This window comes from Trichosurus vulpecula, chromosome 3 (genome assembly GCF_011100635.1).
Source record: "Trichosurus vulpecula isolate mTriVul1 chromosome 3, mTriVul1.pri, whole genome shotgun sequence".
Lineage (NCBI taxonomy): Eukaryota > Metazoa > Chordata > Mammalia > Diprotodontia > Phalangeridae > Trichosurus > Trichosurus vulpecula.
The window spans coordinates 2,483,138-2,620,815 of NC_050575.1; the positions used below are offsets into that span (position 1 = coordinate 2,483,138).

The 137,678-nt window shown below is 42.0% G+C and overlaps 2 protein-coding genes, 1 long non-coding RNA gene and 1 other non-coding gene across 6 annotated transcripts; 3 read left to right on the top strand and 1 right to left on the bottom strand.

Annotated features, from left to right (window-relative positions):
* Positions 1–49,497: 49,497 nt before the first annotated feature.
* Positions 49,498–66,345, top strand: HSPA9 (heat shock protein family A (Hsp70) member 9). Its single transcript, XM_036749120.1, has 17 exons — positions 49,498–50,009; positions 51,861–51,919; positions 52,011–52,098; positions 55,033–55,214; positions 56,377–56,501; positions 57,431–57,504; positions 57,589–57,695; positions 58,243–58,405; positions 58,900–58,992; positions 60,930–61,139; positions 62,016–62,243; positions 63,082–63,186; positions 63,555–63,672; positions 64,287–64,381; positions 64,836–64,928; positions 65,058–65,198; positions 65,516–66,345. The coding sequence occupies exons 1-17, from the start codon at positions 49,932–49,934 to the stop codon at positions 65,591–65,593; spliced, it is 2,037 nt and encodes a 678-aa protein (XP_036605015.1). The 5' UTR covers positions 49,498–49,931; the 3' UTR covers positions 65,594–66,345.
* On the top strand, positions 62,686–62,757 carry LOC118845175. Its single transcript, XR_005010040.1, has one exon. It is a non-coding gene; the product is annotated as a small nucleolar RNA SNORD63 (small nucleolar RNA).
* A 15,827-nt stretch (positions 66,346–82,172) lies between the features above and the next one.
* LOC118840769 lies at positions 82,173–84,018 on the bottom strand. 3 transcript variants are annotated; one of them, XR_005009820.1, is made up of 3 exons: positions 83,992–84,018; positions 82,654–82,719; positions 82,173–82,441 (listed from the first exon to the last, which is right to left on the bottom strand). It is a non-coding gene; the product is annotated as an uncharacterized LOC118840769 (long non-coding RNA). The 3 variants fall into 3 exon arrangements; XR_005009821.1 differs by lacking the exon at positions 83,992–84,018 and adding an exon at positions 83,714–83,985; XR_005009819.1 differs by lacking the exon at positions 83,992–84,018 and adding an exon at positions 83,480–83,707.
* A 234-nt stretch (positions 84,019–84,252) lies between these two features.
* Positions 84,253–121,184, top strand: ETF1 (eukaryotic translation termination factor 1). Its single transcript, XM_036750492.1, has 11 exons — positions 84,253–84,446; positions 84,628–84,731; positions 106,723–106,898; positions 107,549–107,688; positions 110,467–110,605; positions 110,979–111,169; positions 112,452–112,581; positions 114,859–115,014; positions 116,256–116,320; positions 118,417–118,564; positions 118,862–121,184. Exons 2-11 carry the CDS (start codon positions 84,646–84,648, stop codon positions 118,942–118,944), a joined length of 1,314 nt encoding a protein of 437 aa, XP_036606387.1. The 5' UTR covers positions 84,253–84,446; positions 84,628–84,645; the 3' UTR covers positions 118,945–121,184.
* Positions 121,185–137,678: the final 16,494 nt, after the last annotated feature.

The following is a 137,678-nucleotide window of genomic DNA, read 5'->3' on the forward strand; positions in this document are numbered from 1 at the left end:
CTCACCTGTGAAATAAGAGTGTGGGACTAGTTCACCTCTGAGGTCTGTTCCAGCTGGAAAAGGAGGCAGGTTGGTTATGTACGAACAAGAGGCCAGTCCTGGTGAACAGTCTTGGTTCAACAGTGGTAGCAGTTAAGAGATTAAGAGCCAGAAAATCAATAAATCAACAAGCACTAACCTAGTGCTTACTATGTGCCAGGCACAGTACATTGGCTGGATACTCAATGGAAAGGCAAGGCTCCGGGGGTCTGCACAGGCATACCAGCCATCTGCTTGCAGTGTCGCCTCTATTGGTGGAGCTGGGCCTGGAGTCAGGAAGGCTTGGACTCAAATCTGATTTCAGGCAAGTCACTTGAACTTCTGTTTGCCTCAGTTTCCTGAACTCTAAAATACATATGATAATATCACCTACCTTGCAGGGCTGTCGAGAGGATCCAATGAGATAACATCTGTAAAGTGCTTAGCGCAGCGCCTGGCACACAGTAGGCATTATATAAATGCTCAGTCCCTTCCCCAGTTGCTTCTGGCCGCCAGGGATTATAATCCTTGAAGCTGCCTCTTCCCTTGTGACTGCCTTTATGCCTCTGTGTCTCTTGGTCGCTCCTCACACTCTGCTAGTTAGGGGGTCTCCCTCTGGGCAATTCATTAGTAGAGGCCGGGACCAACAGGGAGTGAGACTAAAGAGAAATTCCTTCTTCCCCCCTGCAGGGGTCTGTCTGGAGCTCCTCAGGGCTTAGCTATTGAAAGCCCCTAGAGGTGTGACTAATTTGTCTTCTCAGCTCAATCAGAGTTTACCACTCACAAAAGGGTGGGGTGAGGAATCATCTTGTTTACACATCAAAACCTCATCATGTGTGTCTACACTCTGGGACTACATCAACAAGGCTGAGGGAAGTGGCAATGACTCACATACTCCCCCCACCCCCTTTCAGATGATCTACAAAAGCTTGTGGACAAATATTGCACAAAATGAGAAAGTATAACGTCGGTCTCTGAATTTGTATTTTGTTCCCTTCTCACTATGCTCTCTCCTGTGAATGACCACATCTACTTCCAGGTAGGTCTCCAACCAATCCTTCAGTGTAGATGAGTTGCAAATCCATTTCTTCACTCCTGACCGTTTTCTGGGCTTCATTCTCAGATCTCAGAGGACCTAGAACTGGGCCTTGAAGCCGCAGGTTCCAGGGCCACATCTGAGGACCTAGAGGGCCACATGCAGCCTCGAGGCCGCAGGTTCCCCACCCTTGACCTAGAAGTTCTAGTAGCACCTCAACTTATTATATCCAAAACTGAATTTATTATTTTCCACTTAAACCCACTACTTCACTTGACTGCACTCGGTCTCCCGTTTTTGAAATCTTGAGATTCTCTTTGAGTCAGCACCTCTCATAACCAATCACTTACCACTTCCATCTACTTTCCATTTTTGCCTCTCTCACATCCAACCCTTCTATTCTTACTGCTGCCACCCTACTGCAGATACTTATTACCTCCTGTTTGGACTAGCTGTGGCAGCTGGGTGGCTTAGTGGTTAGAGCGGTGGGACTGGAATTAGGAGGAGCTGGGTTCAAATCTGGCCACAGACTCTAACTAGCTAGCTAAGCCTCATTTGCCTCAGTTTTCTCAAGTGTAGATTGGAGATACTATAGCATCCCCTACCTCACAGAACCATTGCGAAGATTCAATGAGATTATCTTTGTAATAGAGTTTAGCACTGAGTTTGGCATACAGCAGGTGCTATGTAAGTGCTTATCCCTTTATTTCCCTATACCCTCCTCTCTTCCTAATCTTGACCCCTTGGCGAACCAGCTCTACATTCTACACTAACCTACACTCTACAACGCCTCGATGCTTTGTCCTATTGCCAATCATTCCTTGACAAATCTCAAACCTGGATTACTGGGGGCGGAGCCAAGATGGCGGCTGGAAAGCAGGGACTTGCTTAAGATCTCTCCCAAATCCCTCCAAACACCTGTAAAAAAATGGCTCTGAACAAATTCTAGAACTGTGGAACCCACGAAATAGCAGAGGGAAACAGGTCTCCAGTTCAAGATGGCCTGGATGGTCACTGGGAAGGGTCTATCACACAGTGCTGGGAGCAGAGCGCAGCACAGCATGGGCCGTGCCAGGACCAACCAGACCAGGAATAGATGGGGCAGAGCAGGACTTAGGGCCATGAATCACTGAGCTGTGGCAGTTATCAGACTTCTCCACCCACAAACGCCAAAGACAACTTAGCAGATCAGTGGGAAAACTGCTAGATCTGGGAGACAGTGGTCCAGCCCCAGCCCCCGGGGGGCAGGGGGGCTGGAATAGGTAGCACTGTTGGGGCAGCAGCAGGAAGTTCCTGTGGCTGCTTCCAGAGCTCCAGCTGCAGTTGCTTCCAGCCCCAGGCCCACCCTGTGGGAAGAATCAAGCAGTGGATCAGAGCGGGAGTGCAGGGAGTGCTTTGCTGATGCAGAGGCAGGGTTCTCTTGCTTTGCCCTGCTTGGATCTGGGTCACGATCCTGGTTGGAGGTTCTTGGGGGAGGAGGAGCACTGGTGTGGCAGAGCTTGCTGTGTAGAAATAGCTCTGAAAACAGCAGCACAGCCCCTCAAGCTTGGAACAAAGTACTCTCTACTCTACAAGCAGTCATACCCTGACAAAAAGCTCAAGGACCAAGTAATTGGTTGGGAACATGAACAGGCAGTGAAAACTGACTCAGACTATAGAGTCTTTCTTTTGGTGACAAAGAAGATCAAAACATACAGCCAGAAGAAGTCAACAAAGTGAAAGAGCCTGCATCAAAAGCCTCCAAGAAAAAAATAAATTGGTCTCAGGCCATGGAAGAGCTCAAAAAGGATCTGGAAAAGCAAGTTAGAGAAGTAAAGGAAAAATTGGGAAGAAAAATGAGAGTGATGCAAGAAAATCATGAAAAACAAGTCAATGACTTGCTAAAGGAGACCCAAAAAAATACTGAAGAAAATAACACCTTAAAAAATAGACTAATCTAAATGGCAAAAGAGCTCCAAAAAGCCAACGAGGAGAAGAATGCCTTGAAAAGCAGAATTAGCCAAATGGAAAAGGAGATCCAAAAGACCACTGAAGAAAATACCACCTTAAAAATTAGATTGGAGCAAGTAAAAGCTAGCGACTTTATGAGAAATCAAGATATTATAAAACAGAACCAAAGGAATGAAAAAATGGAAGACAATGTGAAATATCTCATTGGAAAAACCACTGACCTGGAGAATAGATCCAGGAGAGATAATTTTAAAATTATTGGACTACCTGAAAGCCACAATCAAAAAAAGAGCCTAGACATCATCTTTCAAGAAATTATCAAGAAAAACTGTCCTGATATTCTAGAGCCAGAGGGTAAAATAGAAATTGAAAGAATCCACAGATCACCTTCTCTCAAAAAGATCCCAAAAAGAAAACTCCTAGGAATATTGTCACCAAATCCCAGAGTTCCCAGATCAAGGAGAAAATACTTCAAGCAGCCAGAACAAAACAATTTGAGTATTGTAGAAACACAATCAGGATAACACAAAATCTAGCAGCTTCTACACTGAGGGATCAAAGGGCTTGGAATATGATATTCCAGAGGTCAAAGGAGCTAGGATTAAAACCAAGAATCACCTACCCAGCAAAATTGAGTATACTGCTCCAACGCAAAATATGGACTTTCAATAAAATAGAGGACTTTCAAGCTTTCTCAATGAAAAGACCAGAGCTGAATAGAAAATCTGACTTTCAAACATAAGATTCAAGAGAAGCATGAAAAGGTAAACAAGAAAAAGAAATTGCAAGGGACTTACTAAAGTTGAACTCTTTTATTTACATTCCTACATGGAAAGATGGCGTGTGTAATTCATGAGACCTTTCTCAGTATTCGGGTAGTTGAAGGGAATATCCATATACATAGACAGAGGGCACAGGGTGAATTAAATATGAAGGGATGATATCTTAAAAAAATAAAATTAAATTAAGGGATGAGAGAGGAATATATTGAAAGAGGGAGAAAGGGAGAGATAGAACAGGGTAAATTATGTCACATAAAAGTGGCAAGAAAAAGTAGTTCTGTTGGAAAGGAAGAGGGGGCAGGTGAGGGGGAAGGAGTGAATCGTGCTCTCATTGGATTTGACTTGAGGAGGGAATAACATACGCACTCAATTGGATATCTTACCCCACAGGAAAGTAGGGGGAAGGGGATAAGAAAGGGGGGATGATAGAAGGGAGGGAAGATCAGGGGAAGATGTAATCAAAAGCAAACACTTTTGAAAAGGAACAGGGTCAAGGGAGAAAATTGAATAAAGTGGGGACAGGATAGGATGGACGGAAATATAGTTAGTCTCTCACAACATGATTATTGTGGAAGTGTTTTGCATAATGATACATGTGTGGCCTATGTTGAATTGCTTGCCTTCTTAGGGAGGGTGGGTGGAGAGGGAAGAGGGTAGAGAATTTGGAACTCAAAGTTCTAAAAGCAGATACTCAAAAAAAAAAGTTGTTTTTACACACCACTGGGAAATAAGATATACAGGCAATGGGGTATAGAAATTTATCTTGCCCTACAAGAAAGTAAGGGGAAAGGGGTTTGGGGCGGGGCGGGGGGGAGTGGGGTGACAGAAGGCAGGGCTGACTGGGGAATGGAGCAATCAGAATATATGCCATATTGGAGTGTGGGGGAGGGTAGAAATGGGGAGAAAATTTGTAACTCAAAATATTGTGGAAATCAATGTTGAAAACTAAAAATATTAAATAATAAAATATGAAAAAAGTAAAAAGTAAAAAAAAAATTAAAAAAAACCTGGATTACTCCCACTATTTGCCTCCTTCACTCTTGCTCGTGTTCTCCTGAGTGGAGCTGAAGGAACTCACGAAACCATGCTAAATCCACTATAAATTTATGCTATATAATTTCAAATGGCCCCTTAATGGCCCAAGGCAAATGTTCTATTCCTCCTTAATTGATATCCACTCTTGCAGTGGCTATTCCCACCATACTTATCTCTCTTCAGACCTCTCACAGCACCTCCTTCCCCCGCCCTCTCAGTTGAGGACATCAACTCATACTTCTCTGAAAAAATTGAGGCAATACACAAAGAACTCTTCCTCATCTCACATCTTTTTTGGCAAGGCTATCGGGGTTAAGTGACTTGCCCAGGGTCACACAGCTAGTAAGTGTCAAGTAACTGAGGCTGGATTTGAACTCAGGTCCTCCTGACTCCAGGTCTAGTACTCTATCCACTGTACCAACTAGCTGCGCCTCATCTCAAATTATCTTTCCGTACTATTTCCTCCTCCATTCTGGTCTCAGATGAAGAGTGGCCGTTCTCCCTGCCAATGCCAAACCCTCTATATGCAATCTTGATCCTATCTATTCCCAACTTCCCCAGCAAGTAGGGGGCTCTACACTCACTCTACCCTCCCCTACTCTCTCTTCCATCCTCAACCACCCCTAACCTATAGGTTCCTTCCTACTTCCTACAAACATGTCCTTCCTTAAAATGATCCTCAATGACTGTTTTGTTCACATTCCTACATGGAAAGATGATGTGTATGATTCATGAGACCTCAGTATTAGGGTAGCTGAAGGGAATATACATATATGTGTGTGTGTGTGTGTGTGTGTGTGTGTGTGTGTATGTATATATGTGTGTGTGTATATAGATATAGACAGAGGGCACAGGGTGAGTTGAATATGAAGGGATGATATCTAAAAGAAATAAAATCAAATTAAGGGATGAGAGAGGAATATATTGAGAGAGGGAGATAGGGAGAGATAGAATGGGGTAAATTATCTCGCATAAAAGTAGCAAGAAAAAGCAGTTCTGCAGGAAGAAAAGAGAAGGCAGGTGAGGGGGAATGAGTGAATCTTGCTCCATCAGATTTGACCTGAGGAGGGAATACCATACACACTCAATTGGGTATCTTAGGGAGGGTGGGTGGAGAGGGAAGAGGGGAGAGAATTTGGAACTCAAAGTTCTAAAAGCAGATACTCAAAAAAAATGTTGTTTTTGCATGCAACTAGAAAATAAGATACGCAGGCAATGGGGCATAGAAATTTATCTTGCCCTACAAGAAAGAAAGGGAAAAGGGGATGGGAGGGGAGTGGGGAGACAGAAGGGAGGGCTGACTGGGGAACAGGGCCACCGGAATATACGCCATCTTGGAGTGGGGGGGAGGGTAGAAATGGGGAGAAAATTTGTAATTCAAACTCTTGTGAAAATCAATGCTGAAAACTAAATATATTAACTAAATTAAATTTAAAAAATGATTCTCAATGGATATGACCATTCATGCTCACTATCATGCCGTATCTCTCATGTTTGTAAATGAACTCATTGAGAAAGCCTTCTATTCTCGGTGCCTCCATTCCCTCTCCTCTCGCTCTCTTCCAAACCCCCTTCAGTTTTGCTTCTGACCTTATCATTCAACTAAAACTGATCTCTCTAAACAACCGGTGATGTCTTAATTTGCAAATCCTAATGGCTTTTGATCAGCCTTCATCCTTCCTGGCCTCTGTAGCATTCGACTCTACTGATCACGCTCTCTTTTTAGATACCTTCTCCTCTCTAGGTTTTCAGGGCATGGATCTTGTGGTCCTCCTGTCTGATCACTTCTCACTCTGTGGTTCTTTACCCATGCCACCCCCACAAACCACCAGGGCCCCCCAGACTCAGATCTGGGCCTTCTTCTCTTTGCTACTCTATATTACCTCAACTGATGTTGTCATCCCTTCCCCTGGGCTCGCTGATCATCTCTATGCAGATGATCCCCAGATTTACGTAGCTGGCTCTAGCTTCTCTCCCGAGCTACGTTTCCAATGGCATCTAAGGTAGCTTGAAGTGGTTGTCCCATTGGCACCTTCAACTCAATATGTCCCAAATAAAACTTATTGTCTGCCCTCCTCAAAACCTTCTCCAAACTTCCATATTACTGTCAAGGGCATCAACATCCTCCCAGTCACCCAGGCTTGCAAACTCAGCGTCACCCCCTCAACTCCTCACTCTCCTTCACTCCACATATACAACTTATTGCCAAACCTTGTTATTTCTACAAGACAGCTCTCAAATATGCATACATATTATTATATTAGCAAGGTAATAAACACATTGATAATAATCGTGAATATGCCTATGTAGTTCTGTATCACAAAATACGAGAGACTCTCCATAGAGAAGGCGGAAGAAGTAAAACATTTATTCAGACACCAGAGGACCAGATCCCAAAACCAGTAAGCCCCCTTTGTCATAACAGCAAAGAATTTAAAATGCAATGCCACAGCAGGGAGCCTCGACACGTCATAACCTTCTGCCCACCTGCTGGGGCCTTCCCACAAATACACTCACAGCACAGCGCATGTCTGCTCTTTCCCTCAGCTCTAACTGCTCTCTCTTCACTTCCTCTGGGCTCTAACCTTTCCCGTTCCTCTCGTTCAGCAAGCTCCTCCTACCACACGTGACTTAGACTTCCTGCGATATAAGCAGGTCACACGGCCTATTAATGGGTGGGAAAGATCTTCAAATCCAAATTGTCATTACAATTATACATATATGTTATTATATATATATGCAAATATGTGAAATATCTGCAACAAGGTTTCACTCACATCCCCTGTACTAGGAGTCCTTCTCTCTGTGTAGATAACTCTGCTGTTTGTGCATATGTGCCTATACATACACACATACCAGTCCCCTTTCTCCACATTCATATAGCCTCAATCCTAGTCCAATCTCTCATCACCTCTGGCACGGACGGGCGCACAATCTCCTGAATCGTTTCTCCGCCTTGATTCTCTCCTTAATCCAATCCAGTCACAGTCAGTCCGTAAACATTTCTTAAGTGCCTACTATGTGCCAGGCGCTGCGCTAAACACTTGAGATACAAAGAAAGGCAAAAAACTCCCGTTAGATTGTGTGTTCTTCAAGGAGCTCATAATCTAATAGAGGAAAACAACACGTAGAAAGAAGCTGAAAAGTTGGAGGGGGAGGGTAGAGGTTACCTGGGTCATGGGCAGGATGAAGTTCTGCAGCCAGGAGGGAGATGATCTCAGGAGGTGTGAGTTTCCCAGTTGATTTTATCTTGCAGAACGATGAGTTTCTGGGGATCATGAAGTCTAATAGAATCTATCCTTCTCTCAAATGCCAAGGTGATTTTTCTAAAGTGTAGGTCTGACTTCGTCATTCCAACCCCGCCTCTTCCTTTTCTTTAGTACTTCAGTGGGTCCTTGAACAACTCATCCACATTTTCCCATCCTTTTCTACTTTCATCCATCACCTGCTAGAAATCATCTAAGTACCTGGGCAGCTGTCCAGCTGTTATGCCTTGGTCTTGTTACATCACTGACCTACCTCCTTTTCTGACTATACATTTCCTGGTTAATACCTTCTGTACCCTTCTTGTCCACACGTCTTCGTTGTTAATATGCTGAAGCTTATTTTAGTCAGTCAATAAACACTGAGAGTGAAGGACAAACAACAAGAAGGGCTCTGCATGAGTTATCTACACAGAGAGAAGGACTCCTAGTGTAAGTGATGTGAGTTAAACCTTGTTGCACATATTTCTTACACATGTGCCTCACTACCACTAGGGTCTAAGTTTAACCTTACTCCTCCCATGGATGCTGTCATCTCCTTCTCCTCCTCCTCCTCCTCCACCACCTCCTCCTTCTTCTTTTACTCCTTTTTTTTTCCCAAAAAGTTGTCCTGCAGCAGTTTTCATTTTTGATTTCTTGAAATATAGCTCTGAAAAACAGACTTTCAAAATGCTGATTGTGTTTTAAAAGGAACTACTTAACTAAGGCTTTAAACCCAAATCATTCTGGCTTTCACTGAATGGCCAATAGTAAGCCCAGTCCAAGCCTCTATAGCCCGTTCTGATGGCTTAGAATGAGTGTAAATAGCAATTGTTTTCTGTTCTGTCCAGAAACTCTGAGGGTCTTCCACCCCCAGATTGATGTCTTTGGCTGGTAAATTAGGCTATCTTTTGTCTCCGTTCTTACTTGGCTCTTAGTCATCTAATGGCATGACCTCAGATACACTGAGACCTAGAAAAGACCTTAATTTAGAAAGGCAAAGGTCACCCCTGAATCCTGGGCCATTGTCAGTCTTCTTGACTTTTGTCCTGCCACGGGACTTGGATGTCTCTGGAGGAAGGAGCAGGACGACGACTTTGTGCAGCTCTGCCTCACTCAAATCCCATTCGCCTGCATGTCAAGACATCCTACTTGCAACGTCACTGGTCCTCTCTGAAGGGCGAACACCGACATTTACACGTCTCACCTGGGGACTCTTCACACATGGACTCTCTGAAAGTTACTCCAGCTTAAAGATATTGTATGGATCTGTATCCGTGCAAAATCATAGCTCCCAAGCCCTCAGGAACAGTGTTCTTCTTAACAGTCAACTAGACAATATGTTTATTCAAAGCAAAAGGCATTTAATTAAATAGCAAAGTGACAAGGAAAACCTCCCCCCACAACACTCTCCTACAGCGTCAGTGGGACGCACATAGAGAACACATGTGGCCCATGGAATACACACAGAGAACACATGGGAATGGGGAATACGTGCAGCTAGGGCAACCCATGTCACCAAAGCAGCGTCCTCGCTGGAACTTCTCTGTCTCTAATGCAGCCACTTTCTGGCTTGCAGGGCTGCTGATAACGCGGTAAGCCGCTTTCTCTGCTGAGCTGCAGTTTTCTGCTTCTATGGCATCTCAGCCCCAGCCCCGGCTCTCTATCTACTGTCTGCTGCCACCTACTGGTCCTTGGGTGTGGTACAATCTCTGATCCATAGAAATTGGTCTATCGGCTCCTTGAGTTCATAGCCCCAAGGGATATTTTAGTATGATGTCACACCCCACCCAGGGCAGCTAGGTAGTGCTGTGGTTGGAGCACTGGGCCTGGAGTCAGGAAGACCTGGGTGCAAATCCAGCCTCAGACGCTTACTAGCTGTGTAACTGTGGGCAACCTCACCCAGTCTGCCAGAGAAGCCTTTAAGACATTTAAGTCTGTCTTTGTACTTGAACTTGGTGGAAATTCTTCCACTGAATAAGCTCTTCTCATCTAGTCATATTATGACCGAACTCATTTCCCTAATGGTTATCAAATACCACCCCCTTCTTACTCTCCCAAAGGCTGTGATGCTAAATCCTCAAGTGCCTAAGAAGATCCTGTTCTCCACTGAGACATAAACTGGCTTGTGTACGACGCGAGGTCATCCTTCCCAGCACTAATAGTTATGGCGGTCTCTGAGCCACGTCCAACTCTTCAGGAACCCCACGGCAGATACCGGAGCGGTTGGCCACAGCCTTCTCCAGCTCATTTTACAGATGAGGAAACTGAGGCAAACAGGGATTAAGTGGCTTGCCCAGGATCACCCAGCTAGTAAGTGTCTGAGGCCGGATTTGAAGTCAAGTCCTCCTGACTCCAGGGCCAGCACTCTGCCCACTGGATCGCCTAGCTGCCCCTAACACTGATGGTAATTTCTCTCATAACCCTTGACTCACTATGAAGGGGGAGCAAGAATACGCAATACCTTTTGCTTCCTATTGCCTCTTCCAGACTTCGCTTTTACTATTATCACTCAACAACCTCTCTTTCTTCCAGCTTTACTCTATATAAATTTACCACTCCTTCCAGATCCTCTAGTGACTGTTCTTTACCAGCCCCCAGCTCAACCCCGACCTCCACCCCTTCTTCTGTCAGTTCAGTGCCTGGTTACCAGTCTTCCTTTCCATTCCAGTTCCTGCCTTCATACTAGGAGAATTCAACATACATGTTGATCCTCCCTCAAGTCGGTCAATCAATCAACCAACATGCTCCCCAATTGCTTCTCTGGCCCGCAGCAGCTAATGCAAATCTTCTCTTCTCTCCTCGTGCCTCCCATAGCTCCCCCACTCCCACCCCGAAACTATTTCATTCTAAAGTCTTGACTCCTACTTCAAGGCTGTTCTCTATCAGCAATCATACTTTATCTAGAAAAATCAAGGCTATTTTCCATGATCTCACTCTTTTCTCTGCCTACTCTTTACCTTGTAACCCCCTGACATAATCACCCACTTTTCCCCCTTTTACTCCAGGATCTGAGGCGATTCTATCTCCTGGATAAGACTCCTGTACAGATGTCCTTGGTACCCTTCCGCAGATTGCCCCTGCTCTCGCCCCCTTTCTCTGACCTTCTCTAATCCCTCCCTATCTACCAATTCCTTTCATGGGCCTACAACCACAAAGTCTTTCTAATCCTTTAAAAAAAATCTTCACTGAGCCTATAGTCCCGGTTAGCCATCATGTTAGTTGTTGTCGCTGTTCAGTTATGTCTGGTTCTTTGTGACCCCATTTGGGGTTTTCTTGGCAAAGATACTGGAGTGGGTTGCCATTTTCTTCTCCAGCTCATTATAAAGATGAGGAAACTGAGGCAAATGGGGTTAAGTGACTTTCCCAGGATCACACAGCTAGTAGGTGTCTGAGGCTGGATTTAAACTCAGGGAGACTCATCTTCCTGACTCTAGACCCAGCACTCTATCCATTGTGCCACCTAGCTGCCCTCTATCATTTCATACCTTTCCCTTTCTTGGCCTAACTCAAGGTCTTGTCCTGGGCCCTCTTCTCTTCTTACTCTATACACTCTCCACTGATAATCTCATCGGTTCCCATATGTTCAATTACAACCTCTACTCAGAAGGCTTCCACATCTACATATCAAATGTTAATCCTTCTAATGAATTCCAGTCCCACATCAGCAATTATCTATTGGATATCTCAAACTTAACATCACAAAAATGAAGTTAATATTCTTCCCCCCTACAACTGCCCTTGCTCTAAATCTTCCTATTTTCAGTCAGTTACCCAGATTTATAACTTCAGAATCATTCTGGACTATTCCCACTCCCTCACCCCTCCCCATATCCAATTATCTGTCAAGTCTCAGTTCTGCCACCACAATGTATCTCGGTTGTCTCCTTTTGTCCCTTCACACAGACGCCACCTCATTCAGGCACTCATCTGCTCTCACCTGGACTGCTGTAAGAGCTTCCTGTGGTCTGCCAGCTTTCAGTCTCCGTCTTTTCAGTCCATCCTCCACACAGCTGCCAAAGTAATCCTCCCAAGAAAACAAATCAGGTGCTCATCGATTGTAGAACGGCTAAATAAACCGAGGCAAATATAATGGAATATTCTTGAGTTGTAAGGAATCATGGATATAAAGAATTGTTTTGGGAAAAAAGAGAAGACTTGTATGAACTGATGCGAAGGGGAGCAAGTGGAACCAGGAAGACAATATACATAGTGACTACAATAATGTAAACTAGAGGGACGATAACAGGAAGGCAAACATAGTGTGTTTATAACGACTAATCTTGGCTACTGAGAAGAGGTGAGGGCTTTCACCACCCTCTTTTTGTTGGAAAGATAGGAAAGAATAGATAGAGTTGTAACTACTGAAGAATGCAAGTAACAGAGGACCCAAAGCGTCATGGAGAGATGCTAGTGGGAACAACTAAACTTCAGTACATTTCTAGTTGGAAGTGGCATGAGAGATATTATTGAGTCAGAGAAGTCATGTAGCCAGTCGTGTAGCAAAAATGAGGAATGACAGATAGCCAAGATGCCGAACTGGAACCCATGAAATGCAAAAAAAGACCTTCTATTCCAATATGTTGGTGGATCCTCGGGTATGGTCCCCATGCCTAGAAGTCCCTCCCTTCTTACCCCTGCTTCATAGAGTGCCTCTCTTCCTTTAATATGCACTTTAAGTATCACCATCAGCATGAAGCCTTTCCTGATTTTCAAAATACTAGTGCCTTCCCTTGTACTTATTCACTTTATATTTTTATAATAAAAATATAAATAATATAATATATAGAGAGGGAGATGAACATGTTGTCTCCCCTGTGAGAATGTATGCTCCTTGCAAGTAGGAATTGTTTCATTCTTTATACTTATATCCCCTGTATATAACGCAGTGCCTGACACACAGTACTTAGTAAATGCTTGTTGATTAATTAACATGCTTTTGGAGAACACGATCAAGAATTGCATGAGGTATTCAAGCAGTTCACTCCAGATCCATGTCTTCTGGCTGGGGGTTAGCTCCTCTTCCTGTCCATGGTCATCTCCACTACAGAAACTCCCTCTGCTGTCTGTTAAGTCTGATGAAGGGACCCAGAATCTCCAGACCTAAAGAACTTAAAATGTTCCTTCATCAGAATTCATAGTCAAAGAATATAACTTCAGATCCATTTATCTGTCTTCCTACAATCTGTCTAACATTGAATTTCTTCATTTTTACTGTCTTTACTAATTTTATAGGTAAGAGATAACTCAAAGTTGTTCTAATGTGATTTCTATAATTATGAGTGAATTTGAACAGTTCTACTGGTTTACTGATCATTTGTATTTCTTCTCTTGAAAACCATTTTTTCAAGTTCTTCGAAAAAGAAATTCAAAACTCTAAGACAAATAAAAACCTAGAAGATGTACGTGAGGAGACTGAGAGATGGAAATGGTCAAAGATAGCTATGAAATATAGTTCCAAGTCAAAGAGGTGTTCTGGACCAGGCCTGGCTCAGGCTGGCTCAGTGGTTCAGGCTAAAGACTGGAATGGAGTAAGCCACTGATGGACCATCTAATATTTAACAAATGGAGGTTTACTTAAGAATAGCATGGAAAGGATATTCAGCGAGAATACAGCATTAATTCAGGTGAGCCAGCATTGGTCCGGGTATGAGCAACATCATCTCTCGCCTCCACATTTACCGAAATGGGACGCTCAGTCTGAAGGGTATGTCAGTTCTGAGGAGCCCCAGGCTCCTTGTGACTTTTGGGTGACCAAAAAGCTATGTCAACAGTTTAAGCCAAAGTGACATAGACCAGGGCTTCTTAAACTTTTTCCACTCATGACCCCTTTTCCCATCTCAGCAGCATCATTGGCATTACATGGCCTGAATGTTCAGAACCAAGGCTACAGTGAAGCTGCATGATGCAACACAGGCAAGAGCTGCCAGAAGCACCTCAGATTCATTACATATTTGATTTTTAATTAATTTTTGGCTGTTGCACGTTCAGAAACCTTTTACTGTTGCCAAATATTTCCCAACCCATATGGGGTTGTGACCCGCAGTTTAAGAATCACTGACCTAGACCAGTAAAATTTCAGGGACAGTTTTATTGCCTTTTAAGGGCAAACTAGCCTAGCTTTGCTACCACCAAAGGATAACAGAGAAGATGGTGTAGAGATTATGGGGAAGATTTAGATAGAATACTTCCTCAAGCCCTTATACTCAACATCTTCAAGCGTCTTGAGTCACCTCATTTTCTAGCGCCTTTTCTGGCAAACCCATGAGCTTCTTCGTTGCCCTTAACCTCTGAGCCATAGCACGCTTCCACTCCATATCTGGGCTATCCGGCCTTCTTGAGCGCTCTCTCTGGATAATGTATATACGCATAATTATCTCCATACATTTTTCCCTCCAGTCTCCCATTGAGTAAGCCATGCCTTTGATGACAAGGTCACAATACAAGCACACAGTAATTTCATCCATGTTCCAACCCTTTGCTTATTCGATCCCTTTGACAGGTATTTCTAATACTGGTTATTGACTAGTCTGTTATCCAGGATACACTTAGAGTTTTCATGATGCCCAGTAGACACCTATTCCATTTTATGCCGCTTTTCTTCCATGGGTCCCATAGGTGCCAGCTGTATACACTGTGTTAGATTCAAAGCTGTGGCTGTACTGCTCTTAGCTCCTGGAAATATAAGATATTCCAGTCATTTGAATAGCCCCTAAAGCTCTACTCCCATAGCTCCCTCTCCTAGGGTTTGGTAGGTCCATTGATGCCCCAATTTTTTGATATTCAAAAACTGAAGAAAATATATTATGTGTGAATGGGCATGCAGCCCTATGCTAGGTCTGGCATGTCATACAAAGACATTGACATGGTCCCTACCACCGGGGAGCTGATAGTCTAAAAGAAAGCTGATACTGAGACAGTCATGATGTCCAGCACTAGGGACATAATAGCCCTGTTGTACCCTGCTTTGGTTAGATCACTTCTGGAACACTGTTTTCAGTTTGGGCTGCCATATTTCAGGATGAACATCGATAGGCTGAAAGCGTCCAGAAGAAGGCAACGAGAATGGTGAACGACCTTGAGACCACGCTATATAAAGAATTCCTGACTTCTCTGGAGCTCGGTTAGACTAGATGACCTTTAAGATCCTTTCCAGTTCTAAATCTACGATCCTGTGCCCTAACCACATGAAATATGCTTTTACTGTTATTACCATTATGATAATTAATAGCAGACATTTAACATTTATATAACACTTTAAATTTTACAGAGCACTTTGTATACATTCCCATTTAAGATAACTCCTTATTTGGAAGGCTTTCCAACAAAAAGCACCACGGGTTTCCTCTTCCTTCTAAAATGTGCCACTCTCTCGCAATCCCAGCAAGTTTAATTAAGCAAACTTGTTTCAAAGGAAACACTGGTCTGATATCTGAATAAACGCTTTGGGCCTGTTTAAGGTCTCGGAACTCGGAGTGGTACTGCCACTCTGATCAGACTCAAGTATTCTTGCCCAGAGGTAAATTCTCTTTGGTCCCTGCCTCCTCAGCTTCCCCTTTTTGTCTGTTATCAGATAGAATGGAAGAGAGAGACCTATCTAACCTATCAACCAGGGTCAACGTATCTTAAATTCACAGCGATTTCATATAAAATGTAGCACAAGAAGAAAAACTCTCCAAACTCCTGAGGGATTTTCTCTAATAATGCGCCTCAAGATTTATTGAGAAATCTAAATCCCATTTCCAGCACATTAAAGGGCCTGATTACAAATCTACAGGTTATATATTTTGTAATGTATTTCTGACAAAATTCAAAGAAGAGGGAAGGAAAGATGTTGTTGGCACATGGATCCTTTGAGGGCAAAGGGATGTTGGAGAAGGGAAAAACAGAAAGGCGATTGGGTTTTAATCTTCAAATAAAAAGTGCATTTGATTTTGAAAAACAATCAGCAAGTCTCACATTTTTGTGTTTAACAACCACCTTGAAATTGGCCTGTCTCCTAGGACTAAGCGATTCTAGACTACCTTAGCATGAATGATTTATGGCATTCGTGAACCTGGCAACTACATCAGTTTTCCCAAACCTGGCATCTAACACCACCTGCATGTTAAGTAAAGATTTACGATTTATAAAACTCACCTCATTATGCAGCGGTACGTGAATTGTCTTATGTGTGCAGTCTATAATTCCCCAGAAAGATGAAAAGTCATCTATGTCACATAATTTGTGGCTCCTGCCTGCCGAAGATGAAGTTTGGGGGGAAGCTAAAGGAATAACTGGCCCTTAGGAGAAAAATAGCTTCAGCTACCCACTATACCACCAAATGATGAAAGGGCTATAGCCATCCACTACATCTCCAACCAAAAAAAAAGCCACTAACAGGGAAGGTCACTTTAATCACAGCGCTGAACTGTGTCTACGGCTTGACAGCTGCTGTAATAGACGAATTCTGCGTGACTCTTTGGAATTATCAAGCACTCTGTCGCTTTAATTTTTTTCCCAGTTTGGTGGCTGTGTTGTCTTGCTGTGATTTCTTATCAACGAGCCTAGTTAGAGCCCTAGACATGGTCTTCAAAGAAGATGGCTCAATACGCTGTTATGTCCAACTGACCTCCTACACATTCTCATAATGTAAAGAAAAACAAACACTGTGCCCTGAATTTGGAGTGATGCTTTAGAAACCCAATGGTAAGTTTCTCAACTCAACAAGGATTTTATTAAGTACCTACTCTTTGTCAAGCCCTGGGAACACAAAAACAAAATAAAACGGTCCCTGCCTTCAAGGACCTTACATTCTACCGAAGGGATACAACACATACACTAATTACTGGAAGGATCAGAAAAGACCTGGAGTAAAAAGAAGTGAGAAAAGGGAGTGAAAGAAAAAAACAACCCTACAAGGGTTGAGAAAAAATGAGGCAAATAGAGCATAAATGATTTGCTCAAGTTTGCAAGACCAGATTTGCACTCAGGTCTTCCTGACTCCCAGCCCAGCACCCTATCCACTGCACCACAACTTGTCTCTTTGTAGCACCTGAGTTGGAACTTAGGAAGGTAGAAGTGATAGAGGAGAACATTCCAGGCATGAGGTATAGCCTATGGACAGATCAAGAGATGGGAGATGGAATATTGAGTTCAAGGAACAGTCAACAGGCCAGTATGGCTAGAAGAGAGAACGTCATAGGGAAATGTCTGGAAAGATTGGCTTGAGGAAGATTATGAAGAGCTTCAAATGCCAAACAGAGGAGTATGCAGTATATCTAATGGCAGCAGGAAACCACCAAAGTTTCTTTAGCAGGGGAAAAAAGGGGAAATGGAATAAGCATTTATTAAGTGCCTACTATGTGCCAGGAGAGCAAGTATTCAAACTCAGCTTCAGGAAATGCAACTCCGATGGGCTAGCCACGTTGTTCAAATGCAAAATGTATGCTTGCCAAAAAGACTATTTTATGGAGAACTCACACAGGGAAAGCATTCACACGGTGGTCCGAAGAAGCAATACAAGGACACTCTCAAGGTCTCTCTAAGAACTCTGGAATTGATTGTGTGACACGGGAGACACTGGCACGGGACTGCCCAGAGTGGCATGCCCACATCAGAGAAGGTGCTGTGCTCTATAAGCAAAGCAGAATTGAAACAGCTCAAAGGAACCTCAAGATGCGCAAGTTTGGAGTATCCACCCCAAACGTTCACACAGACTATTTGCACCCGACCTGTGATGGAGCATTCCGAGCTCCTATGGGTGTGATCGGCCACAGTCAGACACAGTGAATCTTGACTCAGGTATAGTGATGTCACTTTGGTCGTCCTCAAGCACGAAGGACAACAACCAACTCACCAACCCTGCGTCAGGAGCCACAAAAGTGCTTTACAAATACTATCTCATTTCGTCTTCACAACAACCCTGGGAATAGATTGAGGAGAGTCGTAGTCAGATCTGTGCTTCAGGAAGGTTATTTTGGCAACCGTGGAATGTGTAGATTAGAAAAGAAGCAGAAAGCAAGGAGACTAATGAAGAGGCAAGTGCAGTAGTCCAGGAGAGAGGTGATGAGAGCCAGAACTAGGGCAGGGGTCGTTGGAGTAGAGACACAGAGACAGAGAAAGATGGGAGAGATGCTGTCGAGACTATGAGATTTAGCAACTGGCGGGATGTGGGGAGTGAGGGAGAGTAAAAAGTCAAGGATTTTCAGAAGCCATGAAGCTGGGTGACTGGAGAGATGATGGCACCCAGGACAGAAATGGGGAAAATTAGACAACTCATGGGAAGCAAACACTTCTATGATCTCAAGAAACGATGAGCTGGAATAATAGCATGAAAGATTATTTAATTTAAGTTCTTCATTTTACAGACGAGGGCACTGAAGCCGAGAGAGGCTCAAGCACTTGCTGAAGGTCAAACAGCTAGGAGATGACAGAGCCAGAACCAGACCTGAGCTTTCCTGGCTCCCACTTCAGGGCTCTTTAAAGACCAACAAACAAAAATTCCAAATATTCTATTTTTACTATTTCTCACTGAGCCCTACAAAGACATATATAGCCATCTGCCCACCTCACCGATGGTCCTGAATCTTTCCTGGCAATTTAAGTTCAGAGTAAAAACTAGATGAGGTCTGTTGTCTTCCCAGGGCAGTAATCTGGGACATGACAGAGAGCCTCCCTAAAACTGGCAGAACTAACCTCTACTATGTGCAGCTTGTGATTCATGTGGGGAGAAACCAAAGCACCAGAAGGACTCTATAAAGCATTACTAAGAACTATGAAATCCTAAACACACACACACACGCACACAATTCTAGGGGCACAGGTTATGTTTTCATTATTATTACTGACTAAAGATAGGAGATTTAGAAAAGCAAGGCAGATTTGGGAAGTAGAGCTGACTGAGGAGATGGCATCTGAGAATGAGGTTTGGATTACTAGCCCACAGCTTTAAATGTAAGTACAATGAGCTCTCAGCAAGGAATGGAGTGCATTTAGCAAGAGCCAATTAAAAATATCTGCCTGCAGCCTTGGATTCTAATCAACTGGAACTGGAAATGGAGAGTGAAGAAGAAAACTTCTCATCGAGATCTGACAAGCCTGGTACCACAGAAAGCATTAGGGACACATAGGAAGAAGCGTAGCAGAAGGGGGGACAAGTAATTCACAGGAGACCCAGTAGTGAGTAAGCAATAATCTATATTCTATATAAACTATATCTTCCTATTTATATACAAATATGCAGAGCATGAGTAATTCATTTCAGCAAACATTTACTAAACACCTGCCATGCACAAGGCACTATGTTGGATGTTGAGATTACAAAGATTTAAAAAAAAAAGTTTGTTTCCAGGAAGCTTACATTCTACTGAAGAGCCTATATTTTACTGGGTAAACTAAAGATCTTACTTCAAGAAGACAGCTTTGACCTCACAGGTGTGTCTGAGACTTTGTAGGATGAAACTCATCCTGCATACACCAAAAGACTCTTCCGTATTTCTTTTTTAATGACATTTTAAAAATTAAATTTTATGTATTTTGGGGTTACATTTTAAGTTCTGAACTGTCTCCCTTCCTTCCTTCCCACCCCACACTAGAGAAGGCCACCATTTCACATACGTGTGTGTATATGTATGCATGTACATGTGTGCATATATAATGTATGTATGGATAGATAGATATACGTAAAACCATACTATGCATACTTCTATTTATCAGTTCTTCCTCTGGAGATGGATAGCATCTTCCTTCATAGATCCTCTGTGGTTGATTTAAGTATTTATAATACTCAAAATACCTTAGTCCTTCATAGTTATTCTTCAAACAATATTGTTGCTACCGTACACAGCGGTTCCCTTGGTTCTGCTCATTTTACTCTTCATCATTTCACACAAGCTTTTCTGTGTTTTTCTAAAATCAATCTGTGCATCGTTTCTTTTTTTTTAATTTTTTTTTGGCAGGGCAATTTGGGTTAAGTGATTTGTCCAAGGTCCCACAGCTAGTACATGTGTCAAGTGTCTGAGGTAGGATTTGAACTCAGGTCCTCCTGACTCCAGGACCAGCGCTCTACTTACTGCGCCACCTAACTGCCCCTGCACATCATTTCTTAAGGCACAGTATTATTCCACCACAATCATATACCACAACTTGCTTAGTCATTCCCCAATTGATGGGCGTCCCCTCACTACAAAGAGGGCTGCTATAAATATTTTAGAACACATAGGTTCTTTTCCTTTTCCCCTGACTACTTTGGGAAACAGACCTAGGAGTGGTATTGCTGAATCAAAGGGTATACATAGTTTTATAACTCTGGGCATAATTCCAGATTTCTCTCCAAAATGGTGGGATCAGTTTACAGTTCCACCAAGAGTATATTAGTGTCCCAATTTTTCCACATTCCCCCAACATCTGTCATTTTCCCCTCCTATCATTTCAGCCAATCTGATAGGTATTAGATGATATCTCAAAGTTATTTTAATGTGTATTTGTCTAATCAATAATGATTGAGGGTATTTTTTCATATGACTATATACAGCTTTGATTTCTTCATCAAAAAACTGCCTGTTCAACCAAGAGACTATTATATAGTTACAGCAATATTGTTTGAAGAATAACTGTGAACAACTAAGTTATTCTGAGTATTATAAGTACTCAAATAAACTACAAAAGACCTATGAAGGAAAATACTATTCACCTCCAGAGAAAGAACTAATAAACAGAAGTATGCATAGTATGTTTTTACATATATATATATATATGTGTACATATACATGTATGTATTTATGTATGTATGTATGTATATTTTAATGGTGTTAAATGGTGGTCTTCTCTAATGCAGAGTGGGGAAGGAGGAAGAGAGAAGTTTGGAAAAAAAGAAAAACTGCCTGTTCATATCCTTTGACCATTTATCATTTGGGAAATGACTCACATATCCTTATAAACTTGACAAAGTTCTCTATATATTTGAGACATGAGATCTTTCTCCAAGAAACTGTCTATAAATCCACCTTTCCAGTTTTCTGCTTTCCTTCTAATCTTGGCTGCATTGGTTTTATTTGTACAAAACCTTTTTAATTTAATATAATAAAAATTATCTATGTTGTATCTTACAATGCTCTCTATCTCTTGTTTATTCATAAATTCTTCTCCTATCCACAAGTCTGATAGGTAATATATGCCATGTTCTTCTAATTTGCTTATGATATCTCCCTTTATATCTAGGTCAGGTATGTATTTTGACCTTACCTTGGTAAATGGTGTAAGATACTGGTCTAAGTTTAATTTCTGCCACTACTTTCCAATTTCCCAACAACTTTTAACAAATGGTGAATTTTTATGCCACTAGCTTAAATCTTTACAGCTGTCAAACACAAAGTTACTATAATCATTTATTACTGTGTATTATGTGTCTACTCTATTCTACTGATCCACTTCTTTATTTCTTAGACAGTACTGGATAGTTTTGATAATTAGCACCTTATAATACAGTTTAAGATCTGGTACTGCAAAACTGGCTTTTTTACATCTTTTTGATTAATTCCTTTGATATTCTTGATCTTAGGTTCTTCCAAATGAATTTTGTTATTATTTTTTCTAGCTCAATAAAATAATTTTTTGGTAGTTTAATTGAGGTGGCATTGAATAAGTAGATTCATTTAGGTAGAATTTTCATCTTTATTATATCCAAAACAATTAATTTTTTCCAATTATTTAAATCTGGCTTTATTTGTATAAAAAGTGTTTTCTAATTATGTTCATGTGGTTCCTGGGTTTGTTTTATTAGATATACTCCAAAGTATTTTATGCTGTCTACAATTATTTTAAATGGTGTATCTCTTACTATGTCTTCTTGCAGAGTTTTGTTGGTATATATACAAATGCTGATGATTTATGTAGATTTATTTTATATCCTACCACTTTGCAAAAAATTATTGTTTCAACTAGCTTTTTATTGAATCTCTAAGATTTTATAAGTATATCATCATATTATCTGCAAAAAGAGATAGTTTTATTACCGTATTGTGCATTCCTATTCCTTCAATTTCTTTTTCTTCTCTTCTTGCTAGCATTTCTAATACAATATTGAATAATATCGATGATAACAGGCATCCTTGTTTCATTCTTGATCTTATTGGGAAGGCTTCTAGCTTATCCCCATTATAAATAATGCTTGCTGATGGTTTTAGGTAGATGTTTCTTATCATTTTAAGGAAAATCAATTTATACCTATGCTTTCAAGTGTTTTTAATAGGAATGAGTGCTGTATTTTGTCAAAAGCTTTTTCTGCATCTATTGATATAAACATATAATTTTGTTACTTTTGTTATTGATATAATCAATTACATTAATAGTTTTTCTTATGTTAAACCATCCCTGTATTCCTGGTATAAATCCCACTTGGTCACAACATATAATCTTTTTGGTATATTGTTATAGTCTCCTACCTAGTATTTTAGTCAGGATTTTTGCATTCATATTCATTAATGAAATTGGTCTATAATTTTCTTTCTCTTCTTTTGCTCTTTCTGGTTTAGGTATCAGCACCATATTTGCTTCATAAAAGGAGTTTGGTAGTACTCCTTCTTTGCCTATTATTCCAAATAATTTATTTTGCATTGGAATAAGTTGATCTTTAAATGTCTGGTAGAATTCACTTCTAAATCCATCTAGTCCTGATTCTTTTTTCTTAGGAAGCTCATTTATGGCCTATTCTATTTCTTTTTCCAACATAGGTTTGTTTAGACATTCTATTTCTTCGTCTGTTAATCTAAGCAGTTTGTATTTTTGTGAGTATTCCATTTCACTTAAATTGTTAAGTTTATTGGCATATAATTGGGCAAAATAACTCCTAATAATTGCTCTGATTTGCTCTTCATTAATGGTATATTCATGCTTTTCATTTTTGATATTAGTGATTTGGTTTTCTTTTCTCTTTTTTAAGTCATGTTAACCAATGATTTATCTATTTTATTGTTTTTCCATAAAACTAACCTCTATTTTATTTATTAATTCAGTGGTCTTCTTGCATTCAATTTTATTAATCTAACCTTTAATTTTTAGGATTTCTAATTTGGTGTTTAATTGGAGATTTGTAATTTGTTCTTTTTCTAGTTTTTTTAACATTGCACATCCAATTCATTGGTCTGCTCTTCTTCTATTTTATTGATGTAAGCATTTAGAGATATAAATTTTCCTCTGGTTAGTGCATTTGCTGCATTCCATGGGTTTTGGTATGTTGTCTCATTATTGTCATTCTCTTTAATAAAATTACTTATTGTTTCTATCATTTATTCTTTAACCCACTAATTCTTTAAGATCAAGTTATTTAGTCTCCAATTAACTTTTAATCTGTGTTCCCATAGTCCCTGGTTAAGCATAATTTTTATTGTATTATGTATATGTATTATCCTGAAAAGGATGCAATTAATATTTCTGCTTTTCTTCATTTAACTATACAGAGGTATATGCCATGTACCACTGAGAAAAAGGTATATTCCTTTCTACTCCCATTCAATTCTCTCCAGATAGCTATCATATCTAGCTTTTCTAAGATTTTATTCATCTCCTTGACTTCTTTCTTATTTATTTTTTGGTTAGACTTATCTAGTTCTGAGAAGGGAAGGTTAAAGCCCCTCACTGTTATAGTTTTGCTACCTATTTCCACCTGTAATTCATTTATCTTTTCTTTTAAAAAATTTGGATGCTAGATTTATTAAATCTTTTTTTCTAACACACAGAAGTTGACCAAAATACAGAAGGGGATATTGATACATTTTGTTATTATTTTGTTAAAGCATATATTTTTGCATGTGTGTGTGTGTAAATTTCTCAACAAACTGTAACCAGATGTCACAGTTTCTTACATATGAAATTTGTGTTGATGATTATTAAATAGAAAAGAAAAAGAACATTTAAATATTTTAAAAAATTGGATGCTACAGCATTTGGTTATAAAATCAGGAGTAAAACAAGGATGCCCATTATCACCAATATTATTCAATATTGTATTATAATTGCTAGCAATAGCTATATGCATATGCAAAACCTATATGCATATAGGTTTAATATTTCTGTGGTTTGCTCATTTTTTTCAGTCTATTTCTTGACTTTTAACTCTTTGTTAAAATGGTGCTCGACTTCCAGGGTAGAAGGCACACTATCCCAAGCTTCAGGAGTTTTATACAGCTGTTTTCAGAGATGCTTCTAGGGACCTGTAAGTTTTCAGTTCTTCCAAGGTGGTATGATCTAAGGAGATGTGTGTTTACTACTCTCCTGGACTGTGCTCTGGTCTTCGAGTGACCACAAGCACTCTTTTCTGCCTTGGAGCTGTCACAAAGGTCCCTGCTCCACTGCAGCCGCAAGCTCTGGTGCTCTAGTGCTCTTCCTCACCCTGGGACTGCCACCCATGACTGAGATCCAGATGTGAGTACGGAGAAAGCAACAGAGTCCTGTCCCCAGTGCCAGCAAAGAGAACCCTGTGATCTCCTTTTTTAAAATTTTATTTTATTTATTTTGCGAGGCAATAGGAATTAAGTAACTTGCCCAGGGTCACACAGCTAGTAACTGTCAAGTGTATGAGGCTGAATTTGAATTCAGGTCTTCCAGACTCCAGGGCCAGTGCTCTGTGCCACCTGGCTGCCTCCCCCCACCCCACCCCCCTAATCTCTCTTTCTGATCAGTTGCTCAACCCCCTCACCATCTGTAGGCTGACAACTCTGGAAGCAGCTGCTGCTGCTAATTCAGTGGCTCCCAAGGTCTACTCGTGATTGGCTGGGGCCCAGTGTCAGCTGGCGTGGCCTGCACTGGACTGTGCTCCACTCCCACTCAGGTGCGACAGACCTTTCCTGCCAACCTTGTAAGGTGCCTTTGTCTGGGAGATTATTTCACTCTGTCCTCTTGTGGGTTCTAATTGTTTTATGGTATTATTTAAAGGTGTTCAGTGGGGTTTCAGAAAGAGCTCAGACTAGTCATTGCCTTTCCTCCTCCATCTTGGCTCTGCCTCTCCCTATTTATCTCTTTTAATTAAATCTATTTTAGCTTTGACCTTGTCTGAGATCATGATTGCTACTCTTTTTTTTTTGCATCAGTTGAAGCATAATAAATTCTCCTCCAGCTCTTTATTTTTGCTGTATGTATGTCTCTAATTTTTAAATGTGTTTCTTGTAAATAATATATTGTCAGATTCTAGTTTTTAATCCATTCTGCTATCCAATTCTGTTTTATGGGTGAATTCATCTCATTCACATTCAAAGTTATAATTACTAGCTGTGTATTTCTCTTCATCCTCTTTTTCCTCACTATTATCCTTCTCTCCCTCTTTTTACCCTATCCCTCCTCAGACATTTAATTTACTTCTGACCACTCCCTCATAATCTGCACCCCTTCTAAGAGTCCCTCCCCTTACCTTAACCCCTAGCCCTCTTATTTCTCTATAAGACTTTTATAATCTTCTAGATGTATATGTAATTCCCTCTTTAACCCAGTTCTGATGCAAATAAGGTTATAGCACTACCAGCCCTCCACCCCTTCCTGCCCTCCACTATAACAGTTCTTCCATTATACCTCATTTGTATAAGATAATTGCTCCATTTTACTTCTTCCCTATACAATTTTATTTTTTTAAGATCATCCCATCATATTCAACTGAACTTCAAGACTTCTGTCTACGTGTGTTCTTTCAAACTACTCTAGCAACGATAACATTCTTAAGAGTTATAGATAACATTTTTCCAAATGAGAAGTAAACAGTTTGGCCTCATTAAATCCGTTATAATTAATTGGTCTTTCATGTTTACCATCTCATGTTTCTCCTGATTCTTAAATGTCAAATTTTCCATTCAGTTCTGGTCTCTTCTTCATGTATACCTGAAAATCTTTTAATTCATTAAATATCCATCTTTTTCTATGCAGGATTACACTCAGCTTTGTTGGGTAACTTACTTTTGGCTGTTAACCCAGCTCCTTTGCTCTTCAGAATATCATGTTCTGTGCCTTTTCAGTCTTTTAGTGCAGAAGGTGCTTGTGTTATCCTGACTGTAACTCCACAGTATTTAAATCATTTCTTTCTAGTTGCTTGTTATATTTTCTCCTGGACCTGGAAGCTTCAAAGCTTAGCAATAATCTTCCTGTGAGTTTTCATCTTGGGATTTCTTTCAGGTGGTGATGGGTAGATTTTTTCCATTTCTATCTTACCTTTTAGTTCTCAAACTTCAGGGCAATTTTCCTTAATAATTTCTTGAAGTATATCGTAATCTAGACTCTTTTTTGTCATAACTTTTAGGCAGTCCAGGAATTCTTACATTGTCTTTCATCAATCAAGTCAATTATTTTTCTAATGAGATGTTTCAAATTCTCTTCTATTTTTTCATTCTTTTGATTTTATTTTTTCTTGATGTCTTATAAAGTCATTAGCTTCCCCTTGCCCAATTCTAAGTTTTAAGGAATTATTTTCTTCCATTAGTTTTTAGATCTCTTTTTTCCAGTTAGTTGACATTTTTTCATAATTTTCTTACATTTCTCATATTTTTCCCTAATTTTTCCTCAACCTCTCTTATTTGATTTTTAAAGTCCTTTTTAAGGTCTTCCAATAACTCTTTTTGGCCTTGTGACCATTTCACATTTTTCTTTGAAGTAGAAGTAGCTATTCTGACTTCCTTATCTTCTAAGTTTGAAACCAGATCTTTTCTTTTTTTTCCATAAATTCTATTTTAATTCTTTGAGGTTATGAAACCAGAGTTATAAAAGTGAACATACACATGATCATTTCTAGAGGACAAAATGGGAAAGAAACTGACTCTTGTAGAAAAAAGAATTGGATAGAAAATAAACAGCTTTCAGGAGGTGATTGGTGGATTCTTTCTATTTCTATTTTACCCTCTGGTTCTAGAATATCAGGCCAATTTTCCTTGATAATTTCTTGAAAGATGATATCTAAGCTTTTTTTTGATCATGGTTTTCAGGTAGTCCAATAATTTTTAAATTATCCCTCCCGGATCTATTGAAACCAGATCTTTTCTATCATCATAGTAGCAGTCTATGGTCAGATTCTTTTTCTTTTGCCTATTCATTTTTATTATTTCTTGGCTTACTTCTTGGCTTTTAACTTTTTTTTAGAGTTGGACTCTGGTCCTGAGGTGTGGCAGACAATGTCTCAAGCTTCAGGTTTTTCATGCTGTTGTTTTCTGAGCTCTCTATGGGAGCATGACCTCAGGTAATCTCTCTCCCAGAGCCACCACCAGGGCCCTGCCTCCAACAATGCTGTCAACACAAACATTCTTACTCTCTGCAGTCCCTCCCTCAGCTGTGAGCTTTGGCTCACCCCTCTGCCCTGGAACCAAAATCAGACTCTGATTTCCCGCGAGTGCTCACAATCAGCAGGATCCCTGCCGCTCTGCTACCACACTCACTGGTAGTATATGCTCCCTCATCCTCGCCCACAGCCACAGCCTGGGACCATGTCTGGTCAGTGTACCTGGGCCAGCGAAGGGCCCTGCAATCTTCCCCTTATTAGACTTCTGTCCTCCACATGTCTATGGAGTGAAAGTTCCTGAAGCTGGGGCTGCTGCCTACACAGCTGCCCCCAGGCCTCATTGTCTGTTGATTTGGTGGTATCTGCCCTGTTGGTATCTGTACTTCAATCAGGCCAGACCCCCTTTCCCCTCAGGAGGTCAGGTCTTTCCTAATGTTATCCCAAGTTGTCTTAGGCTGGACAACTGCCCTACCCTGACTTTTAATTATTTATATCATTCTAAATATCTATCATTCTATCTTTGAGATATTATTTTAAATTAATTAATTTATTTATTTATTTGTGGGGGAATTTGAAAGAGCCAAGTAATTTTCTACCTTATTCCACCACCTTTCCAGAATTCTCAACTTGACCCTTCCTCATTTCAAAAGGAACAGAAAAGATAAAACAGGAAGGGGGGAGCAATAGAATTATAACTAGCAGCTTCATGTGACCTAGAATAAAATGTACACCATTTTAGACTTGAACACAGTTACTGCGTGAAATTGGATTAAAGAAAATAGCTGTAAAGCTTAAAGCAGCTCCTATAAGGTTCTGAACTCCCAATACTGTTAATACCTTTATTTTCTCCCAGACTTTTTTTGCAGAGAAGAAATATCAGGCATTTCTTCCCTAATTATAGTCATAATTAGGGGGAAAAGGAATAATTTCACCATAACTTTCTAACAATTTGCCACATGAACTCTGGAGGCCAAAGATCGCCAGAGGGTCCCATCAGAGATCCCCATCATTACCCTATGTTGCCTCTGTGGACCAGCGTTCTACAGACTCATGCTGCAAGCTCCTCGTCCATGCTGTATCTTAAGAGGTATTTTCCATGTATCCTGATAGAGGTATCCTCTCTAGCAGTTCAGATTCTGCCGGCTCTAACCTCCAGATGCCCAAGAGAGAAGTGGGTCCCCTACATTTGTGTCATAGGCGAGTGACTCCCACCCCAAATTTCTCCACACAGATGGCACACTACACTGCCTTGCTGGCACAGCTGCTTGGCATGGTGCCTTGGCATGCTGATCTGCCAAAAAGCAATCCAATTCCTAGGTTTTAAATGTCCCACTCAGTGTAGCAATTAATGATTCTTCCCTCCAGTCTAACCTGGTTCATTATGGCTGCCGAGTCAATCTGCCCCAACTTCCGTTCCTGCAGTACTTTTAAAAAATGTGAGGGAAAATTTTTGTGGCTGGCCACAATCAGGAATAAGCAAAACCAATCAACGAAGCAAATGGGCTCTGAACATTTGTAATGACAGCGTTGCCGGGGGTGGGGCCCTGGTCATGGCTCTACCCTGGTCCTTTCCCTCTCTGCCACAGAAGCAAGGTACGTTTCTTTACCCGTTCTCCGGGACCCAGGCTGATCATTACAGTTAATCAGAGTTAGCTGCCTTTTAGTGTCCTTTTCATTTACATTACCATGTTATTATTCGCTTATTATACATCATTTCCCTGACTCTGCTTACTTCCTCCCTCTGCCTCAGTTCATACAAGTCTTCCTATGTTTCTCTGAACTCCTTGTACCCATCATTTTTACTGCACAATAATATCTAGTTACATTCATATACCACAGTTTGTTCAGCCATTCTAGCACTTTTCCACAGCAAAAGTATAACTTATTCTTGTTAATCAGATAAGCTCAGCTGTTTCTACCTGCTGAGATACAAGCGCTATCAGCACCCCCTAAATTTGGTACCCAGGGACAAAGCCCCAGCCTAATTATAGCTGTGCTGTATAGATTAAGATGCATTTAAGGAAATCCCCGAAACTAAGGGGAGGAACACAGCGGATAACAACTGGGGGAGGATCAGCGGAGGTAGAAACAGGTGTGATACTCTTGATAGAGGTTAACTAAAGACCACCTGAACAGAAAGAGGAACTGGATAAAAAGCTTGGGGAAAATGTCAAGCCTGGAATGAAGGTATGATATTTCACTAAGGAGGAACTTAAACCATCTGGACATCTGCTGGCTCCCGCTCCCTCTCTCCCTCTCTCTCTCTCTCTCTCTCTCTTTCTCTCTCTCTCTCTCTCTCTCTCTCTCCTCCCTCCAAAAGTGGAGCGACTGATAAATTTGCCTTGATGATAATTTCAGTCTTCCAAAGTGGGAGAAATAACAAGGAGAATTGCTGCTCTGGGCCTGATTCAGACCACCAAGGAAGAACTAGCTGCTGAAGTAGAAACAACGGATGATGAACTCCATTAGAGAGTCCGTGACATCGAAGAAAGGTGAGAAACAAATTACCTAATATTTTGAAGGGAAAATTGGTCCAGGAGAGATGAGATGCTAACAAGAATGAAACTGTGAATATACAAGTGGAAATTATTCCTATGAGGGTTGGGAAAAGGAGTTGCTATGTGTATATGGGGAAAGTGGGGGGGCAGGGCAGGGAATCTCCAGTTGTTCCGACCTATGTCTTGCCGCTGGACCCAGATGACTCCAGAGGAGAAAGTGAGGCTGGTGATCTGGAACAGCCCTCCCTCACTTAAATCTAATTCACTCGCAAGTCACGGACGGCATCATCTTCCTGATGCCACGGCCCTCTTTGAGAACAAAGGACAAACAACAAGTATATACAGGGGATTTGCCAACAAACTCAAATGTTTAAAAGACATGTATGTAGCTCTCTCATCAAAAAGAAAGGTGATAGAAAGTAGAAGGTTTTTTATTTTCCCTCAACTCTAGGTGGGAATGAAGGATGAAGGCACTCCTGGTACCTTTGGAGCCCAGAGTGAGACTGCAAGGGAAAGGCATTCTTATCCTAAACTGAATATAACCATGAATGGCTGGATCCTAATCTAACCCATTGATCAGGGTTGATTTACCTGGAATTTGCTGCTGCAATGGAGGAGGGATGAAATTACCCTCCTCTACACTTCCACTCTCTCCCTGTCTTGTCAGTGCCTGGAGAGCTGGCAACTTAACCCTTAAATATTATTTGCTGTCTGCACTTTTACAATGATTTTTCTTTCCAGATAATGATAAGTTGATTTTTGTTGCATTTTAACCAAGTGTATGTTACTAATGAGTGGACCACACTATATGGGAAGAACGCAGGGGAATCTCTGGAGAAATAGCCCTAGATTTAACCTTAAGCCCTTGCCCTCTGTCTGTCTGTGTCTGTCTGTCTCTCTCTCTTTCTCCCCTTCTCCCCCCCCTCCCACCCCTCGAGGATGTCTACAAAAGAACAATACAATTCTATGAGAATTGTCAGGAACACCAAAGGCTAGAACAAGGACAGACAGGTAAAAAAAAATGTGAAGGAAAACAAGCAAAAGGTTCGTGGGTTTTTTATTATTATATTTTAAAATAGATTTTTATTGACATTTTCTGTTTCTTACACCACCATAGCATCTTATGTATCCCTCCCACAACCCCCAAAGTCATCCCATATGAAATATTATTTTTTGGAAAGAGAAAAATGTCAGCACAACTGATCCATACAATGAATAAGTTTGAAAACGTGCAATGTGTAACACCCGTGGACCTGCCACCTCCACCAAGGGGTAGGTTGGGGGGTGTCCTTTCCTATCTTTTGAGTCCCACTTGACCTTTATAACCGTGTTACGTTTACTTTTTTTGATACGTCATTTTTCTTTCCATCTACGTTGTTGTAGTGACCGTGCATAGTGTTTTCTTGGCTCTGCTTCCTTTACCCTGCATCACTTCGTAGAGACCTTTTCGTGCCTCTCTGTATTTATCTGGGCTTACATGTTTTTGAAGCTTTCTTGGGGACAACAGCAAGATCAAAGAAAGGCGAAAACATGCTGCCTGGGGGTAAAGATGTTGATAACTGATGACAGTCTGAATGTTCAACTCTTCAATCCTTTTTTTGTTTTGTTTTTTTTTTCTTCCAAGAAAAAATAAGAATTCAACAATTTAACATTCTCATTTTTATCTCATCCTTCCCAGTCTAAACGGGAGCATGAGCCTAAGATAAGCACAGAGACAACCAAGCAAGGTGTAGCCCTCTATGAACTCAAGTTACCAGCTCTAGATGGACTCTATCCGACCACACTCAAAGAACCAGCAGATACGATTGTAAAGTTGCTATGAGCTTCAAAAGATTTTGGAGAATAGGAGAGGTGCTGCTGGCCTGGAGAGGACAAATGTCCCAATGTTTTAAAGAATGAAGACGATGGGTTCTGCAAGCTGTAGGTAGGCTTGACTTACTGGCAAAATTCTTGAACACATTTTCATTATAATCTCTAAAAGGCAATATGGCACAAGTAATAAACTTCCTAGGGACTTGCCATTAAACTGGTCAGTTTTCCTAAGGTCTTGCCCTTAACCCTCAAGGGTGGTTTTTCCCTAAAAGGACCTGCTTTGAGGCATAACTGCATTATGGACCATCATTTGGGCTCCTGAAGTAGCTCCCTGGTAACCTAAGTATGAAATAACCGGGCTATTAAGAATCACCTGCTCCTCCCTCTACCTCATGACTAACAGCCCAGCATGACCAGCACAGGTACAATGAAGCTATGCCAGACTCAAACAGGACTGTATTATTGATAAATATCCTTTCCTGACAATGGCTAAATAAACCTCCTCAAACCTGCTCAATCGTTTTATTCTTGTATCAGACTTGAACTTTCAGGCCTGCTCTATCACAACCAGTACGGCCACATCAGTAACACCGCATACCAAACAAACAACATTTCTTTTCTGAAAGGGCAAGTAGATAGAAATGCTGTAGACTAAGAGTTCTTAACCTGGGTCCACAGATTCCCCTTCCCCCAAGGGCCCATGGATAGACTTCAGGTGTTCTATGAACTTACACGAGAAAAAATAAACCTTTATTTCAATATAATTGGTTTTCTTTGTAATTGTATGTATTTTATTTTACTTACATAAAAACACTATTCTGAGAAGAGGTCCATAGGCTCTACCAGACTGCCAAAAGGGTCCTGGATACAAAACAACTTAAGAACGCTTGCTGTAGATCAAGTATGCTTAAATTTCATCAAAGTATGTGACAGAGTTTCTCATACTATGCTTCTGGCTATGTAAAAGGGAGATCAGAAGAGATCCTGAACAACTTAACAAGGTCAAAGGATAAGGCCTTTGGGGGGATTTTATGGCACCTTTAATAGGTGCAAAGGACCTATTTGTAGTCCTGCACCCAGGATCCATAAGAGTAGAGATGAAATCTGCCCCACTAGGGACCACCACCTTCTTCAGCCCAGAGATCTAAACCATGGAGAGGTAGCAGCAGATGCTCAACCTGGAAAATGGCAACAGCCTGATCAATGTTGGGGAGGCAAGAGTTCCCTAACCCAGAGGTCCTGGACCTAGCCATGCAGAAGCAGTACAATTTCTCTGCCCAGAGATGGCAGCAGCCGGAGGCAGTGGTTATAAGAGCTCCCAGATTTAACTTTCTCCACTTCAAGAGATCATGGATCCAACCTTCCATAGAAAAGAAAAGCAATCTTCTGAGGATGGGAAACAACAAGGAACTGAGCCATGAAGCCAACCTAAACCTCCTTTATTGCTACGAGTTATTTAGATGGTACAGGTCCAGTAGGAAGAGGGTCTCCTCTCTAATAAACCCAAGCACCAAATTCCTTTCAGGGAAGACCTAAAGCTTTAGCATAGTGCTAAAAATATAGCTCCCTAGCACCATCATCCCCTAATAGTATAGCTCCCTAGAGGAGCTGTGAGGGAAACTCACCAAAAAGGTGGGGGGTTGACTCCTTAGCAATCCCCAGATGTATTTCCTTTCTAAGGAATCTAAACCACAGGGTGGTGCTATGGGTCTGAAAGACCACATATGTAGCTCTCTGGTGGGAAGGAGGGATTCACCAAAGAGGAAAGGAGAGATATCTAGCACATTGATGGACTGCAGGGGAGCCTTTTGTGTTTTGTATTGTTTGTGGGGGTAAAATAAATATTTTCCTGTATCAACTATTGTTAGCTTGAGTCTTACATAGGAGCTGGAGTCTTTTTATCTACATTTGTAGAGACCTAACCACAAGCTACAGTCTTAAGTTCTAAAAAGCTCTGGGTGAAGGCACAAATCATAGCTATGCATCTTGGTGGAAGGGGTGAGGCTGGGGGGTGGGGCGGGGGAGACAACCAACCAAATGGAACTTAGATAGGAGTTGTCGCCAGAGTTAGGGGCTCTAAGTCACAGATTATAGATAAAATCATTTTAGACTGATTTTTGGCAGTACCAATACTAAAATTAAAATGTTAGATTTGAACAAAGATGACACACAATTTTGTGAGGCGTTCAATTTTTTTAGAGGCAGAGTGGTACCACAACACATAGAACCAGATTAAAATGTAATTGGGAAATATTTAACAAAATAAAAATACAATAGAATATAGATAATGTTAATATGTAGTTTTCTAAGTCAATGTGTGTTTTAACAATCCGGCTAGCAGCTGTCGTGGGGGTGAAAGCCCAACAACAAGAACGCTACCAGCATGCTGCAAAAGCACAGGTTCTTTTGATCTGCTTAACTAAGAAAAGTTACGTTAAGGGATTGACAAGCTTACTTTAATTCAGCATACAAATATCATTCACTTAGTTCAGGGGAAAAAGCCAGCAGCCTGAACTTCAGAACAAAATACAAACAAATTACAAACATCAGCAGACAGACCTTGTCTGATTCAAATCCCAATACATAGTTACCAGAGTTTAACAAAGTCTCAGCATCCGGGTACAAGCTGGAGGGCTCCTAGCTACAGCTGCCCGGAGTCTCTGCCTCAGCACCACCATGAGTGAGAGCCCTGCGCAAATGGCTCTGTCTTCTCTTCTTATAGGATTTCAGATGTCATCAAACGTCATCTGAATGACCAGAACTTAGGCTGCTACGATTGGTTCTTGAGTTAGTCTCTCCCCTTAGGACCCTGGGAGGTTCACATCCACATAGGTTAGGTTAACACCTAATAGAGGTTAGAGCCTGGGGCTTAGCACTTAGTAAGACTCAATGAAATACACTGAATTACTCAAAGGAAACAAAGGCCAAACTCTTCACATGCACTTGTTGAACTAAGTGCTAAGAGCCCATTTTACTTACCAACACAATGTGTGGCCCTGTTTGGTTTCTATTTGTGCCTGACACCACTGCCCTAAGCAACCCTCTAAGACTATAAATTACAGAGTGCTGACCTACACTGACAGAGTTTTTTTCATCCAGGTATTTCCTATACCAGTGAAATCATAGGTGGAGGTCCCATCCACATACCAAATTATCCAGTGAACTTGTCCATGTGACGCTTCTCACATACTGCCTCCATACCTTTGCAGTCTATTTGCCTTTGCACAACATAGTTTGACGCAGCTGAGTGGCCCAGTGGCTAGAGCACCATGCCTGAAATCAGGAAGATCAGAGTTCAAATCCAGCCTCAGACACTTCCTTGCTGCCTGCCTCAGTTTCCTCTTCTGAAAAATGGAGATAATAACAGCACCTGCCTCCCAGGATTGCTGTGAAACTCCAATGAAATAACACTGATAATAGATTTATTCCGTTCCCCTACTTCCCATGCTTGAAATGTTCTCCTTCCTTCTATCTGTGACTTGAAATCCCTTGTTCTCCTTCCAGGCTTGACTCCATGATCAGGTCCCTTCCTGCTCTGAAAATCTCTGATCCTATAATTTTATAAGAGGTGGCTAAGAAAGGGGGCAACTAGAAGGCACAGAGGATAGAAGGTCAGAACAACCTGTGTTCGAATGCTGCCTCAGACACTCACCAGCTCTGTGACCCTTGACAAGTCATTTCACTGTTCTCAGCCTCAGTTTCGTCATCTGTGAGATGGGGGAGCTGGACTCAGTGGTCTCTACGGTCCCTCCCAGTGTGATCCTAAATGCCATCGACTGTATGAAGCCTCTCCTCCTCTGCCCAGTGTCTCCACTCTGAAATTACTCTGTGCGTGTGAATGTGTGTGTGTGTGTGTGTGTGTGTGTGTGTTCTGTGTTTCCTTTTCTGTGTAAATGCTACTTGCCCCTTATTTTGGGCCCTAGCTCAGTCAAGTCTGACGATGACGATGACGATGATGATAGATAGATAGATAGACAGCATCTACACAGCGCTTCATGATTTCCAAACACCTTCCGTGTTTATTCATTTGATCCTCCCAACAGCCTTGTAAGGCAGATATATTATTTATACCCATTTTACTGAAGAATAGAGTAGATGAGGAAACTGAGGCCCAGAGAAGTTAACTGTCTTGCCCAGAGCCGCCAGCTAGGGAGTGTCCGAGACAGAATTGGAACTTGAATCCTGCGTTAGATCCAACGCATCAGCCAGCCTAGCCAGCAACCCAGTCTCCTAATCAGAATGTAATGAAACACACATGGACCATAAAATTAAATAAACATAAATCAGCTAAGAATAAGATGAAAAGGATATGATTTAATTTTTAAAAATACCCTGCTCCCCTCCTCCAAACTCCTCAGAGAAATAACCCTAGGTCAGAAAGATATTCTCGATTTGCAGTGACAATTCAGCCAAACCTCAGGAATACCAACTCCCTTCAGGCTGGGCTCATTTTTTGATACTTTTAGGTTCCTTATGTCCCTGCCTCAGGGAAAATTACTTATAGGTTAGGCTTGGATGATGTCTGAGATCTCCCTGTTTGGAGTGGAAAGGGACTCAATGTACAATATAAATCAAGTACATGGCAGCTGTTTATTTCCTCTACACACAAAGGGAGGAACGCCAAGGAATAAACATGAAGGACTCACAAACTTAAATTGGCCAAAACCCCCACAAAACTTAAACAAGAAGCAGTAATTTAGAATTGTTTGTATACTCTCCCAGAAGGTTGGCTGAAGCAGTAGAATATGAAACAATTTGTGGGACTGCTGAACTGACGCTTCACATTTCACCCTAGTTTTGCACTATTCCAAGAACTCTTTCCAGGTTCCTGTCTTCTAGCAACCCAGGCCAGGGTTTTGGCTCATTCTCCTGTGGGTGGTCATCCTGGGATGCAAAAAGCCATTCAGCTCCAAGTGAGGGAGGACTCAGGCGCTTTGACCTCTGGAACACACATCTCCAAAGCCAGAATTGTCCATCGCAAGATCACCATTTGCTCAAGAAACAAACATGAAGCAGAAAAAGCTGCCAGGGGCCAAAGGCCCAGGTTCACCTTACCCAACTGAATTCCCCATTCCAGATGCCACATACTTGTAGCCAGTATGCCGCCAGGATGAGATAAAGGGTGCTGTTCTTCTCCCACTCTCCACAGGAAGTTACTTGTCACACCTTCCAAAGGCAGTAAGGAAGAGCAAGATATGGAAGCTAAATCTTCTTTTTAAGTGACCCAGCCCTCCATGTCCTCTGCCACTGTCACAGAGAAAGAAGAGTAGGAATACACCTGGGTTTACTACATCAAACCAAAGGGCCACATATTTTCCAGAAAGTGGCCAGAGTATAGGCTCAGCACTCTGTGGGGTGCACCTCAGCCAGAGAAGACCAGAGGAGCCAGCTGTCTATGCCCAATTACATTTATCTCAAGCTCTTAGAATAGCATCAGAAGTGAAAGGGTTACAATTGAGATAATAAAACTGTAAACAACAGCCATTTTTTTGCTGGCAGCCTGGGAAGGATAGATTACCTGTCCCTTCTCCTTTTGCTCTTCTCACTCAGATTGGAAGGAAATAAGAGATTTACAAATTGTCAGCCCATGGTTGGCTGGGGGTTTTGAGGTAACCCCTTTAGTGAGAAGAGGGAAAAAGCAAAGTTCTCAAGTGGCACTTGGCAGTTCAGACATCAGGGAAATGCCAATCACTCCCAGTAGTCTCTCTAGGCTGGCCCTTCACCCTCCAATGTTCTCATTAACAACCTGCCAACTTAGCCCTGGGGTTGGGGATGGGGAGAGCCATAGGGAGAGAGCATCCCGGACCAAGGTTCATCTTTCTAATCCCCTGTAACCCTGCTCTCCACCTGGACTGGCAAGATAGATTCTCTTCCTCATTTTTTTTCAGAATTTTTAATTCTAAGTTAAAACATCACTGTTTTGTGCTCTCTGGGTAAAGATTTCTTCAGCTGCCATAGGAACCTCTAGCATCTTTCGTCCCTTTTGGGACCCTCACTGACTGGCAATCTATGTGAAAGGTCCTACAACAATGACTTAGATGGGAATTGATAGATGTTATGCTCATGAACCGTATAAACAACCCAAAGGATGGAACGATAACTGGCATGTTGGATGACAGGCTAGAACGCCAGACCAAGTCAAATGAAATTATACTTAATAAGGGTAATATTAAATTCTATACTGTGTGTGAGCCGGAGTAAATCACAGCCTCTCTAGTTGTTCCTTATCTGTAAAATAAAGGAACTAGACTGGAGGACATCTAAAGTCTCTTCCAGTTCTAAATATATGGTCCTATGATTATTTACCAACTAGCATATCCAAATGGCAGAAGATGAGTTTGGGAGGAAAATGTGGTTGCGCTAATTGTAGATTTGGGATATGTGTGTGTGTGTGTGTGTGTATATATATGTATGTATATGTAGATGTGTGTATAGATATGTATGTATGTGTGTATGTACTTAAAATGTTCGTTTAAAAGGTACACATATCCTTGATACTCTTCTTAGTGGGTCACAGAGCAACCTTTGATAAGGATCCTCCTCCTAAGCAGGTCCCCCCACCAACCCCAGCCCACTGAATCAGCCTAAGGAGTCTCAGGCCATTCTCCTTCTCCTCATTAACCACCTTTTCCCCTCAGGGAGCCTCAAAACCACTGGGAAACTATAATAGAATTACCTCTTACAGGAAAGCAAAGGGAAAAGGATGGAAGAATCATACATGACAACCTTCTATGAAGAAAGAACATCCTATCATAGACTCATAATTCATCTGCTCTAACCTTCTCATTTTACAGTTAAAGAAAGCAAGGCCAAAGCGACTTGCCCAAAGTGACACAGCTAGTTAGCTCTAGTTCTGGCTGTGCCAATAACTGACTGTGGGACCCCCGGGCAAGTACCTCTTCAGGCGACAGCTTCTTCATCTCCAAAATGAAGGCGTGAGATTAGATCACTGAAGATATTATAAGGAGTCCATATGTATAACAAGCATGATAGCTCTAATCTTTAATTAGCTCTAATAGAATATACAGCCCCAAAATGGGTTTTTCAAATGTAGTAGATGCTATTGATACTGATAAAACAGAAATCCCTTTAAAAGCATTACTAAATTCATAGTAAGCGTTTGTCACTATGCTTTTTCTCAATCCATAGCTACCTTCATGTGTGGGGCTGGGGTGAGGGATTAGTATATGAAACTGTTTTATATTAAAAAGTCTTCATTCTTCAAAAATCTGAGAAACACTGGACTAGATGGTTTAAAGTTTAAAATTCTTTGTTTCTATGTTTCTCCAGATCTCCAGATTCCCATTTAAGTGCTAAATCTACTGTGTGATACTGGTCAAATATCATAAAATTCTGGACCCTAAGATAAAAATTTCAGGAAGGGCAGTCTTATCTTTTATTAATGGCAATTTAATATGACACCATGGAGAAGGATTCCTATTTTTGTCTACGTTCTCATGTGGATCATTCAGTAGATGTCTAGGTAATGAATCTACCCAGGGTCAGGGTCCTTGGCTTACCCTACAGCCCACCATATCTTGAATATGAATGGAAATCTATAATCATTTTAACTGACTACTTCTTTCTCTGTGCTTTAAAACCACATTACAGTCAGGGTACAAACATCTTTACTAATCAAAGTTACATCTTTCTTAAGTTTGTCATTTGCTTTTTGGTTTTATTCCTCATTTTTCCTTTCCTCTGTAGAGGAATATCTGGTGTGTCACCAGGCATCTGCTCACTAAACTCAGTAAAATGAAACCTGCTAATTGTCACAGGCCCTCAGGGAGAGAGCTATCAACCTGATGTCGTGTTTTACATGCTTCACTGGGGTGCTCTCTGTTGGACTAGACTTTAGTAGTGCAACATAGAGCACTGCCCTCCAGTGCTTGAAGATGACAGTGTTTTAAACATACTAAAAGTAGAAGCAAAAAGGGGAAAGCTGGGACTCCTTAGATCTGCATAAAATTTCCACGAAGAATGAAAAGGACACATGCAAACAATCTGACACACTTAAAATATTTTTTGCTGATGGTAATTACCATAAAAATGGCAGACAGTTTGGAGGAAATTCCTCTTTGGGGAGACTGGACTTTTTTGTAAAAAGAGCTTATTGTTAATTTTAATAGATTATGTTTTTATACTGTAACTATAATTTATTTCACAGGTTGAACTGCCTTCATTGTTTTGCTGGGCCTTGCATAGCATAAAAAGGTAGCTAAGAAAATTATTTTCTGATATTTATCATTACCTAAATATATATTATAATACAATTAATGTAGCAAGCATGTAGCAAAAGGAGTTAGGTCCAAGTCCTTTCCCTTTCATGTGTGGAACTCCCAAGGCATATGAGCAAAAGGGCAGCTCTCTGGCCATGCGGACCACAGATGACAGCAAAAAACAAGGAGTGACATTTTGTGAACCTTCATGTATTAGCAGGGCAAATTGAGACACTAAACCTCAAAAAGATCTGGAGCAAGGCCTGTGCTAAAGACCACTATGCCCATGCTATTCCTCTCCGGAAGAGAAGCAGCCTGTGCCAGGCGGGGACACTGAATCAGTAGGAGAGTCCTGAAAAGGGGCAAAAGGTCAACATAGCAGGGAACCACAGAACCAAGGACCAGAGGTGGGGGAAAAACCAAGTATCCAAAAGGTATAAAGACCCCACCTAGAGGCAAAACTTAGACCTTCCCCCTCACTGGTACTTGGGGTCATGTGGACTGTGCAGGTCCAAGAGAGAAAGATAACTTTCTGGCAATCTCAAGTAACAAAGGACAGTATGATATAATCGGAAGGAATATAAATATATATATATATATGTATATGCATATATATAGTACGTGTGTACGTATATGTATGTGTGTGTTATATATACATAAACACATCTATGTCCTTGTTTGAAGAGGTGAGTTTTTCTTTACTGTTCATGGGTTCAGAAAAATGTCCTTTGTAGTCTTTGTTGTACAATATTTTCTATTTATATTGCTGGCCTGAAGGCTTGCAGGAAAGTTGAGGGCCCTTTTGGGGAAGGAAGTATGCTAAACACTGAAATTCTAGGTATTCTCTAGGAGCCAGAGGGATTTTATAGTGCAGTTCTTGCATCAAGAGGGTCACAGTAACATTGGTACTACACTACTACAGGCCATAGGATCATAGATTTAGAGCCGGAAGGTACCTTAGAGGTCATCTAGTCCAACTTTATCATTTTACAAATGAAGAACATGAGGGCCAGAGAAGTTGTGGCTTGCCCAGGCCACAAAGGTAATATTAGTGACAGGCAGGATGTGACACCAAATAAAATCCTCTCCATTTCAAGGAGTGTGAAAGGCCTGAGGCAAGTCCAGACTTGGTTATAACAAATTCTAACATGAGATTCTTCTTTTGCATTTGGACAATTCTACTTGTGAAAACAGGGAGAAACACGGACAATTCTGAGAGAACCTCCGAGAAAGGAGATAAAAAGTACTAACTAAAGGCAAGGATGAACAAGGTGTCTTATTTCCCAACAGCTAATTTACATATTCCTATAGCGAAGACTTTGAGATGAATTATGGGAAACTCTAAAAACTTGAACTTTTTGATAAATACGGGACGATTCCTTAGTTCCTATTTGTGGTACATCTGACAGAAATAAGGTTTTTAGTTTCTCACTCTAAGTTCACAAAGAGAAACCAAAGCAGAATGAGAACAGAGGCAGAAGACAATCGAAGACAGAAGAACAAGAAAAGAGGCCGAAGAAGCAAAGCAGAGACTCAGAATGTTCCCAGCTCCTTGAAGAGATAAGCAGAGTCCACCGGACTCTGGGAATGCTTTAAAGGGGGCTGAGCCTAGCCAAGCCCAGCCCAGCCCAGCCGAGCAGATAGCTCATAGCAAAATAATCAAACTGAGAACTGAAAAAGGAGCCTAGAGCCTGGGTTGCTCTTCAGCTGAGCTGACTGGAGGAAAAGAGGCTTTGCAATGCTTTTGCTGGGAGCTGAGCTGGTTGGAGTAAAAGCTTTCCTGTTGAGAGCTGACTGGAAGAAAAGCATTGCTGCTGAGAATGGATTGGGGGCGGAGGGGAATCCTCTCTTACTAGAGTTGGCTGAAAAAGTGTAGAGGCTTTTTGGCCTGGTCCTTTACCTAGATATTAGGAGGAGAAAACCTCCTAAAAACCACTCAGAGGACAGCAGAGAGAGCTGACATGAACAGCTCTGCAGAACCAATGTTTAAGGAAACTGCTTTTGGCTAAAAGAACATAATATTGTCTTAGAACTTAGCCAAGGAGTGATTTGAAGGAGCAACAAGTAGAGAGAAGGGGACCCACCCAGCAGATGACTTTTGGTGCATACCCTTCCCTAAGGAGACCAAGGATATCAAGTCCAGTTGTGAATTGCCCTAGGCACATGGCCTTCTCTACTCATGTCTTTTTGCTAGGTTTCTGGAACTTTCTGCTAGCTCTTTCCCATGGACACCTTGTATTTTGGCTGGAGAATGTGGCCCTGGTTTATGGGTGGACTTTTATAATTATTCTGGCTTTATATTCTGTATAATTAAGATTAACGGTATCATCTTGGTGGATTTGTTTAAATGGGAACCATACTGGGAGAAGCTCTGAAAGCTACTGTTTTGAATAGTAGATACACAAGTCATTCTCCCATATCATTTCAGATGCTAAGAATGAGCTCTCCGTGTGTGGCTACACCCTCTGGAAAACACCGAGGGAGAAGAACCACTCGCTCCCCAGGAAATTCCTACCAACACGAACGCCAAAAACCGATCCTGAAAGAAACGATACCAGACATAACCCTAAAGAGTAGGGGTGCCCGGCCACACTAATTACTAATCCAAATAATTTCTATCAATATTTATGATATAAATACATAAAATACACAAAGGATCCCATATAAAATGTTGTAAACAATAACCCTGCCCAAATAAATATTCTATAGTAAAGCAGTACTACATTTTAAAACAATTAAACAACCATCTAGCCTAATAGTAGATGTTTATCTACCTGCCTGAATCAGATGATCTTTCGAGGTCTTCTGTGACATTTTCTATATCGTAACCCACAACACTTTGTACCATTCCTTCTAAAATTTTCCATTGCAACTGTAATGACGTCAGTGGTGAGCCATAGTAGAGTGCAGAATTACAGTTCCATGGTTATTGGGCTCATTGTCCAGTGGTTATTAGAATTCTTATTTATTTGTAGCCTGATCAGTATGTCTGTCAGTATGCTTCATTACTTTCTGCCTCTCTTTATTCAAATCTTCGGCTCATATTAATTCACACAGCACTCAAAGAAATTTAATTCAAACATTTATAAGCCTGCTATGTGCACTGTGCTATGCACAGGAGACATAAAGGCCAAAATGAAACAGTCTACTGCCAGGGGTGGAGCCTTTAGGCCACACATGGCCTTCTAGGTCCTTGGGTTCAGCCCTTTGACTGAGTCCAAGTTTTACAGAAGAAATCCTTTTATTAAGGGGACCTGTTCTGTGAAGTTTGGATTCAGTCAAAGGGCTGCACTTGAGGAGGTTTCCCATCTCTGGACTCTACCCCAAAAAGACTGTACATTTTACTAGAGGGAATATAACTTGTATACCAATAAGTAAATGCAAAATATTTTCAAGAAGAAGAGAGCATACTAACCACTTCAGGGCAAGGACAGGTTTCTTGTAGGATGTGTTACCTGAGCTGAATCAAGCCTTAAAAAGAAACTAAAGAATCTCCCAGAGCGGTGAGGGGGGAATGTATTTCAGATATAACCCTGCGCTGGAATCTGGCCCTGAGCCACAGTAACCATAGAGATTCTGAGAGCCTTCTCAGGATTTGATTGGCCACTAAAGTCATGAATTGTGTAAAGGCTTCTGGGATTGTTTGTGGAGAATTCCAGGAAAAAAAAAGCAGCCTGAAGAAGGAGGAGGAAGCCATAGCTCAAGGATGGGTGGTCAGGTCACCTCCATTCTGAGACCATGCAGACTTTGCAGAGTCAGCCGCTTAGCATGAGACTGGTGCTTCTCGATTTTCTTCAAGGACTTTGAAAGAAGGGTTATTGCTAGCCAGCACAGTGACAGCTGCTCATTTAACAATATAGGCGAGGCCTGTGGAATGAATGTGACCAGCGAGCACTGAGCTGAGTAGACCAACGACCTTTGCTGCCCTAACGACAAATTCTCCTTCTCATGGCTCTGAACCAGGGAGAAGGAAGCCGCCCTTAGTTCTTCCCTATAAGCAAAAGGAATTAAGCAGGAAAGCCCTGATTACTGTGGCAAATGGCAGCACTTTATCAGTGTACACCCACAATGATTCCTCTTCCTTAACCCTGTGACTTCTTTCCATTCCTCTGCTATTTTTATATAAAATATAATAATAGCCATGAACATTTGTTTGTGTATTGTCTGGGTGACAGACATTGGGAGCCGCACAGTCTGAAGCGCTGCAGTAACTTCATCTAGCTAGCATCCCTAAGCGAGGCAGACCAATGAGGTCTTCCCAGGTGCTCTTAAAGCCAGTGGTGCTTCCTCCAAGCACTCTCTAAGCTATCCCAAGGTGTTAATCAGAAAAAATAAACTATAAGCTGAACTCTCACTCCTACATCCATGTTTAGGCTGGGTATAACTGGCTGATGAGCCCAGTCCTCATAAGAACATGAAAAGCATTCTTCCGATGCAACCCAAATGTAGAATTTCCATAACTGGTTTCAGCCAGCTAGCCACATAAAGCAGAAGCGGATGGCTGATTGGCTGGAATTAAAGGCATTAATAAAAATGCTGGTCAGCCAGGGAGCCAGGGATAGGCTCATGGCAGGAACTCTTTCCTGACTGGATGGAATTGGACAAGGCTAAAGGCCTGTGGGCCTGAAAGGATTCTCAGCTTTCTTTTCCCTGGCAAGAGGCTGAGAACACTTGGCCCTGTTGTTGCTTCTGTCTCTGTTGTAGCTACTCATTCTTGCTTCTAAGAGATCTATAGAGATGACTATGACCTTGTAAGCAAAGGCAAGACAACGAGCCACCTGAGTTTTGAGAACAAAGTTCATACCAGGTTTTGGCCACCAACCCAGTCTGACATTTAGGCCCCAAGGGATAACCTCTGAGGTCCAGTGATGGCTGAATTGTGGATTCATCTAAAGTCTAACTGCACCATATTTGGACAGGAACTTGGTGGTATCAATGCAGAAACTGTTCAGTTTAAGACCACCACTCTTTCCAGGGCCAGAGGTATTAGAGAGAGGAGGAATGTTTGTACTTCTGCACTCATTATATCTTCAAAATAAATATCTTTTTTGTAAAAGCTAATTGATTTCAATTGGTTAAATGGAAATGGAATGTTAATCGTTGGCTGGTAACAATGAGGGGAACATACCAGAAAAGGTGCTAGGAAATAATAGGATTAGAGAAAGATCCCCCCAAATCCTTAAGGGTACCCCTAGAACTCTGCAGAGAGATGTATCGGCCCTGGAGAGTGAGGTAGAATATATTCACTACACATAGATACATATACAAATATATACATATATATACATACATGCATATGTACATATGTGTGTGTATAAAAATATTTTAGTGAGCCTAAGGCCAAGGAAAAAAAGGTGACAGAAAATAGAGGCTGTGCCAAAATGGGCTCTCCTCAGCTCCCTTAATCTCAGCACCAGAACCTGCGTTATAGATAAAGACTTTACCTATCTACTATATAAGCAGGGTATTTAAGATGATCGCACTGATTTGGGGTGGATAGCCTGGGGAAAAGCATAAAAGCGGGAGACATAATGATAAGTTTGGGGAACTGCATGGAAGGTGCTGAAGGGGATACAAAATGAGTCTGTAAAGTTAGACTGGGGGACAGATTTGGGAGAGGAAGTGTCTTTTAAGTGCCAGTCCAGAATTGTTCGGGAACATGATGATAGTGACTCAACAGAAAAAGAATAAATACTCTGAATTACCTTTACAACCTTGGTGATAGCTTTGTAACAATCTATTCCCATTCTCTTCCTAAGCCCCCTTGTGGTCAACAGCTAACTGGAAACACAACCATGAATAAATGGACAGAATCATAGCCTCAAGAAGCTCTTTGCCTAATTCCATTGAGTTTTAATAATAATTTTTGTTAACAGTGTCCTGCCTTGGGGGAAGCAGGTCTGCATTGAATGACATAAGTAAATTCACAGGAGAAAGGGCAGAAAAAATAAAAGGCCTAAAATCATACAAATTACCTCTATTCACTATGTATGTTTCTACTAATTTGTCCTTACCGAATTGCCTACAAATATGGGTACCCGTTTGTGCTGGTAAGCAAAATGGGCTCTTGGCACTTAGTTGGCTTTTGTTTCCTTTGAGTCATTCAGTGTAATTCATTGAGTCTTACTAGGTGCTAAGCCCCAGGCCCAAACCCCTATTAGGTGTAAAACCTATGTGGGTATGGATTGGTAACTAAGGTGGGACCCAAGGTGGGGCTAACTAAGGGGAGGTGCTAAGCCCCAGGTCCAAACCCCTATTAGGTGCTAAGCCTATGTGGGTGTGAAGCTCCCAAGGTACCAAGGGGTGATGCTAACTCAAGAGCCAATCATAGCAGCCTAAGTTCCAGTCATTCAGATGACTTTGGATGACATCTGAAACCCTATGAGAAGACAGAGCCATTTGTGCAGGGCTCTCACTCTTGTTTGGAGACTCCCGGGCAGCTGTAGCTAAGAAGCCCTCCAGCTCGTAAACCTGGATGTTGGGACTTTGTTAAACTCTGGTAACTATGTATTGGGATTTGAATCAGACAAGGTCTGTCTGTTGATGTTTGTACTTTGTTTGTGTTTTGCTCTGAAGTTCAGGGTGCTGGTCTTTCCCCCTGAACTAAGTGACTGACATTTGTATGCTGAATTAAAGTGAGCTTGTCAACCCCTTAACCTTGCTTTCCTTAGTTAAGCAGATCAAAAGAACCTGTGCTTTTGCAGCGTGCTGGTAGGGTTCTTGTTGTTGGGTTTGTGTTGGTCTTTCATGCCCACAACACCTGCTAACCGGATTGTTGAAACACCATTAATATCATTTACAATATTAACATTAAGCTCCTTGAGGGGACCGTCAATGTCTTTTCTCAACTCTGCACATCTCCCTCAGTACCTAGCATAGTACTCTTGTTTGCATTGTGTCCTGTTTTGTGGTTTCCTTCCTACTTATGTTTTGATTCAATATTTATTACCTAATTGTATGTATTTCCTTTATCTGTTCTTATGTATCGCTGTTGCCTGTCTTAGAATGTAAGCTCCCAGCACAGAGATCAACAACCTCTTCAGCCCTGCTTTCCTTTTTAAAAAAAATTCAATTTTATTTCATTTTCAGTTCTCAATTTTCTCCCTCCTGCGTCTGTTGAGAAAGTAAGAAAAGCAAAATTTGTTAAAAATATGTATCATTCCAAGGAATAAGTAAAGGAGACAGAAGGCAAATAAAAGTAAGGGCAATTGTTGTGCTTGTCCTCCATTTTCAAAAAGGACTAATGGCATCACCTGGCGATGCCTTGACTTCTCGGCAATTGGATTTAGGTGAGGCAGAGTTGTACAAGGCTGTAAGCCACGCTCTCTTCCAGAGCCACGGAAGTCCGGACACCTAGAAATGGCCCAGGATGCAAGCGGATGGACGGCCTTGGCGTCTCCCAGCCTGACCGAGCAATGAGCATCCACAGCACCTGCGTTAACTGCCTCATGGCCATTGGAGTGAATTCTCATTCCACCAGGGGAAATCTTTACATGCTTCGGTAGACATCTCCCCGCCTCTCCGACAGGTTTCAGGCTTGTTGGTTACCCTCAATCTGGTCCGGCCCCACTGCAGAGACAGTGCTACCTGAGTGTGGCCGCTGCATGTGCTGCAGCTTCTCGGAGCCACAGGTAAGAGCTGGGTGACAGGTGGATGCGCAGCCCTCCCTGAACACCTCATACACCCAGTAAGACAATAAAGGATGGAGGAAAGTGAGAGGAAAAAATATTTTAATATTTTATGATGACTAGCTCCCTTTCTCTCCCTCACCTCACACACTCAATCATTTGCTAATACTTGTCAATCTTATTTTCACATCTCTCTCATAATTACGTTTCATTGGACTTTTGCAATGACCCTCTAATGGATCTCCTTCCCTTCAGTTTCTTCCCTTTCTAATCCATCCTCTCTACACAGCTGCCAAATTTATAGGCTCTGGAAGGGAAAGTAAGGCTGGCGACAGCATGGCCCTCCCTCACTTAAATCCAATTCACTTACACGTCAGGGCATCACCTCCATGACATCATGGTTCTCTTTGAGAATGAAGGACAAACAACTCCTAAAATACAGTTCTGACCACATCACCCCCTCGCTCAAAAATCTTCACTGACTCTAGGACAAAAAGTACAAAGCCCTCTACCACGCGGCTCCTACTACATGTCATTTTCACACACTGTTACAGTTGCACCGGCTTTTCGTCACATTTCATCTTCTGCCTGAGCAGCGCCTTTGTATAAATAGTCTTCCAGGCCTGGAATGCACTCCCTCCTCACTTAGACCCCCTAGCATCCCTAGCTTCCTTCGAAGCGAGCTTAGGTGCCACCTCCTGTCCTGATCCTTTCCCCACCCCACCCCACGGCCACTATTTTATCTCAATCCTAAAGTTACTATGTATTTACTTACTTGTGTATGTGTTGTAAGCATAAAAAGCTAAGTCCTGGGGGCAAGGTACTGAATTTTCATCTTTGGATCCCCATTCTGCAGGGTAGGCTTTTAATAAATGCGTGCTGAACTGAATTAACACGCGTCCTTCCTTCTGCAGCTTCAACGCTTCTCTCTTGGTGCATCTGCTATGTTTATATGGATCCCATCTCTAGCAGGTCACAAACTCCAGTTCATTCTCAATACTTTATGACCTGGTTTGACTAAAGGAATTGGGTCCTGCTGATTTTTCTTTGAAAAGCGTTGCAGGGATCGGAGTGGGAAAGAGCAGTTCACACCTTTATTTCACAAAAGTCACATTTCCTTAAAATGTGACCACGGATCTGCACAACGGATATTTTCTTTCTTGACAAAAGTTTGGCACGGTCCACAGTCCTCCATTTTACCACAGCTATAATCACCTGACCTCAGAAGCCCCATAGGGAACAAGCAAATTCAGACAAAGGCAGTGAGCATGGAGTAGATAAAAATCTGTCTTCGTATTTACCCTTAAGCTGGGTGACTTGAACTCCCTTTTACCCATTCTCTATATGAACAATGCTCTGAATTTCTAGACAACCTGACCCGGCCTACTTGCTAATTCCCCAAAGATAATTTTCCATTTCCCACCTCCATGCCTTTGTAATGACTGTCTCTCCCCACCCCCCACCCTCCCAAAGCCTGGCTTGCATTCCTTCCTTGCCTCTGCCTCTCGAAATCCCCTCAACTTCTTTCAAGGCTCCCTCAGCTCCTGTACAACAGGCACTTTTCGATGCCTTTCCACCCTCACATTATTTATCTTGCATGTCTTGTGTCTTTTATTTTTGCCTTTGTATCCAGCACTGCGCCTAGCACATAATAAATGCTCGCTGGAAGAAAGAACTACTCATGTGAGTCACTCAGTGGTCTGCAGTGGAGAAACCGTATAAATTTCTTTAAAACACCTGAGATTGTTTGTATTTTCAGTCTTGCAACAACAACCGGATCACTCGCATCTTTAAAATTCCACAGTAAAATGGCGGCCAGCCAGAACGCGACAAGATAACGCCCAGCTTACAGAAACTGCGTGTCCCTGCCGCGCACGCGCCCCACGGCCCTCCCGAGGCGCCACGCTTTCCAAACAGCCATGCGCCGAGGACAGCCAACGAAAATCAGAATCGATCTTTTATCCTCCCACCCCTTTCTCTCTTCCGCCTCTTCCCGTGCACATGCGCCACTGGCGGTAGCGCCGTTGCCGGCTGCGCAGGCGTAATAGCACTCTCTTCCCACGTATCTGACGCAAGGCGACTGTAAGAGGTTCGCATTTTATCCGGTGTGACCTTGAGTCTTCCCGGCCGACGAGGACCCAGGATGTCTAAATCAGTGCCTACATAATTGACCTAGTTTTGCAAGCTCTCTTCCGAGCCCAAAGCCCTGACATATCCAAAAAATGGGATCCCTCTTTCTCTCAATCAAGCCGCGCCCGGATACCTGGGCATTCTAGCTCCGAGGAGGCACAATATGAAGTTTTACGTTCAGGCTCCTACGTGGGCACCCCCGGGAGAGAGCGGTCTTGCGGGACGCAGTGACCCAACCCCCGCCCCCACCCCCCACGTGGTTAGAGGTTTCCAGAAGATCCGCGACCGCTGTGCTGCGCACCTCCTGGCCCCCTCAGTCCACCTCGCCTCCGACCCCTGCCCGCCCACCCGCCATGCTCAGCGCCAGCCGCACCGCCGTTGCCCGCCTCACCGGAGTCGCCTCCCGGGGCCCGGCTGCCGGCCTCCGCCAGGTGAGTGAATTGCTTTAGGGCCTTAGGGCATAGCGGTCTCTTCTAGGCCTTCGGGGGACGCGAGAGGGCAATGGGGCGGGTCGGGCCGGGATTTCGGAGATACCGAGACCCGGCGGCCACGATGGGCTCCTCTGCCCCCGCCGGGAAGGAAAAGGCGAAGAGGGGAACCCTCGATGGGGAAGGCAGGGAAGCGGAGACGGTTGGGAGGGCCGGGACCCTTCGAAACCTGGCCACCCGTCGGGTGCCCGCTGAGTCACGGCCGGTTCTTCCGCCGCTTCCCGGAGGCTAGCGGGGGCCCCGGTGTAAGAGAAGCCGCGAGGGTCAGCCCCGGGCTGCGGGCCCGGTGAGAGCGGTACCTGACACTTTCGTGGCCGGACTGCAGCGTCTTACGCAAAAATACGGGGCGGGGTGCGGAGTAGTTACGGTGGGGGTGTTTCTTCCGTGTTTTACGGTCGAGGAAGCTGGGGCCCCTCGTTTAAGGTAACGCAGCGAGGAAATGTCAGTGGTAGCATTTGAACCCGGTTCGTGCTGATGCTCTGTTGCAACTCTCTGCCTCCTGTACTTGTTTCTAGTTCCACTTCTTTGGGGTCCTGTTATTTGGAGGTTTAACAGGTCCCAGCTGGAAGCTCCTTTCCGAGCTCCGCGGGTCCTCCATTAGGTGGTTCTGTGTCACCCAGGAGGTGAGAAAGACCCCACCCGCTTGTAGAGAAGGAGGCTGATAATAACCAAGGGCACCCCCGCCCATTAAAGTTCCGGGGGTAGAGGGCAGAGCAGCTGCGGAATGGAGGGGGGGCTGTAGATGTGGGTTCTAGTCCTGGCTGTGTCGCTAACTGACTGTGAGATCGTAGGCGAATCAACTTATCTTGGGCCAAGCGTGGTGTTGGTCAGAATCATTCCTGAAGCCTTTCTTGTGGTTTGCCGTGGGGTTTGGCATTCTCCTCCCTTCCCTCCCAACAATCAGTGCAAAGTTAGCTTCAGTAAAATACTTGTGATTACATTTCAGATAAAACTTAGGTTATTAAATTATTAGGTTCATATACGTGGGTTACGGGAAAAGTTAAAAGGATTCTAATTGCAGTTATTCCGTAAGAGGTAGTATGGCTATTCCTGTTCATGTGGATTATAAAGAATTGGCCTCTAGGCTGAGGCAAGGTTGCAGGGATCTTGCTCATCTGGGGTTTGTGAGTTAGACAAACTTTGGAGGCCATTCTGGGGATTTCTTTCCTCTCCACCCACCCACCTCCCAGGTCCTTGACTCCGCCGGATTTTGGATAAATCCTAGTTCGCGTAATCAGTTGTGTCACAAGGTCACAGGAAGTGGCTTGGAATCACTTAAAACTTGATAGTACAGGACCATAGTCAGATTTGCATATGCTGGTGGAAATCAAATTGAAATTTTTTATTAATTCTCTTTGCTTTCATGTAGAATGTCTTTGTTCCTGAAATATGAATTCCAGCTAATTTGTCAGATTTCTAAACCTCTTTATGAGGATCATTAAGAATTTTGAATACTTTTTTAAATCTTTGTATTTAGCCAATAATATCACATATACAAATATTGTAGAAATGAAGGATCTGCAAGTGTCTACATGCTGGGAATTCAAAGACAAAAAAAAACAGTAACAGTCCTTACATCATGTTGGGTAATAATAAAATTGTTTCATGTTAAAATTGGTGCTATGGTAGAAAGCCAGAGTCTTTCCCCTGGGTCCTTATCCTGGTCTAGTCCTTGATCTGCCAAATCCTCTCTGGACTTAACTTCGTTCTCTGTAACAATTAAGCGCTAAGCTTCGGTGTTTCCATGTGTGGTGGTTATTGTCTGTGCTAATAATCTTTTTTTTTTTCTCAAAGGATGGCTGGAATGGTCTTAGTCATGAGGCTTTTCGAATCATTTCAAGAAGAGACTATGCGTAAGTGTGGCCGAATTTGCATCGCAAGGAAGTCAGTGCTAAATTTCTGGCCGACGTCTTTAATTGACCTTGTTTTGTGTGTATCTTGCAGATCTGAGGCAATCAAGGGGGCCGTGATTGGTATTGACTTGGGTACAACTAATTCCTGTGTGGCAGTAATGGAAGGGAAACAAGCAAAGGTGAGTTTTTGTACCTTGAATTTTGTACACAAAATGGATGCTTGGGGGTTTTATTGTTTGTTTTTTGTTTTGGGTTTTTGCTTTATAGGTTTAGTGTGGGTACTGAAAAAACTTGAATTTCTAGCATGACTTTTTTTTTTTTTTTTTTTGAATGAAACATTTAAGGTCATGGAATTAATTCATTCTAATTTACAAGTGATCTGCATGAGTAGTCGTCTAGTGTGAAAATTTATCTTCCTAGCTTTTAAGTCACCCGTGAACTTAGAACAGTTTCCCCCCCAAAGGAAAATGGAAATGTGAATAGATATGCCTCTGGTTTTCTGGCAGGGCACATGCTTTTGAGTGCCAATGGTGAGAATGGCTTTCCTTGTGATTAGTGGCCTGCATTTGCAGCTCCTTTGGTTAGCAAGGGTGCGGGCTGTGTTGAAGGAGCAGAACAAAATTAACTGGCCCATAGAAGGACTTAGTCCTCATTTGTGTCTTAATCTAACAGCTTCGGTTAACTTCACCTCCCCTCCCCCTTTTTAATGAAATCATATGAGAATTAGAAGAGATCCCTTTAGAGTCCAACCTAACTATACAGGAAGGAAATCCTCCCTGTAACGAGCCCAATGAAAAGCCATCCAACCTTTGCTCAAAGACCTCCAAGTAAAGGGATCCCACTTCTCAGGGCAGCCTATTCCCCTTTCAGACTGCTCTGAGCATTAATAAATTTTTCTCATGTAAGACTTAAACTAACCTCTTGGCAGTTTTACCCGATGCTCCTGATTTTGCCTCTGGGGCCAAACATGACATGTGACATGGACTCAAGACTCTTCACCATCCTGGTTGCCGCCTACCTCTGGGAATTCTTCTCCGCCCTATAATGTCCTTAAGCTGTGGTGGTCAGAACTTAACACAGTATTCCAGATGAGGTCTAACAAAGGTGGAGCACAGTGGGGCTGTCACCTCCCTGTTCCTGGAAGCTCCTCCCAAGAATTGCATTAGCTTTTTTTGACTTCCAATTCAGTGCTTACTCACTGAGCTTGCAGTCCACTAAACCCCCCCTTCCTCCCCTCCTCCCCCTTAAACTTTTGAGGGGTTTTTTTTCTAAATGTAAGACAGTATTTCTTTATTGAATTTCATCATCGTAGATTCGGCCCAATGTTCTAGCCTGGTATTATCTTTTTGCATCCTGAGTCTGTCATCAAATGTGTCCACTCTCCATCCTTTGGGTCATCTAGAGCAGTAAGTGTCAAACTCAAAAAGAAATGAGGCCGCTGAACTGTACGTAAAGATATCAGCGTATCAAGAGAGGTGCTATTTGTGCTTTTCTCTGGGTCATTGATAAAAATGTCAAGGCCAGCACAGATCCCTAGAGTACGATCCTGGGGACCTCCTGGCATGCTGTCCTACCAGTTCTGAATCTGACTGTCATCCTCTAAGGTGTATCTCTTTCATCTTCTTTCACCAGAATAGTGCAAGATACTTTACCAGCAAGTTTTACTAGAAGCTAGGCGACAAACGCGTTTTCCTTCGTTGAAGTTGTTTCGCTTTATAGCTTCAGAACTTCATTCATGAACATTTCCCTTCTTGGGCAGACTTGTCCTGAATCCTATCCTTCTGTCACCGACTCTGAAGTTACTCCCTACCCCAGGGCTCCCAACGTTTTCACCTCCGCTGCTAGTTCTTCCCCTGTTAAGGACGTTCAGATCCAAGATAGAATTTCCCTTTGTTGGTTCCTCCACTTTTAAAGGATGAAATTGTCTCTAAGATAAGTCGGGAAAGTTATTAGTTGCTCGGCTTTGTTGGAGAGCTCCAGCAGATGTCCGGACAATTGAAATCTATCACTGACGTATCGTGCTTCTGTGCCAGGCTTCTCTTCTATTTCCCAAACTCCTTAGTCCATCATTCTATTATGTATTTCACTCACACTTATTTTTCTCCCCTTTGATTTTCCCCAAATATTATAGTTTTCACCTTCCCATACGTCTACTTTCCTTCAAGTATACCTTCTTAATAGAAATGCTACTACACCAATCTTTTCCCCATTCCTTTACTTCTGAATAGGGTATCTGGTTAATCTCAGAGACTACCTCGTTAGCCATCCCTTTAAGAAGAATGTTCCTTACCTCACTTTGGTCATCTCTCTAAAGCTTTCCCTGTATTGGTTATTCTTAGACATTTTCCCTTGTTCCTGAGTTCTTGAAGGCTGCATCCATTAAGCCCCACTGCCTGTGAATCTCCCAGTTTACCTTCTCGCAAAAGAAATTGGGCTCCCTTGAATTGATCAAGACTTGTCCGTTCCTCACCAGAAGGAGGATCCTCTTACCCAGAACTAATCGTACTTTAGAGGCAGGCTAGCATAGTGGATATGGAGATGACATCTGTCAGAAGTTCTGCCTCTGTGATTTTGGAAGCAAGTTGCTTAGCAGTCTTATTACTAAATTACAGGTCAGGTGCTGATCTTCTGTGGTGGAGCCCCCTTTTCTCCTTCCTGCCAAAAAAAATTATTTAGGGATCCATTTGAGTCTTCAAAGAGACCAATATGTGTTTTTGACATTTATTCGATGGAGAATCCTGTACAGAATATGAACAGGAAAGTTATTTCTGATTAGTGTGTTTCTTTGAAGACTTTTAAGGTTTTAAAAGGTTTTTAAAAATCCCATAACAGTCACTGGAATTGTTGTAAGGCAAAGCAGGGACCTCATAAACATCTTAATTACCCAACCTGTCAGCAGATCATCTCCCCTGGCCCCCAAGATTTTCCAATCAGCTTGTAATTTAAAAAAGCAGTAAGTAGCCACCACTATTACTAATTTTGAAAGGTTTTTGAGGCTACATTTTTGTTTGAGTCCATTTCTCTTGTGGGTTTTCCATATAAAGTTTGCTGTGTTTTGCATGGCGACTCTTCATGCCATGGAATCTTATGAATGTGCCACCTTGAGGTTTTAGGTGCTGGAGAATGCTGAAGGTGCGAGAACCACTCCCTCAGTCGTAGCCTTCACAGCAGACAACGAGCGCCTTGTTGGCATGCCTGCCAAACGACAGGCCGTCACCAACCCAAACAACACATTCTATGCTACCAAGCGCCTCATTGGCCGTCGATATGAGGATCCTGAAGTACAGAAAGACATGTGAGTATTCAGTCTCTTCCCTGTCTCAACTCCCTCAGCTGTATCCCTGTCCCTAATTCCTTCCATCACTAAAATTTTCGTGAGTCACCTTTGACTCTTGCTCTTTATCTCCACTATATCCGGTTTCTAAACCTCATTCTACTGTGACCATTGTAATTTAGGTCCTTTTAGCATTGTTTTTAAAAGCCTTCGGGGCCTAGAATGCCCCTCTGCCTGAGAGAATCCTTAACTTCTTCAGAATTCAGTAGCATGTTACAGGTGAAAGAAAGAGCACTGGATCTGGAGTCATAGGGCCTGGTTTTGAATTCTCTTTCTTGCCACACGTTACTTGAATGGTAGCCAAGTCACTTTCTGGGCTTCAGTTTCCCATTTAAGATTGGGTTGGGCTAGATGACATTTAAGGTCCCTTTCAGTTCTGTGTGTGATCCTACGTTCTATGTATGTGCCATGTCTGATGTTTTTTATTCCTTGGTTATTATCAAATTGTTTTCCCCTTAACTTTTTAAGTGTTAGATTCTCTAGTTGAGTTTAACTTCTTTGAGGTTGAGGGCTGTATTTTTCATTTTGTTTTTTTTAATCATCTATTCTTAACAGAGTGCTTAATAAATAAATATTTGAGTCACATTCATTTACAAATTGGTACTCAGGATCCAAAAAAACTGAGAATTGTTTGGGTAGATACTGTCTTAAAGGGTCAACTAACTCTAAAAGTGCCTGTCCAAATGATTGTCACCTATAAAAGCTGTTTCAACGATGACGTGTCTAGATTGTCTTTTTTATTTTAAAAATTTGGCTAGGACTCTTATGTACTCCTAGATCATATGAATAACATTTAATTACATGTGCAGGACAAAAAGTAGTAGGTTTTACCTGTTGATCAGCTGTCTGCTGGGCTGTATACACTTCATGAGTAGTGTTTACATCTAGGCGGACCTCTCCCAAACGTTAAAATAGCAGTTCCTTTAGGTAGTAGTGGATAAGTGAAGTGTCTTGCCTTTTGCCCTTTTGGGCACTGATGATTAGATTTTTTTGAAGTATATTTTAAGTCTATGTTAATTTGAAGAGAATTAGCTTGCTTGTAGACACACCCTTGATAGGCACTTGGTGAAAGAATTGTGCTAGCAGGTTTTCTCAGTTAAACACACATTCTTGTGTCTTTCAGTAAAAATGTTCCTTTCAAAATTGTCCGTTCCTCCAACGGTGATGCCTGGGTGGAAGCCCATGGGAAGCTGTATTCCCCAAGTCAGATAGGTGCATTTGTGTTGATGAAGATGAAGGAGACTGCAGGTAGGTAGTTGGTCCTGACACAGAAAGGCTTGCTGTGTTTATCCCTTTGAACTTGGCTAAGACAGGGGTAACTAACGTTTGTTAGGCTTTGTTGTGTAGATTACGGTTGATTTTGTCTTCCACTTATTAATAAAATCCAATTTCAAGCAAAATGACAAGTACCTCTAGGACCAGACCATACCTCCATTGCGTACTTTGTTAATTTTGTTCTTGGTATGGCCTCTACAAGTGAAAAGAACTGTCAGAGTTTCCCAATTTTGATCATCTAGTTTAAGTCAGAGCTGGTCAGCCTTTCCTCTTTCCTCCTTTCTCCCAGTAGGTGGGGTTGTTATTAAAAAAAAAAAGAATAGAAGAGTCCAAACAATGACATCTGAGACCCTGTTCGTGATTCTTTGGAGCAAAGGCTGAGGAAGAGAATGTCCTGTTAAAAGAAATTAGAGCTTTGTGGTTGAACTGATCTTGTATTTTGGCCTGGGAACAGCAGGGGGGTGGGGGTGGAGTAAAATGAGATCAAAAATTGGTAAAATTCAAAATACAGAAGAAAATTTAGGACTGATGTTATATCTAACAATCTGACTAATTAACTAAAATGAGGAACTTTGCTTCTTCACATTTTATAGTAATATTTCATTATTCATATATTTGTAAATCTCAGACCATTGTACATGTAGCCTCAACTTTAAATAAAGCGGTTATGTGTCCTTTGAATAGATAGGTCAAGGATAATGCCGTAGCAATGGAATCACTGGATCAAAGAGTCTCAGTCTCGTGATGTACAAACAAAAGTTTTAAACTGTTTCTTTCAAAGTCTTCACTGTTTTAATTGGCTCAGAGAGTCCCGCATCTTCTGCGGATAACACATTAAGAAATTGTTGCATAGCTCAAATAAAAATGCCCCCATTGATTTAAGTTCTTTGATTCTTTTCTAGAAAACTATCTAGGACATTCAGCAAAAAATGCCGTTATCACTGTGCCTGCTTATTTCAATGATTCTCAGCGACAGGTGAGGTCACACAGACTTCTTCATGAAAATCAGCGATACTTAAAAACAAACAATGTACAAGTTGTTGATTTTTTTCCTTTCTAGGCCACCAAAGATGCTGGGCAGATATCTGGCCTAAATGTACTTCGAGTGATTAATGAGCCTACAGCTGCTGCCTTGGCTTATGGCTTAGACAAATCTGAAGACAAAATGTAAGCAAGTCTTTGGGGCATTTGCCCCTAGCCCCAAAAAGATAAAAGGTTGAGTTGTCTGACATGTGGTAACGGTTTTATTTACATACATACATGAAGGTATATGCATATGCATGGTAATTTGTGCTCCTTTGGTGTTTGAGATTTGCGGTTAGATTAAAAATTGCCCTTTCCCTAGGACAAATGGGATCCCAGTGCGAGTGTGTGTACGTTATTCTTTATCTTAAGAAAATCAGATCTTTCAGAAGCATTAGGAGAGAATTTTTAAATGTTGTAAATTGAATTGGTACTTGTTGGATATCTAAAAGTGTGATTGGATATTGTCAACATTTATTTGCTCTTAATATAGTGGGTTTCAATTCATTTTTTTACTGAGCACCTGTTAAAACTACCAGAGTCAGAAATAAATCAGTATTAGAGAAATATTTTTAACAAAAAAATTTGGCATTTTATACCCCGTAAAATAGATTCACATGCACCCAATTTACTGGAAATTCATTTTCCTTGTCCAGTCTTACTAAAATATTGTTTTTTCTCCCCCTTAAAGCATTGCTGTGTATGACTTAGGTGGTGGAACTTTTGATATCTCTATCCTGGAAATTCAGAAAGGTGTCTTTGAGGTGAAATCTACCAATGGGGATACTTTCCTAGGTGGTGAAGACTTTGACCAGGCCTTGCTCCAGCACATTGTGAAGGAGTTCAAGAGAGAGGTTGGTGACCAGTTTGACAAATGTTGCTACTTTAAAGAGTCTTGCCCATTTTAGAATATCACTTAGTAAAATTAGTTGGTTTATGAACGAGAGCTGGAAAAATGTTGTCCCGGCAGCTACTTGTAATGAAAAGACTCTTGGTACCAAAAAACCACTAAACAGCCATCTAGTGCACTGTCTATATTCCCAGCCACCTTTAAGCACAGTGAAGCTGGAAGGGACCTGGGAGGTCACCTAGTCCAATCCTCCTTACCCCCTTCAGTTTTACAGATCAGGAAATTGAGGCATAGAAATGAAAAAAAAAAAAAAGACCTAATAAAAGTGTGAGGTAGTTTTTTTTCCCCATGAATTCTTTGTTGTAAGGGATGATGCTTGGGACGGGAAGGGATATGGAATATTGAAGGTAATGTAAAAAGTCCAAGTCGGAGTTCTTCCTTAATTGAAATGATGGCTGCTTCATCAATCTGAAATATGTTGTATGGTTCATCTTTTAGACAGGACTTGACCTGACCAAAGACAATATGGCTCTTCAGAGAGTGCGGGAGGCCTCTGAGAAGGCCAAGTGTGAGCTTTCTTCTTCTGTGCAGGTGAGAGAAATGAATCATAGCTCACTTTGATGGACTGATTGAACTTCTTTAGACACCCAGATCAGGAGTTTTGTTTATTGGAGTGATAGAGCCAGTGAATTGTGTTCAAAATAGCAGTGATCTTAGATGTTCATGATGTGACTATGAGGAATGATTTTTAGTAGTGAGGCCTTTGTGAAGTGAGAATCAGAATATGTTTAAAAATAAGCTTGTTGCAGTAACTTCTGTGTCTAACTACGTCATTGTATCTCAAGCAAGATATTATCCCCCATCTAAATGGATGCACTTAAACAGAATTTTTTTTCTTTTCATACTTTGGAAACAGAACATAGGCCAAAAGTTATGCACTCTTTGCCATTTCTGCCTGCATGAAATAATTTTATCTCAAGTCACTGGAACCAGCTCAGCCTGTCTCAGGCCTGAGGGCTGAGACTTACTTGCTTAACTTTTTAGATACTACTAAGAAAAAATAGCTCACTTTTTAAAACAAAAAAATAACACTATGATTGAATACGATTGTCTGCAGTGCTGTATAAAATGTACTGGATATGGTTCCTGCCTTGTGAGCTTTCAGTCTTAACTGTTCTATGAAGACCCCTAAGGAAGAGCGATAGTTGTTGATAGGGGAAGAAAAGTCAGGACTGCAAAAAATAGCCATCGGTTTCCATCGTAGATCATCCTTAGAGCAAAGTGGACAAGGTTGGCTCGGTGATGTTTCGAAATCCTTTGCATATGAAGATAACATTCAATAGTTTTGAACGTTTATCCTTATACTGCCTTCTCCTTTGTGATGAGCAGCATGATGGATGGATGGATGGATGTGAAATAATGGTCAGGTTTACAGATATAGTTGTCATAGAAGCTGAGTGTCTTACAGTATTCTAACTTATTTTCAGTACCTCCCTAGCACTTAGGCTAATGAGCAGTGGGGGAAAAAAGAGATGGGGGGGCATATCTAAAAGATTAAAGTTGTTTTTGTTGTATTTGTGCTATGATGTATTTGTTTAATCATTTTGAAAAATATATACATTTTTAATAAATTGTTTTATTTGAAGAATTTGTAGTGTTTTCCTAAAAATGGATAGTACTGTAGGAACCTCTGCTCTAGAAGGACCTAAGGTACCAAGTCTGGTGCCTTCCTAACTGCAGCTGCCTTCAGCATGTGATTATCTGTGCATTAGTAATAATAGCTGATGCAGTTTGCCCAGCACTTCGTGTATATTATCTTATTTGATCTTTAGTACAGCCCTGTGTGGTAGGTCTTACTACCCCCATTTTTCAGAGACAACAACTGAGTGGTGACTAGCCCAGGATCACCACAAGTAATTGACTGAGGAAGGATTCAGAACCTGGTCTTGATCATCTTGAATTTATCAGACATGTAGCATTTTCTTGTCATTAAGTTCATTCTGGGTTTTAATCCATTCCGTATTGATATAATTGTGGCCATGCAGTTTTAATGTTGCCCGCCATCCTTGGGGTGAATGTGGCAGAGCATAAATGTTCTCGGTCCTCATGCTTATCATACTAAGGACGTTTGTAACCAAACATCAGCCTTAAAGATAAAAGCAATGTTTGGTAGTGTGATTTAGAGCAGAATTATTTTACCCTCGGCAACGTAAGAAATTAGTGTTCTGACTCCGTGCTTTTGGCTACAAGCCAGGCCTTCTGACCCTGTTCTGGTTGTGTTGGGTTTGATTCTTCTTTACTGGAGCTGTTGCATGACCTAATTCCAAGTTTCTTGAGGCATTTCTATGCTGAAAGAACCAAGGACAATTGGAGATTCCGTCTCTGGACTCACTGCCACATAGAGGTGGAAGTTGTATTCCAACTTTGTAAGATCTATGTGACTTTCTAAATAATCCTGTTGTACCTTTGTTGTAAGCGCATCACCGTCCATTGGCTTCCTCTGCTCACATTGAATGTTAATCTTTCAGACTGACATCAACTTACCGTATTTGACTATGGATGCTTCTGGGCCCAAGCACTTGAACATGAAGCTAACTCGAGCTCAGTTTGAGGGCATCGTCACTGATCTTATCAGGAGGACCGTTGCCCCGTGCCAGAAGGCCATGCAAGATGCCGAAGTCAGCAAGCGTGACATTGGAGAAGTCATCCTAGTTGGCGGCATGAGCAGAATGCCCAAGGTATTACAGAGGAGAGGGAGGGCTGGTGGTCCTTTGGGTAGGGGTTATTTTAGCAATCCTGGTAAACCTTGGAAATCTCCAGGGTTAGGAGAGCGGTGTCTTCTTCCAGCTAGGCAGGTTCAAGAAAGAATGTTGTGGAATTTCCAGGGGTCTTGTTCCCCATGCTGCAGTTCCCTACGTATCAAGCCAAAGTAAAATTGACCCTTTCAAATTGGGGTGGCTATTAGGATGCTTTATGAGCTTTGAGTTCTGGCCTGCCGCCATCACGTGAGGGAGAGGGGTGGGACTTGTCATTCTCTTTAGCAGGAGTCCGTCTGTGCAGGGATGTATTTTTGTCATCAGTGCCTCATTCTGAAGAGACCGTTGTAGAGAATACCAAGTACCTGCTGGAGCTAATATAGTGTTCCTTCCTAGCTTAGCAGCATTTTGGAAGGGAGTGGAGGTTGATCTGTGAAGGTTAATTTTTCTTTGGAAGACAAGGAATTAGAAAAGCTACAAAGTAAAACTTAAAGTCCTATTTTATTTTAAACATGGAACCAATATTACTACACCCTCCCCTCCATTACCACAAGACAACTATTTGGAATTTTGTATCATTATATAAGCTTTATGAAGGGTCACTTTTGTCTGGTTTTTTTTTTACCATTATAATGAGCAGTAAGAACTCAATCACAACTGAAAACTTCTAAATAAAGGCTTGTGTCAGAAGCAGCCCCTCCCATTTGGGAAGTATTCGAGGGAAATTGAAATGGTGGTATAACTTTCTTCTCTCCCCACTCCCACCCGCCCCCATTTCCCTGATTCTCCAGAGGTGCATTGGTTCTGATAGAACGTGAATGACTCTAGGAGTAACCAGACTTTTTGCTTGATCCCTAGGTTCAGCAGACAGTACAAGAACTCTTTGGCCGGGCCCCTAGTAAAGCTGTCAATCCTGATGAGGCTGTGGCTATCGGAGCTGCCATTCAGGGAGGTGTCTTAGCCGGTGATGTCACAGATGTGCTGCTTCTGGATGTCACTCCCCTTTCTCTGGGCATTGAGACATTAGGAGGTGTCTTCACCAAACTAATCAATAGGAACACAACCATTCCAACTAAGAAGAGCCAGGTAAGAACATTTCCAGCCTATGTTAGAGCTCTGTACTTTGTGGAAGAAGGTAGCTTTAGACCGTCCTGGTCTTTTCCCAGAAAGCGTCCTTTTTGGTAAGCCATTAAGACTTAGTCTGTTCTTCCCATTACAGTTTTTCTATTTCCGAAATTTCCCGAGGTAGCCTGGCCTTGCCTAGAAATTCTTCCCCTTCTTGGTGACCCACAGCAATGGATGTTGCTTTGTGAGGGTAGGAATGGGAAGAGAGTTACGGAGGCTGTGTTGGTGCTTGTTTGGTAAGAGATCACCTGTGAGGTAACTATTGTAGTTGAGTGAGAGAACCTTTTTAGTTTAGTTAGCAGGCTCTGATTGAATGGTGACCTTAATTCTTCTCACAACTCCCACCCTTGATGTGCTGTATATATCCAAGAGTTCCTAAGAAACTAAAACCATTCTTGTATTTGTGCTGTGATGTTTTTGTCAACCCTTCATTCTGAAGAAGAAAAAAATGTGGTAACTTCTAAAACTGAGCACAAAGTACAAAGTATTTCTCTAGGTACTTCACTAAAAATTGATAAGCATATGTATTTTCCCAAATGGCTCTTCTGTGAGTTTCACTCACATCTTGCATTTTCTCCTCTTGCTTCTTCCACAATCATATTACATATTTGGCTGGCACGTAAATGCAGAAGTAGCTGCTGCTTGTCTTATTGCATTCCTAAACACTTCCATTCCCAACAGGGAAGAAACTGGTATATACACAGGATACCTTAGGAGTCTCCCCTTTCATGAAAAATAGGGGAGAAAGGGGTGCCTTTGAGCTCCTTCCTGCCCATTGACTTGTCTCATTTCCCTGTAGGTGTTTTCTACAGCTGCTGATGGTCAGACACAAGTGGAAATTAAAGTGTGCCAAGGAGAGAGAGAAATGGCTTCAGACAACAAGCTTCTTGGACAGTTTACTTTGGTGCGTGATCCTGAACCTAAAAAGCCCTGTAGTCCAAAAGAGTAAATTCTCTCCTGAGTAAACTTAGACTGCCACCCCAGGAGTTTGGAAGAATGAAAAGAACAACCTGTAAATTGGAGAAAGTGGCAATATTTGTGATTAACTGGCAAACCATTTTTGGTTTCCCCAGTTAGAGAATTTCTTGAAGACCTTTTGGGGATTGGCAATGGACCCCCACTCCCGTTATCTGAACATCCTAATCTTTTAGAAACTTTCTCTTTGTCTCTGCCTAAAGTAGTTGTTTATAAGAACAGTGAATAGAATTGGGAATGGAAAACATGGGTGCCTTTCTGTTGTGAGCTTAGGCTAAGGTCTTGGTCATATTTCAGATTGGAATTCCACCAGCCCCACGTGGGGTTCCCCAGATTGAAGTCACATTTGACATTGATGCTAATGGGATCGTACATGTTTCGGCAAAGGATAAAGGCACAGGACGTGAACAACAAAGTAAGTCCACTGTTGTCTTCATCATACTGTTTATAAAAAGCAGAGTAAGAACAAAGAAATCTGGACCAGAACCTTTAGGCGGAGTTTCCCTCTAGCCTCTAGTTGGAGAGACTAGTGAGTGAATTTTGTTCTCTCCTCTTGTTACCTCATTGATACTAAGAAGAGGTAAGGATGCGTTCCACACCTGCCTGGTAGTGGCCTGGCCATGACCTAGTTAAACCTATAGGCTTTTTGATCCTAGCAGAATCACATATCAGGCATTGAACTTTAGAGCCACTTGAAACTTCCTTTCTGATGTAAAAGTAAGGTTAATTTACCTGAAAGTCAAAACTTGTCTACACCAAAATATATTGCTTGTTCAGTTTTAGTTGTGTCCACCTCTTCTGTGACTACATTTGGGATTTTCTTGGCAAAGATTCTAGAGTAGTTTGCCATTTCCTTCTCCATTTGCCAGTGATTGATACACGGGATGTTGGTGTCGATTTCAAATCGGACTAGTTAGGCTTGAAGTCAGTGAACAGTGCCACCTACCCTGTTGATATATTGAATGTAAGGAAGAGGAAAATAAACCACTTAATGTGTAAATATGCTTTTATCCTTTTTTCTTCCTATAGTTGTGATTCAGTCTTCTGGTGGATTAAGCAAAGATGACATTGAGAATATGGTTAAGAATGCAGAGAAGTTCGCTGAGGAAGACAGGAGGAAGAAAGTAATTGCTTTCAGCTTATTCTTATTTTCCTGTTGGTTTCATCCCTTTCCGCTTCCTCTTTCCCAGTCCGTTATACTACTTATCCTTTATTCCTTCCTCCCTCCTGAAGTCATCTCAGACTCTTATAGTCCACAGTAATGCCCGTACTTGCTTCTCCTGTAGCTTATTATTTCTACTTCGGAGGCGGCGGGGATCTTACCTTAAAATAATAATAATATGGAACCACAAAGGCAGCTTGTCGTGGTGGATGGAGAGCTGGCCTTGGAAGCTTCACTGTTTGGGGTAGTTCTAAAGACAGTAAATGCCATAGAAGCAGGGCCTTGCAAACTATGGAACTGGTATTTGTCTTTCATGTTTCCTGCTGTCTTGTTTTCTGCTGCTTATGTTTGCTAGACTAATTGGGAGGCTGTGCGTTAACATCCAATCTAATATTGGGGCTTAATGTCTCTCTCAGGAACGTGTAGAAGCTGTCAATATGGCAGAAGGAATCATTCACGATACTGAAACAAAGATGGAAGAATTCAAAGACCAGCTCCCCGCAGATGAGGTTAGTTGTGTTTCTAAACCATAGTCGGTCCAGAAAATATTGTTTTGGTAATGACCAGAAGCAGGGAGAAAGTGAGAGTGCATATAGACCAGTAATTACACGTGTGTTTTCATTTTTTTTTTCCTTCAGTGCAATAAACTAAAAGAAGAAATCTCTAGAATGAGAGAGCTCTTGGCTCGCAAAGATAGTGAAACAGGGGAAAACATCAGGCAGGCAGCATCTACTCTCCAACAAGCATCATTAAAGCTCTTTGAAATGGCTTATAAAAAGGTATGGAGTTTTTGGTTTGGTTTTTGAGCTCTGTTAAGGATGGTAATGGGTGGGGATCCTCAGGCAAAGTAGCTGGTGTGATTTCTCAGGTTTGAATTTAGCTAAGGTAGGAGACCCTGCCAGCCTTTGTGACTACTCAGTCTTTCCCTTCTTGGGGAACAAACTGTAGGATGATGTAAGTGGGGTGGGTACTAGAAAGGTTGGGAGAGGAACAAGAAAGACATACGTGAAATTGAAGCTGTGTTGGTTAAAGCAAAGTTACAATGCAGATGGGACTAGGGCTTTTGGTAACGATCTTACAAATATTTTCTTTGTAGATGGCATCTGAGAGAGAAGAATCTGGAAGTTCTACTTCCGGGGAGCAGAAGGAAGATCAGAAGGAGGGAAAGCAGTAATGGCCAGTTGACCTTGACTGGAGCAGAAATTGGGAAAACATTGTGGAGCTTGGGAACAAAGGGGCACAAGGACCTTCCTGAGCAGAAATGGGCAAACTTCAGTCTTACTGTGTTTTTGCAGTATTCTATATATAATTTCCTTAATGTATAAAATCTAGTGAGTGTATTAGCTAATTATCATTTGACAGGTAATTCAGATAATACAGAGTTCTAAATGTTCACCCCCAGCCAGCCTATCTTTATTTTCCAGCTGCATGTAAGGGGCGGGAGGGATTCACTGATCACTATAAAGGCTTGACACAGTTGTCTGCAGCAGTGTCACAAAATGAGGGTAGGGGCCCACAACCCTTAAAAGACTCATTAGGGACAGGTCCTTCTGGTAAGCCAAGTGCTGATGAGCTGTGACTGATGGCCTCCCTATCCATAGCCCATTCAGGGCCAGCTGCATTGCCAGAGAGAGAGACTAGATTGAAAGAAATGGGTCTACTTTGTTTATCTAGAACTATTCCTTTTGAAACAAGGTGATTAATGAGGCTCTTTAACTTGCCCAAAGCGTTGTTATCTCCACCTTCCAGCTTTTGCTTTGGGTACCTACTTCCTTGATAATTGTTCTTTTGATCCATTCTGGATTTTTTAAGAAAAATAAATATGAAAAGAGCATTGTTGGTTTATTTGTGAAGGGGCCCCAATAACTTATAAAAACCTCATTATGGTCAGTGTGAAATGATTAAAAGTGACAACTTTCTAGTGACTGCAAAAGCCGTTTTTCTTAGTGACAATTTCAGTCTCAGAACCAACTTGAACGTTCTATCTAATCTTTTCCCCCACTGCGCCATCATCACGTGCGTTTGGAGACTTGCCCACTAAGATTCTTGTGGAATACTAGGAGTGAAGATCCTGGACAGTTCTAGCAGGTGGTCTGGAACAGATGCCTGTTCACCAGTCTGCCAGAGATGAGGTAGTTCAGACCTCATTGCATCCAATGAAATTCAGTTCTATAGAGGAACTTTTTAGCCCAAGTGGGATGGGAAATAGAAGCAAATGCTGAAGGCACAATGGAAAACGGGAGAACTGTCAGAGGAGACTGCCTGTGTGCAGAGGTTTGGGGGGGAGGGGAAGCTGAAAATAAAAGGTAAGAGGATGAATGTAAGCATGGCAGTTCTATGTGAATAACTTGGTACTTAAACTCAGAATGAGCTGAAACTAGTGAGGGAAAGTAAAGCGTACAAAAGAGTGGTTTTTGCTTTTGCTGTCTTGGAAGCGACAAAGACAAGGTGCACTGTCTGGGTTGATAACTGACAGCGGCTGCTCACTTATTTTGCTTTTGTTGTCTCTGATCAAATGTCCGTAACAGTGGAAATGACAATAAAATGGCTAACTGGGAGTTAAGATAAATGAGGAGTACATCAGAGCACCTAGTCATCCCTGTTGCGTGAAGGGGAGGTAAGATAGCTAAGCCCTTCACAATGAAGAGGTGCCACAAACTAAAGATCCTGTTAATGAACCTTTTGGGAAAGGAGGCTGTGCTCATGAGCCAGCATAGCTTCTTCAAGGAGGCGTTATTTCAGGCTCAACTTGACTCCTTTATTGTTGGTTACTAAACAGATTAGGGAAATCTAGGTATAGCTTACCGAGAATCTCGTAATATGTACCACACAAAAAACAGGTGCCAATTTGGTCAACAGGCTGAGCTCAAAGGGTAGTTTAAGAGTTTGTTGTCAGTGTGGCAGCATATCTCCAATTGAGTGCCACAGAGATTATATGTTTGGCCCTGTGCTTTTTAACATTTTTGTCAGTGACTTGCATAATGGCACAGGAAAGTGTTAACTAAATTTGCACCTGATAGGAAGTTGGAATAGCTAATAAGGAATGATGGGTTCCAAAGACCTTGACAATGGAGATTTAATAAGGTGCAATTCAATGGGGATAAATGGAAGGTCTTATAATGGGGTTCAGATAACCCAAGTACATGATTGGGGAAGTATTGTTAGCAGTTGAAAAAGACCTGGGGGTCACTGAGTCAGTTGTGATGTGACAGCCAAAAAAGCTGATGTGATCATGGGCTGCAGAGAGGCAGGCTTAGTGTTCAGGAAAGAGATGGTGGTTTCTCTGTTCTGGTCAGACCACAGCTGGAGTGCCAAAGTTTAACAGTGACACTAAGCCAGCAGGCATCCGAAGGACTGAAAACAGGATGTTGAAAGGCTCTGATTCCGTGTTCTGTGGGGATTGCTTGAAGGAAGTGAGGCACTCGAGATGGATGACCTGAATTTTTTCAGTGAAATGTTGAGTGAAGGCCCTCTGCTAAGAGGGAGGGGAAAGGCAGTGAGTAGAGTCAAACTCAAAGAGGAATGGAGGCCACTAATTTGGACGTACATAAGGGTCCCTGCGGGCCACATACTGACTTAGTTTTAAAATGTAGCTGTTGTATTTTATTTTGTTATGTATTTCCCAGTTACATTTTTATCTGGTTCTGGGTGTTCTGTAGATGGTTTTAGGTAACAGAAGGATTTGGAAGAGCTATTGTAGAGGTGCTAATCTTGATGCAGAAAGAGTAAACACATTGGTGTGTAGGAGAAATTAAGGAGCCAGTTGAGATTGGCTAGAGCACTGGCCCTGAAGTCAGGAAGACCTGAGTTCAAATCCAGCCTCAGACACTTACTAGTTGTGTGACCTTGGCCAAGTCACTTAATCACTATTGCCTCCAACTAATAAAATTTTTTTAAAAGACTGAAAAGGATCCTTCAGCTTCTTTACGATGAAGAATCTGAGGTCTAGGGCGGCTGTAAACTCAACGTCTCATAAACAGCAAGCGGTAGAACCAGAATTCAAACCACAGTCCTTGGATTCCAGAGTCATCTCATTCCTCTGTACCACATTAATATTTCCGATCCGATTATTTACTCATGATTCAGTTTGTTTACCTGGTATTGAAGCTCTCCATATTCTGACATCCTACTTTGATGGCTTTATATTATTCCCTTATATGCATTCTGTTTGTGCTAAACTGGGTTACCCTTCCTGACCCTACTCTGCAAACACTGGGCTCCCCGGATTCATTGGTTCTTCTTAGTTTTTCTTGGAATGACCTCTCATCCCACCTTTTTCTCCTGCTGAATTCCAACTCTGATACCATCGCTGCAGAGTGTTTCCCAATGCCCCTGGTCAATGTCACTTTCCCAACCTGAGACCCTCACAGAAGAGTTTTTAATGTGCTTATGTGAGTATTAGAATGTCTTATCCCCCTTGTGGACTTAAATGTTTTAGCAAAACTATGCACTATAGACTGCTCATAGAAGATGGTTGATAAAATTTTTATTGAATGAATTAGTAGAATCCTTTCAGAATGAGGAAGGACCCCTAGTGATCATTTGGTCCAATTTCTTTTTATTACAGATGAGGAAACTAGGATTCAGGGAGGAAAGCAACCTGCCCAAAGTCACAACTAAGGGCAAGTGCATGGGAAACCCAACTCTCCTAACTCCCAGTCAAGTGGCTGGCTGCAGTTTACTCCATCTACATTGGTTTAGTCCTTGATAATGAATAGAAAGCTTGTGTAGGGGACTGTGAAATCTGCATTTCTCCCATCTTGGAACCAAAAGGGTTGTCCCCTGGAGTCGGCAGCAGTTGTCTAATAAATGAATTACCCAACCAGTATTCATGCCACTTTTCCCTATTGATAGCTGGAGCCTGCAGCATTGGAGAATAATATAAACGAGAGAAAAAAGATTGAGTGGCTTTGCTTTTTACTGCACATGACGGGGCCTTGACCCATTCTCAAGGGCAAGTATAGTAGAAACCACTGATAATGATGTGGCCCTTTGGCTACTAATGACCCAGCTAACCCAGTAACAGCCTTAGAGCCTGTCACACCTTCTAACTTATAGAACAAAAGCTAGGGCATCTAAGGGTATCTAAGCTTGTCTGCACAACATATGGCTCATGGACCACTTGTGGCCCACCAAAGGATTTGTGAAGAATGTAGAAGAGGTACAAGAAAGTAAAGATGTAACAAGTGCTTTGTCCGCATCCCTCTTAACCCTCTACTATTCACCACTGTGCCTATCATGTAACTTGGATCTGTGGCCTGAAGGAGTTGAGCCTTTTTTTTTTTTTGGAGAGGGGAAGGCAGGGCAATTGGGGTTAATTGACTTGCCCAAGGTCACACAGCTAGTAACTGTCATGTGTCTGAGGTCACATTTGAACTCGGGTCATCCTGACTCCAGAGCCAGTGCTCTCCTCGCTGTGCCACCTAGCTGCCCAATTTAGCCTATTTTGATTTTGACCCCTATCTAATGCCACATTGTGCATGTCTGATCTAGAGTAAGATTTGACCAAAGTAAAAATGCTCCAGGAAGGTAGAGTTTTAATGGTGAAGTTGGAGGAAGTACAACTTAGTTCCACCATGCACTTCCACAAAGATCTAGAAAACACACCAGCTCGAGTCCTGTTTGGGAAATCCAAGAAAAAAAATCGAGTCATTTCCAACCAAGGTCAGCATAGGAAAACAAAGAGGTCTGTGGACAGTGGGTCTGGGGTACGGCAGGGGCACTGTGAGCACAGCACTCCAGTGAGGGTCACAAACTGAAAAGAGGATTGAGGCTGTGCATAAGGGCAAGAAGAGGAAAGTTCTAGACTGGGAATTGGTACCAACGGGCAGTTTTGTCATTCTGGGTCATAGACCCATGAAGGACTGGGAAGGGAACACCTACATGTTGACATTCCAGAGTGAGGAACAGTGGTGGGCCTGAGACTGTTGAGAACATGGTGAGAAACAAACAGTGCTGTGAGATTCTGACCTCAGAAGCTGAGCAGGGTCTCGCTTCCAGTCTCCAGCCTAGTCTGAAGCTTGCAGTAGAATAACCAGGGCAGGAATCCCAGACTAAAGGTGAGCCTGCAGGCCTGTCACCGAACCTGAGGAGCTTCCCATTTGGCTGATGCTGGCTGAGTTAGGAACTTACAGTTAAACACTTCGCAGACACCACTGAGTTTACAAAGCACTACCATAGATGCTGGAGAGGCAAAGATAGAAATGAAACTCCAGCAGCAGTCCACTCTAATTTCCAACCAGAGGCACTTCAAAAAGAGGATTGCACAGGCCCAAACCCAGGTCAGGAACGTGAAGAGCTAAGACCAGGATGGTAGTTGATCAGACTTTTCCCTGACATAAAGCTACTTTGAGATTACAGGTCTCCAGCTTGAGCTGTCCCTGAGATCTTGCAATAATAAAATATTCAATACCCCAAGGAAGTAGCAAAAGGATACAACAGAACTGATGCAAAGTTAAGTGAGAAGCACTAGGAAAAAGTTGTACAGCTGCGATATTGCACAACAAGGAACTGTGAATGACTTGGCTCTTTTCAGCAATACAATGATTCAAGACAAGCCCAAAGGACTCATGATGAAGCATGCTATCTGCCTCCAGAGAAAGAACTGATGCTGTCTGAATACAAACTGAAGCATGCTCTATTTCACTTTCATTCTTTTTCAGTCTTCTTGTCCAAAATGACTAATATAAAAATGTTTTAAACAATTGCAGATGTAAAATCTATATCGTATCGCTTATTGTCTCAGGGAGGAGGGAAGGGAAGGATAGGATTTGGAACTCAAAATTTTAAGAAGGGCAAAAGTCCAGTCCAGACATTCTGCCCAGAACTGTGCAGAACCCAACCTTAACAAAGTCTGAAGTCAGGAAGTAGGTTGGAAGAATGAGTAAACCGAGAAAAATCCCCCAATGAATACTGTGGTGACAGGGACGCTCAGGACACAAATCCAGAAGGAAATTAGAACCACCAATATCCAGATTATCTAGATTCATACTCGTGACAGTAAACGGTACATAGGATAGAATACAGGTAATGATTCATACTTAAGTTTTGCTTTCATCTGAGTCAGAGGTTGGCATCATCATGAGCTGACCTTCACGTCAACAATAATCAGTCACCAGAGAGTGGCTTAGTAATTGTACACAAAAATCATGTTGGGCAAACAAGGGGAAAAGCAACACGTTGTGGTACGTTATACTTCCTCAGGTCTAATACTCTTCATACGTCGTTGTCACGGGGCCTAAAGTGAGGTATAGCCCCAAACTGAAATGCGTACATAGGGGAAAACAGGGACTGAGCATTTATATAGTGCTGAGTTCCCAAACTTCCTTGACCTATTAACCCTTTTAAAAAAAAATTACTGATCACCCCCCCCCCGAAAATCAACCCTTTAGTGTTGTTTTTTTAAAATTTGCATCATTTCAAAAAAATAAAAATTTTAAATGATTCATCTTAAATTTAATAATTATAAATCTGTGGGGTTTTTCCTGCATTGAAATTTTGGTGATGCAATGTTACATCATGCTGTATGCTGTATGCTGTAAACAAGCCAGATACATGACATACATTCCCACCTATACATGCTGGACTTCCCTACGATGTACAACACACTTGCCTACCAACGCTTGCTTGTTAAGACCTGTCAGTGGATTTGACCACTGATTGGTTATAACTTGCATTTTGTGTGTTTATTTGGCAAATAATGTAATCACTACGACTTTCACGCTTTTACACAACCAATAAAATGTACAGTCTTTCAAAATTTTCTCTTTCCTTATGCTTCCACTGCCCCCTTATTTTTATTCAAGCACCCAAGGCTACTACCAGCACCCTCCCATCATTCCAGCACCCCCCAGGGGGTGGTATCACCCACTCTGGGAACCTCTGTGCCTGCTATATGTGAGGCACTATGCTAAGTACTTTACAAATGTGACCAATTTGGTCAAAATTCTGAAAGCATTAGGAATCAGTTCACCAAGTATCGGAAAGGAAGAGACCAAAAAAAATCTTAGTACCAAAAAAAGGTGGCTAAAGAACATCAACCACTGCTACCATATATGCCTATTTCTCCATCTACATAAAATCTTTGAGACTCATCAAGGCATGGATCAAGGGCATCCGCACTGAAGACAACAGTAGGGAATTAGCAGGATCCTCTTCAATGAACTACACCACTACCATTTCACAAATGACTAAAAAGGAACATAAGGAACACAAAATCCCACTGTGCTTGTTTGTTGATCATGAAAATATTTTATTTGGTAAAGCAAAATGCTGCTTGAAAGGCTCTCTTCCAACAAGGTGTTTCCCACACAAGATAGCAACGTCATTCAAAGAGCCCTTTGTAACAGATTTCTTAAGTAACAGATATGATTGTTAAATGACCCTCTGAGCATAAAACATCAAGCAAGGCCCGAACAAGAGAGGTGTATGTTTGCCAAAGGTGTGCCCACCAGTGTAATGCAGATCCAGTGGAGAATCCAAGCGGGAGAGGGATTTCCTGTGAATGGTGAAGTCCTCCAGATGCTACTGTTTGCAGATGACATACTAGTATCAAGCCCAAGAACAACACAGAAGGTAAGAAATCTCTAACCACTCACTTTTGGCCTGAGCATCCCCGGATCCCGTGCATGTTCCCATAGACACGTACCTGAACAACCTATAGGGTTTAATCCATTAGTATGTCTGGAACAAACAGTGCAGACAGACAAGCTGGGCCAGGAGTTGAACAGGGAGAGAAGACTGGGTGGGCCTTCCTGACTGCCTCTAGGAAACCATAAAACCTCTTTAAGGATACCAGTCTTCTCCTTAAAACAAAAGCCATCGTTTTAATACCAATATCTAGTAGTGTTGTATGGCTGCGTAATTAGGAACAGAACAGTCTCCAAAGAACTGAAAACATCACATGAAGGGCAATGGAGTAGGTATACTGTGAATATGAAAAGGCTTCAACACATAACCGATGAGGAACTTTGAAGAACATCAGGGAAATGTATCAGAGGAAAAGAAGAATTAACCACATGGTGAAGCCAAAGAATGGTGCTAGGGGAGCAGCCTAATGGTGTCCTCACAATATCAGGAAAACATGAGGAAGGCTTCAGCAAGGTGGATCGACCCCCGGTGCTACATGACCTTAACGGAGGTTGTGGACAAGAGCTAGCCGCACGGAATGGATGGGTAGGCACGGTTGAGATCTTTACCGCTGAAGAGCAGCCAAACAACGAGGTCAAAGATCCATTTGAGAATTGGAATATTAAAAACATGACATTAAACGCTGATAAGAACAGCTATACTTAATGACGATTTATATTTAATTTCAATGTATAAAATATAACATTTTCAGGTCCTTCCTCTAAATTGTCCTCACAATTCTTTTTCACTTTGCATTACTTCCAGAACATCTAAACAAGTTTTTTTGTAGTCTCCAAATGTCTGTCTTAATTGCTTTAATGCTTCCCTGCAAGTTTGCAATTCTATCAGCAAGGAGTACTTATTTCTCCATAACCACGAAAGCGCTGAATTTTGCTGCTTTGGACTATTTTTGTCAATTTAATAAATAGGAGGTATCACTCTAAAGTTGCCAATTTTTATCTCTTGATTAGTGAGGTTGAACATTTTTTCAAGTGGCTATGAACAGTTTGTTTCCTATTTTGAAAATTGTTTATTTGTATTTTTTGACCATTTGTCTATCGTGGACTGGGAGTTCCTGCCAAGTATTTAATAATAGTTCTTTATACATTTTAGCTGTCAAGTTTTGTTGTTTCAGATTTTTCCCAACCTGCTATTTTTTTTTTTAAGTTTTAAGGGGTTTATTTTGTTTTTGCAGGGGGGAAGGCAGGGCAATTGGAGTTAAGTGACTTGCCCAAGGTCACACAGCTAGCAAGTGTATCAAGTGTGCCAGCTCACATTTGAACTCAGGACCTCCTGACTTCAAGGCGGGTGCTGTACTCACTGCACCACCTAGCTGCCCCATACCTAAGTTTTTTAATTTGACTAAGCTGGTGTGATCCTCTGCCCTTCCACCTTTTCTCTGTAGCTGCTTTGAGCTGAGTGATAAGACCCATTACTTTGGACAAGGAACCCCGCCCCCCATGGAGAGAATCACTGTACTCTAGAGCAGTGGTATCCTGCACCACAGGGGTATGCAAACTTATCCCCTGGGGTGTAGGAAGAAAACATTAGAACTGAGCAGAGTAACACAGTTGCTGGACATCTTCAGTTGCTGCCTACCCTGATGCCCTCCTTCCCTTTCCCTTCCCGAACCTAATATGGACTTTGATCGACAGTCTGCTACCCTCTACTTCAGGCCTGCACGACACCTGGCCCTCAGGCTGCTTGCTGCCAGCTAAAGGATTTTGGGCAGGTTGCCACTGTGTACTCTCTCCTGTTTGATTCATGACCCTTGGCAACCAACCATCATCAGTCTGTCTCTAGTTACCTTTACCAGAAAGTGAGCTGCTAAAAACCTATCTACGGCCTAAAGAAATTTAGCCCATTTTAATTTTGGCTCCTTCCCATGACCAAGTTGTGCGGGTGTGCTCTACCCTATTCCCCAGGCAGGTACCAAGGGCAGTTGATTGTTCCTTGCCACTCTGAGGGCCCCTGCACTCACTCCCTACACCCTTACTGCAACACAACTATGTTCCATAGCCCAAGATGCACACAGGTCTTAGATCCCTTTTTTCTCCAGGCCCAAGAGAATAAGGTTGGCTACCTCAGCCTGGGAGGTGTTGTGATAGAAAGTCTGAGAAAAGCCAGGACATCAGTAGTAGGGAGAACCAGAGCAAAAGCAAGCAGCACTTAGCAAGAGGCAAGAGTGGCTGCTGTTGTTGCCAGGAGGTTTGAGGTTCAAATAGCCAAGTGTGGAGCTCTTGGAACTGTAATCCTCCTCCTCCTAAAATCCCCTCAAACACAACAGAGAGCCTGGAAGCAAAAGGCCATTGACTACCAGAAAATCAGGGCCTACCTGACCATCTTGCCATTCGCAAGAGGGTGTCTAATTTCCAGAAACGGTGCCACCCCACTTCCTACAACAGAGGATGTGGATACTTACTAGCCAGATTTCAACAATCTTTGGGTAATTAGTGGATGAGATTAAAAATGAGTATCATGATTTATTAAGTGCAGCCAACAAAGACTTCTTCCATTTGGCTCTATGTATCTTTGGCAATATCTTATTCAGTTACAAATAAAAATAGTATTAAAATATATTGAACTTAGAATCAGACTTTCCAATCATCTAGAGTAAGAAAGGACCCAAAAGCCATTTATTCCACTCCCCCATCATTTTATAGGTAATCAAACTGAGGTGGCAAAAGAGGTTAATATGACTTGCTAAAGTCATTCAGGTAGCAAGCATCAGAGTGGGTATTTGAACCAGGCTGTCCAACTCCAGTCAGTGCTTTTTGCAATGCAACAAATTGTTATATCACAAAGGATTAAACCCAGATTTTAAAAAATAATGGAGCATATTAGATTGTGTTGCTGTCACTAAAATATTAATGACAACAAAAAGGTTTTTGTGCTGTCAGTAATAACAATTATTGGAAAACGATTTCATCTTGATCACACATCCTTTTTTTAAGTTAATTTATTTTAGTTTTCAACATTCACTTCCATAAGTTTTAAATTGCCCCCACCCTCCCCTCTCCCCAAGATGGCATGCAATCTGATATAGGCTCTACATATACATTCCTATTAAACATATTTTCACATTACTCACATTATATAGAAGAATTAGAATGAATGGAAGAAACCGTGAGAAAGAAACAAAACAAAACAAAAACAAAAAGAAAATATAGTCTGCTTCGCTCTGCACTCAGACTCCATAGTTCTTTCTCTGGATGTGGATGGCATTTTCCATCATGAGTCCTTTGGAATTGTTTTAGGGCCTTGCGTTGCTGAGAAGTCTCTCAAAGTCAGTCATCAAACACTGTGGCTGTTACTGTGCACAGTGATCTCCTGGTTCTGCTCACTTCACTCAGCATCAGTTCTTATAAGTCTTTCCAGGTTTTTCTGAAGTCAGCCTACTCATCATTTCTTACAACACAATAGTATTCCATTACATTCATATACCACAACTTGTTCAGCCATTCCCCAATTTATGGGCATCCCCTCAATTTTCAGTTCTTTGCTACCACAAAAAGAGCTGCTATATTTTTGTACATGTGGGTCTTGTCCCCATTTTTATGATCTCTTTGGGATACTAGAAGTGGTGTTGGTGGGTCAAAGGGTATGCTCATTTTTATAGCCCTTTGGGCACAGTTCCAAATTGCTCTCCAGAATGGTTGGATACGCTCACAACCCCACCAACAATGAATTGGTGCTGCACATCTTCTCCAGCACTTATCATTTTCCTGCTTTGTCACGTTAACCAATCTGACAGGTGTGATGTGGTACCTCAGTGTTGTTTTGATTTGCATCTCTCTGATCAATAGCGATTCAGAGCATTGTTTCATGACTATAGACAGCTTTAATTTCTTCCTCTGAAAACTGCCTCTTCATATCCTTTGACTATTTATCAATTACACATCTTTTTAAATTTCTATTTGTCTCATAATATATACTATATTGCATATTATCACAGTAGCACATCTCCATCATTTGTAACACATATTTATGGCTTTTTTCAATTTTTTTAACTGATCATGATCAGTAAAGAAGTGCATGATCCAAAAGATTTGGTCTATCAAGAACATTAAAGAAAGTGGGCTTCACTATTGCCACCATCTGTACCGAATAAATAGGATAACAGATTAGAGGGAGGGAATCCAGTCTTTTGCACTCCCGAGTTTCTTGTCTGGTTCTGTCATCGACAATAATTTCGAGAGTTTACTTACATGTTGCCACTTGCAGCAAGGTTTAATGAATGTCTGTCAAAGTGTGGCTTCTTTGGCAAGAAAAGATAACAGCAAACATACTACTGAAGATGCTGAGTAGGTAGATAGCCCCTGTCCTGTAGGATGGAAAAGGAAATGGAAACGGTGGTACGCCCAATATCACCAGTGTTAGCCAGGTACTATTCTAACTCCACTTACTAGCTATCGTATTTTTTTGGTCCTTAAACTTCTCAAACTCACCTTGCCATATTATGAAAAAGTCTCTTCCCCACTTCCTGACCTCCAGTTCAGTAATGGCAGAAGGTATCAAAACAATCCAAAAACTCTTGTGTAGATTGATGTTAAAAAATATGTATAAGAGAGGTTAGGAGTTTTGCATTATTAGCTATGTAGAACAGCACGAAGCAGCTCTTATTTTAGCAATTACGGGGAACAGAAGCTTGTGTTTACCACCACTTTGCTACCAGAGTTCAGAAGGCATCTCTCTAGCTAACTTCAACCTAAAGGGTAATACATTCAGAGCATACGTAAAAGTTGTTACCCTTTTGGAATTGAAAAGTAGATGTGGGTACTGGTTAGCTCATTCTATAACCTAAGAATATTAGCCATGCCAATTCAAGAAAGACAGGCTGTTACTCTTCATGGTTTTGCTGGTTGGAGCACTTTCTCCACCAAGGCAGGTCACACAAAGTATAGTAAATGGTCTCACAGAGTTGTTGTGGCAAAAAAAAAAAAAAATAAATCATCACCTTACCAGCAACTTAACTATAAACCTGTCTATCCTTCGCTTGGCTGATCCTTAGAGAACTAAGAGACACATACAATCCATCATTTGGCTTATAACCCAATGGTCTTTCCAGCACAGTACAATACGACAATTTATATTCTGCTGGCATTGTGTTCAAGAATTCAGTTACCTTCATGAATTATGAGGCACTAGAGTGGGGCTTTTGTGGAAAAATAATGTTAAAGGAAACAGAAAATAAAATAAAAATATCCTGGTTACTTCATTTTTTGAAGCAACTGATTCGCCTTTCTTACCTTTTTTGTGTCACAGACCCCTTTTGGCAATCTTGTGAAGTCTATGGACCTCCTCTCAGAATTTTTTTTAATGCACAAAATAAATAGCGTTACAAAGAAAATCAATTATACTGAAATAAAGATGTAATTTGTTCCTCATCTACATTGACAAACCCTTCGAAATCTGTTCGTGGATGTGAAAGGAAGTTAAGATCCTCTGCTCTAGACTTAGCATTAAAATGACACTTCAGAGTTGAAAAGTATACAGCTAAGCAAGAACGTCTGTCTATATAAGCTGTGTATTTGTGCCAAAGTGACAAAAAAAAAGGAAAATCCATTCTCTCTGAATAATACATTCAGAACCTAACTCCTGAGAACTTCAGACATCAAAAAGTTAACCAACTAATTCACCTGGTCAAAAGACCACTTTACTTCACTTCCTAGCACACATGGGGAAAAAAAAAAGACAGACTTGAAGTTTACTGGCACCATCTCTCTCACCACAAGAAAAAAAATTAGTTCAATAATAAATGTTTATTAGAGCCTACTATGTGCCAGATGCTGTGGGAAAAGTTTAAAAAAAAAAAACAACCAAGGGACAGCTAGGTGGCGCAGTTAGAGGAGCACCGGCCCTGGAGTCGGGAGGACCTGAATTCAAATGTGCCCTCAGACACTTGACACATTTACTAGTTGTGTGATCTTGGGCAAGTCACTTAACCCCAATTGCCCTGCCTTCTCCCCTCCCCCCCAAAAGAAAAAAAATTAAACCAAGAGTCCTTCCCTCAAGGAACTTTGCATCCTAATGGGCAAACTATAGGCCTAGAGAAAAGTAAACAAAGTAATTAAGGGTGGAGAGTATTATGGTTATTAGTTAAAATTTAGGATGTGACACCTCAGCATCCAAATTCTCAATCTATGAGGCAGAGGTGAGCAAGAATATTCCAAGTACGGAGACAGTCATGACAGTGCATGCAAACCAAGGAAGCGGGAGATGAATAAATTGGGAGTGTATTATATATGGGGAAAATTAAGGCGGCCAGTTTGGCTGGAGCATAATAGGCCAGTTTATTGTATATAAGAATTAATAATGAATAATTAGCCTGAAATAGTAGATTAGAGTCCAATTGGAAAAGGCTTTAAATGCCAAGAATTTATATCAAATTGGCAGCTGTGTGGCAGATGGATTAGAAGAGAGAACTAGATACAGGGAGACCAATTAGGTTTCCAGGAGAGGGGTATAAGGCACTATATGTAATATACGGGCTGGTGGTGTTACGAGAGAAGAAACGAGACTTGGCAACTCACTGAATATGGAGGGTAAAAGAGAATGCAAAATCTAAGTGGTTTCCTCTCTACAAGTGGGAAAGTAGAAAAAGGAGTCATCCCCAAATAATAAGTGTTCAAAGGATATGAATAGGCAGTTTCCAAATTTGGACCAAAAATGGTCCAAATCACTACGAAGTAGGGGAATACAAATTAAAGTAAGCCTGAGGTTTCGCCTCATACCCATCTGATTGACAAAGTTGACAAAAGAGACAATGACAAATGTTGAAAGAACACTGGAAACAGGAATACTGATGCACTTTTGATGGAACTGTGAATATGGAGCCAGTCATGTGGAAAAGCAATTGGGAACTATGCCCAAAAAGTTGTTACTAAATTGATATTTTTTATTATATTCAACTGTTTAAGTGAACAGGCTTACAAGTATTCCGATAACATGAGGCATTTGATACATTTTACAATCAAGTGCACAGTGATGAGTACAATATAAAGCCCAAAGAGATCAACATTCCACACGTACATAATCATAGAACAGATTGCAAGGAAACACTAAAGAACATTGTATAAAATGAACAAGAACACATTCTGCATACTGCCCAACTCCAACCCTCAATGTGCTCTCTCTACAGCACGGCCCTGCTCCATCGTACCATCGACTTCATCAGGCTAGCACACCTTGGGCAGATCTTTGCTGGGCCAGATGTTGACAGGGTGGTTGGTATTTCTCAATTTTGCCAGCTCTCACTGATTGGAAGCTAGCAGAATACGTTTTCAAAGGATAATGTATTATGGAGCACAGCAGCAGCATAGCTCTTACTGTCCAAGATTATTAAATCTGGCCTCAGGGCCTCTCTCAGTGCTGGAAGGGCTCAACTTGACAGTTTAACAGAAACAAATCTGAGCTTTTTTTCTGCTGCTTTGATGGCCTTAACCAGTCTATTTAAATCAGCATCATGCCGTTGGCTAATAGGCCCATTCTGTTGAGGACCACAGAGGTGGAGCAAATATTTCATTTCATGCTCCACATCAATGACACAGCACTTGTCTTCAGAACCAGATCTCCTGGTCCCATTCAATGGGACACAATCCAGTCTGGCTCTGTGAATGTCTGCCTGAAAGTTAGATAGTGGATCCCCTCCCCCTCTCACTAAAAAAAAAAGGTGAGGCTGCAGTTATCGAAGTGACAGAATATACTTTACCTTAGTCGGCTTTGTTGAGTAGGTCTGTTTAAAATATTATCTCCGCACTTGTTCCCCACAACACTCCTTCTAGAGCCGGTAAGGCCTGACTGTCATTCAGCCATACACTCAAGACACCATTATTTGCTCTTCACTCAACTGTAATTTTAGCTGACAATTGTCTGCTAGGCCTAGACAACAAGGAAATCAAATAAAGACAGGAATCCCTGTCCAATAATATCTACAGCTTTTTATTTTCTGGTGGCAGAGGACTGGAAACGAAAAAGAGGTGGCCATCAGTTGGGGATTGGCTGAACAAATTACTGTATATGAATTTAATGTAGTGGAAAAGGTAAAATTGTGAACATTTTGAAAAAGGGACTGTAGCCGGGGTGTGACAAGTGGGCAGGGGATCAGAAGACAGAAACCACTCCTAAACTGACTTTTCGCTCATATTACTCTTGGTCTCTTGACCTTTATTTTTTTGTACTGCAGAATGGATAAAAGGGGCAGGGGAGGGGTGAGATGGAAAATATGGGGTTTTTTTTGGGGGGGGGTGATGGAAGAAAATAAAGGAACTAATAACACTGTTAATATTTCAGAAAGGCTTCTCATATACTTCCTCTGGCTTCCCAGACTGCCACGTTATTCCTCAATTAATTTCTTTCCCTCGGTCCACTAGAATCTAATTCCAACTCTTTTTATTGAACTTAGTTCGAACTGGAATATTTTGAAAAATATTTTCACGATCCTTTCCTTTCTTGGTTTGGATGAGACCTTCACCTCCAACAGAAGCATATGAAACAAATCTCCCTTTTAGTTCAACTAAAACTATTTTTCTAGTCTGAAGTCCTTGAGGGTATGTGCCCTATTTTCATTTTTCATAGTATCTTCCCTTCAGCCCCTCCCTTAGCACAATTCTTGGCATATAGTTGGGCATTATTAAATACCAGTTGGCTGACAATGATTTTTCCAGACCTTTAGGGGAGTGTGGCAAGTCAAGAACAAATGCTAAGGCCTAGAAAACAAATTAAGAGTGGGAACCAAATATAAAACAAATACCTCTTGTTTAATAAATATCACTGGCTTCCTCCACTCCCAATGGTATGAGCTAAGAGCCACCTAGCTTAGTAAGTACTTACTAGACACCCTCTTCTTCCCCATACAGGATGGAATCACTAGGAGAAAGGTTGGCTCAATCCCTGAGTGGAGCCAAGGAAGGAACTGAGTAGTTTTAGGGAAAAATGATTGTTAATCTACTATTAACTCAGAAAACTATTATAACACATTGAGACCTTTTTTACTTCCTATAAATGCTACTCTCAAATTGCCAGAGGGCATGACAGAGGGGTGGTCAGTTTGGACATTTCTCTAAACTAGAAACGCCTGGCTTTGGAAATAACGTTAAATGAATAAAAAACTGTTTCTGGCAAGCTTGTACCTAAAACTCAGGGTTTTATTTTTTCTTTGACAACCCAATTATGTGTATAATTTCTGCGAACAGATAAGCTAGACGGAGTAGACCACCGCGGTTCATGGAGCACCTGCTTTCCCTCATGCGCTAATAGCCTTGCTCGGCAGAGAAGGTACATTCAGCATCCTTATTCTTATCTTTCCACATTTTTTCGTTCGTTGTGGGCATCTGTCAGGGTTTGTGGCTTTATCATTTCATCGAATTCTAATTGTAGATGTTCTTGGAAGTTCCTGGCAAAAAAGATACTGAAATTACTAAGGAAAATTTTGACTATTAGAAAATATCACTGACTCGAAGGACTGTCTTATGACATAATCCCGTGGAATCAGAAATATAGTCTGTGCAGCTAAGTTCACAAGACTATCCAGCAGGCTGGATTTCAATAAGTACTTTTTAAAAGTCTCAAACTCAAGCAAGAGAGTCCTTTGGGAAAGGAGCTTACGTGAAGCGGGATGAACAGTACTGCTGGTCCTAGCAGGTAGATGCTTAAGTCATTCTGACTGAGCACCTGTGTGTATAAAAATATATAAAAACACAAACATACATACACGCATGCATTAAGTATGGTACGCACACTATACAGCCACACGTATACGTGTGTACATGTATATATAAATAAATACACGTAGGTATATGTGTATATACACATATATATATCTTAAAAAACAAAAAACACTTCCTCATCCCTCCTCTCTTCAAAAAATTAATCGCTCGGGGGCATTTCTAACCTAGCCGAGAAGCCTTCGAAAGCTCCTATGACGCGCCAGGGGCTAGTGATACAAAGACAAAACTGAAGCTTCCCAGCCTTCGAGCTTACATTCTATCAACATCATGTATTACATTCTATCACAGCTTTTCCAAGGTCACACAAATTACAGTAACAGCTGACAACTTACACAGGGAGCACTTTCAAGCGTTAAGACTTTCCATACACACTTCACATTATGACGCTCTATAAACGTTATCCCAGCTAGAGAAGAGGAAAGACCCAGAGAAGTTCGGGAGACTTGCCCACGATCACCTAAGAGTCCTATCAGAACTGCGTCTCTATTTAAATCCTCCCGTTTCCCAAGTCTAGAGCTCTACCAGCCTACTCCGAGAGTCCGCGCGCGGAGGCGGTCACTTGCCCTGAAGGGCATTTTGAAGCCAGCAGCGGCATCTGAGCTCGACAAATAAAGCGGGCGCGGAGCGCCGATGGATCGCACCCCACAGTCGCGCGAGCACCCCGACAACCCTGTGAGTCATTACACACAGCACCTCCAACGTACAGATGAGCTAACTGAGGCAGCCTCCGGACCCCGAGTCTCCACACTTCTCCACGCCGCCACCTAAGTCTCTCAAACGTCCTCTTCCTTTTCTATTTCCTTCCCCGCGCGCCCCGGAGGCAGCGGACAGAACAGACCCCCACCCTAGGTCCCCAACCATGCGGCAGCCCCGTCCCGGCACTTGGGACCCACGAGGCCCCAGACCCTGAAATGCCCGCAACTCCGCCGGTCCCATACTCTAGAGCCAGAGGTCGTGACGTCACGGAGGCCGGGGGCGACGTCACGGAGGCGGCCAGGAGCGCTCTCCTCCCGGGCCTGCAAGGCGCCATTCCCGCCGCGCAAGGCGGCGCCCGTAGCCTAAGCGGCTCGGCCCGGGAAAGAGCCGCCGCCAAACAACCCTATGGATCCCCGGAGGATACCCGAGGCCCGGCCGCGGGGATCCCACTCCCTGACCAGCCGGAGAGAGGCGGCCGCGACCACTTCGGACCACCGTACCTTGCCCTCTAAGTACCCACCCCTCACTGTCCTGACGCGGCACCGACCGAAAGCTCGCGAGAGTCTCCGAGACAGGGCCTTTCTCACTCCCGTCTTCCACGCCCCGGAAGCGGTGGTAGCTCCCTCCCCTCGCCTCAACCCCCCCACCCTACCTCACAAGGCAGCGCGGCCCCGACCGCGACCAATCAGCAGGCGCGTTGTTAGCGGCCGCGCGACGAGCCAATGGAGCGCGGCAGCGCGCGCCCGGGTTCCTCCGACCCCTCCCCCTTTCCTGTGGCCGCGGCCCCCCTCCGCACCCAGCCCCTCGCTGCGGAAGTGATGTCACAGGCCCCATGTGAGCGGATTGCAACACATGCAGCTGCCTGGAGAGAGGGAGCCGGTGTCCTACGTCAGAGCCGCCGCCGCTGCCGCCGCCGCCGCCGCGGAGCCGCCGCCGCCGGGGAGGAGCCGCTGCCACCCGGGACTGGGCCCTTAGGTGAGGGCCGGGGCGGGGGGGCGGGAGGAGGAAGCCGAGCGCCCGGGGCCGCGGGGCACGGGCGGCCTTGGGGGGGAGGCCGGGGGGAGAGGAGGGCCGCTCGGGGGCAGCGGGGAAGGGGGCCGCTCTGCCCCGGCGGCGGCGCTAACTCTGTGGTCTCGGTGTCTCCGGGCCGCTCCAGGGAGGAGGAGGCGAGAAGATGGCTGACGATCCCAGCGCTGCCGACAGGAACGTAGAGATCTGGAAGATCAAGAAGCTCATCAAGAGCCTGGAAGCGGCCCGCGGGTGAGCGCCGCGCCGCGGGACCCCGGGACCCTCCCCCCACCCCACCCCCGGCCCGCCCCGCTCCGCTCCGAGACTCCCCTGGGGAGAGCCGGGCCGGCCCTCCCCGCGCCGCATGGCGGGCTGTGGAGAGCCGGGCCGGAGAGGGCTCGGCCGGCCCCGGGGGCCGCCTCTGGGTGGGGCCCCCGGCGTGGGCCTCTCCCCGGCCCGGCCGCCCCGGCGTCCACCGCCTCCCTCCTTCCGGCCCGGCCGGGGCGCCGACCCCCCTCCCCATTTCCTGCCCCAGCGCCCCGCGCCCCCTCCTCGCCCCCGTCGGGCCCGGGGATGGGGCCTCGACGGCCCCCCGGGGGGTGGGGGGAGCGCCTCCCTGCCTCCGCCTTTCCTCGCCTCTCTCCCCATCTCTTTTCCCTTCACGCTCCGAAGCCTCGGGAGCCCAGATGGGGAGGCCATTTTGACGAGACCCGGGAGGAAAGTGAAGTTGGGTCGGGGCTGTAAGGAGCAGCTGTTCGGGGGGAGGCTCAGGCCTCCCCCTGTCCTGGGGCTGCTGGCCCTGGGGGACCCGGCAGGGGCTGAAGTTGCGGCGGTGTTTGGGGGAAGGCTCTCCCCACCCCCCACCCCGGGAGGCTTTGAGGTGCTGCTTCCAGCTGCTTCCCAGGAACTCCTAGGTGGTAAAAAGAAAGAAAAGGGTCGGCGGATCTGTTGTTAAAGGGAGTCGGAGTTCTTGCTAGACACCGTCCAACGAAAGTGCTGTACGGTGTCCAGACGGGTCCTATTAAAACGATCCCTGTAGAGTTCGGGGCTGGTGGTGCCGGGAGAATGAGCGCAGCCAGCTTAGGAGCGCTCTTGTTTTAAAGCCGATTCAGCGCAGGTCTGGGGGGCTTGGGAGCTTTACTTGGTGAATTTGGGGAGTTCTGGAGGAACAGGAACGCACTTGACTTAAAAGCCGGTAGCCTTTTCTCAGAGCACAGTTTGTAAAGGGTTCTTCAGCGTCTCATTCCTCTTAGTTGTGAAAGAACTGAAGATGATGATGCTTCGAAGCGTGTAACATTTTTACATACATATTCAGGGTTATATGTATCAACGTGTTGGGAGTAGTAGCTTGACCACCGCCATATGGAAAGTTAGTTTCGGAGCAGGAATTAAAAGTTGCGATTCCCAGCGCTGCCCCGGGGCTGTCCGCATCCGCTAGGCGTTCTGGCCTGTGTCCCCTTTCCCCCTTCTCAGTGGTCTCTGATAAAGTAGGAACAGGGCCTGCAAACATCTTTGTGTTAAACTTTGTTCTTAAGTTTTGGCAAAAACCTGTGGTCGTGTCAGAATGAAGCTTCTGGGATTTAGACCCGATCAAGTAGTTTGGACTGTCCTGCTTTGGGGGTTTTGTTTGTTTGTTTGTTGCTTCCTTTTTCTTTCCTGGTAAAATAAATTGGGGTCAAGAGTTAGAGGAACTGGGAATATTAGGTAACCAGATCATCATGGTTTACTAGTTTGATTTCACTTCATCTTTGAATCTCATTGAATATTGAACATTAGTTATGGTTTTAAAGTAATTCTGCACAAAATGATGAAAGGAAATTATTCTCCATTTGTTAGGCTCCTTCAGTAAACACCCATTCAGTTAATGCTAAGGATGGTGTTAATTCTTTCCTTATATTGGAATTTGCTTTTAACTGATGGGCCTTAAGCAATATTTAAGAAGTCTCTCGATTTCAGAGTTGTTTCATTGTGAAGGGTTAAAGCTGCATTTGACTTGTAGGTTCACTTAGTCTCTTCACAGCTGACGACAGTGTATTTCAGCCTGTTTGCTTCCCTAAATACACTGGTTTAAACTTTTTACGGGCAACCAAATGTCACTTCACTGCTGTCATTTTCCTGTCATTTGAATAAGGTAGCTTGGCTTAGCAAGATTAGTTTCAATTACTTTATGCTTGTTGTTGTCTGTTCTTAAATTTGTTTCTAACTCCTTAAAACTTTTTTCATAGGTTGTTAATATCCCCTCTTTTTAAACTTAAATAGAGTGCAAGAGGGAGGCAGTGTTTATCTGCAGTATAATTAGAAAAGTGTATAATATGAATAGCCTTATCAGGACAAAATCAATAAAATACTGGAGATGCTTCATGGTTGGCAAAGGATTTAAGATGAGCATGAGATTCCTGAGGGACAAAGGAGAGTCCAGAAATTAGACAAAACTGTTCAAAGACTTGTTGTTTTGAAAGAGAACATGTGAACATCAGGTGTTGTCTTTTCCAGGTCATAGGGAGAGTTAATTGACTTATCAAAATGCCCAGGTGACACCCTCCTCCTTCTCACCTCAGCCCCACAAGCTAATACAATTTGACTTGATGCCTTTTTCTTCATACATCTGGAATTTAGTCTTATCTTGACACAACAAAGTATAAAGTCTTTGACCTTCTTGGATATTAGAAGACTTTTGAGGGTCGTTTCCCTTTGATTTCTGATATTTGATTGTATATATTCGTTTCTTTGGGGGGGATCTTAAAATTATTTTTGTGTGATTGGCTAGATACCCCTAAAGTAAGAGATTTTTAAAAAGTAATAATTACAGAGGTAAGTATCTAACCTTGAGAAATACTTTGCCTAAAGGTTAAAAGTTCCTAGGATAATTGTAATAAATTCGTAAGAAATGACAAATGAATCCAGATTTGCCACTGTATCTGGGACAAGAGTTAATTTCAAGTGTAAAATGAAACAGTGTACAAATGATTTTAATGGTAAGAAATGTGAAATTAATGGTGGGTAAATAGAAATATTCTGGAAATAGAGAACAAAAGAAAGCCAGCTGCTTGTATTTTGCATTTGATGTTTTCATTTATGTTGACAATTTGACACATTCATCCATAGTGGTTTTTTTTTTAATTAACTTTATCTTTAGTCCAGTATAATGTACTGCTGTAAGTTTGAACTTCAGATAGGCAGTTTGTAGATAACCACGTGACATGACACAGGTATACACTGGCCAGAAAAGGAAGCAACAGAAAAATAGCCTGACAAGGCAGAGAGCTATGGTCAATTAAAATCTAGAAACTATGGCGACCCAGCTGATAAAATTGACCTACGTATGTGTGTATTTCAGATGAACTGCGTCTGTATAAGGAGGAAAATGAACCTTCAGGGAATGGATTTTTAATACGTCAAGGTTCCCTATCCTAGATCGTGGCCCATAAATGCTGCTGTGGTTAAAAAATTCCTATGTTTTCAGCCAACCTGGGAAAGAGCTAGGCTGAGACTCGGATGACAGTCATGCAGTCTATCTTACTAGGTAGCAATGGCTTGCACATGTGCCACACAGGCACAAACTTCAAGAATCCAGAGCCAGGCCCTCCCGTTCTCTAAGATGGCTTAATAGATCTTTCATGCAAGGAGCTTTCCACAATCCTGCCGGTGCTCTATTTATTCTACTTAGCTTATAATAAAACTACTTTAAAAGATAACTGGTTCATTCTTACAAGTTTTATTTGCAGGAAAAAAGCCAGGAAGGAATAGTATATTGAATACTGCAGTTAGAGCCATGAAGACCTTAGCATAAGCAGTTAAATGTCCTATAGATGTCCTTTCTAAATGAAAGCTTGGTTTCCTTTGGATTGTACCACTTTTATTATGTTCTTTATATTCTAGTGGCTCCACAGTGTTAGGGAAATGGCAGAGGCTGTTCTAGGCGTCACCGATGTTACGGTGCAGAATCCAGATTGGGCCCCATTCTGAGAAGTCTGGAGATGTAGAAATATTTATCCTAAATCATTTTAGCTGCCGTCACTATTTCTCACACACATTCAACTGGACCTTGTTTACCTCAAGACTTTATAACATGTCCAGAACATAATAGATGGAAAAGTAATTGTCCTCTCTTACTCATGCCCAGAGTTTGAAAACCTGTAAGTATACTTTGTAAATCCATTTTTAATGCATTTGCTTTTACAGCTTAAAATTTTCTTCCAGAATTCACCTTATAACTAAAATGAATATATGCTTAGAATCTCATCTGTGACAGAAATTGAAATTACCCAAAAGAACACTGTTTGAAGCTGAAAACATTGATTTTGTGAGCCTTACTAGTGTTTTAGTCAAGCCTTAGTTGCTCAGTCCATAGTGATTAAACTATTTGGTTTTGAATAAATTAAAGCCTGTTTTTGTGCCTTGCAAATAGAATCCATTGATTGATCGTTGCACACTTGCCTAAATAAGGAGAAAATATTGATATGCCTAGTACTTTATTCTAGACATTTCCATTTTTTTCCACCATCTTTTTGAGAGTGCACATAAAACTTAAATGTGATAACACTTTATGTTATTCTAATTGATGCCTAACACATTTATGATCCAGCTAGCAGTCTTGGTGGGAGTGACATCCAGATGGTGAATAAGAGAATATACTTCAGTATTTCTTCACCTGTACTTTCCAAAGTCTTTCCAGCTTAGTGTAGGCCCTGCTGGAGTTGAACTTTACTAACATAGTCTTTGACGATCCAGGATTACCTCCACACCACAGTAAATAATTGGAGTGGGACATAAGTGGAGATTAGAAAATATGGACAAAAGAGTATTTTTAAAATATTAAAAATGAGAGTAATGCAACCTATCTGTAGGCACGTTCTGGTGATGGGCAAATGCTCTTATAAAGTCAGGTATCTGGTATTAGAAAATAAGTACTTGTGGAAGCTCCACTCCAGGATCTTAAAATTTGGGGGTTTGAACATGTTTCCAGCAGTATCTATGGATGCTATAAGCAATTCTAAGAAAAGCCAGGGGAGAGGGAAAAATTGGAGAGAAAAAGCAAAGTGAAAGAAAGGGGGGGGGGAAGAGACAAGAAAGAGGGTTGTGTTGGGTGGAGAGTGATAGAGTGTTTTCTTAAACCTTTAGAGCTACAGGTTGCTAACTTTCCCAGCAATGTGTTGGGACAGTTTGGTGCTGTCTGTGCCCTGTTTGAACATTCATTCCCGACAGACTCACTTATTTAAGAGCGGTCGCTCGCTCTGGACGTACTCCCAGGTTAATGGGAATGCCTAATTAGCATCCCATCTAGGGCAGAGTTCACAGTAGGTTGAGGCTTCCCCAGCTTGGACCCTTATCTCTAGAGGTCTTATTTCTTTGAGCTGTTGGGTATACATTACAGTGCCTAGCACAACACTGTGTGTCCAGTGAGTACTTGGCAGATGTTTGAATGTTAGGAGACTTGGAGCTGTGCAGATTTGCAATAAAACCATCTTGGCCCTCTCTTATTGAAGTGATAATTCCAAACAAGGAAGACAAAACCTGTTGTCTTCCTCCTGGATCTACTGTCGCTCATAACATAATACAACATAACATAGCTTTGAGAGTAGTTTCACATAAGTGGGTTTCTCACTTTTATATTTTCCATTGTCTTTACTGAAGGTATTTCTGTCTTGGCGTATGCTTCTTAGACACATTTTGAAGCCTTGCCTAAGTCTGTTTAGAGAATTTTTGTTTCCTTTGTACTGAAACATAATCTTTTCTTCTTCTAGCCCAAGTAGATTGAGAAGTAACAGGAAGAAAGACTTCCCAGTTTGTCCCCCTCTCACCATCTCAAAAAGTATAATAATATCAGATTTGCTTTCTGGTAAAGAATAAAACTGAAACTGGCTTAGGTTTGGGAGTTTCTTAGATTTTCTCCTTTTTTTTCCTGTACTGTAGTAGGAGCCCTGGGTTCAAGCCCCAAGTCCAACACTTTCTGAATGACTGTGGGCAGAGCCCTTAACCTTTTTGACAGTCAGAAGTTGAGAAGTTAAAGGAAACTTGGTGTAGCAGGTAAAGGAGTTTTTTAGAGATAATAATACTTTTGCTACCCTCTAGAGGGGTTGTGGAGCATTTATTTTGTAAAGCTATAAAATGTTGTGAATTGAGCCATCCCACTTATTGTACAAGCTTGACCTCAGTCACCTTACTCGATTTCCCTGTGTTGTTCTAGTACTGGCATTTATAACCTTGTACTCATTTGATTCTCTGGCTGCTTTCAGAAGTGCCTGGTCAAAACATGCCTTTATTCCAACATATCAATGATATTCACTAAAATTTCAATGAATTTTGTATTAAATACTTGATGTGTGTAAGGCGTTGTGTTAGGTAAGTGCTGGGGAGAGAAAATGATAAAAAAATGGTTTCTCTTTAGGGAGCTTTCCTTCACGCAGATAAATAGGATACAGAGTAGAAAATGAAGGGGGAGGGGAGAGGCCAGTTAATCTAAGAGGTCTGGGGAGGGTTTTGTGCGATAGGTGCCTCTGAGCTGAGCCCTAAAGAGATCAGCAGGCAGTTCATTGGCATTTCCTGTTACAGTACAAATTCTTGTGATTGGTAGAGATCGTTTCCAAGGGTCAAGATCGAGGGATATGAAAATTAGAGTATCCAAGTTATGTTTACTAAGATATTTCAAGTCTTTGGTATATAAAATCCCAGATGTTTTTACAGGGATATATAATAGTTGTAGTCTCTCAGGGAAATTATAATTCAGGAGAGACAACACAAAGTATTTGAATATAATAACAACAAGGACAAAACAATGTAAAAAAATGAGAATTATAGTGTAGGTAAGCAATCCAGGTTAATCTCAAAAGGTTGGGAGGAGATGTTTTGAAATACTTCTTAAAGGCAATGGGTGTGGTATTTAGAGCTGAGGTGGGACCTTGGAATTTTTTTCGAAGACAGAATTCTGGCCCAGAGAAGAATCAGGTATACATGTAATAAGTGGCAGAACCTAAATCAGGGAGGGGGGACGGGGAGAGAGAGAGAGAGAGAAGGAAGGAGAGTATCTAGAGGTCATCTCTCCCAACCCTTTTTAATGAGAATTAAAAGAGGGGGAAAATGTTTTGAGAGAGGTTAATTGACTTGCCCGAAGTCCCACAGAATAGTAAAAAACGGAGCCAAGATTTGACCCCCCAAGTCCTCTGGCTCCAAATTTGGTACTATTTTCCCTGTACCATGCTCTGATTCCAAATTCAGTATTATTACTATAATACTGCCTCTTCTGCTTACTCAGAGTCTGAAACAGGTCTCCTTGGCTTGAGGGGGTCTGAGTTAATCCTAGCATAGCTGTGGTCACCAGATATCTGTTCTCATATCATAGAACTTTGTTTTGAGAGTTATCTTCCCTTGCTCTGGGGATCTCCTAAAGTGTATGTGGCCCTAAAACAGGCAGCCTTTTGCTTCCACTGCTGGAAGTATTTAGGTGTTGGGTAAGAATGCCCTTTTGAAGCGTCATTTAAAACTTTTTGAGGCTGTAAGACCCTACCGTACTTGGTACCATCTGTGCCATCCTTCCCTTTTCATTTCTCACCTGAGGACTTCCAGTATGTTGAGTGGGAAACTAACTGAGATTCAGGGACAAGGAGGCATCATCATTACAGATTTAGATCTGGAAGGGACCTCTGAGGCCATGTACTCAAATTCCTTCCTTCTGTGGATGAGGTAAGGAGAATCTTAATCTAGATTCTCTCATCCAAAGCTAGTGCTTTTTCTGTAATGGTATGCTGGCCTTGGGAGATAAAGGGGCAGCCGCTGACCTCTGACTTTAGACTCTGGGCTCCCTCTCCATATGCCCTGCTAACTAATCTTTTCATAAATTTGTGTGCCGTAGTTGTATCTACCAGGCAAGGTCAGGTGTGATTGGCACAGAGTAGGTAAAGTGGGACAGCCTACCAGGGGAGTTCCACAAAGGTTAAAATGACTTTAAAAATCATAGACTCACACTACCTGATTTAGGCTTAATGGAGACCAAAGGTAGATAAAGTTTTAGAATAAATCTTTCCTGCTACAGTTTACAAGTATTGCTCAGCTTTTTCCAGTAAAATGGAAACTTGGTGAGGAGGGCTGGAACTGTTCGTATCCCTAGCACCTAATGTCAATGCCTTACACAGGGGAAGGACTAGATAAATGTTTCAGTTTGAACTTATTTCCCTAGAAGAAGTCAGCCATTAAGCTTGTGCTCCCATCATTAGTTCTAAATTAACTTTCTTCCCCAATGCCACTGAATTACAGTTCTATTTTACTAATATAAAACTCTGGAAATAGCCTTGTTACAATGGATGGCTTGGAACTGTAACTGATTTGCAGCTCTGAGATTATAATTGAAATCCATTCTTGGTAAAAGGCCAGTTGGCCTAAAATTAGATATAAAAGCTTTGTTGGGTGAGAGTTGGTGTGCTGTCAGGGGATTGAAATATTGCAGGACTCTTGCACGTTTGTGCCCTCTTGGTTTCTGTTAATAAAATAGGCTTGACATACCATGAAAGACTCATCACGTGGCTGCCAGTGAATCAAAATAAATGCAGTATGTTTCCAGTGACCCTCAAACTTTAAGGATTTCTCAGATGGTGCTTTTCTGAGGGGAGACAGGAGGGATTAAGTGATTTGTTCAGGGTCCTGTAACACTAGCTATAGGAAGTTTCTGAGGCCAGATTTGAACTCAGGTTGGCCTGCCTCCAGAGCTGGTGTTCTATGCACTGTACCACCTAGTTGCCCCAGGTGGTGCTTTTTTACTCATAGAATTTTTACTTTCGGCCATTTTGGTAGCATTTTCTGGTCTTCATAACTACCATAGGAACAGAGTGAATTTTCAGAAAGAAATTGCAAAGGGATAGAGATTTGGCTGAACCTAACATTTAAATCAATATTAAGGTGCTAACTTTCTAAGGACATGAGTATCTCAGTTTCATGCTTGATAGGAGTGATGTCTGTAGTATTTCCTTTGCTCGATAGGAAGAATCTCTCCTGCCCCCTTAGCAGAAGGGACTATAGTCAAAGAAGCTTTGTAGCTTAATAGAAGGGTCAGGTGTTTTGGGACCTAAAATTAAAGATAAAAGAAAAACAGGAATGATGTCTGGAAGCCTAACCTGTGTACGAAAGGGAGAAGCTTGCATATTGAACAGGCTGATTTTTTTTTAATTAATTAGATCATATTTTCAAGGGAAGATCTGCCTTTCCACTTTCCCACCTTCTTCCCTCTTTCTCCAGTTGAAGGAGCAGGAAGAACAAACCCCTCGTTGCCAACTTATGGGCAAGCAAATCAAACTCTTGCATTGACCAATGTCTGAAAAAGTGTCCCCATCTGCTTTGTGAATCCATCACTTCTGATGGGCAGTGGGCAGCATGTTTTATCGTGAGTCCTAAAGTTGTGGTTAGGCATTGTGTGTCTTTCAAAGTTGCTTGTCTGTACAGTATTGTTGTTACCATATAAATTATTCTCCTGTTTCTGCTCACTCTGCCTCAGTTAATACAAGTGTTCCCAGGTTTATCACTTCTTACAACACAGTAGCACTCCATCACGTTCATATACTACAGCGTGTTTGGCCATTTCCCGGTTGTTGGGTACACCCTCAGTTTCCAGTTTGTTGCCATTGCAGAAAGAGCTACTATAAATATTTTGGTACTGCAGGTTGATCATTTTTAATGAGCATCACTAGCGAGGTAAGTCATGGTACCTTGCTAGGAAATTTGTTTAAAGACCGTGAATTAACAGCTATATAATTAGGCTTTAGTTACTCTTATGTAATAGTTGGGAAATGTATATTCAGCTTCTTTATGTTGTTACTGTATTCAGCATTATTTGTTTGCTTCACTTGAAGGGGACCCTGATAGCGTGGAATTTAATGAATCATTGTTGTGGAATTCCTTGGTGCTTGGTGCTCTTCTACCTTGTGGTTTAGTGCTGCATTGAGAATACCCTTAGGTATTTTTCTGACTTGCTCCATTTTGGTGGAATATTTCTACTAATGCCATTTTACGAAATTTGTTCTCTTGTCTTTAAAAAATAGAGTACATGGCTAGAATTCTAGGAAGGCATACACTAGTGGGTGTGTTCATTGTAGTATTGGGTGTTAATGCAGTTCTAATACTTGTGAGGAACAAGATAGAAAAAATGATGCTTCTCAACCTTTCTGCCAAAAATTTGGGGAGCACTTTATTCCAATTACATACATTAGCCCCACCCCCAACTTCCCTAGTTTTGCCTTCATACTATTGGAAAGAGTTGCTCCTGTCTCAACCTAATAGCCATTTCTGACCCTAAAGGTCACAGGTATGAATTACTATAACCTTCTGGGATCCCTATATTTCCATTTAGAAAATTAGATTTTCCCCTCTAAAAATTTAATGTTCCAGACATGTAGAGATTATGAAGTTGAGCACAGAAATCAAGATTATTTATCTTTACCTCTCAAAAACCTCTTCAGACAAAGGGTGTTTTATAGATTGATGTCTCTTCTGTTATCTGCTCTATTGCAGTATATGTTGTTTTAAAAGTAGACGATGCTAGGAAAAGCCACTGGTTAATCTCCGGTGAGTATACTATTTAATCTTAGTCGTTGAAGAACTCCTTGTTTAGGGGTAAGACTCATTATTTTAACACAGCAGTAGAACCTGCGGTGCCCGACTATGTGGAGAGCATGAACATATTGTCCTGACTTTTGTCCTCTATCTTTGAGGGAATTAGAGCAAGATGAGGATGAATAGAGCCTTAGAAAGCTAGGGAGTAGTGAAAAAGAACATTGAAGGAAATGTTATTTAATAAGATTATTTGGCAATAGGATGGGTATTTGAAGTTATAGGAAGATAAATTGGAAGCAGTGAAGTTGTATGTGGTAGTTTTATGTCAGCTCCACTTATGCTATCGGTATATACCTTTTGTTAGGTTCTCTCCCTCTCCCTTTTGGAGGGATTGACGGGATTTTCTAGCTCCTCTCTAGAGCAGAGATCTTAAAAACTTTTTTATATCATGGATTCTTTTGATGAAGCCTATGGACTCCTTCCAAAACATTTCCAATTGCATAAAATACATAGCATTGCCAAGGAAATCAGTTTTGTTGAAATACATTTATCAAAGTTTAAGAAACAAAAACAACACAAGGTCATGGACTCCCAGTATAGAAGCCCTGCTCTAGAGGAGAGACCATTTGACATGGTAGGTCTGAGAGCTAGCCAAGAAGATTGAGGTTCAGGTTCTGACCCTGAGCAAGTCACTTAGGCAACACTCTAATAGGTTGCAGAGAAAGTGTTGGCCTGGGTTGGTGGATCGAGTGTTCTTATCTGGAAGTTCCCTGCCCCAGTGGAACCACAAATCCAATTCCAGTCCTTATCTAAAGGGAGGTGTAGGTAGGGGGAGCCATCACAAATTTCTAGTATATCAGTTCAGAGTAAGAATTTGGGTTTTCTGGCACGTGGCAGGAGTACAAAATGAGTTCAGATCACTGCCCCATTAGAAGTAGTTAATTGTAAGACAGTGAGCATCTGCTCCTGGCCTATGTCAAAATTTTGGAACCTGGCCATAAATCAAAGATGAAAGTTCTTAAATCTCTTAGTAAGAGAAAAAGGAAGGATAATTGTTGGTGTTGACTAGTTTGATACTTGCCTTCAGAGGATTCTGATAATCCCTGTAATTTCTGCCTTATCTAGGCAGAATTTATCTAGGAAATTTCTACCCTTTCAAAATGAGTGCATTATACTTTGGGCTGTGTCCCTGGAGGTTCTACTGATTTTCTCATCTATGACATTGTCACTATCCTCCCAAACACTAATTCCTTCATTTCCTGCCCCAAACCCCCTTGGTCTTATTTAACCTTAAGACATTCTTTCTCTTACTTCGTACCATGAGTATTTGACATCAAGTAATGTAACCCTTGTTTCTCTTTTTACTAATACTGATCGCTTATATACCTATGGATAATTATACTAGTAACCTTTGCCCTCACTCCCACCTGGATGAGAATCTTCATGTTAATCAAAACTTGAATAAGAAAATAATGACCATAAGCTTGATATGAGGGTTTATGACAGATGTAATCATCCACCTAAAATACAGATTCTCTCCTAACACTTTAATGCATTTAAATGAAGCAGAGTTACACAAAGTTGTCCCAACTCTGCCTCACTTAAATCCAGTTCATACACAAGTCATCGTCCTATGATGTTATTGATCTTTGAAAATGAAGGATGAACAACAGCAGTTCAGTGAAGGAAATGGGGCAGACCTAGAGTCTTAGTTCCTAATGGATCAAGTCTTATGTCACTGTAAAGAATGAGACACAGACACTGGAGGTTCTCATCCAGACAGAACAGGTGGAAGGAAGCAATGGAGTTAGCCTTTGTAGCACTTTCTATGGTACGAAGTCAGCTTCTTTGGGTTACCAGATAGGCATGGGTTCTTGTGAGAGAGCCTGGCAGTTTGTGAAATTGTGGGATTTACTATGAGAAACTGTCCGGGTGGAGAGACCAAACTATTCAATATTCCTTCACATCTGGTTATTCAGGAGCCGTTTCATCTGGCTAGCTAAAAACTTATGAACATTGACAGTGAAATAGAACCAACATAACTTCATTAAAGGATAGATTATGCCATACTAATCATATTCCTTTTTTTATCAATGACGGCCAAGGCATAGGTAGCATGCTTATCAAACATGCAGTTGATACAGTCATTCGGCTGGTTCAGAAATCAACTTGACAGGTCTAGGACGGGCGGAGAGGTATGACTAGACAGTTTCTGTGGAAAAGATCTTCCGGGTTTTAGTACATTCACTGAGTCAACAATGTGGAAACTTGATGCAATCTTAGGCTATGTTTAAAAAAAAGTTGTAGTGCTAGTAGTCTCTCCACATCTAGAGTGTTGCATTTGGTTTTGGTGCCACATTAAGGAGGAAAGTTTGACATATTGCAGCATACCCAAAAAGAAAGCGATCAGGTCGGTGAAGACTGGAAGGACCATGACATGAAAAGGTTTATTGAATGAACCGGGGATGCTTCGCTTGAAGAAAAAGAGTTCAGACTTGATAGCTCAAATATTTGAAGGGCTGAAATATGGAAGGAGGATTCGACCTATTACGCTTATACTCACATGGCCAAACTAGGAATGTGTAGACTGGAAAGACTCATGTGAGCTGATGCGGAGTGGAGTGAGCAGAACCAGGAGGACATTGTACACAGTAACAGCAATGTTGTGTGATCAGCAACTGTGAATGACTTAGCTATTGTCAGCAACATAATGATCCAAGACAGTTCTGAAGGACTCATGATGAAAAAGTCTGCCTCCAGAGAAAGGAGTCTGAATGCAGATGGAAGCAAACTGTTTTTCTCCCTTACTTTGGTCCCCCCCCCCATTTTATTCCACAAAATGACTAATATGGAAACATGTTTTACATGATTGCATATCTATAATCTCACGGAGGGAGAGAATTTGGAGCTCAAAATTAAAACAACAAATGTTAAAAATTGTTTATAAATAAATTTTAAAGAAAGGAATATATGGATCTCGCAACAAAAAAAAAGGATGGAGGGCTATCTTCAGGCTCAATTTAAGGGAAACCTTTCTGACGATTAGATTTTTCCTGAAGTGGCCAATTGGCCACTTATAAAAGCTCATAGAATATTTAGTGTTAGGGGGACGCTTAGAAGTGGTCTAATCTCAATTCCCCTTTACAGATGAGGAAACTGAGACTCAGAAAGATGAAGTGACTTGTCCCAAAGTCATATTGGTAATTAGAGATGAGATTTGGAGGGGAGGGAGGGGAGAATTCTTACTCTGGTGAAGATTATCTCTGTGGTCCTTGCCTACTCCATGATTATGTGATAAATCCCAAATTCCTTAGCTTTAAACTGCTTGTATTTCTCAAATAGGCTGTCAGTCATCTCTTCCACTGAGGTGCTTAACCTTTTACAGATTTCTCCTCATCCTTATGGCTATCTCTAACAAGTCCTGCATTTCCCACATGAGGTATATATTCCTGTGTAAACAGCCACAAGTTCCTTACTCTATTTTATCCCAAACATGCCTGTTTCCTTCATGCCTTTCTGTGTGTGTGTGTGTGTGTGTGTGACAGAGACTGAGAGAGATATTTGTTTAGATTCATAGATTTCGTAATTGGATATACCTTAGAGATCAGCTATGACCTCTAAATATGAGTGCAAAGCTGTACCTAAAGCATAAATATTCTCTACTACACACCCAACAGGCTGTCATTCACTCTCCACTTAAAGTGACTGGACAGTCTCACTAGTTTCTTTTTCTTTTTGGCTTTTCTGAGGAGGCAGTCAGGCTTAAGCGGCTTGCCCAAGGCCACACTGCTAGTAAGTGTCTGAGGCTGAAATTGAACTAAGGTCCTCTAGATTCCAGGGCCTGTGCTCTAACCACTGCACCATCTAGCTGCCCCTGACAGTCTCACTAGTTTGTGAAGCAGCCCATTCCAGTGTGGCACAGTTCTGATTATTAGGAAATTCCTTCTTATGTTACCTTATTCTCTTTCCTTGTTTCTCTGAGGTTGTATTTTCTGTCCCCTTATATATTCTCATTCCCATTTACCAATAGAAGTCTTCCCTTATAATGAGTCAAGCAAAATAAATCGGCTTTAACTGCTGTCTGAAAACTTTACACATATTCTTCAGTTCCAGATTTCCCTCCACAATACCTTCCCAAAGTTTTATTGATGCCTTTTGTTTTTTATATCAAAGTCATTTCACAATAACTACTCCCACTGAACCTCTCTCTTACCAAAATAAAACAGATTTGCTAACCTTGGTTGGTTTGGTTTTGTTTGAGCCCTGTCCCATCTTGGACAAAAAGAGGCAAATTGTTTTATCATTGTAGGGGGCAGGGAAAGAACCAAAATTAGTCGCTAAAATTAATCTTGAATTCATGTACCTTTTAATGTTGTCTTCGCTTAAATTATTATAATTATATGTATTCTCTTGTTCTGCTTTCTTAACATCAGTTCCTGTTAGTTTTCCCACATTCCTTTGAATTGCCCTCATATTCTTCAGTTCTTGTGACAGTATTCCATTACATTTCATATACCACAGTTTAACCATTCCCCAACTGATAAGTACCCACTTTGTTTCCAGTTTTTTGTTACCACCAAAAAAATGTTGCTCTGGATAGTTTGGCATACATGGGACCTTTTCCTTTTGTCTTTGGCCCCCTTGACCAAAATTATCCCCAGTAATAGGCTAGTTTAATGACTTTGCTCTGGTAATTCCAAATTGTCTTCAGAATGGTTGCACCAATAGAGCATTAGTGCAACAGTCTTCCTGAAGCTTCTCCAACATTTTCCATTTTTGAAAATCATTTTTGTCAATATGACAGGTAAAAACATCTGAATTATTTTAATTTGCAGTTCCCTTACTGGTGAGTCAGCATTTTTTCATGCGACTTTGCAGTTTTCATTTATTCTGTTGAAAACTGTTTATATCGATTGACCATTTATCTACTGTGGAGTGGCTTTTGTATTATATCTTCATGGCAATTCCTTCTCCATCTTGAATGTCAGACCTTTACCAAAGCCGCTTGGTGGAAAATTTTATAGGCTGTATAGTGTGGTGGAAAGAGTACAGAGAACCCAAGTCATTTCATATGTCTCTGAGCCTCAATTTTGAGTTAGATGATTTATAATTTAATTTATAATTTTCATATTAAATCTATGATTCTATGAACCTACTTTTCCCTATTCCACTTATTTTACTGGGTTGTGCAAAGCTTTTTAATCTTACATTATTTGGAAGTCAATCTCCCAGAGAGACTTTGGGGGGGGCGGCATAGACATTCAGGGTTAAGTGACTTGTCAGGGTCACACAGCTAATGTATGAGTGAAGTGTCGGAGGCCAAATTTGAACTCAGGTCCTCCTGACTGCAGTGCTGCACCTAACCACCCCCAGAGATTCATTTTCAATGTATAGGGATACAACTTTTGAGTAAAGATTGAATGGAATCATTCCCTTTAAATAGGGACGGCTAGAGATCTGGGAGTAAAGACACTACATTGAGAACTTTGCAGGGCACATTGGTGTTTCGTGTCTCTTAGTTTTCCCAACTTGTATTAAATCACTTTTCCAGTGCATGATTCACTATCATCTCTTGAATGGGAGGGAGCCCTATGAGTATGTTAAAAGAGGAGGTGAAAACTTTTTTGAAAGGGTAGCAGTTTGCTAGTGTTGCCAACCTTAGAGATTCAGAGCTGTAATGTGAAAGATTCAGCTTCTGGAGTTTCTTTCCATGTTTACACAAACTGGTCTAACAACTTTGTAAGAATTGCCTTCAGGAAATATTAATGTTAATCTTGCCTGTTTTCTGTGTGCAATAAAACTAAATTTATGAGAAATACTATGCATTACAAAATGAAATTTTTTAAGAATTTCTCCATTTCTAAAGTAATCTTTAATTTTGTAAAGCTTGAATTTTTTTTCTGGACTAGATATCCTAGAAGTGAATAACGTGCAAAGCAAGTTTTTTTGGTAGGAAATATATTGATGAAATCTGTAGCAGAGATAAAACAGTGTTGCAAAAAGACATACTTTAAAGTGATTGTTATAAAGTTAGATTTAGCTTTAGAGTTTGGGGTTTTTTTTTTAATTTTATGAAGACTAAAATATTCTCCATATCTTACCAAAATGTTAACAAGCTAAGTGTATATTCATTTAACTGTCCCTACCTTCTAATAACTTTATGGTAGTGATTCACATTTAGGCAGCTACTTGGTAACAGGTTAGGACTTCCATTGTTGTACTACCAAGAATGAGCTTTTTCTAAAAAGGAATCCTGAATAGACTAAATCCTGTCCATGATCTAGTGAACAGTGTTTTCACTACCTTGACTGTATTGGAAACATACCGATAGTACTGTTTATTGCCTAAATTGTCTAGTGGTAGAAGTAAATTGGCATTTGTATGAAAGACATTGCTTTGACCTGTCATACTCATTAAATTCCCACAGCTTTTCATATCAACATCTTTCTAAGTTCAGATGACCTACCTAAGTCATCCCTTACCCTAAAGTTCATTCTCTAAAGCATTCTTCCTCTGCCCAGTCTGCTGCCATCCTGGGTTTCTCTCTGCTACATTCTGTATCCTCTAAGTTACTAACCTTCCTAAAAAGATCACATGGTATAGTAGAAAAAGCACTGAAATTGTAGTTGACCAGCTCCATTGAGCATATTTTTGGTGCTTCAGTTTGTTTGTGACACCTTCAGCAATCATTTAAAATAGTTTCCAAACTTAAGTATTAACTCCCGTCTCCCAAACCCTACCTTTTTCAACAAAATTGTTGCAGTTCCTCATATGCTCATTTAAATGATTTCTTTTTTATTATGAATTTAATGAAAGTGAACATTTAAGAGAGGCTTGCATTTGAAATTGTGAGCTTGTGTTAGGTACAATTTAAAATTATATATTAAATGTAACATTACAACAGAAAAATTGCCCTCATCTGTCCTCTTTCTTCTATTAAAAGAAATACTTCAGCGATGCCCTTTTCTTTTTCATCACTATTACTACCTACCAACTCCTTCCCCAATAGAAAGCAAGAAACTCTGATAATAAGTACAGACAGTCAACACAAATGAATGCATTGCCTGTATCCCGAAAACATCAGCCTCATTATGCACCTTGAGTCAATCTTATTTCTGCCAAGAGGTGGGAAATGTGCTTCATAATCACTCTTCTTAAGTCTTTCAGGGTTTACATTATCATGGCTTAAGTTTGGGACTTCTGAGCGAAGAAGCTAATCGAGAGTGCGTGCTTTTGGGCCAGCTAAGTGGCACATGGATAGAGTATCAGGGCTGGAAGTCAGGAAGACCCAAGTTCTTATCCAGCCTCAGATACTTATTAGTTGTGTGACCTCTTTTTGCCTCAATTTTCTCATCTGTAAAGTGGGAATAACAGCGCCTCCCTCCCAGGGTTGTTATGAGGATAATGTTTGTAAAGCCCTTGGCACAATGCCTGGCATATAGCAGGCACTAGAGAAGTGCTGGCTGTTGTTTGTATTAAACTAAGACCAACAGCAGTATAAGGAAAGCACCAGGCTGCCCAAGGTGGGACCCAGGCCAGAATGGAGATCAGAGCTTTCATGTCAGTGAGCAGTGAGGTCAGATCTATGAGTGACTGCTTCCAGGTTGAGCAAGATAGAGAGGCCTAATTATCCCTCAGCCCCCCTCCCCCAAAAGTATTACAATTTTTAAAATGACAATACAAGCAAATCTTAAATGTGATATTTCATATACTTATTAATTTCTTTATTAAGCATATCTGCTGTGTGCCAGGAAGTGTGGTAGGCACTGGAGATACAAGAATACAGTGATCCTTATGAGGAGACAAGTATGTATAGAATTACATATAGCAGGCAGTCTGATGATAAAATTCACTGGGATGACAGCAGGTTGGACACAACTCAGCTTGGCCTCACTGCATTGCACTCATCGTCACTTGGAACGCTTTTCTCATATTTGTCTTGATTTCGTTGACTTGGTTTAAATTTTGTCCTATCTGTAAAAGTGGATCTATGTATGTGAGAGTTACTGTACTCCAAAAAATCCAGTAATCTGGTCCATGACTTGCATCCCAGGTCACAGCTCAGTGGGAAAAATTTCAAGTCAACCTTTTGGAGCCTTAATATCTCCTCGTTAAAATGGGCATAACACCTGTCTTGTCTGCTTTATAGGACTGAGAAGATCAAAGCAAGTAAGTGCTTTATAAATTGGGAAAGGATATAAAAAGTTATCGTCTAAATATAAACAGAAGTAGAAAACTAGTGTGACCTTTATTTTGTAGTGTCTTTTGCATTTTCTTTGTTGTTTTGGCTGAGCTTGGAGCTCTAGTTCGTGAGGCATTTGCATGTCTGCTATCAGTGTTCCTTGGTCTGTGTGCTCCCAGCCTGGCCCCAAGGTAAATCGCTGGCTAATGGAGGTTCAGAATCATTCCCAAACAGACCAAGCAGCACCAAGCACCAAGGAGGCTTCTTAAGAGTTTTCATCTAAACAACATAGCATTATGCTAAGTTGGTGGAAGGAAATATCCACTTTGTCACATGCTTATTGTGAAGTTTTTTGTTGTCATTTTCAAATAACCTATTGGGGAATGCGTTGTAATGTAGTGGAAAGAAGCAGCAGACGTGGCAGTTAGAGTCCCAGCTCTGCTCGTGTAACTCACCAGCTGTGTGATGTGTCCCTCAATGGTCTTATTTTTTGAGTGAGTTACACTAAGGTTCCTTCCAGCTTTAACAGTCTCTAATTCTACAATTGGCATTTTTTTCATCATGGGAATGTCAGTTTGAGGCAGCCAGGCTTTATTTGCCATAGAATAACTTTGTCACATTTGGGTTTGTCATAAAAGTTGGGACAGTAACTTGAGCTCTGTTTTCAACAGATAGAACTTCATTTGTGTTTTACTTGATGTGCGATGTTCCTTTAATAGGTCAGCATATTGCCTCTAAATCCTCTGTCCATTTCTGCTGTGAAGTTTAGAGCTGACAAGGAGCAGTGTTGTCTTAATCTTTCTTTCATTCAGGCATTTGTTAAACTCCCACCATGTTGCAGGTATTAAGGATACAAAGAAAAAATGGACCAAGTGGTCCTGCTTTCAAGGAGCTCACACTGTTGAGGAACACAGACTTGTCTAAGTATATTCTAGTCTGCTCATGTGTAAAACTGTAGCTGATTTAAATAATAGTAATGGGCTATTTAGATTGTATCCAAGGGAACTTAGGAATTCTTTTACTTTAAATGAAAGTTGTTTTTGGAAGCAGCTGTGTATCATGGGTTCTTATATTTGTGGTAGAAAACTGATTTTTAAAAGTTTATAAATGAAGTTTGTGATGAAAAGAATCATCCTCTTTTTCCAGTTTGATGCAATGTCTTTGAGCTAGAGGCTACCGTAGCACTGAAAATTGTTTAAATCAGCAGGGAATATTGTTAATGAGCTCATACAGTTCTCTACCATTTGACCCACTTAAGAGCTTCCCCTCAGTTTCTTTCCTATCCTTTACTTTGGAGAGAAGAGCTTGTCTCACTGCCCCAGAGGGTGGCAGCAGAGGCCTATCACACTATGCCAATGATTTTATCCTCTCAACACTCATTATTGTTAAATCATTTTTCAGTTGTGCCTGATTCTTCGTGATCCCATTTGGGGTTTTCTTGGCAAGGATCCTGGAGTGCTTTGCCATTTCCTTCTCCAGCTGGTTTTACAGATGAAGAAACTTGAGGCAAAACAGGGTTAAGTGATTTGCCCAGGTCACACAGCTAATAGTAAGTGTCTGAGGCCTGATTGAACTCAGGAAGATGAGTGTTCCTGATGCCAGGCCCAGCACTTTTATCCACTGTGCCACCCAGCTGGCCCCTAACTAACTTAGGCAGATTTTGGTGCCTAAATTTAAAATTTGAGTGCTGGCACAGAACCTTCATTTTTCACACAGCAAACAAGTGTTGTGAAGGTTTACATTCTTAGGCCACCTTGCAACCTGAAGACAATAGAGTTCTTGGCAGGGATGAACTGGGTACCCACTTTAATTATCTTTTCTCAAATAAAGCTACTATGCCCAAGGTTTCTATCAGGTTCAGCACAAAGGAAATGAATGAGAGAGATGAACAGTAGAACCTATCTCTGATAATATTGGGGAACAGAACTAACAATGTTATAGACTGTTTTTCCTCTATAGTAGTTTGAGGGGGCCAGCAAAGATGGGATTTGAGCTATGCTACATCCAAATCTACGTAATAAATGATACAATGGAATTTTCTTCTGCTTTTCTTTCTTTCGCAAGGGGCGGGGTGGGGTGGGGTGGGGTGGGTGGGAAGGTAAGGCAGTTGGAGTTAAGTGACTTGCCCAAGGTCACACAGCTAGTGTGTCAAGTGTCTGAGGCCAGATTTGAACTCAGGTCCTCCTGACTCCAGGGCTGGTGCTCAACTCACTGTGCCACCTAGCTGCCCCACTTCTGCTTTTCTTAGTGCCACTTTTCCCTTCTTTCTTCTCTCTTACCCCTGCTTTACATGCTTCCTGTTTATTTTTGTTCTTTTATCTCTTTCTTTGCCAGTTCTCTCTAAAGTATGGGCAGATGGAATTTATATTTGAAGTACATGTATTGGTCTAAATGTAAGCTCAGTAACTAGGGAAATACTAGGACCTTTTGACGGTGTTCCCTTTCCTTTATTCCTTTATTCTTCCCCTGCTCCCATTTATAAGGACTTCAAATCCACAAAGCCTCGAATTTAAGAATCAGATAGGAATGTGTATGCATCACATTGAATAATCTTCTTTATCTTAGAGCAGATAAGCGTTCCTACCAGATAAATTGGTCTAAATAGTACTAATAGCTATTTTAATAACCCCCTAGTTAACAGTAGTGGCAGATTTTAATCCTGTGTCTGGTTTATTATTGTAGATTGGGTCTTGTGAGGGTCACAGTTCTTTGACTTTGTAAAGTATGGGATTAGTTTAGTATAAAACATTAGTATGGTAATGCCAGTATAGATTTAATTTCAGACACATTTTAAACCAAGGACAAAACCTGTAATGGGGAGGAGAGAAGGGCGGAAATCAATACAATATACAAATACAATTTAGAGGTATCTAGTCCCTTTGAAAGAGAACTGCCAATTTAAGGGAAGGCTAAGACTGTAGGATTTTTTAAAAGTTATTCATATATTTTCTTTTTATATAACCTTCATTTCCCAATATATCTGTCCCTTATATGTCTTTCATTGCTTCTCTGAATTCTCAGTATGCCTTTCTTAGAGTAATAATATTCCCTTACATTCACATCCAACAGTTTATATAGCCATCAGTAGTTATTTGCCACCACGAAAAAGTGTTGTTAATGTTTTGCTGTATATGGGACCTTTATTTTTATCTTTGAACTCCTTGTGGTGTATGCCTATCAGTGAGAACTTTAGGTCAAAGGGTTATATGATTTTAATAACTCTATTAGAAGTTCTAATTCCTGTTTCAGTCTTGAATCTTTTACCTCATTTATCTTATTTACCCCCCACAAAAAAATTGCAGAATATTCTCTACCTCTTATTAGACAAACCAATGCAATTATAAATAAAATGGCTTCACTTAAAGTTAGAAATTAGATGAATGAAAAGGGAAATTTTTTTGCTGTGTGCTTTGCATAGACCATGGGGATTTCCACCTCAAACATCTTAATCTTTTCTTCCATTACGATGCAAATCGTATGCGATATTTAAGACTAAAGAACATAACGGTATTCTCTCTTTCTCAGCAATGGCACCAGTATGATATCGCTGATCATTCCTCCCAAAGACCAGATTTCTCGAGTGGCAAAAATGTTAGCTGATGAGTTTGGAACGGCATCCAATATAAAATCTCGTGTGAACCGCCTTTCAGTGCTGGGAGCCATTACATCTGTACAGCAAAGACTCAAACTCTATAACAAAGGTATCTTCTTTAGAATATGATTTCCCTCCGCCCCCTGGCCCATCCCCACCGCTTTCCTTCATTAACAATATTTTTGATTTCTGTATACATGCACTTGACAGACTTAAAATACTGAATTCTTCTTATGACTTTTCCCATTCTGTGTCCCTTTAGACAATCACTCGTGGCAAGGCTGCTGCAGTAGTACTTTGGTCACACTTGTTTCCCTAGGCCACTTGTCATCTTTTTTCTTAGTGGTGGTGATAATAACAATTAATAATAGCATTTAATAGCCCGTTAAGCTTTGGACGGTGCTCTGTGTGTATCAGCTCATTTGGTCCTCAGGACAGCCCTGGGAGGTAGATGCTGTTGTTCCTCCCATGGAATAGAGCATTGTTTTGTGTGGAGATATACGGTATTGGACTGTAAGTATTAAGGTGTACTTAGACATTTTAGGACGTTTTAGAACAAGGTTCAAAATGTAGATAAACTTGTGCTTTAAAATCTTAATCTTGTGCTGTGCCTAGACTCATTACTCTTCTTATGGAGGAGGAGGAGGAGGACAAAGACTGAAATCAAATTCCTATCAAATCCCAAATGTCGAAATTATTTTCAAAGAAGAATCTAAGGAAACGAGGTTTCAATGGGATTAAATGATTGTATTTTTGCAGTACCTCCAAATGGTCTGGTTGTTTACTGTGGAACAATTGTGACAGAAGAAGGGAAGGAAAAAAAAGTCAACATTGACTTTGAACCTTTCAAACCAATCAATACTTCGCTGTATCTGTGTGACAACAAATTCCATACAGAGGTAAGAAGCCAAACTATTTTCTGTCGTGGGTTTTGAAAGAAAGCCATTCGTGTGTTCAGTAGAGAGGCCTGGGGGAGGGAGGGAGTGGTGAAAGAACAGAGTTTAAGTAGCTGTGCCTGATACTTTCTAGTTCTCCTTCTGATACACATTATCTCTGAAATCTGTACTGCTACGGTAGCATGACTTTATACAATATCCATACAACATAGGGGTTTATATGAAAGCTAAAAGAACCTTGTATCTATATTTGGGGTAGGCGGGGCCTTGCTTGGCAGACAAGGAGACAGGAAGCTCATGGGACATTCATTAGTCTTTAAATAGTCTTTGTTGCCAATTTGTTCTTGCTGATTTGGTGAGGAAATGGAATGTCACCACTCCAGATGTTCACTAACTAAACTGAAAAGAGAGGATCGTAACCTTTTTCTTAGGAAAACCAAATGAAACCAATATTAAGTCCTTGAGTAGAAAGGGTGGAAAGAAGCCTTTGAAATAAAGGAATTGCTCAGTTAGTCACCTGTATGGGAACTAGCATTGTTCAGTTCTGAAGACGAACTTATTTACAGTATGGCATTAGCCAATTCCACTTTTTTGGAAAGTGGGCTGGAATGGGCTTTGAAAGGTAGGAAAAGATAGCATTTGCTCTATCTACCCCTACTTATCGATTGTGTTTGTATATATATTTTTTCATTAAACATCTCGATAACGTATAAGCATATTGTGCAGTGCCACGGTTTGTCTTGAGAAGCTACCTTTTGGATCATGTGTTTTGATGACTTTGCAGTGGTGTTAGTAATTTTTGTAGACAGAATATCTCACCAAAGTGACCCATTTCCATAGACAGTAGGGCATCCAGAATTTGAATCAGCTCCTGGTTCAGTTCTTTTGCCTTTCATGGACCATGAGAGTGAAAAAATTCTACAGTGGACTGAGAATAGGCATTCATCCAGTGGATGATGCTGGGTAAATTGACTTTGGGAATTTCTGATGACATAAGACAGGGACTTCTGGAAATAGTATTTTCTATTTTTTCCAATTACATGTAAAGATAGTTTTCAACATTCATTTAAGTTTACCCTCATTAGTTTTTCTGAACCCTAACTTCTTCCCCAAGGGTCTCTGTAATCTTCCTTGTTCTGCTTCCTTTGGCCGTAGCAGGGGGTAGCTTGGTGTATGGTTCATTGTGTTCTCCATCAGAATCAAAGTTAAGCTAATTGTGTCTGCTAATGGAGAAGAATACTTTGGAGGAACGTTTGTTTCCCACAGGTGGCAGTATTATATCTGGTTTCTCACGAGCCAGCATAACATATCACCATTAAGAACACAACTTCATTAACATGTGCACCAGTCCTTTCTTGATGCTAATTACCACATGGTAGACATAGGAAAACATCTGTTCCAGGATTGGGCAAAGATTGATTTTAAAAAAATAGACCAGACTCTTGATCACAGTGATTAATCTGTACTTTCCTGGTTGATATTTGAAGACACTATTTTCCTATTCTCTATTTAAAGTGGGATGTGCCTTCTGAAATGTAAGAAGGTTAACACCCAACAACTGTCAGTCTGCCAAGCCTGTAGGGTACAGACTATCATCTTGTCTTCAGAGCTCCTACTTTGCCATATGGGGGTTGGGAAATTGGAAGTGGAAATTTTTATTCTAAGACAAGGCTTTCCCCCCCCCAAACTCTTGAATCCTTGGCTTGGTTAGTTGTGCTACCTTTAAAACCCAAGGTTGTAGAGGGTTTTGTTGATACACAAGAAGATTTCCTTATGTTGAAGTTTGTAGCCAGATGTCATTTAAATACTATGTTGCCCCCTTCTCTTTTTTTTTCCCCATTGAAAAAGTGGTGTGGCCCAGTATATACAGTTCTCGTATCAGGGTCAGAGTTCCACGTTTTAGCTATTTGACCATGGGCATATCACCTAAATTTTTAACACCCAGTCACTAGTGCCTTCCCCCATAATTTTACCTTGTATCTATTTTTTGTATGCAGATACAGGTACATGTACATGTTGTTTCCTCTGGCTAGATTATAAGTTCCTTGAGAACAGGAACTGTTTCTCTTTTATCTTTGTACCCAGAGCACTTAGCATAGCACCCAGCTCATAACTGCTTTAATAATTGCTTGTTGATTGACTATAAGTTATGGATAAGTTTTACTGATCTGAATTGGTGGAGTTTTCTACACCAATGAGATCATCCCAGGTGTGAAGACAAAAATGACAAATATGTCATAGGAAATTATATTCTTGAGGCAGAAGACAGCCTCTTCAGACACTTGTTCCTAGTTTCACACTTCTTAGGCCCACTTCAAAGAAGGAAGATTACATGACAAGTTCTTTTAAACAGTGGGAACTCAAGATCCTTAATTTATAAGTTTGCACACCATGAGTTTTCTGAGGTAATTGATTCTTTCCTCTGCCTTATTTAAATAGTAGGATTACAAGGGTAAGTTCAAAATGACGGTCTCTTTTTAATGAATTGAGTACTTGTTAGCTTTTCTATCATTGACATGTTCTACAATCCTCTTAATGTCCTCAGAAAACTCCAGTGAGGTTCAAAACTCTTAGAAATTAGTCACCTTCTATCTGAAGTTAGCATCACTAGCCGTTTTACTGCAGCTCTACTAACTTAAATGTCAAAAGAAATCCATTTTGTATGTTTATTGTCAGTTCACCAAACATTAAAGCGCCTCTCGTGTGCCAAGCATGCCCTGTTGTTTGTGGTATCTTAGTTCTCAGAGAATTTCTGCTCATTGTGTGATGTTCATTTTCTAGGCTCTTACAGCGCTGCTGTCTGATGATAGCAAGTTTGGCTTTATTGTAATAGATGGCAGTGGTGCACTCTTTGGCACTCTGCAAGGAAACACAAGAGAAGTCCTGCACAAATTCACTGTGGATCTCCCAAAGAAACACGGTAAACTAGGAAGAGAACACGAACTCATTTGTCTTTCTCCTAACAATAATAGGAAAGCTGAAGTCGTGTGAGAAAAGAACAGCAGAGTAAATACAGATTGTAGGGTTGGAGATATTGTGGAATGATTGAAGATGTGATTTTTCCTTTCTGAAATTTTCACAATAATAAGCTAGAAATCTGAGGTTTAAGCCCATCTTGTTAAATGCTAAAGGTTAATCTTTTAATCTAGTCAAGTAATAAAGAATAATAATTTCATTTATTTGACTGCCTGTAGTCCACTTGAGGAGTGAATCAGCCTGGTATTTATTTTATTTTTTTTTTTGCTTTTCTTGGAAATCATTACTCTGTCTTATACCTTATCTTTGTTTCAAAGGTAGGGGAGGTCAGTCTGCCTTGCGTTTTGCCCGTTTACGAATGGAAAAACGACACAACTATGTAAGGAAGGTAGCAGAAACTGCTGTGCAGCTGTTTATTTCTGGGGACAAAGTGAATGTGGCTGGTCTCGTTTTAGCCGGATCAGCTGACTTCAAAACTGAACTAAGCCAATCTGACATGTTTGATCAGGTGAGTGAAAGAGGGGGAGCTTTTCGTTGTATGTGCCTGAGGGTTAAGAGTTCTCCGGAACCTTGGCAAATCAGCATTCGGACTCATGCATCTAGCATTTTTGGCAGCCAGAGAACCCAGTTTCAGTGATAGCTAGTGTAAGTATTCTGGCTTAAATAATAGAGATTTAGCCTTAAAAGGAATTGTTCTTTGCTGTAGGTTAGCTTATGATTTATTCTGGGAGAAAGTAAGGAGATGCGAAGGAGATTTGGATTAGAATAGGAGAGGCAAATGGTTGAGGGAGTAGCACACAACAGTGGTTTAGAAATTATGCCTTGTTCCAAAGAAACAAGTGTCATTTTGTAAATGGTCACTCATTTGTGTTAAAGAGCTATGTTTTCCCTATCCTTTTCTGGTTTGTGCCTTGCCGTGGCTGAGATCATTGTCTCTCTTTGCTGTTTCTCCCTTTCCACTTCTTGTAGTACCCAGAGTATCCATCCATGTTGAAATAAGGGTCTGAAAAAATGAGGATTGCAAATGCCTTGAATCCTCACTAAGATGCTGGTTCAATTCAGAGAGGTTCCCTGATCAGAAAGATCTTAGTTTGTCCCTGTTTTCATGGATCATCAGGCCCTAAAACTTTATCACCTGGTAGCCAGCCTTCTGGGAAAAGCTTCTCTATGCTTGATTTGGACTGGGACCATACTCTAAACACTTTCCAGTTTGGTAGATACTGGCAGAACTTTGGAGAACTCAAAGTCCTTCCACACTAGAATAGGGGGGTGATTCTTGCTTGGGTACGGGTTTCCTTCCAACTCTGTGATTGCTCACTTGAGCTAAGAGAACCTAGGTTCAAATCCTGGCTCAGCTACTTTGGAGCTATATGTACTTGGACAGATCAATTTTCTCATCTGTAAAGTAAAGGAGTTGGAATAAATTACTTCAGAGTTCCCTTACTCCAAAGCTCTGAAATCGTGATCGTGTTCCCAGTTCATTAGGTAAAGCCACAAAGGTACTTTGTTTATCATCAGATAGCTTGACAGGAAGAGACAGCTTGCCCTACCCCAAGAGCAAAGTGATTCTGTTTGTGTTTAAGCTCTTTGAAGGTCTCAGAATAGGTAGAAAGACAGTTGTTGACGAGGGAAGTCTCTCTAGCAGTATATTCCATAGTGAAAGCAGAGCCTACACTCAGCAAACTGAACCTGCCTCCTCTCCTCAATCCCCAAATTCAAACTTACTGACCCAGTGATCATAATGCCGTGCTTTGAAAATACTGATGATGTTTTTTTTATTTGTGTCAAAGCGATTGCAATCGAAAGTTTTAAAATTAGTTGATATCTCCTATGGTGGTGAAAATGGATTCAATCAGGCAATTGAGTTGTCTACTGAAGTCCTCTCCAACGTGAAATTCATTCAAGAGAAGAAACTAATAGGTATGGATGGAATGTAGCTAATTTCCATAGTATCCTTAGGGTTTTCCCTATACCAGTATTTTCCCATCTTTGAAGCAGGTTACATTTTTTGCTTCAAAGGTATAGGAAGGTAATAGGAAGGAATAATTAGAAAATTAATTAGGGTCCTGTTAGAATAATGTTCTTGAAAGGTCCCTTTCAACTATAAAATTCTATGAATCTGAAGACATAAACAATAAGTGTGTTTCGTGGTGATCCTAGCCTAAGAATTGCTCATGTATAAAACTGTCCCCAGAGCACCGATACTCCTTTCGTGTATCAATTCTGTAAAATTTTGACCATTGCTGGGGTGGGGGGTAGGGGGGTGGGATATCATCTTATGCCTTATTTTCAATGTGTTGTAAGCTTTCTTTTCTCCTCCAATGATTTGAGCTGCAAATTTGGAAGGTGCAAGTTAATTTATATCTGTACTGACTGTCTGCCTTCTCCATTCCTAATTATATGCTGCTAAACATTCCTGAAGAAAGTAGTATAACCATACTGATGGTTCTGCTACAAATGCATGTTTTCTAATACCAACTGGGCCCTCACTGCTGCATGGCAATCCTTTTATTCTTCCCTGATTGACTGTCACATTCTCTACAATATCCTCAGATGTCACCTTTCTCTCTGACTCCTGCTTTGCTGCAAAAATGGAGACCATCCATCATGAGCTCCTCCCTATTCTTGCCCACTCTGCTCTTCCTAACAGAGCCGTCTTCATCTTCCGTTCTGTTCTAGTCCAGTTCTATTCTCAGATGAAGACCCGTTGCCAAACCTAGAAGTGCTCCACCTAGATTTCTGATCCCACTGTCTGACATCTCCAGGAGCTTGCCCCTCCGGTCATTCCCCTCCTTTTATTTTCAGCCTCTCCTTGTCTGCTCAATACTTCCCTTCCATATATAAATATGCTCAGATACCCTTGGTCCTTAAATGTTTACTTGACTGTAACATTTCCCAAAGTTACCCTTTAATCCTGCCTTTTTCTCACCTCCCTCTTTCCTTGTAGTTTGGCTTTTCTCTCCTGCTAACTGCTAACCTTTTTAAAGGTCCGTAGTCTTCTCACCTCTGCAGCTTTGGACACCATTGACCATTCCCTTCCTCTTAGATCTTCTGTAGTCTCTTGGCTTCTGTGACATTGATCTTTCCTCGCTCCTCCCTTCCCTGTCTGACTCATCCTTCCTGGTCTCCTTTACCAGATCATCCTTTCCCATCCTCTGTCCACCAAAACTCTGTCCTGGACTGTCTTTGCCCCTCTCCTTTGGTGATCGTATCTTTTTATGTATCCAGCCCTACTCTCTCTTCTGAATCTCCCATCCCATATAACCAGCTGCCTGCCAGACATCTCTAACTGGTTATCCTATGGGCACCCCAAATTCAAAATCTTTTCAATGGACTTGTTATTCCCTACCCCCCACCCTGCACTTCCCCCAAAAATCCCTTCTCTAAACTTTCCCTTATTTCTTTGTCTCCAACATTTTCCTGGTTGCTCAGGTTTAAAACCTTAGAATCATTCTTGATTGCTCTCTTCCTCAGTCTCCATATCCGGTCAGTTAGCAAGTCTGCAGTATCTCCATTCAGTCTCTTCTTTAGTTCAGATCCTCATCACCGCTCTCCTGGACTGTGGTGATGGCCTTCTGATTGATTTCCCTGACTTGGGTCTCTTCCTTCTCCAGTCCTTTCTCCATATAGCTGCCAAATTTTGTTTCTAAAAACAGATCTGACCATGTTACTGCACTACTGAAAATTCTTCAATGGCTTTCTGTCACCTTGAGGATAAAGTAGAATTCCTTCAGTATGGCATTTCAATCTCTTTGCAATCTGGCTTCTACTTATCTTTGTAATCTTAGATCATTTCCCTTCATTTTCTTTCCATTCCAGGCAAACTGACTGCTTGTTGTCCTCAGTTCATAGTGGTCCACCTATTATCTATGCATAAGGGGTTGTCAGTGTCTGGGATCCATTGCCTCCTTATCCTGAGCTTGTAGAATTAACAGCTGCCTTCAAAGCATAGCTCAGGTGCTACTTCCTGACACCTTTCCTGATCCCCCTCTTAAAACTACTTTGTATATATATTGTATTAATTGTTATACATGATGTCTCACCCAGTAGAATGGAAGCTCCTTGAGGGTAAGGATGGTTTTATTATTATCATTCTATCCCTAGCATCTAGCCAATGCTTTATACATAGTAGGTGTTTAATCAGTGTTTGTTGGACCATTCAATCGACTTCTCCTCTTGGGCATCTTCTAATTGTAGGAAGATACTTTGATGAAATTAGCCAAGACACCGGGAAGTACTGTTTTGGAGTTGAAGACACACTAAAAGCCTTGGAAATGGGAGCTGTAGAGATCCTGATAGTCTATGAAAATCTAGATATAATGAGATATGTTCTTCATTGCCAAGGCACAGAAGGTATGATAATTAGGTAGGGTAATGGGATTATTCTTTTTAGGAATTCAGGGTGGTCGGGATAGTCTTAAAATTTAAGTCCATCAAATGGTTTCATGAGCATTAAGAAAGCTGCCCTTACTTCACTACCTCTCTTCTACCCCTTCTATCTTACTTTTCCCTCTCCCCTTTAATCAAAAAAAAAACAAAATAGGTCCCTGCCCAAGCATTACTTAATGGTTATTTTTGGGGTCCTCCTGGCTCAGAGTGAGTGTAAATAGTGTTTCTCTTTTGGCCAGCAATCCTGAGGGTCTTTCCTTCCCAATTTGATTTTTTTTTTATTAAAGGAGCCATCCTTTGATTCACTTCTTAAAGAGGCCTATTCGCTGAAAGGCCATTTACTCACTAAAAGTGAGAACCTGAAAAGACCTTTGCTTAAAAGGGCCAAAGTCTCCCATTGCATCCTGGGCCATCGCCAGTCATCCTGATGGATATCTGGCCACTGGACCCAGATAGCCCTGGAGGAGAAAGTGAGGCCGGTGACCTTGCTCAGCCCTCCCTCACTCAAATCAAAGTCATCTGCAAGTCATGTCATCATCTCCCTGATGTCATGGTCCTCTTGGAGAATGAAGGACAAACCACAACCACCACAACCCTCTCAAAAAAAAAAAAATCTGTCCTTTCTGAAATAAGTATGTAGACACCCATAAGTACATAAACACACCCACCTGTGGGTTTTTTCTCAGTAATACTATTCTTTTTGAACCAGTGAGGTAACACAGTGGATAGAGCATTAGGCTCTATCTCGCAGTAGTCAGGGAAGTCCTGAATTCAAATCACCTCAAACACTTCATAGCTATGTGACCCTGAGCAAGACACTTAACTTCTGTTTCACTTTGCTTATCTGTAAAACAGGGATCATAATAGCACCTACCTCCCAGGGTTATTGTCAGGCTCAAATGAGATAATAATTATAAAATGCTTAGCACATAGTAGGTGCTACTTAAATGCCAATTATTATTATCTCACTAGGACAGGAGCAATTTCTTCTGGGAGGGTTTTTTGTTTTGTTTGTTTTACGTATTTTCCCCTTACCTCTTTGCCACATTGCAGTTTCTTAATACATCCTAAATGGGTGTTTAGGTCACTGTATGGAGCAGTTTCAGAATCTCTGCTTCACCTGGTAAATCAGTAACTTTGATTCCATCAGAGTAGGCTTATTTTTCTTCTTTTTCTTTTTTCCTTCCGTCTCCCAAAATCTATAGAAGAGAAGATTCTGTATTTGACTCCAGAGCAAGAGAAGGATAAATCTCACTTTACAGACAAAGAGGTATGTATGGGTCTTCGGTTCCAATCTCGTCATAACTAGCTGTTTGGCCTCGAGTGACCCAGAGGGTCCTGGCTCTAACATCCTCATTGTTCCTTGGGTTAGTCCTCTCATTTAATAGGAGGACTTTAACCTGAGTCTTTTTTGAGGTTTAATTTTATTTTTCAACAGGAAACTGTCAAAACCATTTGGCAGAAATTAACCAGGGCTGTCCAAAATGTGGCTCGCCTACAAGCATAGAAATTTGCAGGAATGCTTTAGTAAAAGAAGCCGGGCTACCGCAGAGCTCTCACTAAAACAGCAAATCAAAATACATCGTCTGTTGTTTCAGTAGAAACCTAAGGTTGAACAGCCCTGTCTTACACCATATGCCACAATAAGCACAAGTGAATACAGGGCCTGAATTTGAAAGGTCATGTCATAAAAAATTTAAATAAACCAGATCGGGTACTTGTCACTGCTTATGTCTAGCGGCACACTTCTTAACTAAGCAAATGAAAGACGCAATCACAAATCGAAAAGCTTGTGCACCAATAAATTTGTGAGAGCAAGTTTATGACAAGGAAAAGCTGAAATGTGTGCCATTTAAACCCGAGCTCCTAACCTCGGCATGTGCCCCAGTGGGGTCAGAGTTAGAAAAGTCATATACATGAAAATGAAGTGACGCTTTTCACTAGAAATCAGGAAGATGGACAGTTCAGATAACATGCAAGGCTTATAGTGACTGATGCAGAGGGAAGGGCAGAGAATACACAAATACATCAGGGAAAATCAAAAGATTTCAAAGAAAAACAAACTGAATGTTGTCCAAACTTGGTTTTGAAGAAGAGACGGGAAAATGAATATATTTCCATTCTTTGCAGAGGTGGAGGAGTGCAGGAATGGCATATTGCATGTGATGTCACACAAATTAATGAAGGTCTTGGTTAGTTTCGCTTAACCGTTTTCTTCTTTTCTTCTCTTTTGTTACAGGGCTAGCTTGCTTTGGGGTGGAAGGAGAAAGATATTCAAAATTGACGGTTATAGAAAAAAATACACTAAAGAATTTTTTTAAATGATGAAATCTTCTGTTTTTCTGTCACCTTCATTTCTGAATGCATCACACCTCCTCCCCTACCCACTGAACACTTGTAGCAATAAGGAGAAAAAAGGAGACAGTTCAGCATCACAAGCCAACACATTGCCTGAGTCTGATAGTCTATAGCCATAGTCTCCTATCTCTGCATGAGGATGGAGTAAACACTTTTTCAAAGCCAAGCTTCTCAGTCATGAAAGTTGCACAGTATTCAGTTTGGTGTTTCAATGTTCTTCCCCTTTTGGCAGTTTTAATCATTGTATATTATTATTTTCCTGCTTACTACTGTTCTACAGTACTTCATATCATATCCTTTCCCAAAAATAGGGAAATTTAATCCAGTCACAAAATAAGTTCTTCATTCCTCTTTATCGTGGTCATCTGAAAAACCAAGTCTTAGACTGACTTCTTCAAGTTAGGTGTGCATAGGTGTTTGATCTGGTATTGGGTTCACAGTCTGGTTTCCCTCAAACAGCTCTTCCTTCAGTTCTGAGTTTGAGGGTCAGAAAACCAACCTGGTAGAGCTGCTCTGGGAGTGTCCTAGTGCTGCCTGGGACTCTCTAAGTAGTTTGACTTGGGGAGCGAGCTGTGAGAATCGGAATTTGCAAAATTGTGTGTGTGTGTGTGTGAATGAAATTTACTGCTGTAATGTGTGGTGTCCAAACTATTGACTCTAAAGACGAGGAGGTACTGTTTTGAGATCTTAGAATATCTTTTGATGTGGCAAAACTCTAGAAAAGTTTTGCCTAACTACTTTTCAGGTTTAAAAATTGAGCTGGAGTGGGGCAGCTGTGAGTAGAGTGAGCACAGTGAGTAGAGCACCGGCCCTGCAGTCAGGAGGACCTGAGTTCAAATCCGGCCTCAGACACTTGACATGTACTAGCTGTGTGACCTTGGGCAAGTCACTTAACCCCAGTTGCCCTGCCCCCTCCCCCCAAATTTTGAACTGGGAAAGGGAGCTGACATTGAAGCCAGGCTGTGTTCACATGATTGCGTTGTATCCCCGGTGTGTCTTCTCCCACAGACAGGACAGGAACATGAGCTGATAGAGAGTATGCCGCTACTGGAATGGTTTGCTAACAACTATAAGAAATTTGGAGCAACGTTGGAAATTGTTACAGACAAGTCACAGGAAGGCTCCCAGTTTGTGAAAGGATTTGGTGGGATTGGAGGTAAGAGACAAACTTTACATGTGAGATTACAGTCATGTCCCAGCTGCAGGTATTGCTCTGTGTCTTTGGACAGCTGACTTAGCCTCAGGGAACCTAGCTCTTTCTTAATCAGCCTTGGGGAGGGGAGGGGTGGCTCATGGATAGTCTGGTTATTTCATATAAGCATCCAAACTGAATAGGAGCCTAAAGGGGCCAAGGAGGAGTTGGAGTTCTTCCCTTTGGCTAATTTGGCTTCTCTGATTCCATAGCCAAGCTAGACCTTCCTATCTTTCATGTTGTCTTTGTTTGTTCCCTCAGGTATCTTGCGGTACCGAGTAGATTTCCAGGGAATGGAATACCAAGGGGGAGATGATGAATTTTTTGACCTTGATGACTACTAGGTAGTCGACCTGGGTCCGGCAAAACGTGCCTCGCCCTCCAGCATCCAACCCAAGGAGCAAATGCGTGGTGGAAACAAAACAGATCCCTGCCTTATGATTGGAACATTTCCAGAACTTGATCCATGAGCATCGGATAGTGAAAACAAAAAAGCCCAACCCTACACTTTGATTTGTCATGGTGTCAGTGCAGCAGCAAACTACTCAGTTCCTCAATGCCACTTTGGACTAATTTAAAAGAGAATCGCAGTTTTTACTTTTACTCAATGGTGAAATTGGTTGCTCTTGTATTTTATGAAAAAAAAAATGATTTTTTTAACCTTCATACATAGAAGCAAAAATACTTTAACTGCTGTAAAACCTTCAAAAGTTAATAGAAGTAAGATCATACTGGTTTGTTTCTTATTTTGATTGGAGAAAATTTCAATTGCTGCATTTCGCGGTGACCCATTTACATGGCATTCTCAGCTTAGACTGCATAAGAAGAAATATATGTGGTGAAATATTGGAACCATTTCTCTCTTGGTCTCTGTTTAATGTTGAAAGGGTAAAATAACAGAAGGCAACGTCAGCTTCTTTCCCCTAAACCCACACCCCACATGCCCCAAGCGGTCAGTTCAGAGGGTACAAGTTGCGCTGCACATTCAAACTGACTTGAGAATCACTGGGTCGCTGGACTGTTGACTCACATCCATTGTGCAGAGGCATTTGTGCCCAAGTGTCAGGAGCTCTCATCACTGTATGCTCTAAGGGAGGATGCCCAGGATCTTAGCCTGCTAGAAACTAGTTTGGGGGTAGCGGGGGGTGGGGGGGTGGGGGGAGTAATGGGGCACCTGTGCTGGGATTGTGAGAAATAAAACATGCAATTTAAGTGGAAGCAAAGTAATTTAAAGAAATTTTTATTTTTTACACTCGGGTCTATTCCTTGGTAAAGGGAGGTGGTTGTGTTTTCCTTGTGTTGGGACAGCATGAGATTATGTGAATTTTTTGATTTTTTAAAAAAAAAAACTGAAAGATGTTTCACAGGGACGACAGATAAGACATGTATGCCTGTGCATGTGATTAGAAACCCCCCAAACTTTCTGGTGGGCCTGGAGCTTCTTTTTAGAATTTGGGACGCACAAGCATCACTCACATGGGAAGTCAGGACAAGGGGGCTGGGGAGGGGCAGGACCCAGCTCCTGGCATCAAGGACTTAACCATGTTGGATCCAAAAGTGGCCCCCAAAATATATGAAGCTTGAGCTTGGCTGCTGGGGAGTTAAGTTGGACTCATACCCAGCTCACGTGCAGTGCTGCGGAATGCCCAAGAAGGTAACAGATAAAGTGTAGAAGGTACCCCATGATAGCGGTGAATAAAGTGTACCAAATGGACTCTGAGCCAGTGGTTTTAAAAGTCAACATGGTGTATCTCCCGCACACTGATGGAGAGTACTGGGGTTCATTTGGTTTTCAGATTGGGTACTTTTCACACTTTAGTGCCTGACTGCTTCTTCACTGACTTTTGACTCAGTCACTCGTAGCTTTATTGGTCTGAACCAACTTCTTGTTCCAAGGTTGCAGACTTGCTTATCGTTCCAATAATCCTGTTTCACTTGAATGAAGGGAGTATGTCTTAAAATGTAACGCTTCTGGTTCTCACACTGTACTCTGAGGTCCAAATGACTGTCTGTCAATGTGTAACCTGATGTGTCAATCTCCCAGTAAGAGTAAATGTTTGGGTGTTCACTGGATTGGGAGGCTTCACCAGAACAGGCTTTTGCTTTGGGCTCTGCTGTTTATTTGCAGAAAACCCAAGTGTGAACAAACTTGCTCTCTTCGCAGCAGTACCTTAGGGTTTTGCCATTGTAAATGGGTCTAATGTGATATGACAAGACCAGAAAAATCGGATGTAAATTTACATATTTGAATATACTGCTTGTTGTTTCACATGATACATTTTAGGGTATGCAGCTCCTTTTTTTTTGTAGTTTTTATTTTTACTATTTAAGTTTGGAAATGATGCCAAATTTTTGTATTTCTTTAATCAATGTGTTCTCTTCGGTGATATATATTGCATTATATATTGATGTGTGTATCAATATATACTGATATGTATTACACTTACACATACACATACGAGGGGGTGAAAATCGTAGCCTTCGCATTCTATATAGCCTCTGCAGAGAGACCCTAAGCAGCAAAATCTTGGTGTTGTGATGTACAGAAATGGAGAAGAGTATTAAACCATATTTAAGAATATAATCTGTGTGCTTGAGATTTTTTAGGACTGGTGCTGGGTGCTGTTGTGGTAGGAGGGTGGGGTGTTAACTGTTGAGACCCACGTTCCAGTCAGTCCATGATCACTGGTGGTGTATTGGGATCTCTAGGTTTTGGTCTGAGTGTTCTTTCTCCTGCAGGCTCACGACCCTGTGGTTGGGCAGATAGAGAACTGTCCTGGTGAAGCTCTGTGGTTGGGGAAGGACAGCTGTAGTTCTTTAAAGTCACTTTAGATTCTGGAGTTTTTAATAGGCCCAAGTAATTCCAGAGTGCCTCTAATTTTACAATAGGTCCTCTCTGTAGACCTAAGGAAGTGGCTAGTCATTGGGGTGTGGTCAAATTGGAGAACAAGATACCAGGGTAAAGTTTTCCCACCCACCCAAATCTCAAGCTTTGTCTAAAAGGTTCTAACTGTTCAGAACGAAATACTTTTCAGTTACCATTCCCAGGGGTTAAGAATAGGAAGAACAGCTCTTCTTGTCCGATCTCATTGAGTGGTCAGAATTCTCCAGTCCATGATTCCGAGATACTTCCTGTGGGCTAACTTTACGTTATGTGTGTGTTGGCCTTCTCTGAATCTGAGATGTAAGCAAGTGATCGCTCGGGGCTCCTGAAGAATGAAATATATAGAACCCTTAAGAATTCACAAGATGGCTTTGGTATGAAAACATTGGTCTTTGGGGAGTGGAATTTCAAGAAAACTTGTTTCTAAAACCCATTTAGAAATGTGCTTTAAAAAAAATACATTTCCCACTATTTCTCCTGCCCCTCCCAGAGAGCTATCCCTTATAAGGAAGTACTAAGATAAAAAATGGGACACCAAAAAAGGCTAATGTGTTCGGTCTCCCACGTTCGTGTGGGTCCACACCTTGTCAAGAGTAGAAGTAGGAGAAGTCGGGGCAATTATCTCCTCATCTCTTCTTTGGGGCCAAGCTTAGTCACAATTTGGAAATCTATTTCAATTGTTTTGTTGTCCTATTTACATTCCTGGAATCACTGTGTATGGTTTTCCTGGTTCCACTTCACTTTACAGCAGCTCATAGAAGACCGTACTTATTTTACGTGTTTTCAAGGTGCTTTCCACATTTTATTTGGTCCTTACAGTAACAAAAATGGATACTGGTTTCTTGGTTTGAGATGTAAATTTTGATTGGCTAATTTTGCCTAAAGATTGTTTCCTCTGAGACCATGAAACTTCAAGACTGGTTCCTGAGACCCAGAAAGCCCAACATGCCCAAGACCATAGTGGGAAAAACTAAGTCTATTTCAAGATAGGCACTGCAATTTACATGGAGGTTCACTATCAGGAAGCCACAATAGATCAATATATAGGTCAAGGCTTATGGCATATACATTCTTGGAAATCTCACGGCACTTACAGTTCTGTTCCTAGCTCATGCTGTTTCTAGCTGGCACTGTGTCTACATGGCGATGAGCCAGGATGGAATTTCAACCCTGGGCCAGCTTTGCTCTTGCTGCCAATTAGAATGGGTGCCAGCTGTGAGGCCTCCCATGTCTCACCTGTCAAGCTCCACCCCTACGGTGTGACCTCTCTTCCTCAAGCCACAAGAAACCTGGCTATTGGCCTGGAAAACAGGTCTCCTAGAAGAACTACGAAGGGCCCACAAGTCAGTGAGGAAGCCCGGGTTATCAGCAAATACCCAAGAAGAGTTTGTACAGATTAAAGTTTATAGAGGAATTTAAATATATGAGATATGTACATATTTTAAGTATCCTACTGCCTCCTTGCTTTGTTCCCAAAACTGGTTCCTAGCACAGAATTTTGCAGATAAGAGTGGATAGAGTGCCAGGCCTGGAATCAGGAAGACCTGAGTTCAAATCCAGCCTCAGACACTAGTTGTGTGACCCTGGACAAGTCACTTAGCCCTGTTTGCCTCAGTTTCCTCATCTGTAAGAGAAGCTGGAGAAGGAAATGGCAAACCATTCAGTATCTCCATCAAGAAAACCCTAAATGGGGCAGACACAACAGAAACAAATGAACAACTTAATAAACGTCTAAATGATAGCTAACACAAAGAACTTATGGTTTTCAAAGCACTTTACATACCTTATCTCGTTTGATTTTCGTCTCAACCCTGTTGGTTTCAGGTAAAGATCCCAGGACTCTAGTAGGAAGGTCTCCCAGTAGCTTCTGTTCGGCACAGGTGACATTGCGCTGGGAGCCACTAGATGGTGCTGCAGCTAACGATAATGGAGGTGTAAAGGAAGGCATTAGAGGAGAGCCGTGGTTCTCACACTTTGGTCTCAGGAGCCCTTTACACTTAAAAATTATTGAGGACCCCAAAGAGCTTTTGTTTATCTATCATTATCTACCATATTGGAAGTCAAAACAAAATTTTTAAACATTTAGAAATCCATTATGTAGTAACAAATAATATTTTTTAATAAGATTTCCAAAAAAAAAAAAAATTCGTGAGAAGAGTGGCATTCTTTTCCATATTCTTGCAAATTTCTTTAATGTCTGCTCTGCATTCAGTTTTTTGTGCAGTGTTGTTTTAGTTGAAGTACATGAAAATCCGGCCTCACGGAAATATAATTGGAAAAAAGAGGGATTTTTATAGGCAAATAAAATCTTACTTTTTCAAAAAAAAAATAATATGGAAGACTGTGTGAAAGTGTCCTGGGGCCCATGGACCCCACTTAGAGGATCTCTGGGGTAGAGGAATTCAAGGCAATCCATTACTAAACATTTAAGTGCTTACTATGTGGTAGGTACTATGCCTTATGGGGATGCAAAGAAAGGTAAGACAAGCCCGGCTCTTTAGGAGTTCACAGACAACAAGCTAACAACTGTATAAGCAAGTTATGTACAGGATAACTGGCAATGATCAACAGAAGGAAAATACTAAAGAGGGATTGGGATCTTGTAGAAGGTGGGATTTTAGCTGGAACTTGAAGGAAACTGGAGCAACAAGGAGATAGAGATGAGGAGGGGAGTATCTCAAGTCCTGTCCAAGGCTCAGGCACTGAAAATGCCCAGAAATGTCGTGTCTTGCTTGACGAGCAGTAAGGAGGCCAGTGTCACTGGATTACAGAGTATGTACATAGAGGCTGGGAAGAGAGGGTAAGGTACAAGAAGACAGAAAAAGTGGGGGAGGGCAGGAGGAGGAGGCAGAATGAGTTGTGAAGGGCTATGAAAGCCAGAGAGGATTTGAGGTTTGATCCTGTAGGTCAGGGGTGTCAAGTAGAGATGGGTGGGAGCAGAGGCGGAGGCAGGGAACCACAAAACTGTACATCAGGATCCCTGCTGACTGCATATTGACTTAGAAAACCACATATTAACATCTTTTATTTTCATCTGGTTCCCTTTGCATTTGGGAGTGTCACATGGCCACATGTTTGACACTTCTGCTAAAGGTGACAGGGAACCAGTGCAGTTTAGTATTTTATTTAGTGTTATATTTTTCCCCAGTTACATGTAAAAACAACATTTATTTTTAAAACCTTGAATTCCAAATTCCCTTTTTCCCTCCCTACCCCCCTCATTGAGAAGGCAAGCCATTCAATATAGGCTATACCTGTGTCGTTATGCAAAACGTATCCATAATAGTCATGTGAAAGAAAACACAGACAAAAACAAAACCTCAAGAAATATGAAGTTTAAAAAGTCTGCTTCGATCTGTATTCAGACAGACATCAGTTCTTTCTCTGGGGGTGGGTAGCACTCATCATAAGTCCTTCCAAGTTGTCTTGGATCATTGTGTTGCTGATAATGGCTAAGTCATTCACAGGGGATCGTCTCACAATATCGCTGTTACTTTGTACACAGTACAGTTCACTTTGCATCAGCCCTTGCAAGTCTTTCCAGGTTTTCCTGAGAGCACCCTGCTCATCATTTCCAAGACTACAATATTATTCCATCATAATCACATACCACAACTTGTTCAGCCATTTCCCAACTAATGGGCATCCTCTCAATTTCCAATTCTTTACTCCCAGAAAATAGATACTATAAATATTTTTGTACATATAGGTCCTTTTGTGTTTGTTTTTTATCTCTTCTGGGATACCGACCTAGTAGTGGTATTGCTAGTTCAAAATGTGTGCATGGTTTTATAGCCCTTTGGGCATATCTCCAATTTGCTCTATAGAGTGGTTGAATCAATTCACAACTCTGCTGACAATGCATTAATGTCTCATTTTTTCCACATTCCCTCCAACATTTGTCATTTACCTTTTCTGTCCTATTAGCCAATCTAATAGGTATGAGATATTACCTCAGAATTGTTTTAACTTCCATTCTTCCAATCAATAGTGAGTTAGAACATTTTTTCATATGGCTACAAACTGATTATATCTTTTGATCATTATCAATTGGGGAATGGCTCTTATTTTTATAAATTTGACTCAGTTTTCTGTATGTTTGAGAAATGAGGCCTTTATCAGAGAAACTGGCTTCAGAATGTTTTTTCACAGTTATTATTGCTAACTGTATTTTCCTCCATCCTATTCCCCCACTCCCATTTATTCTATTCTCTATCTCCTTTCACCCTGTCCCTCCTCAAAAGAGTTTTGCTTCTGACCAACCCCTCCCCCAATCTGCCCTCCCTTCTATCATTCTTCCCCTTCCTTATCACCTTTCCCTTCTACTTTCCTGCAGGGCAAGACAGATTTCTATACCCAATTGTGTGTGTATGTTATTACCTCTTTGAGCCAACTCTAATGAGAGTAAGGTTCACTCACTCCCCCTCACCTCCCTCCACTATAAAAGCTTTTTCTTGCCTCTTTTATATGAGATAATTTACCCCATTCTACTCCCTTTTCTTTTTCTCCCAGCAAATTCCTCTCTCACCCCTTAATTTTATTTTTTAGATATCATCCCCTCATATTCAACTCACACCTGTGCCCTCTGTCAATATATATATGTATATATATATATATTGCTTCTAACTACCCTAGTCATGAGAAAGGTCTTATGAGTTACAAACATTATCCTCCCATATAGGAATGTGAACAGTTTAAACTTATTAAGTTCCTTATGATTTCCCTTTCCTGTTTACATTTTTATGCTTCTCTTAAGTATTGTATTAGACACTCAAATTTTCTATTCAGCTCTGGTCTTTTCATTAAGAATGCTTGAAAGTCCTCTATTTTATTGAAAATCCATATTTTGCCTTGGAGTATTATACTCAGTTTTCCTGGGTAGGTGATTCTTGGTTGTGATCCTAGCTCCTTTGCCCTCCACAATATCATATTCAAAGCCCTCCGATCCTTTGATATAAAAACTGCTAAATCTTGGGTTATCTTGACTGTTGCTCCACCATACTTGAATTGCTTCTTTCTGGCTGCTTGCAATATCTCCTTGACCTGGGAACTCTGGAATTTGGCTATAATAATCTTGGAAGTTTTCATTTTGGGATCTCTTTCAGAAAATGATAGGTGGATTCTTTCAATTTCCGTTTTATCCTCTGGTTCTAGAATATCAAAGCAGTTTTCCTTGATAATTTCTTGAAAGATGATGTCTAGGCTCTTTTTTTTGATCATGGCTTACAGGTAATCCAATAATTTTTAAATTCTCTCTCCTGGATCTGTTTTCCAGGTCAGTTGTTTTTCCAATGAGATATTTCACACTGTCTTCTATTTTTTTGGTTTTGTTTTATGATTTCTTGATTTCTCATAAAGTCATTACCTTCCAAGTTAGCAAAAGCTCCATTCTAATTTTAAGGAATTATTTTCTCCAGTGAGGTTTCGTACCTCCTTTTCCATTTGAGCAATTCTGCTTTTTAACACATTCTTCTTCTCATTGGCTTTTTGGACTTCTTTTGCCATTTGGCCTAGTCTGTTTTTATTTTCTTCAGTATTTTTGTGTGTGTGTGTCTTTTAGCATGCTGTTGACTCTTTTCTCATGATTTTCTTGCATCACTCTCATTTCTCTTCCCAATTTTTCTTCTACTTCTTTTACTTGACTTTCAAAATCCTTTTTGAGCTCTTCCATGGCTTGAGACCGAGTCATATTTTTCTTGGAGGCTTTGGATATAGGAGCTTTGACTTTGCTATCTTCTTCTGATCTTCCTTGTCACCATAATAACTTTATATAGTCATCGTTTTTCCCCACTGTTTGCTCATTTTCCCAGACTATTACTTGACTTTTAACTGTTTCTTAGGGTAGGGTTCTGCTTCCAGGGTGGAGGGCCAAGTATCCCAAGCTTCAGCAGTTTTGTACAGCTGTTTTCAGAGATACCTCTAGAAACTTCTATGTTTTCTTCCAAGGTGAGCCACCACAAGCACTCTTTTCTTCCCTGGAACTGTAATGAGGATCCCCCCCCCCCCCCACTGTTGCTATGGCTCTGTTATGCTAGTGCTCCTCCTTGCCCTGGGATCACCACCCAGGACTTAGACCTGGATCCAAGTAAGGGAAAAGCAACAGTGTCCTGCCTCAGTGCCCTGCAAAGAGACTCCCGCAATCTCCTTCTGACCAGTCGTTTGACCCCTTTACCATCTGTGGGCTGAAAGCTCCAGAAGCAGCCACTGCCACCGCTGATTCAGCCTGCTCCCACTTTGCTGGGGCTGGGGCTATGCTGGCATGACCTGTGTTGAATGGCACTCCAATCTCACCCAGGTGCAACAGACCTTTCCTGCCAATCTTCTAAGCTGTGTTTGACATCTGTGAGCGGAAAGGTCTGGAAACCACCACTGTTGCCAGTGATTCAGCCACCTGGAGACCTGGTCTGGTTTGCTGGGGCCCTGTCTGTGCTGGGTTGCATTCCTTTCTCTCTCACTGTGGTGCGATGGACCTTTCCTGCCAACCTTCCAAGTTGTCTCGGGCTGGTAATTTGTTTTGCTCTGTCTTTTTATGGGGGCTGCTGCTCTAGAATTTGTTTACAGTCATTTTTAAAAGGTATTTGGAGGGGCTTGGGGCAGAGCTCAGGCAAATCCCTGCCTTTATTCTGCCATCTTGGCTCTGCTCTCTCCCAGTGCAGTTTATTAATAAAGGGAAGGGAGGTTGATGTGGTCATACCTGAGTTTTAGGGAGATAACTTTGACAGCTGAGTGGAGGATGGGTTGCAGTAGGGAGATACTTGTGACCAGGAGACCAACCAACAGGCTATTGCAAAAAAATGGCCGTGATGTAATAGCAGTGTCAGAGGAGAAAAGGTAGCATATGTGAGAGATAGTATGAAGGTGAAATGGACAGTCCCTGAAAATTGGATTAGATTGGATATGGTGGGGAGGGGAGGGTTGAGAGAGTAAGCAGTCTAGGTTAAGACCTAGATTGTGAGTCTGTGTGACTGGAAGGATGATGGTGCCCTCTACAGTAACAGGGAAGTTTGGAAGTGGGGAGGGTTTGGGGAGAAAGATAAAGAGTCCCATTTCAGACATGTTCAGTTTAAGATGTCTACAGGACATCCCATACAAGATGTCCAATAGGCAGTTGGTGATCTGAGACTGGAAGGCAAAAGAGATTAGGGCTGGATACACATATTTGAGAATCACCAGCATGGTTGACAATTGAATCTACGGGATTGATGAGATCACCAAGTGAAATAACATACAGAAAAGAAGAGAACCCACGCAGTAGGTTCCATACAAACGCTTAGTCTTCTCTCTCCCCCCTCCACTATTATGCTGGATAGAATCAACCCCAAGCAGGTGCCAAATGGCATTGGCCGAAAAAATTCTCCGTACCGATGAAATCCCAGAGCTGATGCTTGCCCCATCCCCCACCAAGTAACAGAAATAATGATGGACGTTTACAATGGTGACCCTGCTTCCTTAGTATGGAACCTACTGCGTTCCGGGCACCACGCTAACTCTTTACAAATAAACACTACTATATATAACACAATGATATCTTCAGGAACTGTTGAGTTGTGTTAGAAATAGCTGTCCCTAAGTCTGAATGCAAATCAGAGCATACTTTTAAACTTTATTTTCTTGGGATTTTTTGGTCCGTGTTCTCTTTTGCAACACAGCTAATATGGAAATGTGTTTTGCACAATTGCACATGTATAATCTATATCGAATTGCTTGCTTCTCAAGGAGGGAGGGAGAGAATTTGGGGGTCAAATTTTTTTAAATGAACGTTGAAAAATTGTTACATGTAATTGGGAAAAAATGAACTAAAATTTCATCTGTTCCTAAACTCAATAGTTCTAGATTAGTCTGCTGTTACTGTTTTCTGCTCCTTTAATGTTAGGCTGTTGGATGTCTGAGTGCCCTCCTGATCTCCTTCTATCCTGCTGCTCCTAACCTCCGCTGAAGGCAGAAACCAGGCATCCAAGTTAATTGGGGCCAATACTAAAGTAAGCGGAAATAGGCTGTGAGCTAGGCCTGAGGGCTTCTTCAATGAGTCACACACGTGAACCTTCCCATGTGAACTCCGGGTCATGCGTTTTGGCCGTTTGGTGGCTATAATTTGTTTCCAGCTGGATGGAGATCAACTGAATCTCTGATTGTCCAAAAGTAATCTGTTCAAGGAGGTGCTAAAGTAATTACGTCCTTGGCTGCTGGGAGTCTTGTTTTAAAAGCCCTTACACACATAATTCATTAGGAAGGCAAAGTAGGGTAGAGGATAAGAGTGCTTGGAGAGTCAGGGGGACCTGAGTTCAAATCTTGCTTCAGAAACTATGTGCTAAGCACTTTACAAATGTCCTATCATTTGATTCCCACAACAGCCCTAGGAGGTAGGAGCTGTTATGATCTCCACTTTATAGATGAGGTTAAGTGACTGGACCAGGGTGACCCAGCCAGTAAGTGTCTGAGGCCAGATTTCAACTCCAGTCTCACTGGCTATGTGACCCTGGACAAATCACTTCAGCTCTGTCAGCCTTATATGTAAGGCTGGGGCTATTAATAGTACCTACTTCACAAGGCCATTGTGAGCAGAGGACAGGACGAAATGCTTTGGAACAGTAAACATGAGCCATGATTATTTCCACAAGCTGTGGGACTATGGGCAAAGTGCTTAACCTCTCAACCTCTCTGTAAAATTGAATTGATAATATTCGAAGAATATGTTTCACGTGTGAGGACTAAGCACTTTGTAAACCTTAAAATGCCGCATTAAGCTCAACGGTTATTAATAATCCCCTTGCCTCTCCCATATATATTCCCTATTTCATGAAAGGGGGAAATCAAAGCCCAGGGTAAAGCAGTATTTTTTTAAAATGCTGTTTTATTTTCTCCAATTACATGTGAAGACAATTCTCATTCATTTTTATAAAGGTTTGAGTTCCAAATTTTTCACCCTTCCTCTTTTCCCTCCCTCCTCCCTCAGATGATAAGCAATTTGATATAGGTTCTATTTGTGCTTCCAAGCAGTACCACTGAAGGAAGGCTCTGTGGAGAGCCTAGACTCATCTCCAGCTGGTCGGCCACTCCAAGTCAGTAAAAACTCCTGATTCCCCTCACCCAAGGGGTAGGAGTACCAAAGGGACAAGAAAAGAGCTCAGCTGCTCACCACCCACAACCTCCTAGTTTCCTTCCCCATGGATTCGTTACCTTGTCAAGTGGCCTTAAGCCAAAGAGCCAGGAAATCAAGGTCAGCCCCTGGAAATTCCCTCCTCGAGTTGCCTATAGTTTCTGATTACAGACACCATAAAAGGCCGAGAGGCAGGAAACCTGGGTCCCCTTCTGGCCAGCCAGCTGCCCCCCTACTCTGTGGTCTTGTTCACCCTCAGCTGGGCCTCTCCTCCACAGATATAATGAGATGGCTGACATTTCTGCTACTGGGAGAGGACCCTGGCTTGTTGATCGGAGCAGGTGAGGACCTTTCTATGTCCTCATTTTATTGGGGGATTGGGGAGTCTAATTTGGAACCATGGACTAACCAGTGCTTTGTGTGATCATTTCAATCCCACCTGATTTCCCTGCCCATGATGCCTAACTCTGTAAATTGTAGGCACTTAATGTATTTTTTTGTTGTTGGTTATCATTCTAGTAACTTGACTCTTCCCCCCTCCCCTCCATAGGCACATATACACTTCCACCCAGTACATCTGTTGTACAATTCCCTTATTGGCCCACGCTACAGAAAAGGACCCCTCAGAATGGGCCCTCCCACACATTCAATAGCCACCATTTACCAAAGTGGCCACAAGAGACAGCCTTTCTCCTAGGATTCCCTGGGTATTCCACAGTCTGATGCAATACAGAGAATGGCTCAGACCCAAGGTACACAGTGACTCCCCAGGGCAGAGCATTCCCTCTCCTGTTGGTGAGAAGCATCAGTCACTTGCAGGGCCCTGAGAATGAGGTGACTTAGGGCAAACTCCAAAAAGAGAGAAGCGATCTTGGAAAGTTAAAGCATCTGAGACTCCTTATCAGTTATTTGGCCAATCTAGAAGAAAAATTCTCGGGAGGAGGAAGGATATGTTTGTTGTTCACCCTCCTCCTCCCATCACACAACCCAAGTGAGATGTAACTTACTTTCAGGGTGGCTTCCAGGTCCTTCCTAGGAAGAGTCCCAAACATTTATCTACCCAGTGTCTCCTGGGTTCATCCATCCTGGGACACAATAATAAAGACTTGAAATAAGGAAAGACAAATTAGTTTACTAGTTAAACAGTAAAACTAACCATGAAGGGCAGTGCCAACTTGTGACCATTACAAATACCTTTTAATGGGTCTGTGGACAGAAAGGGAGTGTGATTCTGGGGTCGGCTCAGAATAAGGGACCTTTTGGAGCTTATCTAGGAGACATGTGTTCATAGGTGAGCTCCCATCTCAGCTTTGGATTGAGGCTAGAAAGTAAGTCATCAATCTTAATATTAGGCACACATTATCTTCCACTCCTATGTCACCACATGCTGCCACCCGAGTGGCCTAAAGGCTTCTCAAACCCAACAAAATGGAATTCGTTACCTTCTCCCTAAAGCCACCCCTCCTCCAAACTTCAACTCAACTAAAACTAGTCCTCTCACTCTTCCCTAACAGATCAGTCTTTCAACAAGTACTTACTGGGTGCCTACAGTGTGCCAGTCTTCACTTTGTAGGTGCTGGAGATGCAAAGACAGCGATGAAATAATCCCTGCCCTCTGGGAGGGCATTCTCACATTCTGCTGGAAGTACACAGAGGCAAAGGCAACGTGTATAAAAAAGAATTTTAAGAGGGAGGCTTCAGGGAAGTGACTATGGAGTTGAGGAAAACTCTTGGAGGAAGAGAAATGCTCTCTTTTTTGTCGAGGACCACACTACCCATCTTGTCAAACCTTTCTCTCCTCTCCCTCCCCGCCCCCAAATCTTGGAGTTCTAGCTTTATATCTTTCTGTTTACATAACCACCATCCTAGTTCAAGCCATTACCATCTCTCATTTGGATTGTTTATCAATCGATCAATAAACATTTATTAAGTGCCTACTATGTGCCAGACATTGTGCTAAGCGCTGGGATACAAAAAGGGGCAACGACAGTCCCTGAGAGCTTACAGTCTAGTAAGGGAGACAACATGCAAACAAATATATACAAAGCAAGGTATATGCAGGATAAATAGGAAATAATTAACAGAGGGAAGGCACTGGAATTAAGAGGGGTTTAGATGGGCATGGGGGCTCACAGCTTCCAGACATGACCAAAGAACTGTCAGTGTGTCCTTATTAGGGAGAGGCTTTCTAGCTATTATATCCTAACACCCTAGCAAACCAGAGAGATGAAACCCTCCTCGAGGAATCATGCGATTGAAAGAATGACCTCTCAGAAAGAAAAGATGGAATGCCCAGCAGAGAGCAGCATCAACCCTGTAATGTTGAAGGTGTGAGTTGCCTAGCCCTGTGTGTTCCTCACCCCCATTTGTCCACCTTCTTGTATGTTTCCTGGACACATGGGTTCCTGCTATGGATCTTTGTTCTCTGCTTTTGGGTCTTCCCAACTAGAGGTATGGTAAACTTCTCAAGAACATACCCCATGTGTGCATGAAAAGAAGCTTCTGTCACCTTTTTTCCCCACACTGTTAGATTAAATGTCTTTTGTTTGAACTAATGTTTCCTCTGGCTGGCTGACAAAAGTACACGTGTTTCTGAGCAAGTTATGGTATATGAGTGTAATGGAATACTGTTGTTCCATAAGAAATGATGAGCAGGTAGATGACAGAAAAACCTGGAAAGACTTATATGAACTGATGCTGAGTGAAGTGAGCAGAACCAGGAGAACATTGTATACAGTAACAGCAGCATTGTGACATGACTAACTTTGATAGACTTACCTCTGCTTAGTAATGCAAGGCTCTAAGACAACTTCAAATGACTCATGATGGAAAATGTTATTCACATCCAGAAAAAGAACCATGGAGTCTGAATGCAGATCGAAGCTTTTAAAAAAAAGTACACATGTCAGTGGCAGAAGCTAGCCCTATACTGTGGTTTTAGTAGATGTCGAACCACAGGGAACCTCACTCCTGGGGTGGCTTTTCTGGGGATTCCTGTAAGAAGGAGAATCCCTAGGACTACACCTGAATATCCTCTCTCCTTACCTCTGAATCTTAGACTCCTTAGATTCCTTAGGAGGTGGCATTCAACCCTAATGCCACCTCCTACAGGAAGCCTTTCAGATTCTCTTAGGTGTTAATGTCTCTCTCAAATTATCTTATATTTACTTGCCTGTTTATATGTGGTATCTTTTAGTAGAATGAGGGCAGGGACATCTCTCTCTCTCTCTCTCTCTCTCTCTCTCTCTCTCTCTCTCTCTCTCTCCACAGAGTACTAAATAAATTATTGTTGGGTTGAAATGAATTTAATTTCCCCAGAGAATCAATCAGACGGAATTTACTGAGAACTTGGCTTGATAGTCCTGTGCTAAGAGAGTTGTGCTTGTAATGAATTGAGTCAAAGGCACTGGCCCTGCCCTCAAGGAATTTTTAGTCTGTTTAGGGAGAAGAGTGTAATACACAGGAAACAGTAAAAACGATGCACTACAAACCTGGGAAAACCATCTGAAGCCTTCGAGTGAAAGTCTAAATTAAATTTGCAGAGAGGTTCAACAGATCAACCTCTCATCATGCCCTCATTTCTCAGATCCCCAGCCTTTGAATTCTGAGAGCAGGAAGTAGCAGAAGTCAGATGTGGGTCCAGCTGTCATGTTTACTAATATCCTTACAATTAAAGTCCCAACCAATTGAAATTAAGCCCCAACTGTGTGCTGAGCACTATCTTAGGTGATAGAAAAGGTAGAAATTTTAAACTAGACTCCTGCCCTCAGAAAGCTTATAGTCTAGTAATTGGATAAGACAACACGTAGCAATAATATATACTATTGTGTGGTAAGTGTGCTAGGGTTAAATATACCCTATTATGTGATACATTGCTAGAATGTGAGGTCCAGAGGGTAATCCTTACAAATAGGGGAATTTCTGAAGAAGCAGCACTTGGCTAGACTAGAGCTACAAAGGATGGGTTAGAATTCAACAGAAGAGAGGGTGGCAAGGAATTCCAAGCACTGTGTGAGCAAACACATGGAGACGGGAGAGCACAGTGTTTGTTAGGCCAGCAGAAAGGCATCTAGTTTGGCTGGAGCATAGAGCACATGAAGGGGGATAATATAAGTTTGGAAAGGTAGGGCTCCTGGTGTCCTGTAGGACCTTGAATCGTCCCTGTCCTCAGCTTGATTTTTCTCTGGCATGGCCTCAAAGCCCCCTGATAATTTCCAGGCACCCTGACAGCTCCTCTCTAGAAGAGGACATACCAGGCAGACCTGCCGCCATCCTCCACATCAGCTGCTGCCCCCCACTGGCTCCCAAGCTTGTGCCAGTCTCAATTAGACTCTGCAGCTGAGGAGGAGGCTGCCTGGGGCTCTCCTCCCCTCTCCTTTGCCATTCGGGTTCTCTGGGGCTGCTGCTATAAATAACCGGCCTGTTTCCAGCTGGGGATTTCCCCTGCCTGTATGAGGGGAGAGGAAGCACCGCCCCACCCAGCCTGAGCTGCCCTCATCGGGCAGGCGTAGCAGTGCGGGGCAGGGTTGACAGGCAGGGGGAGGAGCAAAGGATGGGCACCCAGTGGGCTCAAGTTAGCCACTACGGGATCCTCAGCTCCAATGGGACTACATTACCCACAATCCTAGCTTCGGAAAAAGAGGAAACGGTCAACGGGGGCGCTTCTGCTGCCCCAGGAGAAAAGCTAACCCCTCCCAGGCTGTACACGCGGGGGCTTTCGGGAAGCGGGGATGGCCTGAGATTCGGATGCCTGTGTGCCGCCAGTTCTGTCCTCAGCCCCCAGTCTCTGCCCCTGCTGATGCCTTGGTTAGGGCGCCTTAAGGGATGGAGACACGTGGGACGGGATCGGATTGAGGGACTAAGAGAAAACAGCCCCATTAGAAAGGGGGCTTAAAGGAACCGATGCCTCCTCCCTAACCCCAACGCTTCCTTTTCCCCTGTCCGCCCCCCCCCCCCCACGTGTTCTCACTTGTTTGGAGACACTGGGCTCAGCACGGACTCTCCTCGCTGGCCTTCATCTCAGTTGTATTATTGAAGGCTCTGGGAGTTTGTCCTTGCCCAGTAGGGCTGTTAATTCTTTGTTACGGTGGTGATGGTGAGTGTGTTTGACTTTCTACAGCCCTGTGCCCCCTTCTCATTCCAGAAAGCCCCAGGAGTATGAATGGATTCCAGCCTCCCTATGTAACAGTTTTTCAAGAGGATGACAATCCTTTACCTTTCTCCCCCAAGCCCAGTTTTTCTCGCCTCCATACTTTAAGGACTTGGCTCCTTTTTTTTCAGCCTCCTTCTAATGAGTCCTGTCAAGAAAATGGGGCTATCTCCCCACCATATAGAGCCAGCCCCTTCATTTTCCCCCACCCACCCACGGCAATCCCCAGCAATGAGCGTACTTGCAAAGCCAATCTCCTCTTCCTTCACCATCCCAGACTGCTGGGAGGAGTTTGTGGAGAAGCCTAAGGGGACAGAGATTAATGTTTTATCTAATGGCTAATCCCTATTTAGGGCCCTCAGTTTTGCCAGGGTTGTCAGATCCCAGGAGGGCATAAAGGGCAAAGACAACTCTTCTGACCTTTGCCCCTTTCAGTGAAGGCTAACCAAAGTCGGGGTGATGACACATGTTTATTATACTTCAGGGAGCCTGCTCCTGCTGGAAATACGGAGGCAGTTTCTCTCTTCCCTCCCCCACCCTCACCCTAGCCTGAAGGGATGGGAGGAGGCACATTGTAGGGACATGTGTTGACTTCACTAGACCCTACCACGGTGGATAAACAAGAGAGGTTAGGCCAAGGAAGTCTGAGGTTGGGAAACTATTAGCGGATCTGGAGCCTGGGAAGACTTTCTTCAACAACCTCTATTCTAGTTTTTACTCTGCTAGGCTGTACCTCTACTTCTGTCTTGGCTGGGGGGTAGCTTTATCTAGACAGGGGTGGGGAACCTTCGGCTTTGAGGCCACAGGTTCCTGACTCCTGACCTAGACTGTATTTGGGAATTCTGCTCCAGGCCCTGCTCCCTCCCACCAAGAGCTCCTACTCCCAGATTCAAATAGCCCAAGGAAGACAATGTTGTGAGCTGGGTTTCACTTCCACTGTGAGTTAGATCTGCAGGAGATAAACTGCGAGTTAGGCCCAGGAGTTCCTGGCTCCAAGCCATGGGGTTTAGTTCCCTAAGAATCAGTTGTTGCGAGGGTTGGTGTCCAGGCCTAGAGAATGAGGCCAAGCAGGAGACTTTGCTGTGGGCGTGTGTGTGTGTGTGTGTGTGTGTGTGACGCTGACCCCACCCTCCCCTAACCCTAACTCGAATCCCTTAGTGCCCTGAAAGGAAACATATTTTTGGAGGGGGGGGTGGCACAAACAGCAGACTAAGGGACACGGGAGGAGCGGGAAAGTCTTGGCTGCGGGGAGGGCTGGGCTGGGGCGGCCTTGCTTCTGCACTGGGACCTCGCTGCTGCGTTCCCACGACCATCTAGCTCAGGGGCATTCCCGGCCCAGGCCAAGGAGAAGGGGAGAGGGCCGGCAGCCCTCCCCTCCCCCCCCCCGCTCCCTCCCCGGCGCCTCCCCTCCCCCGCGGCCAGCCCCGGACCCTGGGGCTCCCCAAAGCCAAGCGGCCAGGCCCCGGGAGGGCTCCGCTCCGGGTCTGCCAGGTCGCCGGGCCGCCAGCCAGCCGCGCCGGAAAGGAAGCTCCTTGTATGGGCTGCGGGGAGGGAGGAAGCGCCTTTTAGGGCAGCGGGAGGAAGCGCCATAAATGGGGCTGGGCGGCCCGGGAGGCTGGCCGGGGAGGAGGGGACGGCGCCCGGTAAGGAAGGCGCTTCCGCCGGGCTGGGCTGGCTCGGGGGTCAGCCTCAGCCTGCCGTCGCTCTGCGCAGCCGGCCTCCTTACCTTTCCCCGGCTGCAGGGGCAGGGATTCCCTGAGAGATCCCTGAATTGGGAAATTCCCTCCGTCTGCCATCCTCCCCCACCCCGCCGCACATCCAGCTGCCTTCCTCTGCTCCTCACAAGGCCCCTCTCCAGGAGTTCCTGCAGCCCGTCTTCAGCCCAGATTTCTCCTCCAGCAGCACCTCGATCTACGCCTCCCCCCTTGTAAATCCACCATCATTAAGC

What these genes read in the sequence shown, in the direction of transcription:
- HSPA9 (XM_036749120.1), top strand. Translation starts at nt 49,932, where the DNA reads ATGCTCAGCGCCAGCCGCACCGCCGTTGCCCGCCTCACCGGAGTCGCC. An exon ending in TTCCAACTAAGAAGAGCCAG is followed by an intron (nt 62,244 to 63,081) that starts GTAAGAACATTT and finishes ATTTCCCTGTAG; the next exon opens with GTGTTTTCTACAGCTGCTGA. An exon ending in TTGAAATGGCTTATAAAAAG is followed by an intron (nt 65,199 to 65,515) that starts GTATGGAGTTTT and finishes TTTTCTTTGTAG; the next exon opens with ATGGCATCTGAGAGAGAAGA.
- ETF1 (XM_036750492.1), top strand. Translation starts at nt 84,646, where the DNA reads ATGGCTGACGATCCCAGCGCTGCCGACAGGAACGTAGAGATCTGGAAG. An exon ending in AGCCTGGAAGCGGCCCGCGG is followed by an intron (nt 84,732 to 106,722) that starts GTGAGCGCCGCG and finishes TCTCTTTCTCAG; the next exon opens with CAATGGCACCAGTATGATAT. An exon ending in GGATCTCCCAAAGAAACACG is followed by an intron (nt 110,606 to 110,978) that starts GTAAACTAGGAA and finishes TTTGTTTCAAAG; the next exon opens with GTAGGGGAGGTCAGTCTGCC.